Source organism: Agelaius phoeniceus, chromosome 5 (genome assembly GCF_051311805.1).
Source record: "Agelaius phoeniceus isolate bAgePho1 chromosome 5, bAgePho1.hap1, whole genome shotgun sequence".
NCBI classification, from domain to species: domain Eukaryota; kingdom Metazoa; phylum Chordata; class Aves; order Passeriformes; family Icteridae; genus Agelaius; species Agelaius phoeniceus.
The window spans coordinates 52,351,688-52,495,866 of NC_135269.1; the positions used below are offsets into that span (position 1 = coordinate 52,351,688).

The 144,179-nt window shown below is 36.8% G+C and overlaps 1 protein-coding gene and 1 long non-coding RNA gene across 5 annotated transcripts; both read right to left on the bottom strand.

Annotated features, from left to right (window-relative positions):
• Window positions 1–10,302: 10,302 nt before the first annotated feature.
• POT1 (protection of telomeres 1) lies at window positions 10,303–72,600 on the bottom strand. 4 transcript variants are annotated; one of them, XM_054631525.2, is made up of 21 exons: window positions 72,243–72,600; window positions 71,518–71,601; window positions 67,988–68,121; window positions 63,762–63,834; window positions 62,327–62,418; window positions 58,129–58,239; window positions 56,245–56,292; window positions 54,962–55,076; window positions 47,957–48,087; window positions 38,287–38,577; window positions 34,165–34,320; window positions 26,655–26,815; window positions 24,273–24,358; window positions 23,070–23,114; window positions 22,478–22,634; window positions 21,000–21,205; window positions 19,588–19,723; window positions 16,945–17,039; window positions 15,384–15,475; window positions 13,142–13,247; window positions 10,303–12,141 (listed from the first exon to the last, which is right to left on the bottom strand). In XM_054631525.2, exons 3-21 carry the CDS (start codon window positions 68,108–68,110, stop codon window positions 12,029–12,031), a joined length of 2,337 nt encoding a protein of 778 aa, XP_054487500.2. In that variant the 5' UTR covers window positions 68,111–68,121; window positions 71,518–71,601; window positions 72,243–72,600; the 3' UTR covers window positions 10,303–12,028. The 4 variants fall into 4 exon arrangements, with proteins under 4 accessions (XP_054487500.2, XP_054487501.2, XP_054487503.2 ...); XM_054631526.2 differs by having other exon boundaries at window positions 72,458–72,476; XM_054631528.2 differs by lacking the exons at window positions 47,957–48,087; window positions 54,962–55,076; window positions 56,245–56,292; ... (4 more) ...; window positions 71,518–71,601; window positions 72,243–72,600 and adding an exon at window positions 45,892–46,121.
• A 7,905-nt stretch (window positions 72,601–80,505) lies between these two features.
• LOC143694057 (uncharacterized) lies at window positions 80,506–83,803 on the bottom strand. Its single transcript, XR_013182231.1, has 3 exons — window positions 83,751–83,803; window positions 82,952–83,030; window positions 80,506–81,000 (listed from the first exon to the last, which is right to left on the bottom strand). It is a non-coding gene; the product is annotated as an uncharacterized LOC143694057 (long non-coding RNA).
• Window positions 83,804–144,179: the final 60,376 nt, after the last annotated feature.

The window sequence follows — 144,179 nt, forward strand, 5'->3', positions numbered from 1 at the left end:
CCTTTTTCTCTGTAAACAATGTCTTAAAATATGCCAAGAGTTACACCACATTAATGAAATCCATATATAAGTTCATCCTGGTCTATTAAGAAACAGACATGCTATATTCACTGATTATTAAAATATTATTCAGCACTTCATATTTTATAATGTGTTTCTCTCTCTTTCTTGTTTCCCTCATCCTTGTGACTTTTTAAATCAGCTAATTATTGCTTGGTACTTATTACTTAAAAAATTAAGTGTGGACGATCTTTGTTACAAACTTAAATCCCTGTTACAGACTTCCTGCCACACAGCTTTCATGGCCTTATGAGGTGGCTGTATCAGAAAGATGAAGTCGTGTGGATGAGGTGTGGCTCATCCTGGCTCTGCAGGGGTGGCACAGACTTAAAGAAGTTCTAGAGGTGCTTCCCCCAGCCATGTGTACATGCCAGCTGCTGCTGTGCTGCAGAACTTCTCCCCACAGAAGTCACTGCCCAAGTCCTTTCTTGGCTTTGCCGTGGGCAGCAGGGTCAGCTGCACCTGCCCAAAGCAAACAGAAAATGTTCAGTGCTGCATGGGACTGGGAGAAGGGCTAGAATGGCCTTTGAAACATCTGGGTTTTAGACTAGATCTGGTGCAGATATCTATTTATTATAAGGAAATTGAGTTTTTCAGATGTGTTGGTACTTCTGAAACATCGACTTAAACCCAAGAAGAAATCCTGAAGTGAATCTTAATGCAGATGCTCTGGATGGACTGGAGCTTCCTGCAAAGAAGTGGGAAGAGAAGCTTGTCCTTCATACATTGATCTCAGGTCCAGGATCTGATTTCCAGACTCCATGATGGGAAGCAGATGACCTGGGAGCCCTGGAGGCCCAGAGCCATCCACATGGTCACAGCCCTGGAGCAATAGAGCCTGGAAAACAAGGCTCTTCAGCATCTGCTGCTGCTAGGCAGCTGGCAAGCCTCCAGCTCAACATAGCCATGTTCCAGCAGAAGGCTTTGAACAGAATGCATTTCTGCAAAATGCTTGCATTTTGACTTTTTTTCATTTTATAAAACAATTTTTAAACTGCTTTTGCCACATCCCAGCCTAGATTTTGTTGTTTCAACAACCTGCAGTAGAACTTATGTCCATTTCCTCTCTTCTTGTAGGAATATGGGGCTGCCTGCAAAGCACTTCTCCACCCTCTAATTCTTAAATGTGTCCCTGTGTTTCAGAAAACAGCCAAAGGTACTCTTTGAGTAAGAGTTTTGCCATGCGTGTTTTGAGGTCACTGCAACTGTTGTGTGTTTTTAATTAGCTGCTAACATTTTGAACTGGATCTCACCCCATTTGTGCTTCTCCACATACAGAAGTCCTTGATCTGTGTTAGGAAGTAGATGTTTTTGTTTACCTATCAATGTACTAATAGCAATATTGGAAAGTAAGGACTTTATGGTTCAGACATGGCTAAAACTTGTGACGTGGAAAAAGTTTTACGTTGCTCTGGAAGAGAGATTTTGAAAATTTTAATTTGGAGCTATGAAAACATATCCAAGCTAAACTTACTTGACAACCAAGTGCCAGAGATTTGCTAGAAAGTCTTCTGAATAGTTAAAAAATGCAACAAAATAAAGAACAACAAAAACAGTGATTTCAAAAATGTGTGTCATTCTCCTCATTTCAGTTGCTATGGTCATCCATTGCAATTACAATTCTGTTGGAAGGTGAATTGCAAGCTTGTAAAATGTGCTATTCTCTTTTCCTCTAGCTCCTGTGCTTTCTCTGTTCTGCATAGTTTAAACTTCTAGGATGTTTAGCCAGTAAAATTTACTGAATTAAGCTAGGACACACGTCTTCCTTAAGAAACTTCCTTTCCTTGGTTTAACTTCCCCTCATAGGTGCTTCTCTGGGGGAAATCTCACTTATGGGGACTCATGTGGGCAAAATCTTACTCTGTCTCCTTCAGAGTCAAATGTAACATGGGCCTTTTCCTAAGGCAGGCCTAGCCACAGCTCATAAAAATGATGATCTCTGCACCAAGTGCTGTGATTATTCAGCAGAGGACTGAGTCTTTCACTCGGGATATTTCATAGGAAAATGTAAACTTGTCCTGCCAGTGCTCAGAGCTGACTGAAATCCATGTTGGAATGAGCAGCACAGTCCTAGGCTAGGTTTCCTGTGGCTCAGAGTAAGGGTGGTGTAGAGCCTGTGCACCTCTGAACAATACTCTCTTTTGTCAGTCTGAAAAGAAGGGCTGATATTATCTAAGGATGTTATATTAAAAAGGTAGTCTGAAATTACCAGAGACAATTCTGAAACTTGAACAGATCTTCAGATGTCCTCCAATACAACAGCTTTTAAAAAATTAAGTACAAATACTTTGTGATACACCACCCAAAGATTGCCCTGTTCACTTGGTCTTTTTAGCTGTGGCTACATGTCACTAAATGCTCATCAGCAAATCCAGTTTAAAAAGTTCCATCCACAATTCCTGTCACTTATTGCCACTTCTTCTTAGCTCTGATAACCCAAATTTTCATGTGACTCTTTTCACAGCTGCACTTGTGGAATAATACAGACTGAGTGATCACTTCCTAACATTTTTTTAAGAATTTCATTTATTTTAGGCCAGGATATTTAAAATTCCTTTGGAGAGCTGCCTTGCTCAAATCCAGAGGAGATGATAAACTTTTGGAGAGGGGGTGCAGGAGAACACAGCTGGGTACAAATGTAAATCTGGAGGTGGAATTGCTGCCAGCACAACAGCAGCTTGTGTGGAGAGAGAGCTGCTTCCCTCTAACTCACTATAATTTAAAAATTGAAAATTCTCAGTTAAGCTCTTTAAGCATTTTTTGATGGTGAAATTCTCAAAATTCAGAAAGGATTTCCAGAACAGAACAGTCAGGAAAAGCTGCCAGGCCTTCAATGACTTCTGGAAGCATGAAATAAGCCAACAGGTTTTGGTGAGGAATGAATCCAAGCTTTAATAAAGATGAAACCTCTTTCTCTGAATGTTCTCAGGCCAACCCTGCCTAAATAAGAGTAGGTAAGGGGAAAAAAAGTCAGATTTTTCCATTCAGATGCCCTCCATTCATCTGTTTCATTTATGAGCTGCATCTCATCATAAGCACACTCAGCTTACAACAGAGGCTGTCTCCATGTGCCTGTCTGGGTGGGACACAGCACATTTGATTCCCAAGTCTGGCAGTGCTTCCTGCCTAGACTGGCTTAAAAATTATGCATTAGTCAGATATTTTCTGTCCATTGAGATAAAAAAGGAAATACTTCAGATATACTTCTAATAAGATAATATGTTTGCTCAGGCTGAGCTTTGGATTTTGCATAAGTGGACACATGGCTAGCCAAATGAATGAGCCTGTGGCAAGCCTTATGCAAAAACATAAATGTCATCATTTTCTTGGACAGCAGGCCAGGACTCAGGAAAGACTTACTGTTGCTTGCATCTGTGCTTGTCTCTTCTCTAGAGCAAATTTTGGGTCATCATCCTCAATTTGTGTATATTTAAGTGGATTCCCCTTTAAAAGCATCCTGATGCTGCCAGAACAATAAGGGTAAACATGAAAAGCTTAAACATCCTCCAGATATATGCCAAAGAGATTAGAATTACAAAACAGAGGATGAGTAAAAGGCTTGGGCTAGAGGGCCTGTCATGAAGGTCTTATTTACAAGGAGAGCACTTATCTTCCAGTATCTGCAGATAACAATAATATCCAGAATAAGAGAAATCTGTGAAGTATATCTCAGTTCCTTCTTTTACACACTGATAAAGAAACCAACATTTTCTTTCAAGGAGCACATATATCTTTGGGCTGCAGTATTTCTAGCACAATTAGAAGAGGAGATGTGATACTCATTTGCTCCATTTTTTGAAGCCCTTTCCATCTACTGGCATGTGTCTTAGTACTAGATGGATTAATAGATAATAGTGCCACTGCCTGAAGCACAGCTGGGTAGAAGTTGCAACAGATTGTCTAATTTCTAAGGGGCTGATTTAACCTTAAAAATATGGCTGTGGTTCTGCACTATACAAAACAGATGGGTTGTTTGTACAATTAGGCCTTAAGAGTTAAGTTCTCCTCTTGATTAAAATGCCCAAGACCTCTATTACCAACTATCAGTTAAGATGTGTGTGTCCAGTACAGGGAAGGATTTAACCCTGAGTGTTAAACAGTGTGTTTGTCACACAGCTGGGGACAGAAGGGTAGCTAGCACACTGCACATTTCTGCCCCATGGTATTCCTGCTCTTAACTTGGGAAATCAAACCATTTATGGATCATAACAAATTTATTTGTGTTTATCAAAATCCCACATCTCATCAAGGGCCTGACTCTGCTCCATCAGTGAACATGCCAGAATTCATGCCAGAATTTTTGGATTAAAAACTTTCCAAGGGATTTGCTATGTTTTCAATTCTCACACTCTTGTCTTTAAGACCAGGACATCTCAGGCAGCAATGGCCAGACATAAGTGTCCTAGTGCAAGCATCTGCTCCTGAGCCTGCAAAGTTAGAGGCTGTACTGGGCACAGATGCACAGCTGTCCATATGTGTTTTGAAACTGTTCAGACACAATTACTGTAAACTTTGATTTAATCTGCTGCTTCTATTTTGAACTTGTCAGTGCTCTCTTTTAGATCTAGACCAACTGTTTCATTTTTTAATATCTAACCTTTAAAAATTAATTTGAGGATCAGCAGGAGAGTACTGATATATTCTTTGAAAGTTGATGGTGTTTTACACCAAGGAGGTGCCAGTTCTTTTGGGATCCCAGTAAGAAAGGCACTGACTCTCAGAGCTGACTAGATGATTTATTAGGTATGGAAATTGTAGAGGGCTGACAGCAATCTGAGTCCCATTTGAAGGTGAGAAGTGCAGCTGTTGCAGAGCCAGAGGAGCCCCTCCTTGTGGGTCCCAGCCCCCCACACAGTGTTTGCTGGGACTGGGCTTTGCCAGCCCGGTGCTCACTGGCACTCCCAGGTACAGACTCATCTGTCACTGACAGCTGGCAGCTTTGGAACCTGGACTCAGCTTTGCAGAGTCCCAGGGACAGTGCACTCCTGTTTGGGATACAGAATAGATGGAGTCAACTGATGAGGTGATTAAAAGATGGTTTATTGCAAAATCAGTCTCATGGAAGGGGGAGACCATAAGGTTGTTACATCCAAAACCATCACATCAGAAGCCATTTTACTTCTATTTACAATGCATTTTATAAATTTCTTATCCAATCAGCTACTTCCACAAAGCTCACTATCATCTTCATAAACCAATTGTTAATTGCTACATTTTACACGATTTTGCTGCAATGTCTCTTTTTATCCAATCATGTAACTCTACAGAAACTTATCGCTGTATCTTCTTCTACTTTTTACCAATTCTATAACAAGTTCCATTGTTACACTTTAATTATTTCTATCTTGCTTAGCATATTTGTTTGCTTATATGAGGCATGTTTCTACTAGCTTTAGAACATATTTCTGCTTAAACTACAAATCTTTATTCTTTGTGTCTGTTTCACTTTTCTGTTCTAAAGCATCAAGCCTCCTCCAAGGCCTTAGGTCAAACACTGTATCCATCTCTATCTCTGAGCTTGTACATTCAAGGCCTTGGGAGCTCTCTGTGCTTTCATTTCCCACACACTCCAATACTCCTAACTCAATAAAGGTATGGTTCCCAAAGAGGTGCATTCATATTACTATGGTTGAATACCTATTGAATACATGAAAATTGGTTACCTGGGAATTTGTTATGTATACCTTGATCAGTTATGCTACAGTATAAAGTAGCTGTATGGTATCTATAAAAAAAAAAAAAATCTCTTTTCAATACAGTGCCTCCTCTGGGGCCTCTGGTCTATTTAAGCAATTTGTTATGCTTTTCATGAAATTAAGTTTTTATTTAGCATTTGGTTTAAGTTTCAGATGAAAATTCTTTACCAAAGCTGAATTACCAAAAGCAGAATATATCACTGTCCCATTTTTCCATGTGTCAGTTTCAATTATAATTGATTTCCAATTCTGATTTGCTTTGTTGCACGTGCTCTTGACAGGAGAATTTGGTACAGCTCTGTGCTTTCCTGACACATATTAGCCAATGACCTCGATATTTGAGATGAGCCTTGAGTACCTTTGCCATAGCCCCTAAGAAAAGAGTTCAGGATTCCCTGCTCCATCACATCACATCAGCTACCTCTTCACCCAGATTGAAAAGTAGGCCAGACATTCACATCTTTCTAGACCTTACAGCAGAGCTAAATGAGTTTTGAAAATTATTGCTATTTTTAAACTGCCTTGAAAAGCTTGCTGTGAAAAGGTACACTTAGAAAGTATCATTGTGGAATACCATCTTTGCCAGAAAGAGTGATCTGAGTAGGTCTGGCACTTGGTGAATGACAAATACTGTCATTCTGCCAATTCTTTTTCTATTCAGTTTTTAAAGGATAAAACCAATTTCCAGTAACTGGACCCAGAGGAATTAAACTCATTCTGAAATATAATTGTGAATAAGTCGAGTTAATCACTTCCAACAAACTGGAATAATATTCAAAATGTTATTTATTATCAAATCATACAGAGCACAGCAGTGAACAGATCTGCATTAGGATTTGCAAGGTATAATATCTGATCTGTAGAACTGCCACTTTAGATGTTTAAGGTTCACTCCTCATTCCTCATTGTTCCTTCATGTGTAACTTCTGACCTATCCCAACCCTCCAAACAAAGCTTTTGAAGTTTTCTTTTCTGCTTTTATTTCCTGCAAGAAGGACCCAAGACACAGCATGTGGCTAAACAAATGCATTGTCTGACCTGTAGGGAAAAAGCAATTCTTCACCTTTCTCCTTACTCTTAAAGCTCTTTGGTTTACTCTCAACAAAACACGAAGTAATGGAAGCAGCTGTTTTCCTTTAAGTCAAATGCAGTTTTCTGGGCAGTGAGACCTTACACACATGTCATGGTTTAGGAATGGCAGTTCCCAGTTCAGTGCTCCCACTGAGACTCTCCAAACCACCTTCCACTCTCTCTCACTCCCCCAGTTTCCCCCCTCCATCCCCTGCAGCAGAATGGGGAAGAGAACTGGAGACACAAAAGGCAAAGGTCACAACTTGAGATAAGAACAATTTACTGGAAACAGCAATGGAACAAGAAAATGAACAGTAACAGCAACAACACTAATGGCAGAGGGTACAAGAAGAGAAATTATGCACATGGAAAAAAATCCCTGATAGTAGACCAGAGGGCCTGCTCTGCCATGCTTACTCCACTGCAAGGAATCTCTTCTCCTCAGAATGGAGTCCCTTTCCCCCACCCCTGGCAGTGATGTGAAGTGGTACAGAATAAACTCTGCATCCCAGCCATGCCCACTCCTGGCTACAGCAAAAAATTACCCCTGTCCTGACCAGAGCCAGGGCACTATGACACTACAGGTAGCAGGGCACCTCTGTGTGACAGGAGAGCACAGGGCAGCATGCCTGGATGGCCTGTGACAGCTCTGCATCCCTGGCTTATGTCAAACACAATCACTCCCATGTTTCCATTCTTATTAATGGGATTTTATTCCTTTAGCATAGCAAGTATGTTGGGAAAAGTGCACCTCCAAGATGGAGCAGCAAATGAATGTATGTCAGTGACAGCATTTAAGAAAGCTGGGTGGTGACAGCCCCCTACCCACCCCCTGTTAAAAACAATAGAGCCCCTTTGTTTAATACACACCCTGTCAGCGACTGATCATATTTGTCACTTCAAACACTGCTCAGAGGGGCTTTGAGTTGCTGAAGGCATCATTTGTAGACAGAAGAGGAAAGAAATAAAATCTGTAATTAAATCTGTTCCAGCAGCAGATTTTGGTTTCAGTTTTGCTGCTCTTTTAACCAAAAAATTCCAGCAGCATTTATAAACTGCCATTATGCAGAGAATTACTTTCAGTGAAGTAACACCTCCATAATTCAAAGCTATCTGATAGCTGGCCTTTGAAATTACACCTGAATATGGACTCAATTCTAAAGATGGAGCTTGTACAAAACTGTATTTTTTGTCAGTGTCAGTTTAGCAGTGTCAGTCCACAGGCTGTGCACACACAGAGTAGAAGGTACAGAACAAAGTTCTGCTTAAAGCTTTGTGCAACAGAACAGCTGAAATAAAAACCCAAACCCTTTTTCTTTGCTGGCATGTATTTCCCCATTCAGCATATATCCTTGTAAAAAATTCAAATTAAAACAAGTATCTACTAAATGTAAATTTATTCCCAAACAGCAGTTTTATGGAGATACCTCTGTGGGCATGTATCAGAGTTCCAGCAGAAAACAAGGAAAAACACATTGTAGCACATTGTTCTGGGGTGAAGTCCACCCATAGCTTTACCACAAATATGAATTCATTAATTGTAGTACAATGCTGCTCTACATTTTAAAGCACTTTGGAGCTGGTATTCCATCATCAGATGCATGTTTTCCCAAACCATAGTTCTTAACTGGGAATTTCATGTACAGGAAATTCTGTGAACAGGAGCTGCAGCAAACTGTCTCATAAAGATTCTCTATCACTTCTTGGTTTGACTACTATCCTCTGGAATTTTGTCCGTTTCCTCTGCAAATAATCAGAATCCTCTGATTTTTTGTTTCTAATTCTTAACATTCACTGTATACTTTAAATAATGTTTGAAGTAAATTCTTATTTGGATTTTTTTTCTCTCCCCCACTGAGTAACATTTTTTGCAGTGGTCCCATTGCACCTGAAGAACTTGAACATATATTTACTTAATTTTTTTCACGACTCCATTTAAATATTTGGCCTTGCCCTATATGGTACTATCCCAGTTCCTGCCAGTTTTCCATCTTAATGCAATGGCTTGGCCAAAAAGTGACCTAATCTGCATAAACTCTTGTGATCTAAAATACTGGTATTGAAAAGCTAAAGCACTTATCCCTGTTAAGATAATAAACTCTCTTCCTTCTGTTGCAAACCTGAGCTTGTATCCTCTGGGCTGCACTGCCCTTCTTACAGTCCCTTTTCCTGCTGCTCAGTAGGCAAAGGATTAGCATTAAGCTAAGCATTTCAAAGCCTGGTCTGTAAATCTCTGGGTAACTGCAAAAGCTGATGAGAAAGCTCAATCACTGCTGAACAGCAGGTCACCTACCAGGAATGCCTCCTTGTTTCTGCAAGATGTTATTTATTTACATTCTGTCTTTCCAGCTGGAGTTTCCAGAGTATGACACGTCCAAGAGCTTAAACTCAACTCAATTTGGAAAGATTTCCCAAGTCCTTAAGTTTTTAAATTCCATTAAAACACAGAATTCAAGGAGCCAAATTACACAGGCACCCCTAAAAACCCTATTCCAAAGCTATTTTGTTTTCTTTTCTTTTTACCCTGAAAATACCTTTGTTTTTAATTACAATTTTATCACTTTTTTTTGCACTTATCCATGTAGTTGGAGCAATTAATAGATTCATGTTCCTTTATTGGTCTTTCATAGTTCTATTATTTTCCCTCACAGCTCCTCCTTTTATATTCAGATATTCTTCTCCCTTGATGTTGGCTGTGTGTGATGTACTTCACATCCCATGCATATTTTCCCTTTCTAGTAGGAAGGTGATGTTTTGATTCAGTTTTTCTATATGCTGGAATGTATGTGGAGGAAGAAACATGTGACACCAGCAAGACATGCCTGGAGTTTTCACTGGATCTTAGTATACCAGTATTAACCCAATCTCCTATTGGTTCAGATTTTGAGTGTATTAAAAACATATTTCAATAAATTAAAAACTATTAGAGTAGACATTTGAAATTTTATTAATGTTTTAAAAACTGAAATCACACACCTGGTCAAGAAACTCGCCAAAAGAAAGAAGACTTTTACTTGTAAGTAAGAAAATTGTAAATAATGGCTAAAAGTCATTGCTGCCCGAGATGCTCATCTTCCAGAAACCAGAGCCTGCAGGTGCTGCACGTTCAGGACACAACAATCTCAGCACTTCCCCCACCAGTCACACACTCACAGCTCTCAGCACTGACCAGGACAAGTAACTAAGGTCCAAATCTCCAAATCTTTTCAGTGACTTCCACTGCTCCATACAAAGGCCACCAATGAAAGCCATTTTTAAATGTCTGTCCAGTAATTCCTTCCTATACAATGATCCTTACTATGAACAAATATGTAGTTATTACTTTATTTCTACACATTATATTTAGAAACAGAAACATGTACATTTTAATCCAACAAACCATTCATTGGGAGGATTATGTTGGATGAAGGCTACTGATGACAAAGTTTTCATAGTTATGAAATTGAAATAAAAGTCAAATACAAGAAAAACCTCATTATTTGTATGAATCTTTATTAAACATTTTAATACAACATTCAATAGTAAAAAAATAATGTTATGCATATGTAGAGTTTTTAGGCAGGGATCTCAGACAAGGCATGTGGTGAAATTATTTATTTCACACTGAAGTTCAAAACATCTTTATATTTATTCCTTTATGAAGACATGTTTAGAAAAAATGTACAGTATCGATATCTTTCACAGTTAACAAAAATCTAAAAACAGAAATTCATGTTTTCACACAATATATAAATAAAAGCAAAGAAGATTCCCTTCAATTTAACTCCTAACTTGTGAAAACATTTGGGTATGGCCAGTGTCCAAAGTTTTATAATATTAATTTGTTGTAATTATTTTCTGTTGATGCAATTATGCAAAAATACAAGAAAACATTCTTAAGTCAGTGGACTGATAAACTGCTGGATCAATTCCAAAATATTTTTATTTTTTAGAAATTTTTAAAGGAAATATGCACTCACCACTTTTAATATTGGTTTTCCCTATACACAGATCAATAAAGAACAATATCCTGGCTCATGACATATAAACCCAGTGTAATTTTTACAGTACAAGAAAATTACCAGAGGATATATGATGAAATTTTAAGACAAATTGCATAATCTATTAAACGGCCCTCAAAAATGAAAAAAATAAAATGTCATCTACTATCAAAATAATGATCTACTTACAAATATTGCATCTTGCTTCTGTAATTCTTTAAAAACAGCTGCTGTAAATACTAAGTAATTTTGCTCTGATGGAAAGCATTTGATTTGACAGGGATTTCTACATTAATTATCCTTAGAGAATCATGTCCTGAACTTGTCCTAGAGACTTCTGAATGCAAAGTAAAACCACCACATAGCTTTCTAGTCCAGCAGAATTTTCAATCCATGACAGCACCAGATCAGTTCTGTATCTCCAAATTTAGGCACACACTGATTATGTAAGATGGAAAGGCAGATCAAGCCATTCAAAATACAGATCCAGCTAACAAACACGCTAACAACTTTGGTACCCAACAAGGCCACCCCAGAATCATTACCATCTACCAAATATCAATATTCATTTTGCAATTTTACACTTCCACGATTGACTTTAATTTTAGTGATAATCACTACATGGTCATGTTCACAACCCCATCAGAATCTACAGTAACTGGTACATGTAGCAGTAACCTGAGTGTTACTAACAGGAGGAATTTGTCCAAATGTACGTATCAGTACAAAATCAAAGAAGTTTCTAAAAACCAACCTCCCTGTCAAACTGAGAACAGTAATATTGGCTTGCACAAAGTAGTCTGAGTTTACTGGAGAGCTCTGTATCTCTGCCTCTGGTGATGTGATTTAATACAAAAATGAACACACAGCATCATCCTGACTACGTTTTTCAGAGTAAAATTCACAAATTGAGAGTAACCTCCTCACTGCCTTTTTGAAGGACAGATGGAAAGCAGATTGCTTCCATCAACCTCAGCCAAGCAGCTTCCAGTGAAAAGCTTAACACCTCCACTTGCCTTTAGATCACAAAGTCATGTGCCAGGAAAATAGCAAACATATCAAAGTATAATTCCCATTCCCATTCATATATAAACTAAAAATTCATAAAAACAAGTTGAATTCCTAAGAACGGAACAAAAATTTTTTTTTAATACAGTCTCTGATCCCAGCCCCCCACAGAAACTGAGTTTTACTGGATTACTTGCAATTAGCAACACATGACTATACAACATCTTCAGCAACTGTGGTGTCAAAAATTTGGTAACAAACTTGATTTTTCATTGCGTCTCTGACATTATAGGATTTGATGAAGCATTCCAGCCATGGCAAGTCACCTACCAACAAAATCCAAATTACTGTTCAGTATTCATTTCTCATTTTTATAGAAGGCAAGTAAACTAGAGCAAGATATTAACTTGGATATCTAAATGTACACAATAGTTAGTATTAAGAAAAATTGTTAACTTTGGTATTCCAATTGGTATCTTTTAAGTGTCCCACAAGATCTGAAATGGTCTTCAGTAGCAGTCTTCCAAGACTTGTCCTCCCTGCACCAGCACTCCACAAAACACTTGGACCCAGTAGTCATGCCACAGTATAAAATACATATTTGTAAAGACTTTGCAATAATAAAATTTCATCTCCATGTGTCTCAATGAGAAAATCCTTTACAATCTTTTTTACAGGACAACTTTTTAAAGTATGGCAAAGACTCCAGGGTGATTGCAGTGGCCACTGACAGCCATGTATTTGGAGCATGCTCTGGAGGTTGGGGCTGCATGACACATCCATCTACCTTGGACATGTTTAATTTAGGCAGAGATACTTTCTGCCACAACACATACACTGCACAAAAATCTCTGTAAATGGATTTGGATTAAGCATTGCTCCATTTCCATGGATATTTCCCATTGCAAGGGATGCTTTAAGTCAGCATCAAAAGCAGGGTATCACCCAAAGCATGTGCTTTGGGAAAACAGAATTTCCTTTTCATTTTCCCTAACATGCTGTGACATTCAGTATGAGGGTGTTCTGGTTAACCTCCATATGAATACAGATGGCATGTTAGTGGCTGCACAGGCATGGCTGTATTCACACACCACTGCATGCTACATGAGAATTTAATGAACCATTTATTTTCTTTCTCAGAGTAGAGTTAATATGAAAGATGTACTTCAGAACAAATTAACATGAACCCTGCTTTCAGGCTCCAGCATTTTTCTGTACTGAGTTTTGCCTGTGCCTAAGTTGAATTCTAAGACCTTTCATATGCAATAGCAGATTGAAAGACTGCTTTCCTTCCCACCCCCCTTTACAAAGTAACAGCAAACTGACCTAATTTTCTTCCTGGAGGACAGAGCGCATTCATGGTCATCTGCATCTTTTGCTGAAGAAAATTACTAGTTAAGATTTCAGAGGCAGGAATCTGGAAAAACTTCTCCTGAAAGACAACAGAAGAATATGAGGTATTGAAAGAGCTGTAAAAAATCATTAGCCAGAACCTCGACCGCATGTTCTTAAAGAAATTTAAAATCGGGTAACAGAAGAATAGTATTATTTCAAAAACCTGTTTGGATACAGAAAAAACCCAAGCTGTCTGAAAATATTAATGCTCTTTTTTTCAGTACCTCTGAGTTTTTAGGGACTACAGCCACCCAGAAAGCACATATGTCAGTCTCTATACATAACTGGCAGATATTCCTCATGAACCTCCACAACCAGACAATATCAGACAATGTTAGGGCCAGAGAGGATGGTCAGTCCCCCTCAACAGTCCCTCACATCTTGAGAGGAACAAAATCCCTTGAAAACAAGGGGCACTGCAACCTGGCTTTATATTTGTGGAATTCTCTTTAGTGTGAGTTTCATTTGCTGGCAGTTTTAGAACCTATGGAAAAAAGGTTTATACTGTGGGGTGCGCTTCTGAATGGAGACAGAAAATAATAAATGAAACATTAAAATGTTAAATGAACATTTTCTGTGTATTTTTAAACTGCATACATTAAGCATGACTGAAAAAACTCTAAGTTTATTCTTTCCAAGTTTGCTACCTGATTTTGGATCTCTAAAGGCTCATAATCTTATAACTTCTCATAGTGAGATAAGGTTTTTGGTAGTAATTTCTTATTATTGTTAAAAGATACAAATACAGAATAATCTGCCTCTGTGTAATTTTTGCATGACATGTTTAATGGCAATGATCAGAAGTTAGTGGATAATCTAGCAGCAAAAATGACACTGATAACTATCTCTTCTCTCTCTTCAGTCTTCTTCTGACTATAGAACTTTTTCATTTTTTTCCTTCACTGACTTTTCCTGTAAGGAGGGGAGGAAGGAAAAGCACTGTGTTCTTATGGAAGCACAACTGGAAGCTAATGTAAAGCTGCACTTCAAAGCAGCCCAGTTCCTTCTCAAGTGGTGCTGAAGGACTGGAGTTTAGGCCTGGAAACTCTGGGCTTGTCTTTGAAGTGCCACCAGCAGGAATGGGAGCAGCTGGCACTTCAGAAGAAACTGTAGGTATTTTCCTGCAGCTAAACTGTAGTACTGAGCAGTATCTGCTAAGAAAGTGAGCCACCCTGAAGTAAAAATTTTTGGAATTCTGCATCAAGAGATGGTCTAAATCTTTTCCCCCAACTTCAATTTGCAGTTTTATTTTTCTTGATATAAAAAGGAAAAAGGACACTAGAAGGAAAAGATGACTGTCTGAAATGGGGATTGTAGTCTTTTGATCTCCTTTGCTATTAAAACACCATGTATTTTAAGAAAGAACACATTTTTTCCTGATATTATTTTTACTTACAGTATGAAAATTAAACAAGGAAGATTATTCTCTTTAAAGTCCCAGTCTAAGTAATTTAATATAATGGTGGAATATGTGCAAATATATACACATTAAACAACACTACTGTGCAGAAAAAAGTCCCACTAAATTCTTTTTCTGTCCCACTTTGTCACACCCACATTGCCATGACAGGAAAACCATCCACTCTTCAGTGTCTCAGGTAGCAGGAATGGGCATGAGCTGCTTCAGAGAAAACCGAAGCTAGGTTAATTCTAAGGTGAGTAAAGTAATTGAATAAACTACTTCTGAAATCCAAGATAAATATCTGTACAGATATAGCTGCCTAGGGAAAGAGTGCCTCCTTACCTCATGATCATGTGAAATAAAAAAATCAAGGATTACTTAATGGAGAGATTCTATTGAGAGTTAAAAAAGAGGCAATGAGATTTTAAACTGATGCAGAAGTTAGCTACATAAATCCTGAAACATTCCTATCATTCACACAGCATTCAGGCTGCATAACTTAACATTGCTAGTAAAACAGAAATTCAGCAACAGGAATATATAAAAGTTTATGGAAATACAAAATAATCTATCTTCAAGCTTCAGTTTTGTCTTTATGCTTTAACATTCTACACTCTGTACAGTATTAGCTTATAATATTGTAATTATTCCCACAAAACACTGCAGGTAACATAGAATGAGTATTTGTGCACATACATTTGCCATTTTAAAAACAAATAAAATCCAAACTCTCATAATCTGTAGAGTCTACTTTTACCTAGATTTACTTACATAATCAAAAAGGTATGCATTTAGTGATCCTGTTTCATCAACCAGTGTAAACTTCATAATAAAAACATACTGGAGCAGTTCAATACCTAAAACTGAAAAAAAAAAAATAAATTGATATTTCTCTGAGAGGATATGCAAGGCAAACTATAATAACTCGAGCTGACAATATCCCTTTTTTAATAGTAACTGACTTTAAATACTGCCATTAGAAGTATAAATTAACAGACCAAAACACAGAGGCTCTGCTGTCTGAGAGCAAAATATCATTTATCTCTTGGGGCCACACTGTGATTTTCCTAGAAACACTTTAATAGATGAGCCTATAAAAACACAAAGATTTTTAAGCACTTATACCCATGCTAGTGAACAAAAAAGCTTATATTTGTTTAGCTCTTAGATCCAACCTTAGTAGGGTCCTCCTTTCCTGTGTTCTTTTATCCATGGAATATTAAAGGAGAGATGCTCTTAATTCAGTGGTAATAAGAATTCCACCTGACAACTATCTTCTGAGGAAAGCAGTTTATTTGATATGATGTAAAAAAAAGCTACCAGGCTTATTCAGAAAACAACTTTACTGGCAGTTCTGAAAGTATTCTTGTTTTTTCATCAGCTTTTTCTGGGTACACCTACTTAAACTGGCAGTCATTTTATGTCCAACTGATCTGACAGACTTGCAGGTTTATAATTTATCCTCAAAATACAACTGATAGAAGAAAAATATACATAAAATAGTGTAACTGTCAGAAATCATTAATTAATATTGCTTTCACTTTGAGAATTAAATCTCAATCAGTGTCAGTTAAATATTGCTTTACAATTATTTAACAGGATACAATTATAAAAGTTTATATAAGAAATTACTGTATTGCCCAAGTAGTTTTATTCTTCTAGAAAATGTTTACCATACTGCTAGATATTCCAACTTAATATGTTAGAGCATGAATTGATAAACATGCAAATATTCTTTTTCCTTAATGCATTGTAAAGTTTTAAACTCCATTTCCATCATTTTAACATGTTGACTGCATACAGTAACACAAGGAACACATGAAGCACACATCATTGTTGTGGAATAATTCCTTTCATTTGAGTATTATTTCTTGCATTCTCTCTGGAATATGGATTTCACAGAAAATAAAAGTCTAACTTGTATGAGTCATTAAATAAGACTGTCTTTAGTTCAGGTCAGAAAAACAGTATCTACAAAAGGAAAAGCAAGATTAACTTCAAGGACTACAAGCACGTACAGTTTAAAGGTAACATCTACAATCAAAAATTCCTGACTTCTGCACTAACCTAAGTGTTACTACTGATACCAGTGGTAGAAGAAACTATTCAACACATAAAATCTTCTAATTCATACTGCAATAGTTCCAAAAGTAACTATGTTATTTCAACTGCTATAAGGGGAATGAATTTTACAGCACCATATTCAACATGACCATAATTACATACTTTCTGTACAAAACTGCAACCCAGAAATGCAAATCAAACCATTTCACATTAATACAGCAGAATCAAGGCACAAAAGTATTTCAGGACAGTTATCATGTCAGCTAACCTTGTGCTATTTCAGTTGGTTCCCATGATGGCCGCTGTTCTGCTGCAATGGAACTTAGATTCTTCATAGGCTTTGGAGTTGAACACTGCTTGCACCTAGCATTTAAAACAAGATATTGAGACTAACCAAACACTGATGTATTTGTAGTAGAAGTGTTCTGCACAGAAAAAACCAAAACTCTGATTTTCTTACACTGTGGAAGTACAGAAGTATTTCTAATGCTGCTTGAAGTAACTATTTTACCAGACACACCAGCTTTAGAGCACAACAAAACCCTTACTGCTGTTTTTGAACTATCCATGAGGAGAAATGAATCTGGGAAAGACTACTTCAGGGATTAGACAGGAATTAAACTGAACATTAAGGCTGAGAGAGCTGGGGTTGTTCAGCCTGGAAAACAGAGGGCTCTGGGCAGATCCTACTGTGCCTTCTCCATATATAAAAGGGGCTTATAAGAAAGACAGAGAGAAACTTTTAACCTGGGCTGTAGTGAAGAACAAGGAGAAACATTTTTAAACTGAAAGAGGATAGATGTAGACTGTGAAGAAAACCTGTGAATTCCCTATACCTGGAAGTGTCCAAGACGAGACTGGATGGAGCTGAGCAAGCTGGTGCAGTGCAAGGTGTTTGTGCTCAAGGCAGGGGGTTGGATTAGATGATCATGAGAGATCTCCTTCAACCCAAACCATTCTATGATTCTAAGATCACTACATTGCTAGACATATGTTCATATGCCACTACTTCTCACTTTGTAAAAGTAGTAATGAATCTGAACTTGTAACACACTCTAAACCCATTACAGGGTTACAGGAGAAATTTGGCTTTGCCTATGTTGAGAGTATTAACTAAGAGTTGCTAAAACAATCGATTTTATTCCTGGTGTACTTACATCAATAATTATAAAATTACATGTGACATAGTAAGCTAATGCTGCAAGTGGGTGGAAATATTGAAGAACTGTTTTCAAAGTTGTTCCCATTCACCTCAAGGAATGAAATTACAGAACAAAACTATTTGTCCCAAATTAAGCTTCCATATTAGTATATTACAGTTACAGCTTGAAATAAACATTTATTACCTTTTAGAATTATATGCAAAGCATGTTATAAAAATCAATAAAACTACTTCTGCTTAAGTGATATAAAGTTAAGTCACGTTTTCCTTTAAAAAACCCACTCAAACTCCAATAAACTAACTTAACTGTGAATTTTGCTTTTTATATTCAGTGTGTCTGTGTTTATTTTTATGTATAAATGAATATACATGCAAATGCACACATATATAATTCATTCCACTATACAGAATCTTTTCTAGACTTTGCTAAGTATATGCCACTGACAAAAACGTGCATGAAACATAGCTCTGAAACGTCAGCATATTTGTGAGGTTCCTTCTTAAATATCTTATAAACCATTTACTTTTATAGTCCAACCATTTGCAAAGAGAACAAGGTCTGAAGGTGAGTTGTGTATAGCTGGAGAAATATATGGATGTGGATTATGAAAGCACAAGCAGAAATACTTTGTATTGGTGAAGATCCTGTCCCAGTAGGAGTACCCATATACTGCCTTTATTAAAAAAGCTGTAGACAGCAATATCTGTAAAGGTCAAAACTATATATGACAGAGAGAAACAATTATCTGTATTTATTTTATGGATAGTCCCTTATGGGAAACGGTAGGGTTCACAGGAAACATGGAATATTTCTGCACAGAAATGTTTTTACTGCCTGCAGACCTAGCATAGTGCCCCACTGCAGGGTGCTCTGCCTGAACTGCTGAGAGAGAGAGGACTCAGGAGCTTTCATGGACGAGAATGGTATTTCTGAGCTCAGTAGCTGCAAGCTGCTGGGCACTGGGGGAACACACTGCTGACAGCTCTCACTGACAGGAACATGGCATTGCATGGCACATCACACAGACCAGACCTAGGTGTGAGTACCACATTCCACAGCTTTGGAACTGTGGAATTTAGAAACCTGTTGAAGTCATCTCTACAGTGAATGACAGCCACCAACAGGTAAGGCACTTTGCAGTGCTGTGGATCACAGTAAGTTACAAATGGTAAGGAAAGGCTGTCCAAAATCCCTTATTGCTTCCAAACCTCAAGCTTTCCCAACACTAAGAGAGAGAATGAGTCGTAGATTGACAGGCTATTTAAATATTATCTGTTATGTTGTGTATATATATATATATATATATACACATATATATATACACACACACACACACATATATATAACCTCTCAGCATACAGTTTTAAAAACAACATATGTTTTGGCTTCAGTCTAAATGAGACCAGAAAATGGAAGATCTGGACAAGAAGAGGTATTTAGGTACTTTGCATTGCATGTGCATTTCCATTTTTACAGCATACTGCCCTGCCCACACACCACAGACAAGACTGAAACTGGAGTGCTGTGTAAGATTTATAGACCAAGAGCCAAACTGCAGTCAGTCCTTTGATACCAGGTGTCAGATGATATGGCATTTCATCCCTGATGTCAGTACTGTGGATCATGCTATCTATTCTACAGAGAATCTTTGGGTGAATTATCCCTTCAAGCACTGCAGTCTGAATTACTAAAGAAAATGCTATCTATTACTGCAACTAGTGAAATAGCAACAAATACTTTTAACCTACCCATAATATTTTACATTCCCTCTTAGAAGAAAAGGAGCTGAAAGATCTAGTAATTCAAGATCATCTTCTGTGGATCTCACAGGAATAACACACTTGAATCTTTTTGTAAGCTTCCAGATTTCTTTTAGTGTTCCACCTATGAAAAACCAAAAAAAACATGGTTTCTTAAACAGTAGTCAGAAATAAATCAAACAACTTACTCAGCTGATTTCAGGGCCTTCATTAATAATTGATATCCACTACCAAAAACTCAAAAAAGAGTCCAATACCTTCTCACTTTTATCCAACAGTAGACTCAATTAAGAAACAAAGATGGACATTTATCAAAGCAAATGCTTTGATATCTTCCTCATAGCTAACACTGTAACCAAGAAGTTGGACTTATTTAACATCACTTTCATATGTATATATTTCATATATAAATACTCCTATGATTTTACTAGCCATTTCCTCAGAAAAAAAATCAAAGCAACAAAACTGACCTTTTATATGCACATGTCCATACAAAGACCTACTTAGTTGCTGACACTTTAATATCTGAAAATAGATTTACTGAGATGTACTGTATTGCTCAGCTGTTCTAGGAAAATAGAGAAGAAATAGATTTTTTTTCCCAGAAAGAAAAGGTTAGATTGAAGTTAGTTGGGAACATGTCAGAAATAAAGCATCTATCAGACCTAATTTATTATAGAAGAAAGCAGAAAACAGAAGGGGTTTTGTCATTGACCCTCACACAAAGGACCACCTGACTTACATTTGCTTATTCACACCACTACTTGAGCACAATTGAAGGCTTTGTTTTGAACTCTGAATGGTGCTATATGCAATTTATTATTTTTATTATATAAAAATTCCTCAATAGCATTCTTGCTAAATTGCTTTGTTTAAAAGTCAGTGGCTATTTCTCTTTCCTGAGGAAATCTGATAAAAACCACACCAAACCAAAAAAAAAAACCACTCAGAGAAGCTCTATTACTCTGAAACAACACTGACATCCAGAGGCTGACAAATTTAATTGGAGGCTTGTATTACCAGAAGCCTTTCAAAACTTTCTCCATCAATACTAATAATAGGCTTGTTTATAAGACTTGGCAAGTTTTTAAATCAGAGCTGAAAAATAAGTAAGCACAGATAGCAAAAAACCCCCCCATATTCAGATGTTAATTTTAGCATAATCAACAATAAACAATATTGCACAGTTTGAAAATAGACAGAAGCAGCTTATAAGACCTTTACCAACTACAATCTCTGGTTTGCACAACAGTAACTTGTAGTTCCAGCTCAGTTTTTCTTTTCTTTGAAGATACCTTTATGATCATCTCTACTTACACTGAATACAACTTCAGCACATCTTTGTACATACACAGAGGACACAGCACTGTAAGAATTGGTGTATTTGCAATTTACCTTACCTTCTACCATTATCAAGGTGTCTTCAGGATGTTGAAGCATTTCATCATGCTTCACAAAATGGATGGCTATTTCCCTCTGTCTCTGCTCTTGTGTAGTCCATGTTACAGATTCATACCAGGATGTATTGTGTAATTCTGGGTTTGGGGCAGTACCAGCAGAGCCATGTAAAATGAAGTCAAAGTCATCTCTATCTGGAACTTCTTGCCTAAAACCATTTCCAAATTGAATAAGTATGTTCTAACAGCTTCTCCTTAGGCAGTCTACTAACAAGGGTGACAGTATTCCAAAAAAATATTAGAATATAGTCATGAGAATCAAAGGACATACAGGAAAAATATCTTCATTGTTTTATCAGTTTAAACATTAAGAGTTGTATAGTATATTATGGCTTTCCATGTTAATAAATATGCTAAGTAATATGCTAACTTACCTAGGAGCAGAGGCAGCCCAGTGGTTTCATCCCACACAAATGAAAATCCATGGAAAACCAAATCAACTTTATGTGATTTCAGTTGGGCCTTAAAAGGGCCACAAACTGCATAGCACATCATTAGAGTGAAAAGACTATTAAACTTATGTAATTTCAAGTTTTATGTTTTAGTCTGCTTGGCTTTGCATAAACTGAGGGAGCAAAAAGAGAAAAAGGACAGGACCAGGATAGCTTCACCTAAGTACTGTCAAGGGAAAATCTGCAGCTCTGCACCACACAGTTTCTGTCCTGTCCTGCTGGAGTGCACCATTTGTGCATTTCCACTTGTCATACACAGAGAAGCAATAATGCAGGCCATCCAAATTACACAAATATTACAGAATCAATTAGGTTGTAAAAGGTCTCTGAGAGTATCCAAAGCAGGGCAACAAAGATGGTGAAATGCCTTGAGGAGAAGCCATATAAGGAGCAGCTGAGATCACTTGGACTGCTCAGCCTGGAGGAGACTGAGGGGAGACCTCATCACAGTCTACAACCTCCTCCTAAGGGGAGAAGAGAGGCAGGCACTGATCTCTTTCTCTGTGTGGACCAGCGATGGACCCAAAGAAATGGCCTGAAGTTGAGTGATTTTCCTGATATTTTTGATCCAGAAAAGATGCCTTATCTGGAAGACATGCTTTAGTCAAAGGTATTTCATTAATTCATTTGGAAACTATTATATCCCTTTGCGTATCCTATTTTAAAACTGTAATAACAAAACACTTAAGATACTTCTATCCAACTGTGGTATGGAAAAAACTGTACTGCTGCATTTGCAAATAAGGAAAAATTATTGTTTTGAAAGCACTCAAAGGATTCTGGAAATGGAACTCATCTAATGATTTAAAAATGTCCTACTTATTATCGGTGAGTTTCAAATCTTTGCACAAAATTATATAAATTTACATTGAGCTTTTCTTACACAAAAGTTGAAAACACACTGAAAATCTAGGCATCCCAAAACACACAGAGCAATTCCTAGTTCCTTATACTGTGCAAAACACTTACAATGAGTTGCATTTGGAACAATGAAGTTTAACAGACTGATGGAGCTTTTGGGGTTTGTAAGTTCTCAGCTTTGCTCTAATGCGATACTGTTGAGGAGCTGAGCTGTTTGTTATGGTTTTCAGTTCTGTGTTACTCAAATCCTGATGATCTGTTAATACTGCAAAACAATACACAGAGAGATGAAAAAGCACCACACATACTATTAATCACCATAATATCTGTAATATTGGAAATGGCAATTGCAGATATGCACTTCTCTTTATTTCCAACTTTTCTTTCCTTCCCAGCTGCAGCTTAGTTTTATCAATAGAACTTATTATTACAGTCAATAAGATAATCAGGCTGTGGGAGCATGGTGTACTTCAGGGTACAGAAACACAACATGTACAAAAACCAAATTTAAGTAGAATATACAAAATATGTTCTATTCCTTTAAAAACAAAAAACCCAGTACAACATACATGCATTTATGCTCTTGGAATTTATACTCTTAGAATAGCTCTTCCTATAATAACCTTTAAGATAATGTTTCAAAACTACTTTTGTTCTTCAGCAAAATTAAAATTCACCTTATGTTCAAAATGTTACCTACCTGTAACAGATAACTGCTGACATCTCTGTAAGTGCAATTCAAGATCTAAAATAGAGAAGAACTGTCTAATTATTTTCCTTCCTTCTTTCCTTTTTTGTCATACAAAAATGGACATATGGACACATACAAACAGGTAGGTACACAGATAGACAGGTAGATACACACAAAACCAAAAGCTGAACAAATGAAAATCCCTATAATGTATGAAAACAATACAACAACAAACAAACAAACAAACAATAAAAAGCAGCAAAAGTAAGCAGGAGACATACATTGCATATCAAGAGTTAATACATTAGAGGGGACGTTAGCATATACATTAAATAGCAATGCTTATCAATGTGAACACTTTTCAGAGGTATACTGTGAATGATCTGCTGACATAAATTGTATTCATCCCCTGTGATCCTTCTGGACAAGAACATAAATACATTATTCTAAGACCAATAGAGACTACCTGGTCCCCCCTCTGAACAACCTCTATTACACACAGTGAGTGCAGTAAATAGGCATACAATTTTTTCTAAATTTTCATTTATGGACTGGACATGAAGCATTGATTTATTCTTAACTTTTGCATCCTTTTAGAAATGTCTTATGTTTTTATGTTAATAATAGCTGAGAAACACAGATTTTTAAAAGCTCGAAGCAAAGATAGAGACTATATCAAACCAGCTTTAGAGTTTAATTCCCTTCTAGTTATTCTTTTCCTGGGCTAAAAATACCATTCAGAAAATAATATGGGGTCTGTAGAACTGTCTATAAGATATCACTGTTCCATGGAAGTGCACCTTACACCTCTGCCACTGACACAACTTTTCATCCAACAGTTTAAGAAGGGCTCCTCAACAGGCAGCTGTTTAGTAGCATTTTCAGTGCCTGTCTCTGCAGAATTTCCCTTTGGAGGGAAGCACTTACATAACTCTACTTCGTGATCTAATATAGTATGATTAAGAACACCATCTGTGTTTAAGAATTTATTCACTAACTCCTACAAAAGTATCTTTCCATGTAATATGAAATGCTCGTGCTGGAAGACAAGAAAGAGTAATGTAAATTTCCAGTCTAATAAACTGAGGGAATTCTCTAGGGCTTTGAATGTGAAAGTAGCATTACACACATAGAGAAGCAGTAACTGTGACTTTATCTTGACCATAGATACATATTAGAAGAAAGAGCAAATCAGCTTTCAGTTGCTCTTACCTGTAACATTGCCAAAAGTGCTGTCTACGTCCATTGAACAGCTTTCCATATTCTGACTGTCTGTCAGAGTAACAGATTCGAGGAATCTAATGATAAATGGCAAAATATTTTACAATCTAGAGAAATCTTTTATATATCATCATGCACACACATATATATATGGGATTACAGAGACACTTATATGAAACCTATTTATATACACAGGTATAATGTTCAGACATAAATGTTCCAGCAGAGACATAAAACTCAACTGAACCAGAATTTTCAGAAGATGATATTAATGATGCAGACAAAACACTTTCCAAATCACTTCTGGAACAGAGTGATTGAAACACAAAATAGTGCCAAAAGAAATATGTACTACTAGAAACAGAATTCCTGATAATGGAATATGGACTTGGTTACTTAGCCTTTCCTAAGGAAGAAAAAAAGTTTATAATGTTTAGAAGCACAGGCAGATCACTCAGCAGGCAGAAAATTAGAAGTGCCAAAATCTGACTAGAACTTAATATGGCTACTGCTGTATGAGCCAACAAAAACAGCTTCTCCAAATATATCATCAACAAAAGAAGGGCTAAGGAGAATCCCTATCCTTTATTGGATGTGGGGGAAACATGACAAAGGAGCAGGCCAATGTACTTCATGCCTTCCTTACCTTCATCTTAATAATAAGACCAATTATTCTCTAAGTATCCACACTCCTGAGCTGGGAGACAGGGATGGGGAGCAGAATGAAGTCTCCATAATCTAAGAGGAAATGGTCACTGATCTGCTACACCACTTACACAGGTTTAGGGGGCTGGCTGGGATCCACCCATGGATACTGAGGGAGCTGGCACAAGTGCTCAAAAAGCCACTTTCTATTATTTATCAGCACTCGTGGGTAAGTGAGGAGGTCCCAGTAGAATGCAGATGGTTATCTACAAGAAGGGTCAGAGGGGCTTCCAGGAACTACAGGCCTGTCAGCCTGAGCTCAGTGCTGGAGGTCATGGAGCAGATGACTCTGTGTGCCATCATGCAGCACATGGAGGACACCCAGGGGATCAGACACAGCCAGCAAGGGTTTATGAGACATGTCCTGCTTGACCAACTTCACCTCCATCTATGACAAACTGACCTGCTTAGTGGATGAGGACACAGCTCTGCATGTAGTTTACCTGGACCTTAGTAAAGCCTTTGACACTGTTTCCCACAGTATTCTCCTGCAGAAACTGGCTGTCATGGCTGGGACAGGTGCACATTTGCTGGGTAAAAAACTGGCTGGATGGCTAGGCCCAGAGAGTGGTGGAGAATGGAGTTAGCTCCAGCTGGTGGCAACTCACAAACGGTGTTCCCCAGGGCTCAGTACTAGTGCTAGCTCTGTTTAGTATCTATACCAGTGATGAGGACAAGGTGACTGAGGGCACAGCACCCTCAGTAAGTTTGCAGGTGACCCCAAGTTGAGCAGGAGTGTAGATCTGTTGGACTGTAGGTAGGCTCTGCAGAGCACTCTGGACAGGCTGGACTGATGGCCAAGGCCAAGTGTATGAGGCTGAACAAGGTGAAATGCACTTGGGTCACAGCAACCCCAATGCAGAGCTACAGACTGGGGCAGTGTGGCTGCAAAGAGGCTCAGCCAAAAAGGACCTGGTGAAGGGGTTGGAGCACAAGTCCTGTGAGGAGCAGCTGAGGGAGCTGGGATGGTTTAGCTTGGAGGAGAGGAAGCTCAGGGGAGACCTTAACACTTATCTCTACAACAAGGGGACAGGAAGTCGTGTTGAGGTGGGGTCAGCCTCTTCTCTCAGGTGACAGAAGGAGAGGAAATGGCTTCGAGTTGTGCCTGGGGAGGCTTACATTAAATATCAAGAAAAATTTCTTCACAGAAAGTGCTGTTAAGCATTGGAAAAAGTAGCTCAGGCAAGAGTCATCATCCCTGGAGGTGTTCTAAAGTCATGCAGATGTGGCACTTACAGACATGGTTTAGTGGGGCACTTGGACAAGCCTTACATTTGGACATGATGATCTTAAAGGTGTTTTTCAGCCTAAATGATTCTGATTCCTTATAAGACAGTTTAGTAAAGAATGTAAATTTTCTGCTTCATTGTGAACATCTTTACGTCTCACCCCTTTCAAGTAGCACATATGCGCAGGTTAAAATGTGCATAATTAGAATTAAGCTAATTAAAACTGACATCTTGATCCATACTGTATTTTAAATTTGAAAAAATTGCCTTTATTTTCTCTCCCTCCAAATACTTCTCATAGTGGTGCTAAAGACATATTCTGTTTTCAAGTTTCTGATTCTTAGAAACATTTACAATTCTAAACTGTACAGCTGTTACATTAGCCTAGAGTTTTCAAGAGTGATCTAGAGAAAACCTAACATCTACACATACTACTTACTCTTTTAGTTCCTTAACATCTGGGTTACTTTCTGGCAAGACTCCTATTCCTCGACCATAACAGGTGCCACCATGAAGATGAAATTCCATATGTGAGACATCTTCATTGTCAGCGCTTGCTTCTTTTGCATGAATACTGTAAATTCTCAGAAAACTTCCAATCTGAAAGGAAAAACCCACTTTGATAATACAAAGTTAGTTATTTACATGGAAAATTCTTGTGCTCATGAAGCTTCTTCCTTGTTTTAACTGAACCACAGAACAGCTGAAGCTGGCAGCGACCTCTGGTGATTACCTTGTTCAACTCTTGTGCCCAAAGCAGATCTGTTTGTTTTGCTTTATCAGGAAACATTACTGGTAGCAAAGAGTGACTCAGAACCAGAATAAGCCTTCCTAATAAATCTAATTCTCAAACACACTTCAGAAGACAGACCAAAGGAGTCAATACATTCCTTTCCCAGGGGCACAATTTGCCTTCTATATTCCCAGCTTGACAGAGACTGACATCCTGTGATTTGTCCTGGGAATGATGACATTTAGCAGTTGACCTCCTGCTCATCATTGTGCATGGCTGACTATGTTTACATGTACATACTAACATATCTGCTTATCAGATTTCTCCATCATATCTTACATTACAGATAATATAGCACCAGGAAAAAAGACAATATGTGTTAGAAACTGAAAGATCTTGGCATTTTTTCTATCTCTGTTACATCTCCTCAGGCTCATGGAGAATATGCTTCTTGTTTTGCTTAGAATGATTCTGTGTTTGCTGAAAGAGCTTTGTCAAATTACACAAATGAACTTAGGCTAACTTATACAAGCACCTATTAAAAAGAAAGTTATGCAGTGGTGAACACTGGACACATCTTTATAAATCTGGTTTTATCTCAAAATACCACTCCCATTATCTCGCAAAGAAAACCCACACACTCAACCAAACAACCAAAACCAAGCCCAGTGTTCTCAAGGCAGATAAAATGGAAACTCAATTACACAGTTACCAAATATTTTTTAATATAATCTGAGATCCAGATAATAGCTGGGAAGCTACACACGCTCAACAACCTGGTTTTATATTAATTCTAAACATCTTATAAATAGCCCGATAGAAATGACAAATTACTTTAAATTTACTTCAGTTAAAATTAATATTACAGAAGTCAATTTATTAAGTCATATTTCAGTTTGAGATCCAACTTTAACCAGTGGAAACTGAAACAGTATTCCTATTTGATTGGATTGGTCATGTCATACTACAGCACTTTTAAACACATGTATATATGCATAAAAGCAGATGGAGCAGCAACCTGTGTCTAGAATCCTCCTCTTTATCAAGGAACAAACTATGACTGCATAATGCTGGTATCAAACTGCTCTTTTGAACAATAATCACACATGAAAAAGGCAGCATATTTTCCAATTAAGGCAGCAGGGACATAAAAAGTGCACTTCAGCTTGCACCTATTTTGCTTCTGGCATGGAGCTCTTACCAGACTTTTAATCTATCTGCCCTGTTAGTAAGCTGCTCATTTTGTTCATTCAAAGCACTACCAGAACAGTTTGTGCATTTAGATGGCAGTTAAGAGGCTAATCCAAAGACATTCTTTTTTTCCTTTGCAGATGCTGATTTCACTTAATTATGAATATCCAAAAAAGCAAAGGACACTCACATCATAAGACTAATCTAATGACTATGACAAATACTTTTGGAGAAAGTTTCTTAAAAAGTTCTTACCAAAGTTCTGCTTATGGAATAACCTTATGTAACAGTGACAAACTACTTCCCTACTGCCAAGAAATTTGCTTATAATTTGCATATAAGCAGGAAAAAGTTGATTTTAATTGACAAATTTCTTTTTTTTTAAAGATAGTATATAAAAAATTAGTATTTTCTTTATGTATAAACACAAACAATTAAATGTGTGTGAGGAGAGCTCAGAAGCCAAGAATATAAAATGCTGTATCTGCTTTCTAAACTTGTGTGCTGAAATTCACACAAAAGTCAACTGAACTACAAGTTTTAGTACAATATTCACTTTGCAAGACTTATCATCACTAAAAAATAATCTTCCAAACATTTATTGGATCATTTTCTGAAAATTTTATATTTTATATAACATGTTATATTTTATATATTTGAATATCACTTTGAACTACAAAAAAGAGATGCATAATAATCAGCATTGCCAAATACTGAATGTCAGTGCAGAGATGCCTGGGTGGACAGCATGCTGTTTCCCTGGATTCCTTTGGGAGGCAGCCTTGCTTACTGTTAAAAACACAGAGCAAATGTGCATGCTATGGATAAAAATGTTACTGTATTTCTGTTTACAGAATGCCTGCAGACAGAGCTCTTTATATACATACACAGCTCTCTGTATTCTGACTCAGAAGAAATGGTGATCTACATTAAAGTAAACACCATGATTCACAGAGCCATCACTAAAATCTACAAACCCAGCTCCTCACTTGACTTTGCAGCAGTTCTGTTTATGACCTACCTCGTTTAGAGGAAGTTCATTTGAAAGTGAAATTAAAGTGAATAAAAATATTTCTTGTATTAATGTAAAATATACTAGTACCCTATTTTCAGTCTAATTAAAATATTACTATTTAAAGAATACATATTAATGTTAGAAAGAATTGAAATGCAGAAGTCATATATGCAGTTCCCTGTAACCAGTTAACTAGAACAACATTTTAGCACAGGAAATTCTCATGATTATTTCAAAACACATAGTGTGTTCACAATCACTCTGGAGTTCACTGAATTCATAACAGCATGTGTCATTGCAGGTAAATATTCATGTTTGTACAAAAAGGCACACAAGAGGCTGTCTTTATCTACAGGAATCACCTAACAAATTCACCTGTACTTATTTTTCTGCCTATACTTATGGTGATTATATTCAGTGGTACTTCTTTGTCATCCTTTTTTATTGCATCAATTTTACTGAGTAAATAATGCACAACTTTCTGCAAATGAGACAAGCATATACATGGCATTTGGGCACCATCTTGGGCAGTAAGAAATACCAACTTACATTTAAGGGTTTGAAGGACTCAAGAGTAGGTCTTGGGTTTTTTCTTTTGGGTTTTTTCCCTTTTCAATGAATAAAAAGACAGAAGTGGGGAGCATACAACTCACGTGTCAAAGGAATGTTACCTAGGAATGTAATCTATGAAGCTAGATATTGCAGCCATGCAGTGAACTCATTTGAGCTGTATGTTGAAAATGTGACTCTGGCACTGGGAAAGCAAACTTCTTAGTCCAAACTACTATAATGAAAGACATGGCATGATATGGTGGGAGAAACACCTGAAAATATACAGATTCTGCATCTGAAGATATGTAACATGGAGCAAATACTGTGGAACTATGGACTAGGACTCGTATGTATGCTCAAGGTTAATTGTTTCAATTGCACTATCCATAAAATGGATGGCAACACAGAATTGATAGCATCAAGCCAGAAGAGGAATGCACTGGATCATATATTCAGTGAAAGAGAGAAATAAGGAGATCTCTGACCAGCTGTGGGCAGCTGGATCCCTGCTGACCACTCACTCACCTTGATGCTTACCAACTAAGCAAAATGCCCCGGATGGAAAAACTCATGCCACAGACTTACTCCCACACTGCATGGCAAAGTCAGTGAGCCCTGAGAAGTTCTGGAAAATTGGCATAAGGCTAAAGAATGTGGAGCAACTGTATTCCACTCAGTTGTAGGCTGGGGTTCCTACAGTTATGAGAAAGCCTCATCTACTCCAAGTACATTGCCAGAGGAAGAGGAAAATTCAAGAAAAAGCAGTGAACACCATTTTCTTTGCTTAGCTGTAGGTCTTGCCATGTCCTTATGACCCAGGCAATAATAATCTGCTTCAGAGATGGGATTTCTGAAAATTCTTTTTGTGTTGCTGAAAAGCCACAGTCTTGCCCAGCAGGAAAGGGAGGCCAGTAAATCTAGAGGGAAAGAGTCTACTTGCAGTATCAACTGCAACATACCTTCAACATTCCTTTAACTAAAGTTCTCTCCAGTGAACATTTTAAGTATTGTTTATCTTAGAAAATGAGATAAAGTGCTCATATCTTCAGTATTCTCTGGACACTTGATCTAAAGTTTTTAAAAATCTCTTGCAGCAATTTCCTTGACAATGTGCTCCAGGATTTGCAAAAAGTTCCCTGTAATACATTACTCACTTTCTCTGGTGTGCAGTACTTACTCAGTTACTTGTCTGAACCTGTGCCTACAGATAACATTTTAAAATAAGAACATGCATTTTAAGATTTTATAAATCTGCCCTTCTTGTTATCAAGGTTGCATAAATCAGATTGCTCCTACATAAAACATTATTTGCAAGCTGTGACTGTCATTGCAAATGGCACACAACAATAGGCAAGAGTGTAACCTAACAATTCTGTAATAATTTACATTAAAAAAGGCCACTCTAAGCTAGTGCTAAGTATAGAAAAGAAGATTGAAAAATAGTGCACTTTTTATTGTGTCTGAAACCACAAACTGGCAAAATATCTAATCACACTTGGGAAGGTACATGTGGATACACTAGACATCTGCAAGTTCTACACTGCTACAAAAATGAATTTAAAAAAAACTTTGCATAACAAGATCCTGAACTCAATAAAATATCATACGTATTTAGATTATACTTTTTTATGGTATGACATAACTTCCACTAGTATTTAAAAGCCTTTAAAGAAACCCCTCTAATTTTAGGGAAAGTTCTTGCCAAGTTTTATAATATATATGTGTGTATATCTATAGAGGTAAAAATTATTCTCTGAAATACAATTGTGGTGGTTTTACAGGAAATGTGTTTTCTGGGATGCTGTGGTCAGGCCAATGGACGTTCAGATTTTAATATTGGCATCTAATGTGGCCATTGGGACATTGGATCCGCCTCTGAGCACACGGGGTTAAAAGCAGAGCTCTCCCCTGGGAGGGTCTCTTGGGTTTCCGGTGGGAAAGAGTTCGGGTCTCTCCCCTGGCCCAGCTGCTGGCTGGGCAGGGGGAGGGGAAAGCCATGTGGCCGAGAGAGGTAGGCCTGAGCCCCGGGGTGGAAGGGTGGAAGAGAGAAAGAGAGAGAGAGAGAGAGAGAGAGACACCGGGAGCCATCGGGCAGCCCCCCCTGGGAGACACAGAGAGAGAGAGAGAAAGAGCCGCTGCCTGAGACTGTAACCTTGAAGCTTGATAAACATGGGCCTGTGCCGGCAGCACGGCTGGGACGGAGAAGAGGGGGGGGTTCAGCCGGCCGCTTGTAGGAGCTTTTAACCCTTTTTTGGAGAATGAGAACTTTACAGATCATTGACCTTTCCTAGAAGAGAGATAGAGTGGAAGACGAAGAAGGAAATGTGCAAGTGTGAGAGAGGTCTGGGCAAGTGAGAGATGTTGGAAGAGTAGAGAAGAATCCTAGTGGGAAGAGATGATGGAGTGGCTTTTGCTGGACTCTTTTTGTACAGCCATGGACAGACCCATGTTCCTTGTGACACAGAGACTGCATTCTAGGGGGAGGCAATGGCCTCAGAACCAAGAGGGTTCAGTGTTGGTACCCCTCGGCCCCAGGGGGTGAAAAAATATGGGGGGGGACCGGTGTCCCAAAGGAGAGACTGTGGGGACAGGTGTCCCAAAGGAGAGACTGTGCCTTTTTTGGATCGGGACAGAGCATCCTTAAAAGACAACCCTAGAAGCAGCTCTGGTCCATGTTCAGTGGTGAGAGCACTGGACATGAAAGGAAGAGGTCACGATGGCAGATGTACTCCGGGCGGTGCCACGAGTGACACGGAAACACACGAGGCTTCGACTGTGTTTCCAGGGGAAGCCCATGGTACAAGAAGGACTCCTCTCCTCTCGATGAACTGAGGACTGATTGTCTGAAGGGTGGTGCTGGACCGAGAGTTGGTGATTTGGGGAATAGATGTATTGTGTTGGAAATTTGGTGGGGGGAGGAGGAAATGTATTTGTAAGGTTTTCATTTTTTCCTGTGTGTGTTCCTTTTTATATATAGTTGTAGTGTAGTTAATAAAGTTTTGTTTTCTTTATTTCTAAGTGGGAGCCTGCTTTGCTTATTCCTGGTCACATCTCACAGCAGAAACCAGGGAGAGGGTAAGAGGGTATCCTCATGGGGGTACTGGCATTGTGCCAGTGTCAAACCATGACAACAATTAATTCTACATGTTGCAATCTGAAATTAGTAAATATTTCTGAAATTTAGTTGTCAGCATATCAGCCCTTTTTCATTGGTAACTCCACTAAGACAAGCAACTAGAAAGTCATGTACAAAAATTACCTAATTTGAAACTTCTACAACTTCTGTGACTGAAACCACTGCAACTTTGGATATAGCCAGAGGGAGAAAAACACCCACAAGAGGTCAAGGGGGGTTTCTTAACAATTTCCTTTGAAATTATTAAACCTTCTACTACACAGTGCAGTATCCAGCAAAGATAAAAATGCTCCAGAAATGTGAAAGAGCAAGTGGATAGGAACTAAAAAACTGAGAGCAAGTATGAAGACATCCCATGTATCACATACTCAATATATATTGTGATTAAATTCCTGAATATAAATGGGGGAGAATAATAAAGGGAGTATTATCAGCTAATCAAGAAAATATGTTTTATTAATATTAAAATATTTTTTTCCTTCAGATTTAAAACATACCATTTCACTAGAACATAGCTTTTTTACACCAGTTAGCAAGAGAAAAATTCTGGAAGAAAACTTGAAAGTAATGAAATACTTCTATCAATTTTGTTAAGAATTCTTAGACAAATTCTTACACTTATTTTGCTATCTGTAATTTACTTGTGAATGGGTGTTAATTTATCAAAATTATTTCATGTCTGCTGATGACCCACCATAAAAAAGGGTTATCACTTATCTTTATTTTCTGGTAAAATGTTTTCTTAAAAATGATCTTGAGTATAGAGGGCAAGGCATGAAATGAAAGATGCATTCTTTGCCAAGTTCAAGTATTCAGAAGCAAGATGGCAGTATTGCTGAAGATCTGATGTTTAATTATGTTGTTGTTTTCTCTATCTAAGCATAATCAACATTACTGACCTACTAAATGAAGATTGCACTGCAAACTGCAGCTTATAGAACAGAAAATCTTCTATTGATTTAAGAATTAAAGGTCTTTAACAGGACTACAGGTTTAACACTGCATTGTATCATTTAAAAATAGTTCTAAAGCACAGAATACATTTTCTGAGTGTATTATTTTCACTGCATTATCTATTATACTGCAGTGTCCGGAAAGTGCTTAATTTGAAGAATTTTTTCATGGCAATTTTTGGGTAATGAGCCTGTTTAACACATGTTGAAGAAGTTTTGCATTCAAATAAAAGGTATGCGAAATACAGTAAAAGATAAAAAGGCATGTGAAACTAATTACAGCAGAACTGAATTGATGCATTCTCTGAAGTTATTTCTAATCAGAAAACAGGCCACAAAAAGAGAGTGAAATACCAAACTGTGCATTACCTTAAGTGATTCTGCCAGTTGTACATGATTATCATACACCAGAATGTCCACTGCTAGATTTCTCAGCTGATGAAGAAGAACTTTTTCTCCTTCCAGGTCTTTTGCTTCCACAGGCACCTTCCATGTGGGGTAGGGACATTCAGTGCCATCCCAAACCTGCAATGCAAATGAACTATTTCAATGTGCTCAGAATACTTTAGATTCAGACTTTAAAAAGCTTTTTACTTTTTTTTTTAATTAAAAATTATTAACAGTAAGAGATATTAGTTGTAGTCTCAATCTAAAAGTCCTTAAAATACCTGGATTAGACCTTACAGGATTTTGTAATTTATTACTCCTTACAGAGCATAAAACAACCTCTACAGAGAGCATAATCAAGGGCTAAGACCTGGAATTCGTTAATATTTAAATAAAAAAGAAAAAGAACAGCTCTAGCGAAAGCTCAGCTGCTTATCCAGCACAGAATGACACAATATTCTGAGCTGGAAGGGACCCACAAAGATCATCAAGTCTAACTCTTAAGTGAATGGTCCACATGGGGATTGAACCCTCAGCCTTGGTGACTAGCTGAGACAATCTCAGGGTCAGCTGTCACAACTATCAGAATTCATCATATGCAGAACTGTCTGTACTTAATATTTTAATCCTGCTATAAGGGTCTTTTAACCACTACAGCTGCAGTATGTGAACACTGAGTGCATATACATATATTGCATATGCATATACAGCATATATTGACTTAATTACTGATGATCTCCTATAGCAATATACACTGCTAGTTACCCAGAACATATTAGAAAAACATCAATACTTAACCTAAATTCTTTAACAAGGATTTTAAAACTTGTTTGCCTAAAGCTAAATCCTTGATACACTCCAAGTACTGAAATATCAATAGTTATTTTTCAGCTATCAAAGTGTTGTGAAAAGGTAAGTTTACTGACAGGCTTAACACCTTGAACTCAAAATCTTACTTCTTAACCCAAACATTATTCTGTAAACTATGGTCTCCTGAGTTTCTGAAGATATACTCTTCTCAAATACTCAAAAATAATGGTTTGATTTACTGGCATAGTAAAACAAAAATCTAGAAGCATTTGGAATTCTGAAATGCTGCTTTTCATAGAATTTCATACATACAAGTTCAGCAGAAGAACCTATTTTCCAATTTCAGACAGTTTGTGATTCCAAGGTGCTTTGTCCCACTGCAGAGGGCAGGAAAAAAAGACACTAAAGCTTAATTTTTAAAGGATTTCTACCTCTTATACTTAACTGCTTTGGATCAACAGACCCACAGGAGAAGATCTAAGAATCAGCAGAGCCATGTATAAATGCACTAGGAATAACTCATGGAATATGCATCCAGAATCAAGAGATAAAAGGGAAAACTGTTCACGGAGAAAATGACCCATGACATCAAATTATGTTGCCAAATAACAGTGTATTCTGAAGGACCCAGATAATGAGGTGGTATATTCTGCCACAGATTAAAAAAAAGCCTGTTATCTTCTGATCCTGCACCATGAAATACTTAAAACCACCTTTGAAAGAGAGGTTGTCTATTGCTTTATCACATCTTTTCCAGAACTCAGCTTGAAAACAGATTTAGTGCATATATACTACAAATTTAGTCACTGAAAGAGTAAAGAATCTTGCATTTGTCAATTTTTTCACTATTTTTCAACTGGCTTTACTTGGTACACTTTGGTAATTCTACACTGGAGAGATGATCTGACAAATGGATTAAAATAACCTGCATGCTCCCTGTTCAGATAAAAAGGATGGTGACTCACTTTTAAAATGTCCTTTGCCAGAGGAACTAGTAGGGCTGGCACCAGGGCACCTTTTGAAAGGAATTTATAAGCTAGTGAAATTTCTTAAAAAAAAAAAATCTTTCAAAAATAATTGGGATTGGGTTTTTTCTTGCACAAATACAGAAACAGATAAACCTCTCTACCTCAGGAGCTGGGAAGCTCTACTTTACACTAAACATGAAAACATCCTGGTTTCAAACTGTCTTGGTTTTAAAAATGAATACTGGAATAAAAATTGGTTTTTTTAACCCAAAGCTGGTTAAATTAATTCTGAGTAAGAAACAACAAATTGTTCTATTACTAGTCATGAACAGATTGGAGCTAAACAAAAGTTAGTGATAACACTCGATCACCATGATTGGAAAACACTGAAATGGGAGAGACAAAACACCTGTTTTTATCTTCAGCAGAACATGCTCATTGTAGGACTTACCTTAATGTACACAATTTAACTGACACACAGAAAGGAAGAAAGGATTAATAATAAAACTCTTATGAAAGGCATACATGACAGAGTAATTTCTAGTGTGTATTCTTTAGTCTCCTCCAATATGACTAACAAAATTCTCAGAAAATGGAAAACACTAACAGCTGAGTGATACCATCTTTATGCCATGTCCAACTTTGCTGCTGTGCAAATAGGAATTCATTTATCAAGTGTTATTTAAAAGCTATGCTACAGGTGATGCACAGAATTGCTGAAATTCATTTTAGTTGTCTATGAAGCAGTCTCCACTAGGAACATGAGATCAATGCTTATAATAATAATAATAATAATTTCTCATAGTATAATCAACCATTAATTTAACAGATATACTTGGAAAAAATAAATGTAAGACATTATTATAAAATGGATAATCAAAATAATACAATAAAATAATATTTAATGGTCACTCAATTTGAGCTGGTATTGAATTGGTTGTTTTGTTTGATTTATTCAGCAAATCATGAAAAAAATCAGAAATCTGTCGACAAGTTTTTAGAAAGGTTTCTTTTCTATCATAACCAGTATTTAACATCAGAAATGGACTTTGCCATTGTTGAAAAATGGAGGAATTTAGCAACAGAATATTAATGTAACATTTTTAAGCTTGTCCAACGTATTGTAAAACATATTTAGGTATTTTATATTTTATACTTAATAACTGATCAACTGTTATTTGACCTCAGACTTCTACCTTCCTAAGTCTACCCTAAAATTTCCCCAAGCAATCACCTTTACTATACAAAAGTGACAAAATTAACTTCAGGTCTTACAACACAAAAAGCGTGTAAAGAAATAATAATTTAAGAAAGCACTTGTCTCTGTCCTTGCAGAAGGTCTTTCAATGAAGATACACTTTTCATGAACAACTTAATTACAGTCCACAAAGTCATGAAAATTTACTGGGTCTCATTTGACACATATTTCACAAGACATAATTAAATGGAAATGTTTGTAGCAGTTGCAGAATATGTGACAGCATGGACTTAAGGTTTGTTTCTCTGTAGTAATGCATTGCTCTGTATGAGAAAAATCTTTGCTAATTCAATGAAGGAATAATGCCAAGTGCTAATTCTAAAATTATTGTAACAATACAGTTTAACACAGTAGAACCAATAAATATTTTTAAGAAGTCACAAAGTGGAAAATAAAAGCTTGATCACTACGTATGTTTTAACAATCAAGTACAAAAAAAAAATATAGAAGTCTTGGAAAAACACCAGACCAATACATCTCAACTGGGAATATTGTGGAGACCTCCTTTTCATTTAGGTAATGTTAAGGATCACCTTTAGAATCTGCTCTCCTGTTCTGTGGCACTTTGCACTTTGTATTTTCAGTAAGCACCCATGCCCAGAGTGCTTATGCATAACTAAAAGAAGCTACCTGAAATCCATCATGATAACATAATCCATTCATTCCTTTTAGGCAGTGCTACTTACTGCACCAATCATATCCATCAAATCTAGAAAAACAAACAGTAAATGCTGCTAACTAGAAAACAAGGATACAGTTTAAAACTAACAATATTTTTCAAGGTTAAGAAATCTTGTGATATTTATCTACAAATCTTTGTGAAATTATGATCTATATAATGCCATCTTAATAAACCCCAGTAAAAAAACAATTCAGGTGATCAACTTCAAAGACAACCAGGCTTTCTACTCTGTTTTCATAAAAACAAACAGCCAAGGATCACAGATTTGCTTACACTAAAAACATTTATCTACATAATATTATTTAAATTAATATGTCTATTGTATTGAAAAATGTATCAGAATGTCTTAATAAACCTAAAAAAATATTTTTAAAAAGGAAGTCTACCTTTAGAAGAAAAGAAGATCCATCCACTTTTGCTTTTCCTACCAGCTGGCAAGTGAGATCAAAGAACAGCATTGGCTGAACACCAGACAGTTTTGTTGCTGGGCCAGAGATGGAAATGTTACTGGCTGCCCAAACACGTAATTCTTCTATTGTTTTCTGTTCTTCGTCCATGAATGTGTACACTCTGCTAGAAGTTCGTGGAACTACTGGAGCTCCTACAGTTCCATCAAATGTTAAGGATGCAAATCCCCCACTGGTAATTCCCTGCATCTGTCCATTGTATTCCCTGATCTGTAATAAAATATGAATGAGAAAAAAGAAGTTTGTATGCATGGATAAACAAATCTATTTCTGCTTTATCATGTGCATGGAAAATGGACCACTGATCATTTCTGTCCCTGTTTCTATTGGGAGAACAGAGTCAAAATAAAAACAAAACAAAAAGGAAAAATTAATATTAATAAGAAAACAAAATGTAGAAGCAGGAATATAATCTTACACAAAAATTTTTGAAGTGGCAGACTAATACTTACCTGTAACATTTACACCTACAGCATCCTTACAGAGTATTTTATTTGCACACATCAAAATATTTGTGTGGGGAACATATCAGGATGGGGAATAAATGGGGAACCAAATGCACAAGAGAAATTAATTTTTAGAGTTTACGCAGCAGAGTAATGGCAAAGTTATTATGGATTCCTGTTTTTGGCCCCTCCCAATAGCCATTTCCCAATATTATTGAACTGAAAAAAATATATCAGTTCAAGGAGATACTTGTTTTCCATAAAGCAAGCAGTGATGAGCTTTCATTCCTTGAATTATGAATACAGCTATCACAACTATTCAATGTCTACTGCCCTGCTCATGCAGGTCTCCTGAATCCTGCTGATTTCGCTGTGTATCTGCTGCCATATGAAACACAGCATTTCAAATCTGAAGCATTCCTTCAAGGGTCTAGTCTAGTCTTACTGCTCCCTGCAATTATAGATTTATCTGTATCAAAGCACTGCATGACTCATTATCCAGAAATCTGAAACAGTCTGTTTTGATTCATCCCTTTCTAATTAATGCAGGGTCACCAAGTAAGCGGTAACATGCATGAACATGGCATTTGTGAGACAGTTTAGTATGGGATTCCCAGTGCTCAATTTCCAAATGGTTGAAAATCCCACTGATCTGAAAGTGCAGAACATGCAATGTGTGTCAGAAGTTCTAAACAGCAAAACACTGTCTACGATTTAGGCCTATATTTTATAAACATGGTGAAATTTCAAAAGCAAACAAATCAGGCATTCATTGACCTTGGATATTCATATGCAAACCAGTTCAATTTGGTGACAGGTACTCCTTTAATCCCTGCTACTCTGACATTATGCATAAATGCATTAAGGGTCATCTTTAAGATGAACCTTGATTTACTTAAGAATTCTTCAAACCTGACCAATGGAACACATCAATTCAGTATGAGGTTTTTTTTCAGTGAAACACTGAAAAGCTTTGATCTTTTAACCTCACATTTAAATACTGAAAATACAAGAAAAGCCAAAGGACAAATAAGGAAAATACATGGTTTCATAACCAATTTACCCCCATTATCTACAATCTGGAAAAACATGTTCCCCTGTAAGATGTAATATAAACACACAGATTTACTTTAGTTGCTATCACTGGCATTATATTCCATAGCTTGTCTAAACAGGTAACATGCAGAGGGGATGAAAACTCTCATCACTTTTACCTATTCATCCTGTATCAAAATATACTTCAAGAGTATTTTTCATATCTTGTCTGACATGTCAAATGTTTCTTGAAGTGTTTTAATTTCTAGTTTACATATTCATTTATTTCATCATTAGTTCTTTAAAATCATCATAAAAATATCTTGATTTTTTTCTTAGTAAAAATTCTATCCTACTCCTTGCAAAGGCTCTAAGCCTTTCACAAAACCAGAAAGGAAGTACTTTGTCTCCCTGGGCTTCCACCATCAGTTATTCTCCTCTTTTCCCAAATCCTTTATGTCATGCTTTGAGCTTTCAGGAGGCTGACATACTGTACTTCTGACATCTCCCAGTACCCTCATTTAGTGAATTTGAAATCAGCCTTAATGTTGGAAGAGGCAATTATAAAATAATAACTAAAAAAAAGAAATAAAATATGTAAGAAGGTAAATCTCAACTGTCATGAAGAGAAAATTACCAATGATCTTTAGGAAAACCAGATGTCCTCAGGCACAGACAGGTGGAGAAGCCACTGAGTCCCCTCAAATGTAAACAGAATTCAACAATATTATTTAGTGAACAACAGAAGAAACAGGAGAAGAAAATGTAGAGGGGGTTACAGAACAAAGTATTTCACAGCTGGAAAATTACTTGTGCTGGACCCACAAAGCAGATGATGGCCAACAGAAATTCTCTGGGCTTGTCCTTGGAAAAAAAAATCATTGCTAAAGTCATGAGGGATCACTGGAGTGTACAATGAACAAAATCTATGGAAAAATGTTGTTTCATTATGGCACTCATGCAGATCTCAGATCAAGTTGGGCACTGATACTGTAAAAATGCTGTATTTTCCAAATTATTTTGAAATTGAATTAAATTTATAAAAGAGTCAATCTAGGACTTTTGCATATGACAATGATTTCCCCTTCAGGAGATTTTGTGTCATTTCTAGAGGATGTGGACCTATTTTTAAAAAAATTGGTGGGGGAGGGTGAAGCAGGGGGTTAACAATGAAACAGGGCAGACTGCTATCTCTTTAAAAAGTCCCTGAGAATTTTAAATAATTTCAATAAATAATGGTTGCTAAATAAAAATATCCTCTGGGACAAAAAATGGAGCAGATAAAATGCATTTAGCTTGTTCTAAGCAAGTAAATTCCAATACATATTGCAGGAGTCTTTGGCATGGTTTCTGTAAACTAAAGAACAATAGGTGAAATGTCACCTCAATAAACTACATGGACAATAAACTCTAGTGATTTCTATGGGGTACAACCCTATACTGAATATGGTTATTGAAAAGAAGCTAATCTTGAAGTATTTATAAATACATTTACAGCAAAGTAAAATACATCATTTTTTTTTTCTGAAGACAGTGTTATTCGTTTCACTAAATGGAAAAGTGTGATAGTAAGTAGTGTATAAAGCTGGAATAATAGCATCTCCACGGTAGCTCTCCATCAAAACTGATTGTTAAATTATAGAAGCAAAGGATTATTATGAAACCACTGCAGGCACAGATCATCTTAGAACATCAAAAAATGCCTAGGGAAACAACATATACCAAACTAATGTATGTTTTTATACTTAGAAGGAAGATCTCAATTTTTTTTGATTGTCACTGATGATATTTGTATGAAGGAAAGTATCCTGTCAGAAAAAAACCCACCAGAATGCATCTGGTATATTTCATTATATTTTGTAAATGTTTTCTTATCTTAAGTAAATAGTCTAAACAAATTTGGATAACAGAGGATGCTGATTATATTTTCTTATATTTTAATAATGTAATTCTGGTTTACTTGTACCACCAGCTGTATGAACAGAGAGATACTAATGAAACAGAGAAGTCATTTGAAGTATAAATTAAACCATTTTGAATATGTTCAAATATCACAGGAAGAAAACTGAACTATACAAACTATGTGGAGGCACCTCCTAAAAGAAAACTAACGAAGATAGTCACATGGAAGTAAAATGATTTTTTTTTGAAGACATGATAAACACATTTAGATATTAGGACCATAAGTGATAACCTATTCTCTAGCATTCCTGAATTGCTGCCTGCAAAATAAGATTGTTTGATATTGGAATAAGATCCCAACATTACTGGGTGGAACGTGCCTGGGCTCTTCTGGCCCTTGCTGCTTGACCAGAGGTGGCAGCTGTGGTGTTTTCAGCTCAGAGACACCCCTGGCTGGCTGTATGCTGCAGCTGGCACTTGGAACAAGTCCAGGCAGGCAGGAATTTAGGTTTACCTCTAATGGAAAGGCTTTAGGCGAGGTGAAGAGGAAAAGGAGACGGATTCTGCTGGAGGGTTAATCCAGAGTTTTATCCCATGGTCACACATCTCTGAATGTTGGTAACAGCTCCAACAGCACCAGACCCCATGGTCCCGTGTCTTTTTAAGCCCGGGGAAAGGGGGAGGGGAAGGGGTGGGTGTGCCACCAACCAGGTGGAAGGGGGGGCAGTCTCAGGGGACAATGACACCTGGACTGGCCAATGACCCCAGGGCTGAGAAGCATCTTTGGAACTTGACCAACCAGACGATGCCCTTGATGGAATGTTAGGATTGACTGACAGCACTTAGCAAGGGGGCAAGGGGGAGGGGAGAGAGAGGTTGGCACACCTGGGAAACTGGGATAGGGATAAAATAAATAAATATAAAATAAATAAAATAAAACAGGATATTGCTTCACACTGCAACAGTTTGAAACATCTGTAGCAATAGAAACACAAATTAAAGAAGAAAATGAGCAATATAATGTATTTTATTTACGAATTCAATTCACCTGAAGATGTAAGTATTTTGTGGAAAAATTTGTATGCAAGAAGTTTATATACTTAAGTCAGTTGAAATAATTTCTGGTTTAGTAATTTAAAAAGCCAGCAGGCACTGTGATACTGCTTTAGAAATTCAAATAGAGTAAAAAATTACTATTTTGGAATATTTTCTACATATTAAAAACCTGATCCAGTAACTTGACCAAAAATACTGATAGGAAAATCATTTTTGCAAATTGCTAAGACTTGAAATTACAGAAACACTCTATCACTGCCTACAGTCATTATTTCCTGACATTATTTACTATAGGAAAAATACTTGTTTTTAATTTAAATTCCATTCAAAGTGTGTTGTATGCCTTACAGAAATTTTGAAGGAGAACCACAAGCCATATTAATACTGACATTTCTAAAAAAAAAAAAGTTGGTGTTTTCTGTATTAAAAAAAATCTCCTAACTGCTTATAAAAAAAAATTTAATTCCTTCCATTCTTCAGAAAAAGAATTTGAAAACTGGGTAGCAGTGCAAAAGACACATGCTCTTCAACATCTTTTTTAGTAGAAAGTCTCAAACCTAATTTTGGCCAAGTTTATATATTTGGACCACATTTTCTCAGAAGACACTAGGAGTCTGGGAGCTCTATTCTGTTGAAGCTTAATGTTCATGCAGCCTGCTATACATCCAAGCTCCAGACTTTCCCCCTCATCCTTATCAACCTGACAGCTATGGATAGAGCTGCCCAGGAATAAGAAGTAAGCAGATATTTCTGCTAGGTCTTTCTCCCAGTACCTTCCATATTGCATCAAGTAAAAAGAAGAAAAGAAATCATTGGACAAACTGGATTAAACTAAAGGAGAGAGCATAAAGTGACAAGGAAACTGCTAGCTAAGTGCAAAAGTAAGATTGGTCCTGGAAATAACAGCAGATTGTTTAAAGATCAAAGTAAGCAACACAGTGGAACAAATGCTATGTTAAATATTACTAGATTTAGGAGAGTGATGCACAAGAAGAGAGACAGAACAGAACTAGTAAGGATAACAAAAACGGGAGTGTGATACTTCTATGCTGTTATGAAGCCATGCTCCACATATTTGACATTCAGATTCCCTCTCCTCTGTGGACAAATACGTTAGAAATTCACTAGCAAAACCTACATCTTACACTTGTCAATCTACTGATCTATGAAAGGAACAACTGTCTATATTGTGGCTATTAAATCCTTTTGCTCAAAGAGACTATGTGTTTACACTGTAAATCTAAGAGTTTGAATCAGATGAATATGCAATTAATAGCATATAAGGAATCTGATTTTCCTGGTGTTTTTCTCCATTTTTTTATTCTAGAGATCGAGGATGCTGCATTGGGCATGGTAGTATTTGGTCAAAGGTTAGATTTGATGACCTTGAAGGTAAGTTCCAATCTTAATGATTCTTAATCTTAATGATTCTCTGATTCTGTGATCTAACCACAACACTAAAACAATAGGATTATAATCCATGGTTATCCCAAGGTTAGTAGATGACAGTTACTGATGTCTGTGCAAACTCAGTTCAGCTCATGATGCATTTATGTGATGATACCATGTTCCACAACCCTCAAGACCCTATTTTTCTAAAGAATATTTTCTGACATGGTGCATGACTTGAGAAGTGCAGTGGTGATGCAATAATAATGTCTAAGAAAGAGGGTGACAGCTTTAGAATTCCGACTTCATCTGTTACAGCAACTGGCCCCTATGTACAGAAGAAGATAAGGTTAATGACAGGAAGAGAAGAGAACAGCATCAGGATTACTATGAAAAAAGCTAGAGAATTAAGGCTTTGCAATTGCTACAGAGTTTGCACCATGCCAGGGAAGCCATACAAGTGAAGTTTATAATCAGAGGTCAGTGTCTTGGTCTTCATTCCCCAAGTGCTGCACACGGATCACACAGCTCTCCAATGCTGTGCATTCAGGAAAAAGGGCCACCAGAACACATCCTGGACATCCTGACTGCATTAAACAATTAGAATACACTGAACAAGATGAACACCAAAATAAGAATGTGCTTCACTTTTTCCAATCCTCAAACATTAAAATGGAAATCAAATACCAATTCTCTTCACTGGAAGTGAGGAAATAAGTTCTTGTTTGTGAATCACTCAGAGGTAATAAGGAATACTAGAGAAACGCTGACAAGGAAATTACCCATTCTATCACCATGGCAGGGTTTGAGGCATTTTAAGAAAGGCAGAATACCAGCCAAAACTCCTAAGTCAAGGGAGTATAAAATATTGCAGGCTTAGCCAGTACCAGCAGATTGCCCCTTCCCACTCTTTAACAGTGTACCATTAGGCATTAGTTCTAAGATACTAAGAGCATTCACAGTGAACAATAAACAAGAAGGTCCAAGAAAAATCCACCCAAGAAAACTCTTTCTTTGCCATAAAGATAGTAGGAGAAGACTAGACAAATAGATCACAGGCCTGGCTTTTATACTGGGAGATGGGGGGCTCACCTTCCACAATCTCAGAGCAGAGCACTGATTATGGCTGAAAGCCCAGGTACTAAATTCTGTAATTCATGAGAAATCATCATAAGATAACAAGCATAAAGATACACTTCAAGAAATATTAACAGAAATGTAATAAAACTCGATAATTTTCCAGTTCTATTATTAAGACACTTAAAATTATCCTTCTCTGAAACAAATACTAAGCAAATTAAATTACCCTCTATCCAAAGTAATTCCAAAAAATTCCTCTTCATTAAATTCTTATTAGCTCTGGCCATCAGATCTTGCCAACACCTCTGTTACTAGAGAAGGAGTTATCCATTAGAAGCCAAAAGTGTAAGTGGAAGCAGTGATTTTTAAAATGTGTTTGCTATTAATGTCAACTTCCTGGAAAGCATATCTGGGGCAGACAGAACATGAGGACACCACTGTAATGGCTGTGTGTATCTATCTGTCCTCACTGCTAAGCACAGCTTTCACAGACTGTGGCCTCTGCTACCCTGGCTTGCTTTCCATTCAGCAAGCTAAGAAAAGGTCATTAAAGCCTGAAGACAAAAGCAGGAAAGAGTGAAGGAGAAACTGCAGAAAGTATAATTAGAAGTCATACCTACTATGCTGCTTGTGGCTGAAAGAGAAAGAGGTCCTTCCCAGTTCATTCCCAGAAGCTGGCACCAGGCTTTTGTGTCAGACTTCTCTACCTGCTCAGAGCAGATATGAAAACTTCCAAAGTACCTGGTACTTAGTTTGGGGTAATCAGCACATTCCCATCCAGAAAAAGATATCTTAGTCACTCTAGATCATTTTCACTTAGAAAGTAATTAAAAAAGCTGTCAGCTCATGCATCTGAAGAGACATAGATTGTGAGCAGCTGGAGGTCTGTTAGGACTGGAAACCACTTAGAACAGCCCAACTGTGATGGAAAAAAGGGTATATGAGAAGCAAATTGATAGATCCTCTCTTTAAATACTGGAACATCATCTCAGAGAATGATAAAGTACCAACTGACAAGGATTCTAGAATTCTAGATCTCCTCAAAAAAGTGATGTCAAATCAGAACAGTGAGGTCCCTTACCTGTGCTGTATCAGTAGGCTTCCTTAGTAAGTTTGTGATAATAATAAATAGAAGTTAGACAATACAATGTTGGCATAAAAGAGGGTGCATACATAAATTTCCTGACAGTGGTCTTGTTTATTTTCTTAATGTGTACTTAGAAATCCAATACTGACCTACCACAACCATACAACTTTTCACTTTTCAATGCTACTATTTTGACCAGTCCCTTTCTATTTCTTCACATTTATAAAACATGTACTCTGTTTTCAGAAGCAATAAACACGTTATCTCCACTGAATTTCTGAAATGAATGTATCTGTACAACATTTACCCTGATGGATTCAGAGAAAATATTAAATTTAGCGTAAGACTTTCCCATCTGAAGTCAAATTAATGAACTTCCAAGACTGATAACACATCTCAAGTACTGATCAGCACACAAGCTTCAAAATGTAAGTACAATTTAATTCCACTCTTATTACATATATAGATGACCTCAGAGAAACCTGATACTAACCCAGAATAGGTTAGCTAATTTCTCTCTCAATTGTAAATACTTACAATATAAAGGAGTAACTTAATACTGTTTCTGAAACTTAACAAGTTCTTTCTTAACAATCTCAGTAGTATGAAACTCAAATACTGGATAAATCTTACCACTTTTTACATTCGTTGTCATGGGGTTTTCTTCTTTGTTCTCCTGCTACAGCATTTCAAAATGTACATACTTAGTACTACAGATACTTATCCCTTTTATCATCCTTTGGTACAATCCCAAATTTCCTACATTTCTTAAGTTTCCCAGGATACTCTCAAGAGTGTTCAGATATGCAAACTGGGAGAAACTGGGAGGTTTTTCGTTGTTGTTTTATTCTTGGTGTTTTGGTTTTTTTTTTTTTTTTTGTTTTTTTTACTGGCCTCTTTCATTACATTCAATTTCTGCTATAATTATTTTCCATAAAAAATAAATATGTATGGTTATGTTGCAAATTAATGGTAAAATCACATCTTTGGTCCTATTATGCACCTCTTTAACCACAGTCCAGCATTACAAGATTTCTATTCATTCCCTGTAGGGTGGTTCCCCTTCCCTATACAGTTGCAGCAGGCATAAGACAAACACCCAGAAGAAGCAGAATCAAAGCTACAAAGAGTTTCCTGCATGCCCTTTGATACAGGTAAATAGGGAGTAATGCAGGATAACACTGGAGCAGCAGCAGGAGTGCACTGCACACTAACAAGCCCAGACAGATTCCCTCTGCTGGAGTGATTCTCCAGCTGACCTTAACTGCTCCACAACAGAAGACCTAGAGAAACTCCTCAATCATATCAGTTTGAAGAGGAATAAATTGTGCTGGTTTATGTCAGTTAAATTCTATCCATCTAGAAGTGCCACATGATTTTTTGTCAAGTAGTTTAATAAATATTGTTGTTGTTGAAAAATGTAATAGTTTACTTTCAGTTTTGGTCCATACCATAACCATAGCTGTTTTAACAATCAGCTGCTTTATCCAATATCTCCAAGAGTTAATTTCTGTACATACAGAACTAAATTATTTCTATGGTCCTCTCAGTGCAGAAAAGCAAGCACATAAACCCCCCACATCCTAGTACATACCTTTATTCTATGAAATCGAACAATATCTCCAACTTTGTAAATTTTTGGTAGAAAATCTAGGTTTCCACTAAAAAGACTGCACGTTAACTTCACATTTGATTGGTCCACAAGTGTTACAATTGAGCAATAATCTGTAAAATATAAAAGTGTCTGGATGAGTAACAGGCATTGTAGAATTATTAATACACAGATACTAAATTTGGGAGGAACATCCCTATGGCAAATTTTTTTTTGCTATGATCTGTGTAACTTTTTCTAATTTAATTTTTTTACAGTACCATAATAACTGAAGTGTGGCCCATCTTTTCAATAATTAGCCGAAATAACTGAAAATGAAATGTGTGATTAAGCACAGCTCTGTGTGCAAGAACACACACACCTTTTTCTTCTGTCTGCAACAGGCATGCTATTCTTTCACGTTTCAATTACTTCTACAAAATGAGGCACATATCTACAATTTAATAAAATCATTTTCTAAGATTTATTTTGCACAGCTTTCTGAAAAGGTAATAAGTTCTACAAGTTCTACAAGCAAATTAAAGCATAAATTACATATCCTTGATTTCAACAAAACATGCAAGATAGATATATATATATACCACAAGAACAGAGTCACACGGTGGTAGCCAGAAAGTAAAAATATGAAATATGCCATTTTGAAGTTAAACTTCATAGAATTTCACTTCTAATAATGAACTAAAAAGTAAAATCAAGACAAGATACAAAGATGACAATGCAGATCAGCTGAGAACATAGTATTTGTGGATGACATAAACAAAACCTGTATTTTCCAGTTCAGCTTACAGAACATGTGTGCTCCGATACCTAATAAACAGAGTAAAAACACATTTGCTCTTTCGCAACATGGCAGCTGGTAACCTACCTGAGAAACCAAGTAGCAGCAGCAAGAAAGGCTACATCCTGGCCCTGATCTCCTGTACCTCCTACTGTCCCTCCAAGAGACACCTGTAACCATAGCCAGAGGAACAGAGACTAGAGAGGAGGAAGGAGGGGTACCTGGGGTGAAGCTGAACCTGGGAAAGGTGGAGGAACAGTGTTCTCCCTAAGTGTTCAAGTATTTCTTTGTTTCTCAATATTAGATGTTTATGTTAACTGGCAATGAATTAAATTCCCCAAATCAAATCTGTTTTTCCCTAACAGATACTTTCTCATCTCTTAAAAAGAGAAATCCAAAGAGAAGAGAAAAAAAATCTAAATGATCAAAAACCCCAACTTTAGCTGTAATTCTATGAGACACCTGGTGATAATGACACTATACCAGTTTATACAGCTAGGAACTGAACAAATGTGTTGTAGGTCTAAAACAAAGTCAATGAAGTCCCCATCATGCACATTATGAAGATGCAGACACAAAAGCTGTTGCTAGACAGCTTTGAAAGAGAATGCTATCAGTCTAGTAAAATTGAGATTTGCCTTATATACAAAAGTTACATGAAGGCAGTCATAAAAAGATGATTGTTATATGTAAACTCTCTGAATAGATTCCCTAAACATGAGGGTCGGTATGTAAGACTGAATAAAATACATGCTTCAAAAGAAATATTCTTCCATTTCCAGCACATATACCCTTAAATTTTGCTATCATTTAAACTTAAAAGTTTTAATTCCTTAATGATTTGAGTGAATGAAGGGTGAAAGAAATCCAATGAAGGCTTACCAAGAAATAAAATTTTTCCTACAGATACAAAAACCTTCTGTATTTCTATAAAACTAGTACTCTTCTTCCTTCCCAAGATTCAGAAGTTGCTGAGATGACTCTTTTCCACTCCCACCAAAGGCACAAGGTCCACATACAGTCTATTTTAACATTTTATGATAGGAATGTCAAGAATAAACTTCAGTCACTGACTGACAAAACTGCAAGTATTTCCTACTGTAATCCAAAGACTGATGTATTTCTTTGGGTATGATTTCTAGAGGTTAACTTAAAAGATCTGTTGCAAATATGAGCAAAATGAGCAATTAAGAAGAAAAGCCCATATGGTTCATAGATTTACAATCCTTTGGGGATGCAGAATAACATGCTACAGTGCACGGATAAAATCCAACATCACAATCAAGGGGAAATAGCAAAAACATTCCACATTAAAATTGTGGTTACTCTTTGATGCTGTGATTATGCAAACTAGTCAGCTTCATACATGTGCAGCTGCCTATTTAATGGTAGAAGTTAAACACACTACCTCAATTGTCTGTGTAATTAGCATAATCACATAAGACAGATAATCATCCTAGTAAAAGCAGTATAAAATAGTACACTTGCTTTACATAGCCAGGGAACACTTTCTACATAATAGAGGTTCAGTCTTCCATGAAGTCTTCTGTGACTTCAGTCTTCCATGCCTTACTATCACCTCAAAACATCCCTTCTACAAACCTAATTACAACAGAGGTCTCTTAGAACAAAGCATAAATACTCATTTTTTAAATGAAATCCTCATTCAGCGAAGTCCTTTCTGAAGGTTAAAAATAAAAAGCCACTTGTCTCTTCCAGCTGAAATGTGGAAATTGTTTCCTGTTTTCCACAGTAGCATTATAGATCATTGAATGAATTCACTTTCCTGAAAAAACAGTGAGTCAAACTCTACACAGAATTGCTGAATTTATATTGTTTTGTTTAACTCTAGGACATTATGTAACGTCATTGTTCACACTTCTGATTTTTCTCAATATACTACCCAAAAAAGCATAATTCCATCATTACCAAGCTAATAAATAAATAAATAAATAAACAATGGAAGTTTACATATTGGAGTCAATTTTCCCTTACTAGAGAAATTAACTCAATTGGTTAAAAAAATCCACTGATTTTTTTTAAAAGAGAATTTTTACCACTGGTAGATTTTACTTGCAATAACCTGTCTTAAAAATATGACACAAAGGATGCACAGTTCAGCAAATTCATATGCTACAGAAGAAAGCTTTCTACTTTCATAATAGATTGTCTCAGTAAAAGCACCACATTTCAGTGCTTCATAGTGCTACACAGAACTTCAAACTGCACCTACCTTTTTTTTTTAATATATTTGATTATTAGGAAGAGATATTCTCATTTAGGCTTAACATCATGTGAGGAACCACCTGCCATGGACAGCTACCTATGCTGGTAACACCCCAGAATTGGTGTTACAGAAACAAGGAGACATAACTCATGTTTAATTTAAATTAAAGTACAGAGTGATGGTCTGCATACATTTTACACACTTTTTATACTCTTTCAGCTAAGTCCTTATTGCTCTTTAAAAATACAACTGCTATAACTTGTTAACAAGTTCTTTATTTTATTTCATAAAAAAATTGGTAATCAGTAGAATGTTGCACTGTCTGCATGGAGAATGCTGACCGTCAAGCTATACATGTCCTTTAAATAGTTTGAAATAGGAATCCCTTGCAGCTCTGTAAAAGTTACTGAAAATCTAAAGTTGCCTCCACTATGATAGTCTAGGTTCCTTCTTCAGGTTACAACTTTTCCTTCATAATGTCACAGCATTTCCACTCTTTTTACAGAAATCTCTGTTATGCTGGCTATTAGCATGAGCAGAAAGCCAGCATTTCTCCACAGCGTGTTCAGATAAAAAAACCACAAAAACCCCACACTCCACAGCTTCACGTACAAACTCATTTTTCAGTCATCCTAAGAAAATCAAAATTGCTAAAAAAGCTTTCCAGATTAGTAGTTATTGATATTGTAGGACCAACAAGTTGTTTAGTATTCACTGATTAAAAATTTATTGTAGTTCTAGTGAGGACTTCAGCAGTTCCTGACAAATATGCTTGTATAAATTGTTAAGGTGGAAAGCATCGATCTAATTACACATCCCCCTTTGGGCAATCACATATTTATTCTTCAATAACATTTAGTGGAAAACCCACTACCCTGAACCAATAACTTCTCCCTTCCAAGAGATAAAAAAGGTTTGGGGCAATGTTGTTAGCAGTCAGGGACTCTAATTAAAGACTGCCTTCTGTTTCTTTTATTTCAATGCACACGAAAAAGACAGATTATTGTAGCAAATTATTCTCTCTTCAAAACGAAATGAAACATTTAATACTGTTTTCAAGAATTACTGAGGCCATTCAATACACAAGTGTCTGCACTAACACCAAACAGCTGAGCCAGCTAATTTACCATTTATATTTCAACAAGACAGGAAAAAATAACATACATGTGCACACAACTCCTATGTGTGTATATATACATACATAAAAACATATGCTGCAGAAGCCCAAAACAAAATCTCTGAAGAATCAAACTGTTTTACTAGAGCTTATTATTTCTAAAATAATAGTGATACACTTTGGAGATACAATTTGGCAACTACCAGAAGCATCTGGCTAAACAGATGTTTCAATGCCATCATCATGTAATCTCTAGATCAAAGTAACTGTCTTTAGATTTCTATTAACTATTATTATTATCATTATTATTATTAATTCCTTTAGATATGTTTTTATCTTTTATTTATCTTCTATATTTTAAGATAAGAAAGAGTGATTATTTTAAAAAGAAATGCATATAAATCACTGTGAACAGAAAGGAAAACATTATTCTAATCTCGAGGGATCCAGAAATTAAATTGCTGTCTTTACCTCTGCAACAGTTTTTATTCTCTTCTGCAAAACTTATATAAATCCTTAACGTTTTGATTCAGAAAAGAATCCAAAAATGGTCTGAATAGGTTTGAACAATACTTTGAAGGAAAAACTACTGCAAATGTAACTGAGTCTGCTGCCTCACAAAAGGATGCCACAACATTCTGTGATGGGCTTGCTTTGCACTGTAAAGTTGGTTTGCTATTCCTTGCTAAAAATTGACTATTGCAATTCAAGTTGACCAAATGGTATCATTGAAATTAGAGCTCATTTTTCAGCTACATAATTTAAACAGACTCTGGGCTGTTTGATGAACTTGGCTCAAGATCAAATAAAACTTGAGAACAAAAATAAAACTCTGGGCTTCAAAAATTCTTTAAGAATCTGATTTGATTCTTAATCTGCATTTTGGGCATGTAGAACTGTTGACCTGGAAGTGGTCAAGCTTTTTAGAAGTGTCCTTTCCAAAACTGCTATCCTTTATTAATTTTGATTCTAAGAAATATTTTGTAAAAATTAAATATTTACAATCTAAATGAATGTCTAGGTAGGGTAAAATGAGATTTTAACTGAACATGTGACATAAAAATACACTGCATGTATCTATGAAAAAATGCTAGATGGAGGTTTCCCCAGAAAAACAGAACATTAATTCTATGACATTGTTAACCAGCAGCAAGGATTACTCTTCATTCTCCCCTGTTTTATGAAAAATACTGACCAGTATCTACATGAAAAAAGAAGGGTTGGGGATGCAGTAGGTGTCACGTTGTAATATCCTAAAACTTTCATGGTCAAGCACATAATCTCTGTAATTGGGCACTACAAAGACAGAGGCTCTTTTTTTCTTCTATTTACTTACCTTTTCTTTTAAATATCAAGGTTAAATACTTGAGATATCCTTAAGACTAAGGGAGGGAGAGAAGAGAATATAATCTTTGTTAAAAATTTAAAATATCCTAAACTATTGGGGAAGGAAAGTTAGAATATAGTTCTGAACACTTCCAGCAGATCTTCTATCAGACAAAATCCCATCTGTCTCTTGTATGAGACAGTTTCTCAAGCAGTTTCTTGGGCAGTTTTCAGAACTCATGAAGTTCTCATATACTGAGGTGTCAAAATATATGCCCCAAGGAAAAGCATGCTTAGCTAAAACAACTTTCTCTGTAAGAAATGATTTATGAACATACTGAAAACTCATTTAATTCATCAGTGTTTTAACACTCACCTAATGCAATAATGGCAATGAAAATGATGAACTTTTAATTATAGATTATGTAAACCAACAAGACTAAATTAGGTACCAGTCCAGTGGTACCCACCTTCAGTGGGAACACAGTGCAAAACCTCAGACTTAAGCCTTAATATGTGTAAGAAGGAGCAGCATCATTTACCTCAGGGCATATCTATATAATGAATAAAGATCCTAAAGAATCTATATGTGGATAAAGTACAGTGGCCATGCTTCCAGGGGGCATCAGCTTGAAGCTCATGACTCTTATTATTACAGTGTCAGACAGAGAATGTATTTGTGCAAGACTGGCTCAGATCTAAAGCAACTACAGAATTTTCTGACAAGAGCCACTTCATGCCCTGACAATGCAGAACAATCATCGACCATTTTGTACCCTCTGAAGCAAACATCACTCTGGATTGTGCAAAAAATCAAAGACCAACATTGAAATATTGGACTGATTAGTGAGCATTTTTACTCAAAACCCCAGACTAATTAGAACTGTATTAGAGATTTTCATTATAAAGTAGCACGCGAATTTACAACTATCTTCATAAATAAGAAATATCAGATTGTGTTCCTGTTCTCCAGTGATACTGTTGGGCTATTTTAATAATGTCAACTGAAAATATACAGGGAAGACATATCAGGAAGTTATTTATGACATTTTGGAAAGGACTAGTTGCTAAACAAATAATCATTTTCCCTATTAAATTTCTACTACAGAAATTGAAGTGATTAACTTGACAAATAACTCAGCTGAAAAAAATCTCTTGCAGACAGATTCAGAGACATGCTACTTTGAAAGTCAGGGCATTTAACTACACATTTTTACATATCTGGAAAGAATGGCTGCCCTAATGATTTTCAGCAATCAGTGCTTGTCTAATTAAGATGTTCCAAGTCCTCAATTCCCTGAAGTCTTGTTAAAGGAGCTGGACAAATTATAAATCTCTTTCTTCATTTGCTCTCTCCACCAGTCTGCCTAAACTGGCTGATATCTCTTATCTATTTGTTTTCTTGTTTCCTTGGTATTAGCTGGGCAAAGCTATGGTCAAAAGATCATGTGAATTTGCTGTTCTGGTTGATTTTGAAGAAACATAGTAAGAACAGTTCTGGCTGAAGGACATTTCAAATCTCTTGAATATAGTACATACCAGTTCCTTTGCTAATATATGGAGGCTTGAAGAATTTCACAACGCCATACAAGTTCACTACAGTTCCATCTTTAAGATGATTCAGGGGAGTATACACATATTTTGGAGCAACAGACTGAAAAGGCATGATCCAATAAAGGAACAGAAGAAAAAATTATTCAAACATTCACACAGAATTTTGTCTTCTAACATCATTAATCCTCAGACATATTTATTTAATCTTAAAAGAAGAAATAAAGATTATCTATTTTTTTTTGTATCTTATTCACTTGAGACTAAGAAAGGACTTTGAATTTCTTTCTGTGATTGCACCTTTCTTACAATAAGCCAACCAGTTAACTGAAGTAAGTTTCAACACATGAACCAGGTGAGTAAAAGTCATTACAATAAAGAACAATGAAAGACAATTTTTTACTGCTTCATTTATACATGTCCATCCAGAGGACTTTTTAAAGCACATATATAAATAGCTTTTATTTATTTCTGCTTGGCAGTGTCACTGCACAGAATCCTTGTCTTGGGCTGGTGGTGGGGGGGGTTACATCTCACAGCCACTGCGCACATCTCCTGATTAAAATTCCACAGCTGCTGGAGGATTAAAGAAATTAAGGGCTAATTTCTACAGTATAAGGACTATTCCCCTCTCATCTTAAGGTTGCTGATTAGACTCTTTTAAAGAATAAGAGTTCTCTCAAACTGACTGAAAACTTAGGTTTTCAAGTACTATACTGAAAAAATGGAACTGTAAATAAAAATTGAAAACAAACTCTATCACCATTGGTACTGAATCTTTAACAGCATGATAAAGAATACTAAAATTTCATAAACCAGTTCCTCTGCTTTTAAACCACTATTTCTTGTAGAATTTTAAGTCAGACACATAAGGGCTTGTTCCAAACAGAAATCAAAACAAATGTTAAAGCCAGTATTGGAAGTCTGATTTTAAATCAAAGGAAGTTTCATATTTCATTTTTTTCTTTTACAACACAAGCATACAATCTTGTTTAGACCAATAGCTACCTTTCTAATTCAAATTTCCTAAACCAACATGAAATCCCTTTGGAGATTGAGATGGGAACTGTACTACAAGTTTAGAAAATGTACTACTTCTTTCATATTTTATTTTGTGTTCCAGGTATATTATTTGCAAAAGTAAAAGCTAAATGATGGCTGGGATAAGCATATAGAAATAAATTAAACTGGAAGAGAAATGAATTCCACACCTTCTTATTAACATGCAGTTAATCTCATGTGATTTAAAAATATCCCAAATACAAACTCACCACAGATGCAGTTTCTGAAACAGCAGTTGTTCCTGGTTTAGTGTAAATCTGTGGAGAAAAAATAACAAACTTTCTGATTAAAAATTGAAGGTACTGAAAATGTAACAACATTTGATAACTTTAAAGCAAATACAACACCATATAGAAATACAAACCAGCCCTACAGACATTTTTGCTGTATCTGAACCATATCTGAATCTAGTAAAATTTTAGCTACAGAAGAAAGCAGTGTTTAGTGCACTCACACTCATACAAAAGGTATGTATTCATACCATGTATTCATTCATTCAAAAAACCACACACATTTGCTAAAGTCACCCATTTGAACACGTTAGGTCACATTAACAGAGTAGCATTTGAAAGCTGGAGGCCACAAATTCAGAACTACAGTTGCTTAACATAGACCTTAAATGGGTTTAAGGTTTTGTACATGAGGATGTATATACATGTCAATGCTTAGAGCAGATCTATTCTCAGTGACTTGTTATGCTCCTTTGGGGGAAAAAGCTCACCAGAATGGGATAAGCTTTATTTAAAGATAGTTCCTAAGCTTTTTGAGCCTTATTTATAAGCCAGACTTACCTTCAATGTGAAGTCTTTTAAAGAACTAATCATGGAGATTTGATGAAAAGCCAACACTCTCCACTCTCTGTGAGGAACACAGGGCTCAGCCACCACCCCAATGCCACAGCCCAGCCTGGCTGCTGGACACAGAGCCCCCCTGTCACAGCTGTGCCCTGCCTCAGCACTGCCCACTCCTGCAGGGATCTGTTTTTGCTCTCCACCTCAGCTGCACTCCTGAAGCTGATTTCACTTTGAAACAGCTGAGTAAAAAGTTATGACTGGGGAAGTGAAGCCCACAACAAAGTCTGCTCATTTGTATTAAGGTTAAGCATCCAATCTGTGTGTCACCAAAGTGCCACAAGCTCCATTCTGTGGTCAGTGATGAGATAAACACTTGAGCACAACCCAGGCATTCAGGGAGCTGCACAGTGTCTTTGGGATTAGACTGTATGTCATGAGGTCTTGCCAATACTCAGTTGAAGGCCTGGAGTAGTTTCTAAAATATAGACACTTTTAGTCTACAAACACCTATTCAGACTCGGGGCAGTTTTGCTATCCATGATCTTCAATGAAAAATATTCTTTCTACTTATATATCATCATCATCAACAGATAATGAATGCCATGAAACAGTCTGCACTATCATTTTAAATAATCTTGTTTCTCACTGAGCTGTGTGGCAAGTTTTAGTTACCTATAGAGGTCAATTCCAGAACAAAAGTGCCTTTCTGAAATTAAAAAAAAAAGTTTTTATTTTCTTAAATTTAGGATTTAATTAGAAAATAACTGTTCAGATAAAACTAAACAGAACTGATGTGAGAATAGTACAAAAGAACAAATCTTTTATTCAGGACAAAAATGTACAATTCTCTGTATAAAATTTAGATTATAGCAATCCATGTATTTGAAAGGCAACAACTAATGATTTGAGTTAAAACAGTACAATCTCATAGACCAGAGAAAACTAAACATTTTAGACCTGAGATCACTCTTGCACCCTCTACCTTGTCTGCATTATTGAAATGTGTTATCACAACAGTACTTTAAACAGCTCTGGGAATGTATATAAAGCCAACCATAGTCAAATTCTTGCACTCAACAAGTAGAACTTTACCTGAAAAATAATTTGGTTAGGGCTATTATAAAATTACATGTGCACACACACACAGGAAACATGTCTTATTTCCTGATGAACATGGTAAATAATCTATACCATTTAAGTTTCACATAGATTTTATTGGTTTTTTTTTCCTATTATAAAGCAAAATAAATGCATTTTGGAAATTAAAAAAAAAAAAAAAAAAATTGGGCAACCACGTACATAAATGGTTGATCCAGCTTCTTCAGACACTTCCAGGTGACAATCATGTCTAGCATCCTCTCTCTCTGTAGGCAATTTTATCACCTTGAATCCTGCAGCTATGAAGGTTTCCTATGGGGACAGAGCAATAACAGAAAGTTATAGAGATTCTAACACATGCTCTATTTTAAGACTATATCGTGAAATTTCACTCTAAAGTCTCAAGACACTGAAGAAACAAAAATCCTGAACTAATTTTAAAATCTGTCTTTGAGTTTCCCAATTTAGTTCTTCTCCCCATGGAATTTATATTTACAACAAATGTCAGAAAGTTTTTCTTTTTAATTCTGCTGAAATTTTCACACTCGTGATGCTACTGTAACGGAGTGCTATTTTTGAAAAAGCCTAGGGAGGAAGATTCACACTGAATAAAGCAAAAGAATCATTATTCTTTGAATACAATGAAGACTGACTGCTTTCTGTTTAGTTTAACCAAAGTAAAAAGAAATCACATGTCAGACCAGCAGCGATAAACCATTTTTTCTTAGCGCTTCCTTCCCATTGAATTACAAATGTACTTTTAAGAAACTCTCCTATAAACTCTGTTTTGGCTGGACCAACAGTTTCCTTAAGGGTTAAATAGGTAGGTCAATCAACAGGTAAGCTTCTGGTAGCAAAAGAGACCTTAAAAACATCTCTGACATCCCTCCTGAGATTCTGGCACAGAAAGAAATTATAACTCTATTTTCACTTTGGTACAAAGTTCCTCAGACACCACAAAATGAAGAAGAAAAAGCGGATTTAAAGGGTACATGATTCAAGTCCCAGCAGCAGCTCATGTTTTTAGCAGCAACCTCACCAAATCAAAAAGAAAAAAAAAAGGAAAAAGTAAAAAGGAGGAGAAGATAGAGAATACATCAAATATCTTTAGGTAATCAGAGGTGATTAAAAAAGCTATCTGATACAATGTAAAGCTCCTTTATAGTCAGCTCCCTTGCTATCAGAACTGCTTAGCAGGGCTGTGCCAGTGTGCTCCATTCCAATAAACATGTTAGACTTGGAACTCTATTTCTATTCAAGCTTCTACCAAAAGCACTTCCATAAACTTTTACTGAATAACTTTTCTTCATGTATTTATTTGATTACAACAAATAAAAGAGTTTTCTGATTGAAGCTGACAGTTTTAGCAAATATTGCACTATGACAGCGCTTTTTTTGCTATTTCAGCAATCTGACAATGCTACGCTAAATGATTTAAGATCCAAAACCTTAATGTTTTGTGCAAGAAAAAGAAAGGCTTCTAGATTAAGTGACAGTGATATATGTAGTTATTAAAACATTGGGGAAAAAAATTCTGCAGAAAACATAAATTTAATCAGACAGCTTAATTCACAATGAAACTACTTAGGACATGGTGATTTTCAGGTAGTGTCACAATGTACACTTGGACTAAAAAGTAATATATAAACCTAGAAGTAAGCCATACTCAAAGCTAAATTAAAACATGTCAAAACAATTACAACACTCAGTATTCTCTGCACTTCTAACACGCTGTCCTACTAACATACATGAAAGTTGTTTCATTCTTTCCAGATACAGAAACACACAAATATAAACTTCAGCAAACTCCATTACTTTTGCCAAAATCAGGTGTTACTATGTGTCTTTGTTTCACTGTTAGGTGATGCTACTCAGAATGTTCCTTCAACAGTAAAATCACCCTTTATCTAAAAACCTATGTCTTATACATTATTTCCATTTCAGCATTTTATTAGAATATAGAGTGCACAAGATTCTGGGATATGGCTGTTGGGACAAGACTGGAGATCTGTACAGGTAACATCTCTTGTCTTCCTTCCTCTTGCTGTGTCAGAATGAACTTCAGAATTACAGAGACTCAGCCTTTTAACAAGCTGATGTGGAGGAATGGCTACATGACAGGGGCCATGTTCTGGACCAAGGATTGGGAGGATGCAGCTAATCTGGGTCCCTGCACCTGCAAACACTGTGTCCTTGAGCATGGCCATGGTACAGTAACAAGCAGTGAGAGAGACATGAGAAAAGAAAGATGTAACCCCTAAGGTATGAGGAAGAGCTGATATTGTAGTATAGCCAATAGATTGCTTAGCTTGCAGAATATGTATGAGCTTATTACTTGTTGTGCAAAAAGTCTGCTGCTCTCTTCAATAAATGAAGCTTGCTAAACACTCATATTGAGCGTCCAAGTTTCCCTCACCGCGACAAGCTGATAAGAAGTAAAATTTTCTGGAGTAGTATTAGGTCATAAGTGATTACTCTCACGTAATATATATGCCATATGTAGCACCACATTAAAAAAAAAACAAAAACAAACCTCCTCTCAAACTGTTAAAGGACTGTGCAATTTTCATGAGAAAAAGACAGCACTAACCTCAAAATCTAGTTCTACAAGCAGAAAGAACAGATATATTCTCAGATTTTTTACAAATTCACAGTCAACTTTGACAGGTTGTGACTTGCAGTTTCTAAACATGCAAAAAATTCTACTAATATTTGTTTGCTGCTTTGAAATTTAATGTTATATTAGTTTTCAAAGTAGATTAGTTTCCATTTAATCTTTAGCTGAAAAGATCTTGTAATTGCCTTGGGAATCAAAGCTATTTACTTAAATTGGTGGATTTTGATGTCAACGGAAGTATATTGCATAAATAAATTACGAGATTCAAACAACATTTTAAATGGCAAAAAGAAATTCTATTTCCCTCATTCAGAAAGTGTGAAATACAGGAAATACAATATTTTTCCTGATGGTTATTCTGTTACAGATCAAGAAGACTCTCAGGTCAAAACATGGTCACTCACATGTTTTAGAAATCACCAGCTCCTCCCCCTGGCTACTTTAGCAAAAGTTCTTATAGTATTGAACTTTAGGAAGATATGGTATGGAATTTAAAAAATACTTAAATCTGAAATGGTATGCAGCAAATAAACACTACCTTCTGGACCTTACTGAAGCAATTCTTTAATGGCTAAAAAATGGAGCTTTTTTCCAAACTCTGCTAGCTTCAGAAATCACCGTTTCCTTAGATTCATATTCTTCCAAAATTAAAATCGCATTTGAGACATGAGAGAAGCACCATGATGGTTCAGTTCACTGGGGAAGAACAAACTGAAGTTCTAACACACCTTGGCTGTCTAAGGGTTGTTGCCTGTGGGTTGTAGCTTCTAATTCAGCTCTTTAGTAATGATCTTTTTATCTTCTAATTGCTGCTCAGTGCCCTGTTCAACATTTGTATTTTTATCAGGACAAAACTGATTTGTTCACTGAATTTAAAAAGATTCTGCACCTTACATATTTAGCAAATTAGTTCAGGAACTTTCCACCCTGGCTTCCCCATCAAAATTGAGAATTATATGGAATTGAGAAATCTGTATAAAGATTGTGATTTGCCCAGAGACGTTGCGGATGCCCCATCATTGGAGGTGTTCAAAGTAAGCTGGGATAGGGCTTTGAAGCAATCTAATGAGGTGAAATATGTCCCTGCCCATATCTCCCTCCCTATGACAGGAGGGTTGTAACTGGCTGATCTTTAAAGGTGCCTTCCAGCCCAAACTATTCTATGATTTAATGTGAATTCATATCACAAATGAAAAAGCCCTAACATGAGCTTGTAATGCTTTATATTCTAATTTTAATTTCATATTTGGCTAATATTGAAATATCAGTAAACTGATAGGCAGTCTTATAAAAAGACTGAGGTAATTTGTTTTTATCTTGTTTTCCTTCTTTAGTGGTAAACAAACTCACAGGCTGACTTGTCTAAGTCTTTTCCTGGAGCTAATCAAAACAAACTTCTACTTCTGACAAAGCAAGACACCAGCACCAAGTCAGTAAAAAAACCCTGTATGCACAGTTTTGATTTTTTTTAAAATCTTTTAGTGTAACTGTCTTTTAAGTTAATTTAATTATAAAATATATCTTATCTAAATGTGAATATAAATGGGGGACTTCTCTATTATCCATATTCATGATCCTTTCCTTGCAAGGTAAACAGCACTGATAAAAATAATTCCTTTTTTTCAATATTAGTGTGAGAAAGAATTTATATAAGCAAATACTATTTCCAATTTTAGGGATAGGTAGACCAAGACAAGACAAGACAAGAAGTCGACATACATCTGTGAAAAACAATTCCTAATCCAAGAATTTATATCTATATATGTTTTAGTGGTTTTTTACCCCATGGCGTATAATTTTTGCACAATCCTCTGCCATTTTTCCATATATGAAAACATTGATGCTGTTGATCTGGGAACACAAGTTATCCGAATCTGGAGGAAAAAAAGCAAAAGTGATTCCAATCACTATACCTTCTCCAAAACATAACAGCAGTGGAAAGAGGTTTACAAAACAAGTTGATCTACAGTCTAAAATTTTTCAATTAATGTACAAACAGGAAATGTGCTAACTGCAGGTATATTGCTCAGTATATTCTTCATAAGAGGATTAAAATGAGTCTATTGTACACCAGTGTACAATTAAACAGAAATGAAAAAGATTTCCACTTGGATAATTCAATGTGTAGTGTTAGATTAACGATAGAGCCTATTGTAGAATCTAATACAAACTGAAGATATTCTAGGTCATAGAAATATTAATTAATAGCCTTCCAGGAGGACTGAAGCAGAAATAATGTTATTATTTTTAGAGTTTTCTACTTTTTACTGTTTCAACGATTTAGATGTGCAAACTTATGTTTCTATGGAGAATGTGCATGAACTCTCCTCTCCTGAACAGTCACTGAAATCAGCAAGACTCAGGGAGGTTAAGCATCCCTTTGAGAAACCTGGAGCCAGCAGGGAGGCTGACTGAGGCCCCAACAATTCCATTCACCTCTGCTAACACCAGGCACAGGCAGCAGCACCAGGCAGCAGCTGCAGACCCCAGGCTGGCTGCTCAGGAGTCAGGAGGCTCACAGGGAGCACATGATGATTCCTAGCCACTGTAAGGAATAAGCTGAGAATGAAATGAAAGAAAAAGGGAAAGTTCCTTGAATCTAAAAGACCCCTGACAAATGACCTCCTCCACCTTCCTGACGGAGGGGATGATAAACTTAAGACTTAAAAGGAACATATTACTTTTTCATATCATTTCATATCATGATGAACAATTCAGGTGTTTCAAAGTGCTAATCTAGTTACTGGTGTTTAAATACTTGAGTAGTCAGGTGAAATTTCCTTTTCTTAAATGCTTAAATTAAAACAGAATGAAACACAAATATTTTGCCGTTATTCAAAATACTGACCTATATTAAAGGTGCCCTTGCAGAGTATATGCTATTTATATTATAACTATTATGTGTGCAATTTTCTTGGTCCTTCTTATGATAAGCAGTTTGAAAATACACTATTAAAGCTATACATATAGCTAATACATTCCCAGGACAGTCTTTAAAAAGTTATGCAACAAGAAGTCTACTGAAATATAACAACTGCATTGGTTCTATGAACTTACCTGGCATAAGTTTAAGATAAGTTTAAGAAAGTTTTAAACTTTCTTTTTAAGAAAATGAACAGTTTTAGAGATTATTTTAAATCTAACATTCTACTGAACACAAAAGCAGGAACTACTGATGTAGTACCATAAATTAAAAATGTATACTTAAATGTAGTACCTTGAACAACAATCTTGAAAAAGTCTGTTCCATCTCTGAGTTTTGTTAACGGGTAGGAAAGAGTAACTATTCCCTACAAAGCAAAAAATAAAATAAAATGTTGTGAACTAAGACTTTATGCCACTAAGTTACTGCAATACTGATAACAGCTGAAACATCTGTAAGATAAAAAAGGCAGAATTCATGGAACAAGCATAAATTGCCATTTACACCCTTAACAAAAAAAGGTAAAACAACTGCTATGGATAGCAACAAAAAGCCACATTCCTGAGATATAACAAAGCAAGTGTTACATGACAATATTATTTAGATTCCACTGACCAGATGATAAACTTAAACAATAAAACAGTAGCTATGGAACTATTCATATAACTTTTAGTAGTTACAAAAATAGCAAAAAGACTAGAGTTTTAGCACAAAAGACATCTAAAGAGTTAGTGATCAAAATCTTAAGAGATACATGTAGCAATTCCTGCAAAAACATTGGCAAAGGATTACAACATAAATATCAGAACAAAATCTCAGTCAAGATATAATAGATGCATATGAAGATAAAAAAAATACAGCTGTGAGAAGAGTATTACAAGGTTTTGAAACTGTCATGTCCTAATTGCTTGGTAATAATACAAATGCTCTAAAAGATCCTATGATTTAACAATTAATTCAAAATACTCTTTTTTATTGTAATGCTGGAGTTACAATGAAGCAAAAATCAGCAACTTCAGTGATATTAATATCTCTTTGGAATCTACATATCTAGTTAGAAAGAGGGTATCATCAACAAAAAATGTCAGTCACATGTATTCTTTCACAGAATTGCAGATAAAGCACTGTAACCTTCTCAGCGATAAAACAAAAAAAAAAGTTCAACAAAGAATAATAAAATTTTTGAAAACAGACTCTGCAAAATGCTTAAAAAATGACACAAACAGCACAAAAATAGACTAAAAGGTTTTTGTAAAAAGAAAGTATGATAATATGTCTATAAATGCACCATTAAGAGGACAGTCAGGTAAATCACAGTGATTTTACAGTACATATATTCAGTGGGAAACTTGACTTAAATGGTAGCAAATGCTTCTTAAACCAAATCAAGATAAAATATGCAGCAGGGAATTGTTACTCCAGAGGCCTTCCAGAGTAAAATTTGTCCTACAACATGCTACCTGAGGAGTAATCCAAATCAAATTCAACAAGATTTTACTATCTGTTTTATAAAGAAATAATATCACTCCACAAAACCTCAGCATTATTTGCCAATTCTGATTTCCAAAATAATTTGATAATTTAATCTCCTTAACAAAACTCATTAGTCTTCTCTGTGAAAAGCAGGAACTTACCTGTTAAAACCAGAAAGGTTTCTCACTTGTTTTCAAAATTACAGCTTTGTTTAAAATGTTGCTATATATATACACACACACACATATATATATATATATATATGTTATTGTTCTTGCTGAGATTGTCTTGAATTGTATTCACAGGTAAACAAAAGGCTACAGAATTTTGCTTGTAATAAAGTCTTTGCAATGAAACAGTCATCTCAGGAACACTCAACATTTACATACATATTTTTTTCTTAGTAAGAAATTTTGATCTGCACCAGCACACTATTTAAAAGTGAAACTTACTAATGTGATAGTGGTTGCTTTTTAACCATCTTTATTTTTTATTTTTCCTTTTACATCCCAGTATCTTCCAAAGAGTTTTCAAATTCTGGGACCACATTCTTTGCTATAATGTTTTGGCCCCTCCACTTTCCTTTGTATCTCAAACACCTACACTATAGCAGGTGTTAGTACAGTTCTGTTCCCTAGCTACTACCCATTTCCTCATACTGCCCCACTGCCTTCTCCCCATGCCTCAAGCTCTTGAGCTCCAAACTTCAAAAGAACCCACCTTAGTAAAACTTGCTCAAATTGGCTCTTCTCTCACAAATTCTGCACTGCTTATTGAGCTCAGAGGCAGACTTTTTCCAAAAGGATTTTTCCAAAACCCTTGACATTCCATATGCCACTAGACAGACTCTCAAACCCACCCCGTACAATTCTTCTGCTGCATGTGTCTCCTTCCTTATAAAGCCTCGCTCCCTCAGTTTGGTTCTATAGCTGATTTGGCAGCTGATTTTAAGGTTTGGTTCAGATTTGCTACAGCAAAACACAGAGAATTATGAACTAAGAGGAGAAGGTATCATGTTTAGTTAACAGACTGAGGAGGTACAAACATTGCTTGTGCCGTTTTTCCACAAATTTGAAACTTGCAGTTTTCAAAGAGGTATCAGGAAGATAAAAACGCAGAAGAATGAAAGGACTGAGGCACACAAGTCAGACAGAAGCATCCCAAATGTTTTTTGTGGCTTTTACCAGAACACAGCTCATAAAAATCCTCTTCTGCCCTTCCCTCCTTGTCAAAGCAGGACTTGATCCCTATTTTGGCAGGTCTAGAGTGACAGTGTGCCACCACTAAGATAACCTAACATCAGTGCATTCTAAGGTTCACTTCAAGCTCAGCCTGCAGAACTGGATTTTCCTTCACATTTAATGGTGCATTAGCACCAGCTTTATCAGCTCTCCAGTTGTGCTGTTTATGCCAAGCTGTTTTAGCCACCTACTAATCCATGTCAGCAGCAGCATGAAGTTCTCTTAACATAAGGCAGAAGTCTGAGAAAGACATTCTACACACTTTCCCTTTCAGAATCAGCTACAGCACTGCATATATACTTTAAATCATAGTCTGGTAGTAATTACCCTGCTTTCCAAATGGAAACATATATTTTGGCAGAAACATTTTCTAATTTATAATGCATTTTTGTTTCCTTCACCTTCCTTTCTTCTGAACAAGAATCCCTGTTCTTCCATGTCAGGGCTGCTTGCAGACACAGTTCTTCAAAGCAGGAAGGTCTATGTATAGTGCAGGTGAACAGGGCCAGGAAACTACCCCCTGAGGAATAAACCCTGTTTGCTAGCAGCAGTGGCTATTGACATTTCCATTTGTTCCTTTACAGGACCTGAGGGAGGCTGAATCATTCTCAATCAAATCACCTCCTACACCACTCAACTGCTGCCTGCTTCCAAACAGAGCAGTTCTGCTCCTTCACTATACCGAAGTGCACCACTCCCGGCATCAATCTGACACCACAATGATCCAGTGTAGAGTGACAGCAGAAGAAAATTATCCTCTCTCCAGCAATATGGATGGTCTTCTGCCAGTTTCCTTCTCATAAATGGACTCAATCACAGGGTCACATAAGCACTAGATTTGGAACTGAGAATATACAGCTGTGGTAGCAAAACTGTTTCTTTCGGATACAGAAAAACAGATCAGTTCAGCTCATATTTTTTAAATGTTTGTGCCATTTTTTGAAGGATTCAAGACAACTTATGTTTTCTACAGAACCAAATTTCCTTAATTCCCCCCCCCTTTTTTTGATTAATAGATTGAAAGAAAACCGGGTTAATGCTGATTTCCTGATACATAAGCATCAGAGATGCCTAAAATGATTCTAAGAGCCACAGACAAAAAAAAAGTTAAACAGGATAGCAAAAGACCACATTCAACAATTGATGCTGCATTTTACAGAGAATACTTGTTTTAGGCATGAAAAAGGTTATTTCTACATTTCATTACTATAGCAGGATTGTACTTCCAATCTGAAATACATTTGGGATTACTGTCAAATATAAGTGCACACTTGGTAATGATAAAAAAGACTAATTGTGTTTTGATGCCAGTAGTTGCTACAAACAACACTTTTCATAAAACTGGATATTGCATAATTTTGTACAAAAGGAGAACTACTTTAGAAAGCTTTTTAGTTACTCTGAAATCTGATCTTTAACAGGATTGGAGTGCTTATTACTATTTCTTTTAAACAAAATACCACTTAACCTCCCCCCAGTCCCTCCATTTGCAGCAAAACATTCTGCATATTAATGTGCCTTTAAATTGGTCCACTGCTTAAAAACTCTGAAAAGAGAAACTCCTACAAAATTTTAGTCTGATAACATAAGAGAAAGGGACAGGACTGTGAATCAATGAAGGTAATAGCAACATGCAGTGAAGTTCAAGAAGGTCATAATTTTTCACTGCTTAAAGATATGCAACAGATGAACACAAGGACACACAGTTGCAGAATGTCACCAAGTGAGATGGAATACGAAAGCACCTTGCTAATGTAACAGGAGCTATTTCAAAGCAAGGCAAAATTTTTTTACTGGTCAGCTTACCTGAATGTATTTGTTGGTATAATCACACCCTTCTTGCAAATGTTTTAAATCCTCCTTCTGCAAATGGCTTGGTAGTGGAGTCTCAGATTGTCCTTCAATGCTCTTCAGCAATTGAACAGGCATAGCTGCTTTATCTAAACAAAAATAATGAAAAGAGTCCTGAAGCTCCTAATTTTGTTCAAATTAAGAGTTACTAGAAGTTGCATCTTACTCAGAAGGGGAATATTTACCAATTTCATAACAAGAGAGTTTAATTATGTAAAACTAAATTTTCAGAGAGATTAGCCTCATCTCTTAGTACCATACACAGCAAGAAGAAAGTAACATTTCCTTGGCAATAGACAACCATCCAAATTACTCAATTTTTCAAACATTCCAAAACACCATAAATGGCAATAAAATATTATTTTACATATAAATAAACAGAAATACATATAAATGCAAAGGGCAATGTAAACAGTTTTAATATTTTATGTACAGATATAATATTTTATGTACAGAAATACAGACAAAAAGCGTGCAAGACTTTGAAAGACTCCTTCCCCAGCACAAGGTCATGGACAAGCAGCCCATATTCAGTTTTTTTCCTATATGAAAATTTGACTGAAAGAAATTAAAACATTTTTCATTTTAACTTAAAATGAACAACAGATGCTTATGTACAGATTAAAAAAATTTCATCAATGAATCAAGTAAAGAAAAAATAACAAAGAAAATAAGAATGGTATCTACAGATGCTGAGCATGGAAGGCACTTGGAACAAGGTAAGAAATGTATGACTGTGTCATCTCTGGTCTGCCCTCACTGTAACAAAGTCAATGAAATAAATTACTAGTGACAGTGCTATAATGCTGAGAATAGGGGAGAGGAAGAGTGGTCTATTGCAGTGAAGTTACACATAAGAGAAATAGAAAAAAGTGATGTAGCAATAAGTAGCTATTGCTGTATTTTTTCATTACATTGTCATCTCATTTCTTCTGGGGGTATCTTTGTCTTTGCAGTATAATTTTTATTTCAAGTGGGTATCTAAAAAAAGCTGCAACATTATCAATCTTCTGTTTGCAGTAAGTTTCAATAAACTAAGCAAAAAACAATTTCTGTTTTCTGAAAGTCCAGATGGCAGTATTATAGCCACAGCCCTAATTTCCAACAGTTTTAGCAATTTTTATGCGATAGTAAAGAACAGAAAAGAAAGTATTTCCTATAGTTTTGAATGGACACAAAAACTTGGTAATCTACTCAATAAAAGCTTAAACTACATTTAAATTACAGTTCAAAAGAGCTTTTGCAGTGCTATGCAGACTGAATTCCTACAAAATATTCAGTTATAATTAAATGGAATTGGGAAACCATTGCAAAATAAAAGACCAGTGAATCATAAGTCAACACACACAGGTGCAGAAAGCAAAATTATACACACTCTTTTAAAAAGTACCTTATTCTTCAGAAAAATCAAAAATCCTTACTGTTACTCCAGAATCCAAAGATATCAGACTTCACTAATAACTCGTGACTATTTCTCTTGTTGTGAGCAACCCTTCTTTCTCCTTCCCCATTTACAGCAAAGTCCCCACGGCTCTTATTCTTGTCTAACAGATATAAGCAAGAAGTCACAGTCACTCATGACATGTCAGTAAAATATTTTGGTTTGAGGGTGTCTCAGCTGTAATGGAACATACAGGGTGACTAGCTTTTGTTTTTTCCTAGTTTCCCATTCACATGAGGAGCAAGGAGGCAGAAATGAAGCATTATGAACTGACCACAATTGTCATTCTGTCCCCTGCACTGCTCAGGGGGAGAAACTGGTAGAGAAATTGGAGTGGAGCTAAGCCCAGAAAATGGGAGAGGTGGGGGAAAGGTCTTTAGATTTGTTCTTATTTGTCATTATCCTACCTTGGTTTGATGACCAGTAAGTTGAATTATTTTGAGTCTCTTTTGTCCATGTAAATGGTGAGTGACCTCCCTGTCTCAACCTGCAAGTTTTTAGTTGTATTTTCTCTTCCCTGTCCTCCTGAGGGGAATGACAAGAGCAGCTTTGGCAGGCACCTGTCTTCCAGCCAGGGTCATCCTATGACAGACAGAGCTGGGAGGTACAGCACCAGACAGGTTTCAATTTCTGCTTGAGCTGAAGCAGAAATAAAAGCTTGCTACAAAGGTGCAGATGCTGTTCCTGCTTTGACTAGTGAGGTATTAGAAGTTAGAACTTCTGTAAGATGTTACTAAATGAAGCTAAAAAATGCCTTTATCTGTATGTTTTCAAACACACACCACAACAGCAGTGTCATTAGCTTACCGGCATTTCAAGTCTCTAGTGAAAAGAGCAACTGGAAGATTTACACAGCTTTTCATTTCAAAGTATCTACTTCCCACTTTATTCTAGCAGACTGAGAAGCTGATCTATTCCACCTACAAAGAGTCAACTTCAAAGTTAATCAGCAATATTGATCTTCACCCAGCAACTGTATAATGAGCCAGGGAGATATACAACATAACAGATTAACTATTTTTTTATCCTGTTTCTATCTGTTACACTACTTCAGCAATTAAAAATAGATTTTTCTGTTTGTTTTTTTAATTTTCCCATGAAGATGTCTTAACAACACACAGCATTGTAAATAACATTCCAGTTGAAAACAAGTGGAATGTTTTTACAGCTCTTAAACTCCTACATATATAAAACTAAGGTTATGTGTTCTAACTGCTAATCTCTGAAGCTTTCAGATTCTTGTTCCTAGCAATTAAAAACCTAAGATATGAGTATCCAGTTCTAAGAGTTATGAAAGTAAATTTTCCAAAACAAACTGATAGAGCGTTGGCTTTCAAAATCCACATGAAGATATTGTTAGTGCTGTCCTTGGTGTTCCCAACTCTTCTGGAGAGCAACTCAGTGCAAGTTAGTCTGTCAAATACCTTTGTTGCTCTCAAAAGCCTGACAGGAATAATTCCAAGTTGAGCCTAAGAAGCCCCTAAATGGTGTAAACAGAGCTATACATAAGGATGGATATTGAAAAAAATCCTCAAACAAAACCAACAGAGACTGCAAGAAAGGCAGACAGCAGCATGGGACATTCCTTGAAGAGGAGTGAGACATAACACATACACAGAGCAGAAAGAAGAAGATTGTGAACTACAAATACCTTTTGCCTTCCAGTAATTAAAGTGACAGAAATTTGTAGAGTGAGCAAAGAACTTCACAACTTTAGCAAAGAAATATATGAAAGGATGTAGACTGTTTAAAGTAGACTATATACTGTATATAGGATGCATCCCACAATTTAACACCCCAGAGAGAATGCAATATGCACCACTCAAGTGAAATATAACACTGAGCATGGTTATGGTCTTAACTCTTATGTGCTGCTCTGCCCTATCCTTGACATTCTGCCTACTAAGTAGAAAATTTAGTCCTTTCTCTACTAGCAAGAAATAATTCAGTCATACACAAAAATTACATGAAGAGAATAATGTCATTTTGGGAAACAGAAGTGAATAAAACACGTGACTATGTGGACTTCTGAAGGAAACCTCACCAAAGTCTCATGAAGAATGAAGGAATAGCCAAGAGCATCAGCATCTTATTGATGTGGTCAGTCAGTGGTAGATATCTGAAGCCCCTGTAAACACAAATACTACTCAGTGCAATATTCAGGTGTAAGAAGTAATTGTCCAAAGTTAAAATTATTATGAAGTAAGTTATGCTTCATTATAAAAGCACAGACCTGTGTAGACCAGCCATTCACCACACATTCCCACTATATTATATGCAACACTTTGTCATAAAAATGAACATTTGCTGCTTGAACAGAATAGGCAGTACAGAACTACCACAAACCCAGTGTGCCATCACAAGACAAAGCTTCTGTTATACAGTAGTCTTAATGAAATCAAGAAGACCATCAGTGAACAAAGTGTGTAGTCTGTCTAGAATTTTTTCAAAAGTCTGATTTTATAATATATTAGTTCCTTGAGAATTCTCAAGAGGTGAAAACATCTTGTCAGATTAACTAAAACAGAAGGAGAAATCAAGTCAGTAGCATGACACATTCCCTCAGCTGCAAGGCTTCAGCTTGCCCTTGCTGAAGAGCATTTATCTTTATGGGAAGTATGTCCTTGGCTGTTCTTACTCTTAAGAACAAGGTGATACTTAGTTTCCTTAGAATACAACAAGATTTCTTACACAAACAAAATTTCCTTTATTTACGATTAAAATTTACTTATCTGACGTTGTGCAAAAGAGACTACAATCAAACATTACCTGAGGAAAAGGGATTCTTACACAGCCATTATTATCTCAACAGCACTTCAGCTCTAGAAAGCAGCATTGAATCCACTGCCAAGCAGCGGCCTCGGGAGGGGAGCGCTACTCGCAGATCCCACACTTCACACGCTATGAACTAATGGCTTCAGAAAGTCAATCCACCAGCTACAAGCAGCCGAGAACTTCAGAACCAAGCCCATCAACACAATTACCAACAGTGTCTACTCAGTGCCTGGAAAGAAACTTCCAAAGCCGTGGAGCACCGTGCGGGGACTGCGTTCCCGGAGCAGAGCCGGTGTGCAGGGCAGCTGCGGGCCGGAGGGAAGCAAAGCCGGGCCCGCAAACCCGCCGGTCCACGTGTGCCGCCAACCCCGTTTGTCCCAGCCCTTATCCCAGTCCCTGTCCCGGTCCTCGCTCCTGTCCCGGTCCCTGTCCCAGTCCCGCCTCGCCGCCTCCTGCGCCACTTCCGCCCTCCCCGCGCTCCGGCCGCGCATCGCGCATGCCCAGGCGGCGCGCGCACGCGCAGCGGCGGCGCCGGGCACACCCGTCCTGAAGGGACAGGGATAGGGACAGGGACAGGGCACAGAATGGGAACGGGGACGGGCTTGAACCCACTGATGCTCTTCTGTTTTCTCTTCTGGTTCTGTTTTTTCATGTCCGTAAAAGATCTGTTTAGCAATTAAAACTGCGGTGAAATGAAATCGTGGAAAGCTTATACATTATAGGTGACTTAAAATCATTTGGGAACATCAATTTGCACTGCATATTAATTTAAATGGTCACTTGATTTTCTCTTGACTCATCTCCTTTTTTGCTGTTTCTTTTTCCTGTTACTTTTTTATAATATTTACTAGATTCTTTCTACAATTAATCTTAAACGTTGAAGAATTGGAGGTTCTTATACCCTGTTCTGTATATAATCAAAAGAGAAAAAAATAAGTAGAGTTTTGATAAAAGAATACCCCAGCTTTATATGTCAGCAAAACAATTGGGTCTGACAGAAATCTAGCCTGAAGTCTGGGTGTTTTTCTTTAATTTTTAATACTGTTTTTGAGCGGTAGTCCTTTTCCTCTTCAGGAGGATGGCACGGGTGAGGGGAAGAGCGCTGACGGCAAAGTGCGGCTGCCCGGGGCCGGGCTGTCCCCGTGTCCCCGGTGTCCCCGGGCCGCTGCAGCCCCTCTACCGCCGGGCGGGGGCTATGTACGGATCACAGACGGGACGGGACTGCTGTGGAACGTGCCTTGAGCTGTTTTATTTTCCAGCACCAGTCTCATTACGTGGTTATGACAATGGGAAGATGCCATCAGCTCATGTCCCAGGCAGCAGACCAAGAACTTAATGTTACAACTTACTTTAACAGTTTTTTGCCCAATCACACAAGGCAAAAGCACATTGACAGTAGTTCTATCCAACCACTATAAGCACACATACCTTCAGTTGAAACAATGCTTGCTTATCTGGAATACAATACCTGCTTGTAAGCCTCAAAACACAATCACAGAGCTCCATTATTAAGCTGAAAACTTCCTAATATCTCGCTAGATATACTTTTCTGTAGCTTAGGGAGTTATTCTTGACAAGCATTAATACACAGACCATTGTTCTATTTGTCCACACTTTTCTACTTCTTACATTATTTTTCTCCTGACCTATCTCATGGCTGACCTATCTCATGGCTACTGTGTATCTCTAATCACAGTTCTGCTGTCTCTGAGGCCTGCCTTTTGCAGCTTTCCCAAAACCCTCTGATTTTGAGGATTCCCACAACCCTCTTGCAGGATTGTGGGAATCCCTTCCTGCCGGCCCCTCCGGCCGCTGCCCATTCTCTGCCTTGGGGAAGCGCCTGCTCCCAGCCCTCGGGAATGGGAGGTTCGGGCTAGCCCGTAAAATCTGGATGCCACGGCCGTGCTCAGGCGAACTTAAAGCTGCCACTTGCAGATAGTTAAAAAAGAAAAAAAAAACGGGGGTAAAGAACACCCTGCTGCTTGCTGGCATCTGTTGTTTAAACGGCTTTGGAAACCAGCATTCGTCACTGACAGCGACACGGCTCCCTGAGGCTTGCGGGTGTTTGGATGCAGCAAGTTGACACATGCCAAGATCCCAGTGACACATGCCAAGATCCCATTTGTGGTGCTTGCCAATTCAAAATTACAGCAGTCGTGGCTCAGCATTGCAACAGTGACGCCTCTTCCTTTAGAGACTTCAGCTTTCTGTCTCCAGTACCTCAGAGACACCTCTGCTGCCAGGCTATGCTCTCACTCTTTCCTTTCCCATCTCTGCAGTCCTGAATATCTGGGACAGCGTTCTTTTTCTTGTTTCTCATCGCTTGGTGATTTTAAAAAAGTCCCACTGGAAACAATTTTCTCCTTTCTCTACCTTCAAATAATTTCCTTCACAACCCTCCTCCTATTTTGGAACTCTTTTAGTTGTGTCTCTGGAGTGTTTTATAGTTACACTTAGAATTCAAATCCAATTCAAAAAATGGAACTTGGATCAATCCATGTTCAGGAAGCCTCTGGAGGGACTTCTATGCTTTATACTCATTTTCACCGTTGACAACCTTTTCTGGAACAGGCTTCTTTTCTTTGATCATCACAGTTCTCAATAAATTTTAATCCTGTACCTTCCATTGGGTATTGATGTACCATGCTTGATTATGAACAAAAATATTATTAAGACCTTGTTATACAGGCGTGATAAAAGCAGCCCACAGTGAGAGCTAAGTCAGAGCTGGGAATTCAAGCCCAGCTGGCTACGTGGAGAACTAATGATCTCCTATTTGAAGAGCCAGCTATGGCAGATAGGCTCAGAAGATTAGTGTGACTTGCCCACATCCTTTGTTTCCATCAAAAGATTTTGAGAGATCAATTTTATCTTTAGGCTATTAAGTCCTATCAAGTGAGCATTTCTGGTAGAATATGATCTGTCTTCTTTTATGACCTCTATTTTTAAATCTACATTTTGAAAACAATAGTTTTCAATATAGAAAACAATAAGAAAAATTCAACAGCCAAAACCAAGTTGATCAAGTGGTAAAGGATGCATTCAGGAATTAAACATTTTACAGCCTTGTGTCATTCAGTAAAAAAATGGATAATTTGAAGGAATATGGTGAGGAAATTGAGCTCTAATACACTGAGGCATTTTGCTTTTCTTTTAGATTTCTTTTTCTCATGTCTGTAAAAGATTTCTTTAGCAATTAAAATTATGTGAAGTGAAATCATGGAAAGCTTATACATTATAGGTGAATTAAATTAAAATAATTTGTAAACATCATGTTGCACTCCAGAGTAATTTAAATGGTTACTCGATCTTCTGGTCTTGCTTCTCTCCTCTTTTGCTACTTCTATTTCCAGTTACTTTTTCTAAATTTACTATTGAATTCATTCTATAAGTAATCTTAAACCTATTTTACGTCCTGTATACAATCAAAAGAGAAAAACTGAGAAAAAGCTCTATATAAGCAAAAATTTTAGTTTGATAAAAGAATACCTTAGTTTTATGAGTCAACAAAAAAATAGGGTCTGCCAAAAATTTAGCCAGAAGTCTGTTCTTCTTTAATTTTAACCTTGCTTTTTGTGGTAGTTACCTTCCTCTTCTTCAGTTAGTAGTTTTAATTCAAGAAATTTTATGAGAAGTTAGATGAATTACACCAGAAGGTGATTTTTAATGTTCCAGTAAGTGTGTGTATTCTCATACTACTTGCAGTAATCTTGAAATGTGCTGCAATTTATATGTATCATAATAGAAAATAGTACCTCAGCAGAGGAAAAAAAACAAAGCCATGATTCTGATCCTAATGTTGGTTGCTTTGTGGCTTTTAATAAACCCCTTACTCTACAAAACAAAAGTCCATAAATAAATAAGAGGGTAGTGTTATTTGGAGTGGGATCCTCATGGAAGTTACACATGCTCTTAAGCAGTTTAGGTATCCTTGGAAATCCCCAAATGCAACTGAAGTTCTAGTCTCACTGAAAATAATAAAAGTTTCCATTCATTTGAGGGAAACCAAAAGGTCCCCTGTGCATCAAAATTGTATGTAACATAAGACATTGAATCAAAGCTTTCAGGAATAGGAGCCTTATACATTAAATCAATACCTAGTCATAGGTGCTGCTGAAGACTGTTCTCTTAATAAGGCAAGAGCTAGATAAGGGTTTTGGAAACTAGACTTGAGTTCATGGGTTTGAAAAAAAAAAAGAACAAAAAAAAGCAACCCCAAAACCCCTAAAAACCAATAAAAACCCCAAAAAACTGGGCAAGTTTTTCAATTATGTCTTTCCAAACACACATTGCAGTGTCAGTCAGGTCCTTAAGCAATATTGAAAATTCTATCTCTTCGATCTTATTTTCCTCAGATATCTTGTTAAACAGTAGCAAAAGAATTGTTCTATAGGAATACAGGCTATTTTCATTAGCAGCTGCCTGGGTAAAATATTTTCCAAGTTCAACACGAGACATTTCACAGCCTAAATGCAGCCCTTTCTAGTCCTTTAACTTTGCTTTCCTTTGATGATAGCACTTGATTTTTACTTTAACTTTTATGGATACCACCCAAATTCAGCCAGAGGTCATTTGCAATACATCTGAAATTATGTGTTGCTTGCTAGAACTGATAGGCTAAGAGAGTCAAAAATCCAGATTTATTAAAATCACAGAAATTATTATTACAGTATAAATGTTTAAGAATTTCTAGATGATTTCCAGGAATTCATTTTGATTAATTGCATCTGTATTGAAATAATGTGTAGTCACTCAATAAGAAATCATATTACTATAGCATGCTTCTCATTACAAAGTACTGCACTTAAAGGATTTTCCTTCTGTAAAGAACAGTCAGATTCTTGACTTTTTGTAACTGCTGGGAAATCTGAAACGCAGAGACCAGAATTAGAGTAGTTTGAAATAAGTATATATGAAGTACTAAAATAAGGAATTCTTTGCTGTTTGTCTTATATTAGCATTTTGTGTGATTGAAGCTCACTTACATGGGTTTATCTTATGTGGGTGTAAAAATAAGTAGAGCATATGTTTATAAGTATTTAATGGGTAAATTATGATAATTAAAGAAGCAGGAATTGCAGAGGAGAATAAATCTTTTATTAGACCAAATTGTATAGGTTATGATTTGTATAAGTTATATGATAGCACAGAAGACTTTCAGAGAATTTTAGTGATATTTCAGTAGCTCAATCACTGAGCAGATTCATGGCTGGCTCCCTGATCAGAAGAAGCCAGCTTTAAATAACTCACTAATGGACTATTGGGTGAAGGAAGACTCATTTTGAGCAGGAGACAATTTTCTTCTGTATCTAGGCGATAAGGAAAAATAAATGGGAAAGGATAAATGTAGGCAAGGAAAAATGAAGAAAATCTCCACTAATGTGATCCTGGAGACATATCTGCTTGCAGCAATTCTGTAGTTCAGCAGCTCTAAAGTGTATCTGAGAATCTCCAAGTTTGCTAGTAAAAGAAGGTGATACATGGAGTCTCTTGCAAAAGATTCTTGTGCCAGCTGGAGTCTTCAAAACTTATTAGGGTTTTGAGCATTATTAAGATAAATGCTAAGAGAATATTAATATATTAATTATATATTAATATTCAGTTATTACAGTTAATGTAAATTTTGGAAGCTGACACAAAGTTGTTTGAATTCAATGTTAATCTTTTCATTGGCTCCAAAGGTTTCCTATTTATTGAATCATCACAGATACTGCAGATTAGATTTCTGTTTGCAGGTATTAAGTATGCTTCTTTGTTTAAAATGAGATATTTTTCTTTTCTAAATCTAACACACTCATTAAATATGTTTGCTCGGTGGTTGTGTTCTTAGCTAATTTTCTTAGCAATAGGATTTTATTTTCTAATAAGGCATCTACCCAAAAGCCCTCTGTAGAAATCAACGATGGAAATTCATTATCTCTTTGCATAGAAGTTTTTCTGTATTTCAGTTGAAATACTCACTAGCTCTAAGAATGATGAAATACTATTCTTTATTCTGACTAGCTATAGAGGTTTGTGCTTCTTTCCTTGACGGTTATAAGCTTGCACTGACTAAGAAGGCTTCTGCAAAAAAAAAAAATATCTAATTCATATAATTGCCAAAGAGTTGATGTGTCAGTGTAATGCATATCCCAGGAGTAAGATAACAAAAAGAAACCCCTATGCTTCAGAAGCACTGGATCTTTTCATTTGTTGGAAACAGAGAAATAAAACCAGGGAGGTGTTCAGATATTTTGTGAGAAAAGCAGAAAATTTATATAAGAAAAATATTTATAATTACAAGGTAATTAAAAACAAAGTGGCATCACTCACTGGCGTGTTTAATCTTTTAATGTTGGAGCATTTGTTTGCATATCCATTTATTGCATATGAATTTTTGTTACATGTGCATCAGTTGCAGACAACAGTGGACAGGAATTCAGGAATACATTTTCAAAAAACTCATTGAAAGAGCTTTTCAAAGGGTACAATTGTGCGAGGGCAGATAAACTCAACTATTTCTATAAAAGCTATTTATGTATTATTTGTAAAATATTAAAATGTTTCTTCTGATATTTTCAATAACTGAAGCAATTTATTTTCTATGACATGTGCTAAAACCTGAGGTTTTTTTCTTTAGAAAATATTCTTTAAATAGAATTCTTTATGAACCAATTTACCTGGAAAATTCAAGTTCTTCCATTTCAAGAATGAAAGTCTAACTATGGTTATTATCACAGGCATCACTTTCTTCACTGTGAAAATCTATAGATGCCATCATGAACTGAAATAATTTTGTTTAACAATGTAGTGATGAACAAAAGAGCCTGTCTTCACCTTACCAGGTTTGTAGTCAAAATACAGTGAGAAAATGAGAATTGGAGTTAATTTAATATGTAGTGAACTACTCACTTTGAAACATAGAATTGGAGTTAATTTAATATGTAGTGAGCTACTTTGAAACAAAAAAATATGTCAAGAAGCTAAAAGAGACTTGGAAAGAAATGTAACTGGGAAGCTTATTCCTATTAAGTTATGTAGCTTTCATGTGTGTGATGGTGCCAGTTCCAGACATCATTGAGTTCTCCAGCCTGGAGAAAACTTCTATACATAAAATGAATTATAATTTATTAAAATACGGACCTTTTGGGATATGTAAAATACCCCAAAAGCACAAATCCCATTTATTCACTTATTGAAAATCCTTTAGCTATTTAGGGCTCAATTCTGATAATTCTGTCTTCATTGACTGTGGTGGATTTTTCCAAATACTTTTTCCCTTGTTTTTTGTCCTGTTCATATTTAATTCTGAATTCATTTTTGCATCAAAGTAGTTTTTTAATGATGCACTTCTTTTGGTTTTCAGTAAAATAAAGGTAAAATGAAAATGAAATTGAAATTAAAATTAAAACAAAGGTGGAAAAAGTTTGTGGCTTAAACAGAATGACTTTATCTAGTCACACTAGTTCACCGAGTCACATGTTCACCTCCTATCCTGAGATATTCTGAATATTTTCTAAGAGATCCTTAATTCAGGTTTTAACTCAAAAGGTCTTAAGTGCTTTTCAGTACCCTGAAACTAAAGCATTGGGTGTCCAATCCTCTTAACCTTTTCAGCTTAAACTTCTATGAACAGAAGTTGCTCTACCAGGAATAACAGACCACCTTATTTAAAAACATTTATAACTTGGAAGATGTTTGGTCTTCAGTCTTCCAAACATTTTTGTCTGTGTATTTTCTGGGCTAGATGATTACTTTTTAAAGCTTCTTTGTCAGGGAAAAACAGAAACAGCATTTTCCAAAACATGGTAAACATAAACCTGTTTTTACAGCTGGAAACAGCCAAACTGTTCAAAGTCAGGCAAAACATACCATTTGTGTTTTCATGTAATGACAGAAAGTCTCCCTCAGCAGCTGAATAAGAGGGAAGCACAAGAAGGACTGACCTCTGTATTAGTACCTAACAGTTTAGCTATGAGTTTGCACTCGTCTTTACTTCTAGAATTTGTTTGTGTTATGGCTTAGGAATGGTGCTCCCCAGTTCAGTGCCCCCAGCAAGACTCTCAAACCATGCTCTACTCTCTCTCACTCCCCATTTTCCCCTTTCGTTGCTCTGCAGGGGGATGGAGAGGAGAATTGGAGACACAAAAGGCAAAGGTCACAAGTTGTGATAAGAACAATTTACTGGAAACAGCAATGGAACAATGAACAGTAACAGCAACAGTACTAATGACAGAAAGTACAACAAAAGAAACTATTCACATGGAAAAAAGCCCCAATAACAGACACTACCACGTTTTTTTGACTAGCAGTAACCTCTTCTCCCCAGAAGAGTGTCCCTTTCCCTTGCCCCAGCACTGACATGAGGTGGTGTAGCATATACACCACCATATGTCCCAGCCATGCCCCCTCCCAGCTACTGCAAAAAATTAACCCTGCCCTGGCCAGAACAGCATAACTCAAGAGTGCTTGTGATTTCATCCACTACTGAACACAATTTTTAAAGTGCAGCTGTGTTGTACTTGATGTTTCATATTCTTCTGGACTTCAATGGCACTTGGAGCCACATGGAATCTTGTAGAAATGATTTCTTGTAGAAATCAGGATTTTTCAGCTATGTCAAGACCTTATATAACAGACTGCTGAGCTCTTGAGAGGTACTACATGAGCTCAATTTCCACAGAAATCTCAGGGCAGATGTTCAGGCCCTGCAGAGTTATGAGAATATGCTGGTATGTTCTTACAACCTTGGCAATGGTCTTGTTTCCATGCTCTGTAAAATATATCACACCAAGGAAGAATGGTAAATTGAAGATTCTTAATATTAGCAGATACTGATAATGCTGACTTGTCATTGTCCTACAGAAGTATTTTGTTGAATTGAAGAAAATGATTAGAAAAGAAGATGCAGTCAAAAGAGACTAAAACAAAAATATCACAGTGTAAATACACAAGGATAAGCAACAGGATAGGTGGCAGTTCTTTAGAGAAGAAAGGAATGAATCACATGTGAGTCAGATGTGTCATTCTGTTCTAAAAAAAAAAATTAACAAATTGCACAAATAACCTGTAAGGTGCATAAAATAACCTTCCTGTTCAGGAGTTCTGATAAGCTGAAGTAATGCATCATGTTTCTGTCATAAAGCTTGAAGAAAATAAAACCATCAATCCATTGGAGGCATTCTGAAGGACATCAGTGTGAATGAGGAAAGGCTTAGGAAACATGACCACCAGAGATGGATGAAAAGAGTTGGGGTTATTTAGCCTAAAATTTTTCTAACATGGAGTCATGTATATGTAAAAAGGGACATATTTTTTTTGAAAAAAAGAGTATTTTTGTGTGTGTCTCCATGGTACAGAGGAGAAGTAATAACCTTAAATTTTGTAGTGAATTATTTGTATTTGACAATAGGAGAGACTTTCTGACCAAAAAAAAATTAATGCTGAGGCATGGAATAATTTTTCTGATATCTGCATTACTGAATGGATTTTTTTGGGCCAGGTTAATAAAATATTTAGTTTAGCTAGATGATTTGTCTCAGAGTAGATGGCTAGACAGGTAAGATACTTTCTGAAGGTCATTTTAACTCTATTCTTCTATGATTTTTTCAGATTTGGCCTGAAACCTTTGCTTATTTTAAATTTACTCATTTCTTAAAGCTGTATTATTCTCAGTTAGCATTATTCTCAGCTCTTTATGTGAACTCAAAGTAATCACTAGACAAGGATGGAAATTTGTTCGTATGCAGACTGTGAAATATTTACAATTTGTTGCTTTTTTGTGACTTAGCATATATTCATTGTATTTGGTTGGATGTGATTAATATGAGCTTAAGAGCTGCCATTTCGTTTTATTTTAAACAATTGTGCTTGATTGTTCATTGCCCCATTTTCATGCTACATTTGTTCTTTGTTGTATATTGACAATGTCATTCAGTTTTGTGGCTTGTGTGTTTTAATGTTGTTTGTTTAATTGTTTTTAGATAACATAAAAATCTACAAAGTGGCAAGAAATTTCAAAAATAGATTTAAAAATTTCTTTGATAATTTGATTAGTAGCAAAAAATTATAAGCATCGTAAACAGCGTTTTCTGATATGTCATAGTCATTGCATTCAACTGAACTGACTATGACTAGGTGCTCAACCAAGCATCTAATTATTTTGAAAAATTGCAGTTGGATGTTGCATTATGACATGGAATATAGACAAAGCTTCCTGATACTGACTTCTGCATCTTTAAGAAAGAGTCAAGCAAGAAGGAACACAATAGTACACCAAATTTGGAGCTTGCAGCTTCTGCTAATAGAAGTAATGTTTTCTTAAGTTAGGTGGCCAAATGATTTGCATATATTAATTAATGTTATCATTTATAACTGATGTCCAAGATAGTGTTTTCTAGAAAAACAGGACGCTCTTCCAGGAAAAAATTAGGAAGAGTCAGGTAGATCACATTTGTCTCAACCTTGGTGAATATGAGTATTTCTTTGCTATTTTCATGCAAATCTTTTGTGTTATTCAGTTTGCAGAACATTGCAATTGATCAAACACTGCACATCTGAATATCTTATCTCAAATGTGAAGCTGTCTCTGAAGCATCTACAGCAGTGAGGGTGGCAGTTTTAGCTTCTCTGTGATTTAGGTGGATTACTGTAAACAAGGCTCATTTCTGTGTAAGAAGGGGGACTACTGAGGAGGTCAGCAACATTATGAAAAAGATCATTACCAAAAAGGTCTGTGGTGGACTGCTCCTGGCTGGTAGGCAAGCACACAGCTCCTTCTCACTCTTCTCATTTTCAGCATGGCTGAAGAGCAAACAGAACAGAAGATAGCTTGTGTTTCAGGATAGAGACAAGAAGGTCACAATTGCTGTGACAGGCAGAGTAGACTCAAACTGGGCAAATTATTTATTGCAAATTAATATAAATACTTAATTACTCTTTCAGGTATTGAGAAACAAAAGCAAAACAAGAAATAACCATTAAAACATTTAAGAAAATACACCACTTCTTTTTCCAAGCTTCACATCGGGCCCCTCTCACCTCCCAGCTTGTTATGGCCCCAGGTTGTACTTTCAATGATGCAAGGGATCCAGTGGTGGAGGGGTGGCATTGCTCACAAGTCAGGGCTCCTTTTGGTGCTCCTTCTTTGCTTTTTTCTGTTGTTCTTCTAATAATTCTCTAGAGTCTTATATTGTTGTTATTAGATTTCTAAAGTCCATACCTCTTTGGTGTATTCTCATGGCTGCCAATCTTCACTGACTCCTTCTGCTGCATGCTGTTTGTTCTCTCTCAGGTCAGGGCTTCTCCAAGGCTCTCCCTGACTGGCTATCCACCCAAAGGCTATGTTCTGTCACAGCTCTTGGCCACCACAGCTCTTGGCTGTCTTATCTTGTCACAGCTCTTGGCCACCACAGCTCTCGGCTGTCTTATCTTGTGTTAACTATCACATCGGGGTCAAAAATTGTTACTCGTCTAATAATTCTCTAGAGTCTCATATTGTTATTAGATTTCTAAAGTCCATACCTCTTTGGCATATTCTCATGGCTGCCAATCTTCACTGACTCCTTCTGCTGCATGCTGTTCTCTCTCAGGTCAGGGCTTCTCCAAGGCTCTCCCTGACTGGCTAACCCGCCCCCTTTTTATCCCAGTCATCTTCATTGGTTACAGCTGCAGCCCAATTAAGGACATCGCAGCTGCAGCCCATTGAGGGCAACCGGGACCTCTGGGGCAAAGCCTCGATACAGATATTCAAATACATTTCCTCTACTATATTTTTCCTCTGCTTTGGCATGGGCCTTCCACAGGTTCTGTGCCTTTGGGAATTGTGCTCTGCTGTGGAACAGCTCCTGCCTCTCTGACCTCAGTATTCTCTTGCTGTTTCCCTCAGGTTCCCTCCACCAATCTCTGTTCTCTCATTGTCTCCATGTTCTCTCCTCCTCTTTCAAGAGTTTCTATTCTTTCATAAAAAGATTTTTGCAGAGGCAATATCAAATTCAGTGATGGGATCATCTTTGGCTTGTGATGGGTGGGGAGCTATCTGGAAGTGACTGTGTCCAGTACAGCTGGACAATCTCTGACCTTCTTCCACAGAGGCCACCCCTGCAACTACTCATCCCCAAAACTTTGCCACACCAACACAAAAGGTTTTATCCACATTGCATTTTCAAATAGAAAATCCATATCACCTTGTCACTCTTTAAGAACTGAATAGATTCGTCAGAATTCTGAAGTTCTACTTGCTCTCATCAACTTTAATAACCCCTTTCTTTTTAGCCTGCCTCACAGATTTTAATTTAAACAAATACTAAATAAAGGGTGTATTTTTTAGCTATTAGTCTGACTTTTGGAGTATTCAACAGATATTGCTATGCATTGACAATGACAACTTCATTTGTATTGACGTCCAATTCTAAATTTCTTTCAGGATGGGCAAAATTTATTCTTATTTATTAGTTTTATTACTCTAGAAAGTAGGAGATTTATCAGGAACTTACACTGCATTGTCCTGAGGAGAGCATCAGCCACTGACAGTAAGTGCTTTCAACTGGCACAAGAGAAGTCCAGCAATGTAATAAGGTCAGTTTGATGAGAAGTAGTTTTAAGACAGCAGCAAATTAAGCTTTGCCACAGTTCTTAGTGAGTCATCTGTCTATTTTCTTGATGGTCTGACAGAAGCCAGGGTCCACTTGTGAGAAGAAGTCAAGAGGGAGAAAAAGTCCAAAGGCATGAGTTGTCATGAACAAGCTATAAAAAAAGGGTTATAATACTGTACAATATTACCTTCATTGGAAAAATAGCCAACTGCAATTTCAGAGGATTCAAATATCTCACAACTAGTATATTTTATTAAATGATGTTAGAAATCACAAACAGAAATAAAAAAGGCAAAATTATTGCAGTAGTGATTTAGGCTGATTACTTTGTACATCTCTTAAATTCTTGAAAATGCCATCACTGCCAGATTCTGCCTTTTTTCTCATCCATCATTCTTCATAGCAATTTCATTAAATTCTTGGGGTCAGAAGAAGAAAAGAAGATTAAGCAGGGTCTCTGGCCTCTATGAAAAGGACTTGTTACAGAGTTTTCTTAGGGCAGTGCAGTTTGGCACATCTCACAGGTAAAAAGATTCAGAGATGGCAATCATGAAGTTCCTAGGCAAGATAATAGCAAGACATTGATTGATAGGTAGTCTATTTGTTACCATAATCTTACTCTAAACTTAATAACCACTGAAATATAGAGTGATTTCCCATATGATGTGCTTGCAAAAGAAAGTAATACACTACTCAGAATATTAAAAATATTCCTTTCTTATATTCACTTCAAGAATCAGATTGTTCTGGAAATGTTTGTCAGGTGGTACTGATAAAATGGAAATTGTACCAGTACCACCTCAAATGATATTGTATAACAGAGCACAGCTCCCTCTGGTATCAACAGGTGTTGCATCTGAGAATTGATGTGGAGTCTATATAGAGTGACATTTCAGAGATTAATGGATATTTATGGAAACTCATGAACAATCCTTATATGAATTATTTAACTGTCATAGGCATTTCTACATAGAAAATCAGAGAAAGTTGTTATGACGAACTGAAATGGAAAACAAGGTAACAAAGAAACAGGACAAGAAAAACAGCTATAAAACCAATAAAAGATGAAAGTAACATTTTAGTATCTGACTAGACATCTATAACATGTTGTAAAGCTATACAATGTCACCTAGGGAATAAACTAAGATGATTAAAAGCTCTGAAACAAAATAGAGGCTAACAATTAGCCATTTAAGTTTATTGATAACTAAAGAGGAATATTCCTACAGTAGATTTTAAAATTTTATAAGGCTCTGATGAAAGCCAAAGGATGTCAGTAGGTGTTGTGAAACATCAGAGCTTATCAAGTGGGGCCATGAGTCTCACATAATGCTTTTCCTTTAAATCAGTGCAGTATTAATTGCACTTCTGAAAAATACTATGGAAAATTGTTCACAGCTTTCCACAGAGAAGAGAAACATCCTCAGAACATAAGAATAAGTAACTGCCATTGTCTTTTTTAACTAGAAGAACAGGAAAACAGTCCCGAAAACCAAAAATTGGTCTGAGAGAACAGAAAACACATTCATCTGTTGGCTGCTCCAACTGTGGTCATCAGGGCAAAGTCCTGCAGGAGGACACTTGTTAGTGGAATAAACCATCAGCTGATATATTTTTGCCCAAAACATTTTTATTAATGGCCTGGACAAGGGAATAGACTGCACCCTCAGAAGTCTGAATATGATGCAAAACTGGGAGGAACAGCTGATGGCTGTGCTACCTGCTCTTCAGGAAGACCTCAACTGGCTGGAGGAGTGGGCTGAGAAGAAGCCCAGAGATGAGCCATTTTAGAGGGAACTCCTGGAAGGAACCTCACTGTGATCTCTGAAGGAGTCTCTGGAAAAGTCTGTCTCTCACCACTGCTGAGAAAAGGGGAACCTGCCTAGTTTAGGCTTTTGTGCCTGAAGTTACACTTAGGGAATGTGCACCTTTTAAAGCAGCCAGTTTGTAGAGCCCTAGCATATAAAATCAATCTGACAGAAAGGATATTTTCTATCATATGACAGCCAGTTCTCAAGAAGTGGAATATAGAGCTGAAATGACATGTTTCCTCACTGTAGTTGCTGTTCCAGTCCTGAGTAACGCTACCTGGTGCTTGTCCAACCAATGTCCTGACAGCTTGTCAAGAGGCTCCTTGGAAATAGTTTTCACATGATTTACTGCATCAAACAAGCTGTCTTTACATTCCAATTCAGGCTTGACAAATTTGTCAGTTTCTCCAATCCATTCACAGTTCATAAAGTCAAAATTTCTGTGATGCAACCTGAGAGACTGGCAAGGAAGCCCCTGGAGATTGCTTCAAGTGTGACTAATTTAGAAATAAAGCAATATACTTTTAAATCTGAACAAAAGAATGAGGCTTGGAAGGTAGCAGGAGGTCTTCATTAAAAGCTATTTAACAACATCTGAGAGTTTCCTGTGCAGCAAAGATTTATGTTTGAAATTTTCACTGGTCTGGAGAAACTCAAGGCTCCCCTTGAGAAGGTATTTGGTTCAGATTCATAAGCTATTAGAGTGTGAGTTATAAAAATGATGAGAGTAGAACCTTTAGGCACTTGGTTGAGCAAAAAAACCCACTTCTTTTGCTGTCTGGGTAAACAACTTGAGTACCGCATTCCTGAAATATTGTCATGCTTTTAAAATTGTGTTAGTAAAGAAGTTTTCCACTTAAGTATTTTGCTATTTTTTCCGTACTGCAGAGAAGAGCAGGGGTGTTACAATATGTATGTCAGTTAAAGGAAAAGATGGATATTAACAATTGACTCTCATTCCCTTTCACACATGATTCTTGTTATTTTAGTGAAATTGATTTTTACCATATTTTAACAGATGACAGAAGTTCAAAGAAGCAAAATTGTGTAAATTACTAGAATTTCCTGGTTTCAGCTAGGGTAGAGTTAATTTCTCCTCAGTAGTTGATACAGTGCTGTAGTTTAAACTTGGAATGAGAAAGGTGTGGATAACACTGGCTGAAGGGATATTCCACACCATAGAATGTCATGCTCAATATATAAACTGGGGAACTTACCTGGAAGTGGGGTTGATCTAGGTCCAGGAATGGGGTCTTGCATCAGTCAGTGGGTGGAACAATTGTATTGTGCATAAATAATTTATTATTTTCTTTCCCTTTTTATTGTCATCATTATCATTATTATTATATTTTACTCCTAAAATGAAAAGAGAGAATTGGGTTTTGGGACATGTTCCCATCCCGATCCTTCAGTCCTCATGACGTGTCTGAATTGTGCACTCGGATGCTCTAAGGGTATGAGCAGATCTTCAGGGTGCTCTAGGCTGCACAACCTGAGCAAAACTGGAACAGCCACTGAACTGACAAAGGCCCCCAAAGCTAAGCCTCCTCCCTTGACAAAGCTGTTGCTGAGCAGCAAGTCAGGCTGTTGCACAGGGAGGGCAAAGCTCAGCTGAGGCATCGCTGCATCCCCAGCTGGGATTGAAACCATGACATAAGGGAAAAGAGGGTGAATAAGAATACAAATATATAAAATAATTGGGACTGTGTATATAAATATATAAAATAATTGGGAAAATTCTAAACTGGAATTAAGTTTTGTTCACATCACCATACTTTATGAAATGGTATAGCCTGTTTACTGTAGCACGTCATGACATGACGTAGAAATATTGTGGGATGGGATTAATTTACTGTTTTCTGTACTGATTGAATCTCTGCCTGCAGTGGAGTGATCAGTTCAGCTTTTTGAAAACTGCATTAGGTTTTTCTGAAAAACGATAGCAGGCTCTGAATGAAGACAAAGCAGATTTGTTGCTTAGCAGAACAACATATATATATGGCAATGCTTCAGAGGACAAGAAATGATCTTTTAGTGCTGGCCAAAGCAGTGGCAGGAGTATGAGTTTGAGATTACTGGAATGTGTGGGCAGAGATGTGTAATTGATATTCACAAAATCATAAAAGCCTTTGGACAATTTATGGCACAAACAGGACAAGAAATTGCTTGCAATCTTTTATACAATTGCTTCTGACTCACATTCTCAGCAGTAACCTGCACGCTTGGCCACGCTTGGCCCTGCTGTGCAGTTATATGTCAGAGAGCCCAGGGTAACAACAAAATTCTTTTGTTCTTGAGACACGAATGCAAACATTACTTGAGGAACTTTGATTTGTGCTAGTACACCTGACATTTTCTCTGTCAGCAGAGAGAAATACCAAATTTGACAAATCAAACTGCTCTTGCTCAAAACATTCTGGAAATCAATTTGTCTGTTTCAGCCGGCAGTTTATAAATTCCTCAGACATGATGTTCTGTCCTCGAGATGAAAAATGCTTCAAAATATGAGGATGGTTTTTCACTCTTTGGGGTCCATGACATTTATCCCAGCCTATAACTTGTGCAGCAGTTGGTTCACAAAGTCTTCAACAATCCCTTGTTCCTTGAGAAAGTGTTCAGTCCGTTAATCAACTGGAAGCAGCTACAGATGATCATGGTGGGTTTGGCCAACAAGAGCCATAGTGTTCTTTCTATTTTCTATTACCAAGAAGTGTTTGGTAGTTTCCTGCAATAAGTTTCCTCTGCTTTAAGTCATGATCTGTGCACTCAAAATATCTTCCAAAGGTAGACATAATAGAACAGGTGAGCTGCAAGTAGCCAGACAGTTTGGATTTGTCTGGAGCTGCATGGAAACAGTTTTATTTGACTAGTTCAGCTGGGCTCCATGCATGCATGCAAGTATTTGCTGACATTACACCAACAGAGTTTACCTAGACAGGAGAAGTTCCCCTTTGTTTTGTGTTATCACAGATTCAACTTCGAACCTGATAATAGCTACTGGTCTTCAGCTCCACATTCTCCAGTTTTGTCCAGGTAAGGTGCTGTTCTGCTGAATGATGAACTAGCTTGAGAGTACTCTGGGATCCAATATGGTTAGTTAGAGGATGTTCTTGAAGAATGGCCATAAACAACATCAGAGTATATGTGACAAAAGGAACGTGTGGACATTGTTGTGCTTTGCCTCTGTTTTGTTTGTGCTCTGTAGGTTTACTCCAGCGAAAATGCTGCAGGTTCCCTTGCCAGGGGGCTCCTCAGCTGTAACTTGGAGCAGAAGAGTGGTGTGAGATCAATAGCAAATAAGTAAACAGCATTAGATCAATATAATGTGATGATGTAAAATTGAATCAGGATTAATAAACATAGTGTTTGAGACTGCAATGTGCATAGGAAGCCATAGGAGCTGTTGCCACATTATATGACTGTTACAGCATTTATTTTACATGTTTATTATATGTACATCTAAAATTTTATATGTGCATATTTCATACAATCTTAATACTTAGCAAAAATTTCTAGCTCTTTATGCAGTAGGTAATGATGCTTCTGAATGTTGGAACACAACTGCTAATGCTAGTAAGCTTTTATCTTTTCAGCTAATGTGTTTAGCGGGATTTTGTCAAAGTGCCATGAGTAACTCACTCAAAGAATTCCTGGTCATGATGTTGGAATTCAAAGGTTCCAATGAGGACTGCCAATAGATTGCATGCAACCATCTAATTTCCCAGGATAACAGCGGTTACTAGTTTAGAAAGAAGATTCCCTGTACAACCTTTTAACTTGATCTCAATAAAATTCTGTCTAATCTCTTGCAATCCAGAATTTCTGAGCCTGCATTCTGAAAAATGAGTTGGGTCTTTCCTACTTAGGAAACTGGTTGAAGGGCTGATTCAGGAAATAAATTAAAGTTGCTTTTATTGCTTCAAGTTACCATAAGTATTATATCTCAGAGGCCCCAACTTTTCTCTGTAACCACCTAGGTCTAGTAATTTAGTGGTTTTGCCCCTCATGAATCAGCCAAATCCATACACTGATGCTTTGAAAAAATATGTCAATAGACTTTGCTGTAAATGAAATATACAACAAAATATCATAAAATGCAAGAAGCACATAAAGTTAACTGCAGAAGTGCTTAAAAGCATACAGTAATCAATGTATCACGTCCTTTCAAATTCTCTATAGTCACAGATGCAGTCATTTAATATTACTGACATAACTAATCCTTGTGAAATCAGTAGGAAATCTCACAATAAATGATATAAAGGATAAGCATTGGTAATTACAGCAGCATCACATATAGAGAAAGAAAGATTATTTTTTCAAAATTCTATAGTCAGATGGAGCAGACTTAGTAAAAAATCAGAAATTTTCACGACCACAAAATAAAAGCAAAACCCAACAAGTCAGATCTCTTGAAAGAAGGGACTGACTGGCATCTCTCTTTTAGTGAAAGTTCATCTAAGAAAAGAAAAACTGTCTCCTCAGAATTTCACCTCAGATTTTTAAAATGTAATTTACAGCTTCTCATGATGAAAAATTGTGATTTCACTCAGAGGAAACAACAGGAATTTATTGAGGACCAGAGGTAAGTTATTACAAGCTCTTCTGAGTAGCCTAGTGATTTCTTCTTGGGTTTTTTTACTATATGAGATTTCCTGACAGAAAAGTAATTGCAGGTGTTCAAAAAGATATGGATCCAGCTCACAACATCCAAAGTTAAAGCTGTCAGTTGAAGTACAGGAATCTATCCTTTCTCTGTGGGATTTTTACTTTTCAAAAATGCAGTATAGTTGTATTAACTAGTACTTGGACAATAAAAGACCAATGAGCAACTAACTAAACAGCTTCCCTTGAGTTCTGGTGAACAATTGTCCAAGGTAGATTTCTGTTTCTGTAATACTGGCAAGCCAAGAGCCAGTTTTTTATCTTTCTTATGAATAAAAGTAGCTTGAAGTTATCCAAATTTACACAGCAATTCCATCACTAGAGCATTCACATACTGAGAGTACTCCTGGGTCTTACAACCAGCTGTCACAGAAGAGCCCTAGTGCCAGTACTAAGCTGTCCTACTGACCTTCTTTCACTGTTGGGAGTACTGTTGTGGCCACTAGAACATAAAGATAAATGAAATATAAAATAAATAGAGAGTGGAAATGGCCCAGATACTTGAAAAATGCAGAGCTGGAGGAAACAGGATTCTTTTAAATATTTTTCCATTATTAAATGGAAAAGTATTAGCATATCTCTGCCACAGACTGGATAAAAGTTGGGCATAGGAATGGAGAATGATGCAAAACTTATTGGCAGAAAACTCTCACTATTCTTGAATTTCTGTCAGGTGGAGATTCCCTCTACCATAATTACTTACAGCACTTCAATGCTATGTGGATGTCAAGGGAAGGTGTTAATTTTGATCAGACAATTATTTCACCTTGCTTAATAAACACTTTTGAAAGAGGCTTAGTGCTGCTTCTGAGGACATGGTGATGATTTGATCATCCATCTCTTCCTGACAGGATGGGACCTTGTTATCACTTGTTTAATGGTCCTTCCTTGTCACAGATTCAGATATTGATCACATTTTGTTTATAAAATAAATAACATTATATTACCAGTCATAAAATTAGCCATTTACTTTAAAAATATATCAGGAACATTTGATTGTAGGAGTTAATAGTATTGACAGTTTCACATCCTGCCTACAGGCTTTGCAAAAAAATACCTTGGAATAGCCTTTGAAAAAACAGTGATGGCAAAAACACCAATTACTTCAAACACTAAACTAAGCAATTTATTAATTACATTATGGTACAGAAACCAAGGGGTCTAGAATCAGAGAGCAGAATGGTTTCTTTTAATCTTTGTTTCCGGGGTTTTAATAGTTTTAAATTTAGCTAACACTAATAATGAGTAAAATAGGCAAGATGGGCAATGCTGTTGCATCGGGAAGGAAATGTGAAATTTATGGTTTGTGTACTGTCTGCTTTCCCAGGAACCAGTTGGCATCATAATCCAAGCACTATTTTTTACAGCACTAGGATCAATACTGAAAATGGGAGAGGTAATAAGCAGCTTTAATTCTTCCCGTAAAGTCAGAGCACCATCTACCAAATGATAAATAGCCTCAACCATTGCTCTGCTTTCTGAAAAGCTCCTCATCCACAAGGACCTATTTAATTATTTCTTTGTTTTTATGGGTCTGTCTACAGTCATTTACTTTTCCTTCACAGTCGGTTACCCAAGGTAATTCTAACTCTAATGACACTGGGATGTTTTGCTACAGACATTGGAGGACAGCTTAGAGACCCTGCTGAAAGCATTTTCCTCTTGCTAATAGTAAAACCCCCTTCCTCTGGGCCTCCTGAGTCCCATTATGAAATATTTCTAGTGCCCTGTCAAGCCTAGCATGGGACCCCTACCCTTCTACTCTCATGCCATGGCCAGAAGTCCCATTCCAGCTCAAGCCTGGGCCCCATGTCTCATCTCATCTGCCTGTCTCCAGCCCTGTCCACATCATTCCCCAGCTGTTGATTAGATTTCCTGGACTGATATTAGGCTGAGTCATTACCTCAGCTTTCTCTGGATGGTGGGTGGAACCCACTGGTGTGGGCATCCCTGCTGTGCTCACCCTGCTCAGATACTGTGGGTCTGGGATCTGCTGGTGGGGATGCAGCGATGCCTGTGCTGGGCATGGCCTCAGCTGAGCTTTGCCCTCCCTGTGCAACAGCCTGACTTGCTGCTCAGCAACAGCTTTGTCAAGGGATGGGGCTTGGCTTTGGGGGCCTTTGTCAGTTCAGTGGCTGTTCCAGTTTTGCTAAGCTAAATTCAACAGGCTGTGTGGCCTAGAGCACCCTGAAGGTCTGCTCACACCCTTGGAGTATCTGGACTCCCAGAGAACGTTTCAGCTGAGTGATCAGGATGAGAACATGTCCCAAATCCCAATTCTCTCATTTCATTTTAAGATGAAAACTCTTCTGAATTCTGTTTCAATGGTCTATTATTCCTGTGATTTATTAAAAAAATTATTTATCTGTGTTTGTTTTGACTGGGGTAGAGTTAATTTTCTTCACAGCAGCTGGTATGGGGCTGTGGTTTGTATTTGTGCTGAAAACAGTGTTGACAATACAGAGATGTTTTTGTTCTTGCTGAGCAGTGCTTGCACAGTGTCAAGGGCCTTTCTGCTACATGTACCACCCCACCAGCAAGGAGCCTGGGGGTGCACAAGATGGTGGGAGGAGATGCAGCCAGGACCTCCGACCCAAACCAACCCAAGCAGCATTCCAGATCATGTGGCAACGTGCTCAGCATGTAAAGAGAGGGGAAGGAAGGGTGGAAATTTTGGAGTGGTGATATCTGAGTTCCCCAGTCGTGTGATGGAGCCCTGCTTTCCTGGATATGGCTGAACATTCTTTGTTTTGCTTTGCTTGTGCCTGTGACATTTGTGTTCCCTGTTAAAATGTCATTATTTCAACCCATGAGTTCTCATTTTTCCAATTCCCTTTCCTATCCTGCCTGAAGAACTCAGTTTGTATGAGATGAGTACAAGGGGGAATGTGAATGTGTATCCTTTAACCAGACTGTGCAATCAGTTCTGTAGCATGACAAACGAGAACATTTCCTCAGAATAAAATCTAAGCATAGGATCAATAGACCTGTTTTTAAAAGATAAAACCAAACAGGCAAATTTAATGGAAAGAACAAGCAGCCTTAAGACTGGTGTTATATTACATTTTTTTATTGGAAGGTGAGAACAAATTTCTAAGTTTTGCACACTCTCCTTTTCCCTTTGATTATATTTTTTTTGTTGTTTTGTTTTGTTCTGGTTTAAATTCTTCTACATCATTTCCATCTCAGCACCATTCCTATTTGCTTTTGGCTTAAATGTCTTTCTTTGAGACATTAACTGATAAGTTCTAAAGTGAATCAATGATCCTAGCTGTGCTCTATGGAAAAAAGATTATAAATAAATAATAATAAATAATAATTATATTTTGGAAGGAGTAGCTCTCCTCAGACCAGGGCCTGGAAATATTGCATAGTACTAATGTTGTTCGATTTATTGCTCTGTTTCTTAATTACCTCTGAAAAAAGTAGTCAAATCTTTCTTGCTGTCAAGAAGCTCTCATAATAAGCATATCATACATAGGTCCCCACTTCACACAAAGCATGAGAATATGAAATTAGAATTTTAAACTCTGTTTTTTAACCTTTTTATTATAATCTCTGCCTATTATACTGTAAAATATTGCAGCTCCTGTTAAGAAGTGCAGTAGTAACATGTAGAAGAAAATATGTTAATGCTTGCATAATCTGGCTTACAAGGTCTAGCTAAAGCTTTAAATGATATTTAAACATATATCTATATGAATTAATTTCATTTTTTTGCTATATTTAGAGCATTCCTAATAAAGCTATTAGTCCTTTTATGTAAGCAAATCACATGGGTTTGGGTTTTTTTTCCTTTATTTTGTTCCTGATTCTTTCCTGTGAGTTTTAGCAATCAGCCTGAAATTCTAAGTCCAAACTTTCCAAGGAATCATGTTAAAAGAAAGCTTTGTTAAATTATTGGATTTTTTTTCTTCTGAAATAAAAACTCTGACTCCAAAACCTACGGTTTTGGCTGGCAGTATCTAAAATGATCAAATCACTGCAGTCAATTCCTTTTTTCTTGGCTGTTGGAAAGAATAAGCAAAACAGATGTACAGGAATTTCACAGCCTGAGGCAGCAGAAAAGGTGTTGAACAAGAAGGTTTCACCTTTACCCTAATTCAATTAACAAGATTCAGTTTCCTGAAACTGTTGCTTCAGTTGCCAGATTTTGTTTCTCAAATATCACAAACCATCACTCAAATATCACAAACCATGTCATCTCAGATGAAGATGGCTAGCCAGAAAGATTGAATAATTTTTTAACTCTTTTATGTCAGCAGAGTTTTTCCTTTAGTAATGTCAGACGTTATTTTCTTTAATTAAAGGAATTACTCAGAAGAGATGAACATTTTGAAGGTGACCATAATTTTAAATGCCTTGACAAATCTTTTCTTATTAACCTGTTACAATTGTCCCCTTTGGGTACTTCAGTAGAAGAGAAGTATCAGGAAACTGGAAACAAGATAGAGGAGGGCCATTAAGGTGTTGAGGGCCTGAGGAATATAGAGTGGGAAGAGGGGCTCTGAAACTGAATTTGCTTAGGCTAAAGGAGGTCTTTCCCCCCTGAGATAGAGACAATGGAGCTGGACTCTCTTTGGAGGTGATGAAATGTCTTCACAGAGAGCAGCTCAGTTCAGGAGCTGGTAGCACAGACAGGCTGCAGGATCCAAGTCCCACAAATCCTTGAGCAGCCTGCTCCAGCCTTGGAAGTCAGCACTGTGCCAGGGAGTAGCATGGAGGGGCTGCTCTGCACAGGTTGTCTGATCATGCAGGGATGGAGTTAGGAAAGCCAAGGCTGACCTGGAATTGAGTCTGGCAAAGGGATAAGAAGGATACAAAGAAAGGATAAAGTGAGTACATAAATAGCAAAGGGAACACTAAGGAAAACCTGGCCCCAGTGCTGCATAGGAAAAAGGAGCTGCAGACAAAGGGCATGGAAAAAAACAAGGTACTTGGTGCCTTCTTTTCTTCACTCTTAACTGGCAAGACCAGCCTTTGGGAATCACAAGCCCCTGACACCAGAGAAAAGTCTGGAGCAAGGAAGAATAACCCTTGATAGAGGAGGACTATGTTAAGGAGAACTCAGGCTAACATACAGAAATCCATGCAGCCCGAGTGGTTGCAGCTACAAGTGCTGAGTCACCAGAAGCACGAGGCAGTAAAGCAAAGAAGATGATCAGGAGTAGTCAGCATGTTTATGAAAGGAAAATCCTACTTAACCAACCTGATAGCCTTGTACAGTGAGGTGACCAGGTTGGTAGGTGGAGGGAGAAAAGTGGGGGTTTACCTTGACTTTAGGAGGGTTTTTGATGGAGTCTTCCATGACATTGTCACAGGTTAGATGACAAAATCTGGTTTACATAAACAGAGAGTGAGGAAGGATTAAAAGCTTGCTGAACAGACAGGACCAGAGGGTTGTCATCAGTGGCATAAAGTCCATTCAGATAAAAGTCACTACTGGTGTACCCTCCGTGGCTTCTCATTCCACCACCCCCTTGACAAGGGGACAATACTGAGAGACTATAAATTAAAAGCAACAGTTTACTAAAGTCACAAAGAACAACAACAACACACATAGCAAAAGGACACAAAAAAAACCCGTGCCCTACCCACAGTAAGGCATTTACCAGTGGGACAAAGCTAAGACGGCTGCTGTTCCCATACCACACAGCCCCAAGGAGACTGACAATATGGTGGGAGGCAGGAGTGCTCCTGCATTAGCCTACACGGGCCAAGAGAACAAAGAAGACAGTGTGGTAAATGAAGTTTTGTGGTCCAATGCACTCCACTTTCCAGACAGATGATGGGGAGACAGAGAAAAAGCAAAAAGAAACCTGGGAAAATGGCACGGTCTGAAGCAGGAGCCTGTGCTGCTGTTGTGCTGGCCCGGTGAGGTCTGCAGGGAGCAGGGTCTCTCCGGGTGGCTCCTGGGCTGGGACTGTGACTGCACTGGCTCCTGGGGCTGCCCCCATGGCAATGTCCCACACAACAGCTGCCTTTTCAAGGCCTGGGCTCCAGCCAGCTGGAAAAATGATGACCAGCAAACCTGCAGTGATGACAGGGCAGTCCTGCACGAAGGCTACCTGTCCCTGAGCTCCAGGCAAGTGAAGAGCAGCCACGCTTCTGCTTCCTCCTGTGCTTGGAGAGACAGCCCATCAAAGGTGACATGGATGATGTGGAATAGTGCTAAACTCCTACCTCTATAACTGGGACAATTACTTATTTCATTTTTTTTTTATTAGACAGAAAGAGATATTTCAAAATTACGGAGAGTTTTCTGTTCAGATTTCTGTCCCTGTTGTTGCAACTCCAACATGAAGAGGTTTTGATTGATAGGGTGCATCCTCTCACCCTTGGCAGAGCTGTTGCTGGTTTGCCAGCTTGTTGCCTCTCTCAGCAGGTTTTCTACCAAGTCTCTTAACTGACTGTAAACAGCACGTCAGATGGGGTCATTTTCTATCCCACATCCTGCAATAGCTAGTAAAACTGAAAGGCATAGAAATGGAACTAAAACATATGGACTGTCAATAAAATACTGTCACCTTAGAGTCATTATATACTCCTTGAAAGAGCCCAAGTCTCTAAAAAAATCACTGTATGGAGGTTTCCTTTCCCAACATAATTTCTATCTTTTTAATTTAGTCCTCTTCAGAAAATACTATATTTCATCATTTAACTCAGAAATTGAATGCCTTAGGGCTTGACTTTATTATGCACTAATAAAATGAAGAGAAACAGACCTTTAAAAATAATTGTGAAAATACAGTCTGTCAGCAAGGATTAGATTCAGCTGTGGCACTGTCTTGAAAAAGTTATTTTGCTCTAAAATACATTAAATATTTATTAGCTTCACCTGAGGTAAACATGTAGTTGTTTACATATCTTCAAATTTGTATATACACACTTGCAAATGAATTTAGAAAGGAGCACCACATTCATGAATATATACCATTCTTAGCTCTATTTTAAAAAATAAATCGTCAAGGTGTTCCATTAGCAATAGGCCAGGAGTAGAAAGGTGGGATATTTGAGGAGCAGGACCCATTTCCTTAACCTGTCTAATAAAATGTTCTGTTAATAATTTGATTTGTTTTGTCTCCTTTCTATCTCAAACTCTTCCTCTCCACAAGCCATGTCAATTGACTTAGGGCAGAAGTCATACACAGAAGTGTAATGTATTCTGGCTTTCCTCATACTTACCAGTAAGAGAAGATGGTCTGAACCCATAAGAAACCTAAAAGCCCATAAGAAATGTCTCTGTTGTGATCAAGAGGTTTGTGAAACTGAAGATCTCAACAAACTGTTTTCAAAATCTTTCTGAATCCAGATAACATTCAGAGAGTTTTCTCTCGCACCTAGGATAAATTTTTGGTAAAATGGGGACAAGTTGCTGGACCATGCAACACAGCAATTAAAAAAGTTTATGCCCCAAAACTTGTCACTTTTGGCATCAAATCTTTGAACTTCAGAGTTCCTCAGGACTTCTGTGACTTCTTATGCACAGAAGTGGTTCAGTGTCTGAGAAAACTGTGCCTATTCCACAACCAGAGTACCTGGACTAACCAATGGTCAGAGATCCTCAGAGCACACCAAACACACAAACAAGTGAACAAGAAAGTATTGAATGTTCTAGTGCAGTACAGGAAATCTGTGTTCCACCCTGTTTTCTCAGCTCTATTTTAATCTTCTGTATAATGTAAATGAATTGTCATAGGAATTGAGACAGCAGCAGTATTTAAAGTTAATTTTAGACCTTGGATCAAATTTTTTTATGTGATTTTCCAATGCTTGTCATAGTTTCATCTGCTCAATCCCTTTTCTCTGGAACATTATTTACTTAATGTTTTTTCAGCACTTTTATTTCTATCTCTTTAATAATAGATATCTTTCAGAAGCTATGATTTATTATTCCTATCTGTCTGCTGCTTGTAAAATATTTTTATATGTTCTATGGCAGTAATTCAGATTCTTCTGTTTTGTTCCTTGCAAGAGTCCACAAGTTTTCTTAGCTTTTTACTGCCCTCACCAAATTTTTCAAGTATATTAGATTTCAGTCTATCAAAGATTGTATTCCTAGCACCTTTTAGCCTATAAATCTTATAATTTTTCTCCTCTTGCAGTCCATTTATTGCCTGTGTCTTTGATTGCCTGATTTTCTTTTCCTTTTGTAGTGAAATAATGCATGGACACCACATGACTTTTTTACAATTTTCTTCAGCAATTTGTAATTGAAGTTTGAATTTGTCTTTTCTATGTATTTTCTCAGCTACTTACATAGATTTCAACAGTTGAGAGAATGAATCCTTAAATAAATTCTCCCAGTGGTAAGATGTCTCCAGCTTTTCCCATGATTGAAACACCCTTTCATTTGCATTATCCTGTCCTTACTCCTCTAGAAAAAGCTTTGGCCCTCACTTCTGCAAGCATCTCGTGCAGGTCTGCGTGAACTTCCTTGCACCCTGTCTGGGGGATGCTGGCAGTCCTTCCCTGTGGTGTAAAGGACAGTCAGGACACCTCTTGCAGTTACCTTTCTCTTCAGCCCTTCCAGCCAAAATGCATATTCCCAGTCATGGTGAGCAATCAGTAACTTTAGAAACATTACAATGATGTCATGAAAGAATTTTGCTAGGTATGAAGTTTCACTCACATAGATAGGCTTCTGCCAAGTGTCAGCATTCTTGCTGATCTCTTCAGATTTCTTTCCATCTACAGATCTCAGACACTAAATGCTTTTAGTTCTTGTACCTATTGAGTGATATTTTTAAACCATTTTATTTCTTTTCTCTAAATTAGTATAACTCTCATTTAGGATTTTTGAAATTACCATCAGCTGTGGTGAAATGCAAGAAGTTTCTTACATGTTCTCAGCTTTCAAGTCATGGTCTCCACCTGCAACCCATAATTTTAAAACTGAAACAAGTCATTGATACTGTCAGCTGTGACCAAAAAATCACCTGGAAATGGAGAAGATTTATTTTTGGCCCCAGGAAACAAAGACCAAGTTATTTTTCTTGCTGTCAGTAATTTTATTTAAGATTTAATATCTTTAAGGAATGTCCCAATTACATGAATAATGAAATAATTGGAAATATTAATAATATTTTACATCCACATTTGCCTTTTTATCTTTTAAAATATTAAAATATATTCTTCAAATTAAAAAAGAAATCTGAAAGGTAGATGAAGCCTACTGGAATTTATTAAATTCAAATTGAAAAGCTATTTTTTCATATATTTCTATGCTTTAATGTTAAGGCACTCAATGAAAATGTTTCTGTTTCCCAAAGATCATAGTTTTACCTTTCCCTTAGGCTCTGATAGAATGATCAGTTTCTCTATTTGGTGCAAAAGACTGGAGTGCACATTATAAATGTTCTTGATCTGACACAGTGACAAAACTCATTCACATTCAGATGCTTCTCGTGTCTATGAACTAAAACTCATATAGCATGTAAACACCAAAGTAGTAATTAATTCTAATCTGTATTAAACTCAGTGATGCCTGCATCACATGGCTACAAATAAACAATGAACTTTGTGGGAAACACTAGTGACACAACAGTAAACTTGGTATAGTCTCCTCTGCTTAAGCAGTTAAAAATGGTGGCATTGTCCTAACTAATCTAACTGCAGGGTCCTTTAGCCAAAAGACTTTGCAAGTGTGCTCAGCCTCCTCTGACCACTGAGGGATTTCTACTGAGGTGTCTTTCTGTTCATATTTGATAAGACAAAGGTATGCCTTATCCCTTGAGATCATAATATTGCTCAGCAGGTATAAGTTGATATTGCTTTGGTCATGTCAGTTGTATGCCTTTTAAAACTTGTGAATATGACCTATGATAGGATTTTGAGTCAAACTCTCTAGGATTTTATTTTGTTAAAGTGATTTACCCTATTCACTATATAATTTGAGAAAATTAATATTTTTGGAAACATACTTTGAGGAAAACCTATTAATACAAGCATTCACAATGTGCTCGTCTGTGTGGTATGTCTGCTTCTTACATAATGAGCAGGAAATAAAGAAAAAAAGGAAAGAATTGATTGAATCAGTTTCTTCAAGCTTCAGCAGTGTGCATCCACACTGTTTTCTCTTTTTGTGCCATCTAGTTTGCTCTCACTGTCCTGAGTCAAGAGAAAACATTTACTGTGTGCCACTTTTCTATGAAAAGGCAAGAATATATGAAATACAGTGCATGCCCATTCTGCACTGTAGAGTATTATACCCCTTTGACTCACCTCAGACAAAGTAAATGGAAATTGCACTTTTGTAGCTCAGGGCACATAATTTTAGAAGATAGGATGCACCTCTTGACAGAAGAAGGCTTGAAATATGCATGAGCATTCTTCTGAGAGTTTTCAGTCTTCTGGAATTAACATAGTAAGTATTTTAGCAGATGCATCCGGTTAAAAGAGTAAGAGAAGATATTCAGCCCTTGGTGTAGTCTCTCACTGCAGTAAGTCTTTTGCACATAGTGTGCAAGTAGGCACAGAGGGGAACAATAACAATCTAATCATGTTTGGGGTTTTAAAGAGCACCCTTTCTCTGCCATACTTAATTTCAGGAATCTCAAAGCCTCAGTTATTGGTCCTCTCCTTCTCTTTGTTGCCATATCCATGGCTCTCTCATGCACTAAAAATCAAACTGGGTATTTCCAGCCATGTGAACACAAATCATTACAATTTGATCTTAAATGCCTGCTGCAACAACTCTAAATGCCATTTAGATCAGACACAGGAAGCATTGCCTCTCATACATTACCTGGGGGTAACACAAAAACATAACAGAAAAAGGAACTGTTCATATCTTGGGTTACTATTTTTGCAGAGCTGTGATGACTGGTGCATTCATGCTAATAACATGACAAACATTTCACATTTTTTAGCAAAAAGAGTAGGTTTTTGGTGTGGCTGTCACACACAAAAAAGGACTGCTGCCTTCCTTTTCAGCACAAAATCTTATGGTGACTGTGTAAATGATCTGACAGAGGACCTGGCATAAAAATAGAATCATGATCTCTCTGAGATGGCTTTGGAAAGCACTGTCTGAGATAATTTCAAAAAAATCTTTTGACTTACAAATCACATTTTTAATCTTCTGGTAAAAATGTAAATATATCTCAGATACTGTTAGTCCCATTTAAGAGGATATTCTATATAAGACTAGATTAGAGAAAATGAAAGAAGCTTGTTTTGTGTTTGGCAATAAGAAAAAAGTACCTTGAACTACCATCGTACACTGCTTGCATACAAAAGTGCAAAACACTTGAAAAATGTATCTCTGGAGTTTCTTAACAGCTGGAAATTACTCTATGTTATTTAGAGGATTTAGTGGCAGAATACTTTTTTTAAAAATAAACAATCAATAGATTTGTATTCTATTTTGTACTTCTACAGATGCTGAAATGAACTAAAGGGGAAATTAAGAGTTTAATTTTGCCTGGCTTATATTTCTGGAAGCAAGAGTTACAGACTTTGTCCATAACAACTATGCAAAAGGAGGTACAGGAAGGTAATTAAGGTCCACCTTTAACAAAAATTATGTTACCTGCCATCCTTCAAGAGTCCAGATCTTGTTTATTATGATTCCTCAGTGTATAGGTTACATTTTAAGAATCCAGAGCAGTAATCTTTGTAAATTTACTCTAGTCACAGAACAATGGCTATTGTTGATGGAGGGCTACACACATCCAAAGTGGAGGAGAGCATGAAAATAGGTGGCTTGATACTTCCTTGACAGCTAGTGAAACCTTTAATTAAAAACAAGTTATTTGTTGATAACACAAGAATCTACATATGAATTTTGTGGATAACCATTTTGTTTTAGCCCAGAAAATGGTATGAACATAACTTCATTGAGACTTTAATAGGATATGTCTCACCTAACTTTAGTTGTGTGAAAATTACATGTTCAGCCTAAGGTGATTATATAGAGAGCTCTTTAGGCAGTGAAGATATTTTCGGTGTGGGCCATTATAGCCAGAAATAGGTTTCTAATACAGAATGGGATTAATTCCCTCTGGGTGTGCTCGTTTCTCTCCACAGGTTAGGGCACAATGACAAGTCCAAACTAGGCACACAGTTAAGTGACATAAATCCTACTTCTAGGTGAACAAAACACACATAAAGGAGAGGATGACATTTTAAATTTATTAACTCTGCTTCCAGAATTACTTTAAATATATTGTCCTGAGATATTTGTTTCACCAGATGTTTATTCACCACAACCCCTAATTTAATTTAATTTAATTTATTTCATGAATATGTGTGCATTGACCACTGAAAATGAAATTTTGTCCTGTGTTAAACAGAACGTAGGGTCTGCAGCTGCTGTAAACTGAAACTGCTGGATGATGAAGAGATGCAGAGCTTGTGCACTATAACATGCTGAGTAGCATGTTCCCATTTCTCTGGTCAGGTGAAGAAATCCATACCCATGAACTTCAAAGCAGGCAATGTTTTAGCCACAAAACCCATTTGTTTATCCAGATTTGCCACCACAGGAAATAAACCCTTTTAAAATATACCCTAAATGATGCCAAATTATACTCAGTCCTTCCTCAGTGAGCAGCAGAAGCTGGAAGAGTGGCAGTACTTTGCAACAGATGAAAACTGAGAAGAAATCTTGGCTAATGACACACTATTTTGTATGTGGTCTCTTGGTCCTTTCTCCCCATTGTACCCAGATGGAGATAAAAAAGGAAGACTAAAAGATCCCATGTTCTCTCCCTGCTTTGCATGGCATACTTTAACCTTGGACCTGAAATGGTCTGGGCTAGCTGACAATAGAGCTTAAAATTTGGTTAACCAGTAAGAATTTGCATCAGCACTGTAGCCTTCCAACAGCTGTCCACACAAAGAAGGTAACATGCAGAAAGGTTAAGTAAGAAATGGATGTATAGCCATATTTCTGCCTGATGCTGAAAAAATGGATGGAATGGAACAGACAATATGGTCTTTTATATTCACATCTCTTTCAATTTCCCTTAAGCTGAAACACTTTAAAGTGCATTAGTACAGACTTGCTTTTATACAGGCTCTTTTATTCAGAATAACAACACAGAGTAGCAATGGCTGATGACACTCATGATATACCGTAGAACATTAGGAATTGTTACCTCATTCAGATAATAATAAGGGATATTTTATAATATAATATATAATATAATATAATATAATTCAGATAATAAGGGATATTTTTCTTAGCCTATTACAAATTTTATATTTAGTAATGCACTTTCTTTTTCCCTTAAAAAAATTGACCTTGTCAGGTGAAATGAAGAGTAAACCAAAGAGAGAGCAAAACTACACTTACTCCCTGTTACCAGCTCAAGTGCAAAGGAACAGTTCTCAGTGGCCCCTGGCTCTAATTCTGTTCTCCCACAAGAAACACTGCAAGCAATTTTCAGCTTGTCATCCAAGCATGTATTTTGATTTGATGATGAAAATTACCTCAGTATTTAAACAACTCTTTCTGAAAAAATTTACTAGGCCTAGGTTTGCAGCCAGAGTTTACTGATTACAATACAGGTCATGAAGCTGAGCCCCTTAGAGGAACCAATCCTCTGCATATGTACAATAAGCTCTACAGGATTGCTCTGATTCTGTTTGGGTTTTCTTTTGTTTTGAGTGAGGTTTTGTGTGTGGATTTTTTGGTTTTACTTTTTTTTTCCCCCCATCTCAGTAGATCATACTTAAGAGACTCCTCTGTCTCTGCCTGAACTGTCAAAATCCAGACACTATGTGCTAATTGCTGTGATTATGACATTAAGAATAGAATTTCTGACTCTTCTGTGGCAGTGGGGCCAGCTCAGCAATCTCTAGTGTAGGAAGGATACATTAAAGGTTTGAATATAGTGACATATTTATTTCATAAGTGTCACAGCCTTCTCTCATAATTAAATCTGTTGGGTATTCCTTTGTAAAAAGAGAGCTTTACTAACAGTTAATTTTTATGCATTTTTGGCAACAGAAAGTAACATTGGTTGATTTCCTTTGACTGGCAGAGGAGTATCTTTAAAAGTAAAATGTGGTGGTAATACCTCCCATTTCCTCCCCTTTCAGTTTTTTTAAGTGGAATTTCCTGATCCTCATTACAACAGTGCCCCACAGGGATGTTGATGTTTGCACATAACAATGATTGCAAACAGCAAGTAGATAAATCTTGGCATGGAAAGAAAACAGGTTATAAATGAAAAAGAAAAAACTCTACTAGAAATGCAAGATAATGTAGCGGGCCGGTTTCGCTGCTGTTTGAAACCAATGTATTTAAACAGAGAATGTTAGGCTGAATAATTAAGAATTATAGAAGAGAAAATGTAGAGAAACAAACATGTACATGGTTACGCCATAAATGAGATTTTTACTAGAGGGAGAACTTTCACATTTATTTCTTTATGTTTGAAATGGTGCCAAAAATGAGTGAACAGAAGAACTTCAACACAGATCAGACCTTAGAGCAGTGTTGCTTTTTCTTTCAATTTCTTTTATTCAACAACTATACAATAATTTTGTTCCTATTTCAGCTTTCATAGTAAAACTGGGAATGGAAAATCAGACCGACATCTGTGAAACAAGGAAAGAAACATTTGAAAGCCTTCAACATAAGGACATAACTGATACCAGGGAGAGTTCAGGCTGGCTTCTTTTAGCACTCTGGTGGGTTTAGCAGTCACTGTAGCTGGCCTAACATGGTTGAAAATGAGAGTGCTTTCTAAAATATTATCAGAAAACATTAATTTGATATCTACTGAAGGGGGATGCTCTGCTCAGTGATTACATTGTGTCCTGATGCACACTGGGATTTTGTGGCAAGACACATACCATGTTCTTTCAAAGTCACTAGAGTTACTTGGAAGGTTCCTCCTGAGTAGCAGAGCAGAATTTGACCCCAAGCCATCATTCCTCCTCTGGCTGTCAGCTCTCCCAGCAGCACGCCACACAGGCTGCAAATGGAATCTGGCTAATAACAGCCCTAGTGAGTTTATCAGTGGATGGATGGCAGTGTGGAATTGTGTTCCTCTGTCTTGTTTCATATTCTGGGAAAAAAAAAAAAAGAGAAAAAAGAAAGGAAAAAAAAGGAAAAAATATAAAAAAAGACTCATACTGTTTGTATTTCTGAAATGACAGACATGGAATGGAATTGTGTAAGTGGCTATGATTTTGTTCTCCCAGTTACTAGAACTGAAATATTTATCTGTCTGTGTATATATATACACACACACACATATATTACACAGGGAGGAGAGTCAGAAAGGACTTAGAGAAAGGTCACTGTAATTCAATTCCAATAAGTTAAATTTAGGAAAAAAATACAGCAGTGAGCAAATATATACATACCCACACACTGCTGAATGTCACCCTCTTCTGCATAGCACTATGAGGTTGTTCTATATGACCTCCATATTTCTTCTTCCCCCAGAAAATCCATCTTTGATAGGGCACACACAGAGAAATATATGGAAAGGTGATCAGCCTAATCTTTTATTCTGTTTGCACAAATCCACATGATTTCATTGTTAGCTGTGTTAACTCCTTACCAACTGAATATACAAAAAGAAAAAGAAAGCAATAAGGAAAGGTGATGAGAAGATGGGAAAAATTCTGTGAATATGCCACTGGAACTATATGGATAGATATAGACATAGATATAGATGTAGCCACTGATATATAGGCACTAGGCTCTTCATCATGGGATTGAGGCCACTTACCTAAACCTTTTTTTGGGAAGAGACCATATTTGGTGTCTAATGAGCTAGATGGATTTACTAAAGTGATTTTGTCAAATGATAGCATTCCCCTGCGCTCAAAATGAGCTGACTTATCTTGTAAAATTAATTCAGCAAGGGACTTCAGTCCATCAGTTGTAAAATAGCATATTATATGATGTATACCAGCCAGACCAAAATGCTTGGCCATCGATTTGATGTCTATAGAAAATCAAAGGACTTAACAGGGTTAGGAAGGGAAATAGGATTACTGAAGTAAAAGGGATTGAACTGTTGCAGAATAAAGTGTAACTTGAATCAGAATTATGTTTGCAGATAGCATCTATCGTAGTACAAAGATAGCACAATGCTCAGAAACATGCCCAGTTCTTGCTTACTGCCACTATTCATTTCTCATTTCTGGCTTGCTTCTTTTTTTTTTTTTTTCAAATTAGTTTAGATTTTTTTTTCTTCAAATTAGTTTAGATCACTATACAATGCTGTAGTCCTAACAATATGACATCAGAAATACCTAGTCAACCATAAATGTTAAGGGTTTATTTTATAGTTTTCCAAACTCTTGCTGCATCTTTTTTTCTACCAGTTTGGTACTCCTCAGGAGAAAAAAAAAATTTCTCAGTGAAGTTCTTTTCCCTTGGTAGAAGATAATTTAATAGAGCTGGAGCTTTTGTAAAAAGTGATGTTTTTGGTATACCTATATAATGATATGTATGATTTTGATCTATCACTCCTCTTTAAAAATTTATATTAACATTTTAAAAAACACTTATTTTGATTTTAGACATTGAAGTTTCCAGCTCAGCACAATTCAGTACAATTAATTTCTGATTTCTTGTGTCCTTCAATCTCCTGCTGCAAAATGGACCTTGGCTGCCAGGTCCTGTTCTTCCCACCCTGGGGACAGCAAGGGAGAATACAGCCAAACATTATAAACGTCTGTAGATTCAATATTGAATCTATTGAATTCAATATTCAGCAAGTTGGTTTTTTTTTACCAAAATGAAAAGCTGATGTACCTTTCTGATGCACCAGGACAGTGTGGAGGAACTTGGTGCATCACTGGGCATGCTTCTTGACAAACTACAGGCATGAGCAGGGGCAGTCAGAAAATACAATGAGATCCAGCAAGAATTATCCAGTCCAAGGATAAATATAGGGGAAATAACAACATTTTATAGTTTAGGAAGGAGAAGACTCAGGAGAAACGTGATCACAAGTTAATAAACACCATCAACGTTACAATAAAAGTGAATTAAAGGAATTACATTGTCTGATAAGATGGCATGACAAGGAATGATGGTCTAAAGGTAGGAAAGATAGCTCTTAAGTTAGAAATTAAGGAAAATTCTTTAACAGCTAGAACAAATGGCCAGAGTGGGAAATCTCCAGGGATGGCAGTCAAGTCACTGACATCATGAGGTTTATTCAAGAAACAAAGTTTCTTTTAATGTGTCTGATAAAGAAGTTCAACAGAAAGTAGAGTGACAGCCCAGAAAATGAACTGACTTTTTAGTAACTGAATTTATGAGGTTGTGATTTTTTATAGATATGACTGTATATTTACAAGAAATAGACATGGAAATTGATTTTGAAAAATAAATACTTTCTTTTATTTTATGTTTATTCAAATAAACATTTAATTAAGACAAAAAAATCTAATTTTATTTTTACAAAATGCTTTTTGGGGAAAATATCTTTATATTATCATTTCTGGCTCTAAATTTTTGGTGACAAAGAGCCAGTTTTTTTAATGAGACATGAACTATATTCCTAAATAGGAACAAATTATAGATGTGCTAATAAATACCTTCTTTCTGTTTCTACTGATGTAAGACATTAAAATCCAGATCATAATAATCTAGAGTAAACCACAGGACTGCAAGTTATGGGAAAAAACGGATTTTTTTTAATAAAGAAAAGCAACTGTTCGTGATTCTGGAGATAAAAAAATAAGCCTCCTGTTGGTGAATTTTGGAAAGACATAAAGTAAAACTGCATATGTTTCTAAGAAGTAGCAGCTGAGGACTTGATGAATTAGTGAAAAAAAAAAAGAAGGACTGGAAATATCTCTTACAGAGCAGCTCAAGGTTCCTCCAGTGTGGCAGTGTCTGGTTTCTTTTCATAAATAGAATTCTTGGGATACACACAAGTATTTTCTATTGCTAATAAGGCTCCTTGTTCTGGTAGAGCCCAGAAAATTACGGGGTTTTTTCTTTTTCCTTCCACTCTTTCCCCAGCAGCCCAGTAGAAATCTCGGAAATTAATTCTTAGCACTTCCAGCAGCCTGTGAGGTCTGGCATTAGAGTACTGGTAAAACTTCAGAGCCAAAATCTAGTTTTGGATTTCTTTGTATTCCACTTGAAGTACTTTAGGATTTTCTTTTTGGAGCCCAGCAGCAGAGATGTTTCAGCATGCAAAATAGAAAATAAGTAATACAAATGCCTATCTCCAGTTTGTTAAGAGCCAGATTACAGTGACTTCAAGTGCTTCTGAGGTCCATATAGAGAATATATAGACCTCCTACAGAATACATTTTTTTCTGTCAGAGGCCTATTTTGGCCTATTTTGGTATCAGACTGGTACCAGGAGGAACTGAGTTCATGTCTGATATATTTTACAGTGATGGCTAAGTTGGCTGATCTACATGCTTAAAAAGCCCCCAACAAACAAACAAAAAAAGCAGGCATAATGATAATGTCTTTCTTGTTCAGCTCTACTCAGAGGAAATGTAGGACTTTCAAATTGAAAATGTTATTAGGAGCACTGCATTGTGATTCTTAGGGGGGCTGCTGATGTGTTTTTTTTTTTTTTTTTTGTTTGCTTTTTTTTTGTTGTTGTTTTTTTTTTCTTTTTAAATCAGTGATGTAGGAAAGCTTTTAAAGCAGTAATTAGGTATCACAAATCCATGGAGATATAGGTAAACAGGACTTACCTGCCACAGAAATACAACCAAATTCAGACTGGCATGCAACAGCAAAGAACAGACAGTAGAGTGACATGCAATTTTGCTCTGAATTAATATCAAGTAGCAGTCAGCAGAGAGACTAGACATTGTGTAAACTGAAATCAAACTACTTTGAAATGAGTAGTGACATCTGTGTTTGAAACATTTAGGTAGACAGACTAGCAGACCAGCAGATTTAGCTACCTGCAAACCAGCAAAACCTTTCTTATTCTGATTGAAATACATTGTCTTTTCCTTATCCAGTTCCCTTTTTTATCTCATGGTTTTGGTTTTTAATTTAGGGAATAAATAACCTGCATTGAATACAAACAATATTTCTCCAATATTCAGTCCTCTTGAATTCTGTCATTCAGTGTTGACCCTGATTAACTTGTGACATTTTAAAGAATCACTGTATAATCTGGTGGACTTGCAATATCAAACAATAAAACTAGCAGAAGGGTTCAGGGCAGAGGATGCTTAAAAACTACTTCTGAAACCAATAAACATAATTTGTGGCCTGAAAGGGAATTTTAAATGAATGAAAGAAGATCAGTGAAAGGTTTGGTGCATTGATGACTGGAAGCATCTTACATGAAGAGAAGTTTGGCAGTGACAGGATGAAAATGTTAAATGTGAGTAGGCTGGGATACTGATAAATCTCTGAAAGAAGAGAGAACACCAGAGGTATTCATAAAGGAAAGCTGTATGCTATCCATAAATGAACCTGAAGCTGAGAAGTGTATTTATTGAAAATATTTTAGGGGCAGAATTTCCTTCTACTTTTTTATGTATTGCAATCACAGAATATGGCAAGATTCAGACATGGGGCAGACTGGTGACAGTAGAAGCCTGCCTGTGGGTCCCAGAATGGAAGAGCACTGCTTATACTAACAGGAAAAACCTGGCCTGAGGCTTGTGAGGATCTTTCATACTGCTTGGGATGCCAGCCTAGGCAAGGATCAAGATGACCTTGTTTAATACATCTATCTCTCCAGCAGAATTTGTTTCTTAGGGCTAGATTTTGCCAGGATTGTTGCACAAAGGGCACTGGAGCTTCCTTCTCCCAAAATGTGGACCCTGTATTTGTAGTTTGCATGGTGGGTAGGTTTTTGCAATGTCTTCAATGGGGCAAACTGCCTCATCTTGTTCTTATAGAGACACAATTTGATCTCCCCCTTTGTGTCTCAAGACTTGCTTGATGCTTGTAGACTCTGGAGAGCAGGCTCTGCATTTAGAAGGATTTGAAATAAAGATATTAATACTTGTAAAAACTCCAGTGTAAATACAGTTTGCATGATTATTTCCAAGAGCATAATTTTACTCAATATAAAAATTAATCCCCAGATAATAAAGGGGTCTTGGAGGAAGAGAAGGTCATCAAACTTACTAGATATTACTTTCAATTAAGTAAATGGCAATTGCTTTTGTTACCTCTGCTCCTTTTGCTTTATTATCTTTGTACTGAAAGGGTTTTATCTGAGAAACAGTTGCTTGGTTTGGGTTCATTTATTAGGGGGATGTTAGTGTAAAATAGCCTTCTCAAAAGTGCAGTCATATTCTAAGGAAGATAAAAGAAAGAAGTGAACCAAGGTTAAATCTAGTAAGCTGGCAGATCTAAGCCTCAAAAATTTAATATGAATTTTAAATAAAGTTAGAATAAGCTAAGATAGAGAAGACAATAGTGGTCTTTTCTTCAATTAGTAATAGTCACAATGCATTTTTGTTGTTTTTGTCTCATCAGACACTGCAGAAGACTGTGCCACTTTTAATGGATTATTATAGTTGAAAGTTTGGTGGTGAAGAAAAAAAGAAATCTTGTACAGTTAAGGACGATGCAACATGAAAGTATAACAGAATTTTGTCCTCAATTCTACAATGAAATATGTAAGCTTCAATATTTTCACTGCAGGAGTCGCAACAACAGTTATGAGATTTTTTTTCTTTAATGAAATCTTTTCCCAATAAATTCAGTCACTAACCTGTCTTAGCTCAAATATTTGCCATGTAGCATGTTATACTGACTGTAAATTTGCTTTTCCTTCTATCTGAGGGAGATGCAAAATGTGTTAGAAATTTAGATAAGTTCATTTTAATTTCACCTGCAGAGAAATCATCTGGGTATTCTCCACTGACAGAGACTAGTGATAATTGGGCTTCTGATGTCTCCTCTAGGCCTGCTGTCCTGCTCAGCTGTGTTCAGCATATATTAAAGTGCACAGAAGCATGTGCAGTCTGATAGCAGCCAGTAGACTCCTGCAGTTTGATATGGTTTTCTCTGTTTTCTGCTGTGGACATCACAGTCATGAAGCAGAAATAATGGATGTCCAGAGAAAAATAGACTAATACACCATCATGTAATTTTTCCTTTTCTGACCTGCATTTTGATGGAATTTCTGGTGAAAATATAAGCTATGAATGAAATCCTTGCCAGAGGTTTTGCAAACACAGCAATAATATATAAGATAAAATAAGTACCATGGAGATCAGTCTAGTCTCCTTATCTGACTCAAACACTGTTGTTCCTTACTAATGAAAATATAGAGTGGATCTCTGCATGGAGACAGAGTGAGCAGGTGGAACTCAGTCCTCTACACTGCATGGCTTTGTTAGTACAACAGTAGCAAAAGTCAACCCTACATTGCAAGTTAGCCCAGCATGTTTGTCTAAATTAACTCATATTCTAGTAAGGTATATTTCTCATCACACTTAATAAGGAGAGTTGTCGCAGACATCTTTTTGTGAAAATCTTTTCTTAAGATTTTTTCTCTTCTGAGAAGCTGAAGCCTCAGAAAAAAAATGTAAACAATGGTTGTCTGCTGCTGTGGAATGCAACAGGTGGATCCATGATTGGTCTCCTGTGGATGTTTGGATTTGGTGACCAGTCACGGCAGAGCTGGCTCTCGCGCTCTGTCCGAGCCAGCTGCTTTGGTTATCATTCTTTTCTATTCTATTCTTAGCTAGCCTTCTGAGGTAACCTCTTCTTCTATTTTTTTAGTATAGTTATAATGTAATATATATATATATATATATATATATATATATATATAAAATAAAAAATAATAAATCAAGCCTTCTGAACATGGAGTCAACATTCTCGTCTCTTGCCTCACCCAAGAACCCCTGTGAACACTGCCACAGAGAGTACTCTTTACTGGTCTTTCAGTAGAATGGTCTGTAAAAAATGTATCTGAAGGCTTCCTTTTGGTGGTTACAGTGCATGGCAGCAAGGTCAACCCTAACTTCCTCAACTGTTAGAGAAAACAAAATTCAGCATCTTACAGTGTTCCTGAATCTACATGGGAGCATAGAAAGTAGTACAGGGCTCCACATCACATTTTATTTCCCTTGGAAAGCCACATAATGCTCCCATTTGGCTGGGACTCAGTAGTTCATTGTGGGTGATTGTAAATATTTTCCTCTTTTGATCTTTTTTATCTTTTAATCTTTTCATTGTCTTCACTTTTGAGTGTCAAGTAGGGATATGCACAACACAAAACTGCTCTTAGCTCCTTAAAGGAAGAGATGAGTAGCTATGTATGAGTAAAAACAGGTTAGATTACCAAAAAGGAGAAAATGCCTGTGTGGTTTCAGAGGTAACCCTGTTGCTAATAGTTAGAAGGAAGGTAAATTGAAGACATCCTTACTTAAGAGAAGCTTGGGATCCCTATAGCTATATTTTACTTTTCCTGCAAAATTCTGGTGTCAACACCAAGAGCTGCTGGTGTACTTGCTTCTTGGGCCATGACTCCTTGGCTCTGAGATGAGGGTAACAGTGAGGGTCCTGCTGGGTGATGTCTGAGTTTTGAAAGCAGCCCCTCCCATTCCAAAGGCCTTGGAACCTTCCAGCTGAGCAGAAACCAGCAGGCACCACCCTTTCCTGTGCCTCCTGTGTACAGACATCAATAGGAAGCTGTGCTGTTATAAATAAGTAATATCTTTTCTCCTTGAAATTGGTGTTCAAAGCACTGTAAAGATCTGTCAAGGCTGTGTAAGACAGCAGCACATCTGTCTTCTACTGAGCACTAAAATGTCCTTTTAACAAAATGCTAGGGCTTAGTCTTCTGACAGCAACTCTAACTTGTATTTGTTTGTTTTTTTATTTGTTTATTGCATTCTGATTTCTTTGAGGGTTGTGCCATTGCCAGAAGTAGAACAAGTCTGTGGGCTGGCCCTGAGTTCCTGCTGGCCAGAAAGCTATACCTGGCTAGCTTGCTGATGGGGTGCAATCTATCTTTTTCAGTTTAGCTTCTTTATTTTCTGGCTTGAAATTCCTCTGTGTGGATGTTTTCTTTGTCTGCTTGCCAAATCTATGGCTAGTTACAATCACACATTTACTGACAAATTAATATTTTCTCTTGGTGTCAACCTTACACGTATTTTCTCCATATATGCAAGACTTTATTTGCAGTACCTGTGTATTTCTAATCTTTTTATCTTTGGTATACAGCCCCTCTCCTACAGAGACATGTAGAGAATAGAAAGTGAAAATAAACTAAATTATATTACACAAGTACATTTTAATATGCATAAAAAACAGTAGAGTTAATCCTTCATAAGTCTTTTCTATTTAATAAAAATGACAACCCTTTCTCTCTTGTCCTCCCCTTTCTGCCTGATCTTGATTATTCATTTTTCAAAGAGTTCAAATCTTTTATAAATGCAAAGAAAAGAACATTAGAGCAAGGTAGTCATGGATAGTTCTTTATAATGATTTTTCTTCCTAATTTTCTTATTTTTATTATTTTCTGCCTTCCATCAGTTTCTTTTGCAGGCCCTGGGTGGGAAGTTATATTAAGGATACTATTTTTTCATCTTCTTCAATATATAATTGCTTGATACACTGTGAAATAAGTCCCTGAAGCTTCTATGTTAAACTCATTTTTATTATGCTGCTTCAGTAATAAAAATTAAATAAATAATATGGAAAAGAGATGCTGGATTTCAGTAGGTGGATCTGTCATATTGTTTCTGAAGTTTGCTGCTGGAGAGTCCAGAGATGCACAGAGGTGTTGCTCTTTAATGACTATTCAGGAAAACTGTTTACTTGTTTTTTTGGCTGGGGTGATATTTTTATCCTCTTCCACCTTTGCTTCTAATGTTGAGAGCTCTTAACATCCACTTCACAGCACCTTGAAAAGGAAGGTGGGATGTGGTGATACAAAACTTCACAGTAATGGAACACATGACCCCATCAGTCTCCCTCTAGGATTTCCTGCTGACTTAATCAAGGATGTAGGAATTAGAAGTTGTCTATTACTGAAGAAAGCCTTAGTATGGGAGTTCTATAAAAATGGTACCAAACTTCCATTTTTTATTCTTGCATGCAATATGTTTTTCTGTCACATATCTGCTTTTAAGTCTCTAAGTAGCCAGAGTGACACCTAAGTGCCACAGAAGAAGCTGGGAAAGCCTGTTATGTGTGAAACTTTAAAAGCCAATCCTGTTTGATGATTTAGCCTGTTTATTCTGTAGGGGAACTCATTCTGCATTGCCTGCAGCAGGCTTGTGTAAGTACCTGTAAAGTTAAAGAGGGATTGTGTGTCACTCCCTGTATATTGTTTGAATTTATAGTTGGCTTGTTGATTTTACCTTAGAGATACATAAATCTGTGATGGGCTGATGTTTCCTGGGTTCTAGGTGGAGCACAGCATGGAGACAGAGCTTCTCCTGGAGAAGTTACCCTTGGAAGAGGTCTCCTCTGTCTAGGCCCAGCACTGGCTCTCCCCTGCCACCTTAACACTCCATAAAGAGGAATCACTATCAGTAGTGGATTAAACAACTGTGTTATGGAAAAGTGAGGAGAATTGACATTCTGAATGAACCACAGTCATTTCCAAATTTAGAAGCAATGATTTAGAACTGATATTAGATATTAAGACAAAGCACAATATTTTATGAAGATAATTGGCATGAAAAAGATGGTGTATTTAGTAAGCTTGCTGTTCCCTCTACCTCTGAAAATAGTTTTATAAATAGCTGAAGACACATCTAAAGAAATGGGATTTATGAAAAAAGTCAGTATCATTATTATTATTATTTTTTATATTGTAGTAACATGATTTTCCCTGAAACTAGTTTTTCTTGAATTGGGCATTTTTTAGGTATGCCATAAAATGTCCTCTTTCCTGATTTTTGGCCATGTGACCACATAAACTCCACCACTCTTCTGACTATATTTACCAATAAATGATTGGAATTTCACTGTGATTTATTTATTTTGGTCAGTCATTTGGATTACAATTGATATAAAGCCTATCCCCCCAGACCCAAGCAATAGACACCATTCAAGCCCTATTGCAGGAGACAATGCCCCAGTCCAGGGCAGTGTGAACAGGCTGGGGAGCAGCCGATAGAAGCCCTACAGCAGGACAGCTTCAAGTGAGGAATGATGGCCAGATGTCACAGCTCTGCCAGATATTCTAGTTACTATGTCTGACTGACCTCTCTGATGTGTTTTTTTAAGCAGAATTCTCTTTAGAGGGGAAAATGAAGTTATCACATTTTTCAAGGGAAAGAAGCTGAAACAGAGAAAATGAAATACATGCCTATGATTACCCAACAGAGAAAAGATTGGAATCTAGTTTTCCTGACCATGATCTTTCTTACATGCTGCACATACCCTGGGCCTTAGTTTTTATTAGAACAATATGTCTTTTCTTCATTACACCAGTATTTTCCAGATGATTACATACTTCACTGATATTCAGTTTTCAGACCTTCATAGCCTCCTGAAACTAAAACAAATTTCTTCTGGAAGAGAAAATGACCAATATCTGACAGAAGTGCCCTTACACAATACCCCTTTTCTTTAAACACACTTGTTTCAACTGAAAGATTTTAAGTACATAAAAGAAGGTGTGCATTTTTTCTCTCCATCTTGGTCTACACAGGAACAACCAAGTCAGTTTTACTCAGATTCATTTTCATGAAGTTTACCGGCGGGTGACAGCTGAACAAAAGATTTTACTGCTTGGATTTTTAAAAACCTCCATCTGAATTTGTTTTTCCTTATTGCCAGTTCATCTGCAATAAATTAATATGTCTAAGTATGATTTTAGAGGTGCCACTGGGAAGGAGCTGATTTTCTAAAGTAAATGTATAATAAATACAGCTTCCAAGATTAATTAATAGAAAGGTAAGAAAAATACAGGGAAGAAAATCTGATTAATTATATATCTCATATTTTTCCCCTGTTTTTCTAATATTGTTTCAGAGTGAATATTCAACAATTACTTCACTGAAAAACACTTTTTATGCTATTTAATTAATGTGCTGTTAATTACTAATTAACTAATTAACAATGAAATGGCTATGAAATAAAAGAGTATTTCTATTTCATTGCTTGTTTTTGCATGAAATGAAATGGCTATAAAATAAAAGAATATTTCTATTTCATTGCTTGTTTTTGCATTTCCTGCAAGAGGAAATATCATAGATATTCCATTGCAAACTTTAAAATGTTTAAAATTTCTTCTGGAAGTTGTTACACAGAATCAGTGTTGCAGAGATATCTAAACAACTGATTCCACAGTCAGATCTCTCTCCATTTTCATGTTATTTCTTTTCACACAGAGATGAGTAAAAATATGGAAGTTAGTTCTTAAGTCACCATTTCTTAAAGTTATTCTTTATGTAAAGACTTTTTACTGCAAAAAACCTACAACCTGTTAATGCAACTATTCTATTCATAAACACTTTAAAGAGGGGTAATTAATCTCCTAAATTGAGTTGTCTTCAGATCTCTGGTGCTGTAACATCAAGCAGATGTGCCATTGATGGTAGAATGTGGAAAAGAGCCTTGGGATTCAGCTTACATTTCCTCCAACACAGCCTCTTTGAAAAAAAGCAAAAGGAGTAAGGCCAAGCCCCTTAGTAATAAAATCAATGATGAGATGAGTGTTAAAAATGATGAAGTGAAGGATGGCATCTTCTTCCTTGGGCAGTGACTAACTTTTCTAAATATTGAGCTACTGCTAAGATAGGCAAAAAAAAAAAGTGAAAGAATATGCTTATCATGTTTATTCATCTCTTTCTGAAAAGCTGAAATAAATTTTCAGTACTTTTTTTGCTTATACATTTACTTCCCTACTTCAGGATTGTTCTAATATGTCACCCCTTTATTTTAATTTGATAATGAGTAAGTTTCCTGACAAAAGGCTAGAAATCAAGGTTAACAAGTAACAAATTAGTATAAAATCAAAATGTCACAACGTCTCTGTGGAATGTAGCTGCAGACATTGGTTATTCAGGATCAATTTTTCATTATATTCTGCAAATGATTTTAAGCCTTTCTTCATCTATGATGAATTGTTCTTTATCAGCTGCCAGAAGATGGAGCTCTTTTAATAAACCATGATGCTATTTGGAAAAAATGTGGAAAAAATTGCATAGAAAAGCTTTAGAAAAACATTAAGAATTATTTCCACTTTTTACTAACTATGGCTTATTTAAATACATTTTAAAGCAGGTAAAATTGTATTCTATTGTGAATCTGAAAAGCAGCTTGATATATTAATTATATTTTCAGATTTTCTTAATTTTTAACCTTTCACTTTAAACTCTCTTTTTCTTCCGTCTTCTGAATTTTCCAAACATTTCCAAATAGATCAGAAGTTGCTCTTTCGTTAAGACATATGGACTTGCAAGGGTGTAAAGTAAGTGAAAAATTGCCTCCAAATTCTTTTCCTGTGTTCCTGGTTTCAGTGGTGTAAGGCTGGAGGGGAAGGCTGTGTAGCTGGGCTCTGCAGAGCTTCATGGCTGTCAGACCAAACATCTTTCACTGACACCTCTGACAACTGCTAAGCAGGTGGGCTTCACTTCTGCTGACAATGAGCCACCTCACACAAGTGACAGTGGAAAGCCATATAAAGGTGCCTGTGAAGGTATCTGTGCATCTCTCCTGCTGCATTGACCATGGAGGGAAGGCAGATAATGAGGTTAGACTAGACTGCTAACTCTGGGACGGGTAATGTCAGCCAGAATGAATCTAGAAATCTTATTAACAGAATTTGTGAAGAAAAGATCGAATCTCTATTCACAGCATTGATTCAGACTTGTTTAATATAAGCTGTGATTCACACTTCTTTAGTATAAGATGCAACCACAACAGAGTACAAACATAAAGTTCAAATTGAAGGGAGGCAGAAGTGCAGTTTGGAAAGAATTGTTATTTTATTTCCAATGCTGTATCTTAGCTTTCCACCTAAAACTGAAATAACTTTTTCATAAGTGTCAAGCCTGGATGGAAGAATCATAAAATACAGATTTTGTTACTTTAGATAATTCTTCCTACTGTTCTGGAGAGTTAAAGTATAATATAATGAAGAATTTTCACATTGACACAGCACTTGAAATGTAGACCTCCAAATGTTGCTTGGTATGACAGGATGGCCTTTTTCATCCATTTTAAGAAAACTTCTCTTGCTTATACAAAAAATTAATCCGTTTGTGTGATCTGTCTGTCAGTAGCTCTCGCTGACTTTGTCAATCAGCCTGGATTACACTGAAAGTCACTTTAGGTCTGAATTGCAAAGATGATAACTGTGTGTTTGTATGAGTGTATGTATTTTCACCACTCTTCTGATGCAGTGAAATATTTCCTTCCAATGGAGATTAATGCCATAATAAATGCTTTTGCATTCTAGCCTGGTGTCAGTTAAAATGCAGCAGGTCTGCTCTGTGGGTTATTCACTTTGCAAAGCCTTTGCAGTAGTACACAATAGCAGTTTTGTCCTACAACGTCTTTGCTTTGTATTACACTTCTCTGGATGCTCCTAAAACCTTGCACAGCTGTACTGTACATGGGAGGTAAAGGCTGGAGATTCACTTGACACCTTTGCTTTCTCTCAAGCCATTGAACAGAGAAAAGTATCTGCTAACATTAAGAACTGGGAACATTCAGAGAAGAAGATACAACATTGAATGCAGAGCTTAACTGCTGTCACTCTGTATTGATTTTTTAGGAGTTTATGCTCTACAATTCAAGCCAAAAGTCCTGATAACCCTCCTGAAATTCACTTTGCAGGTGCATTCCCTCTCATACACCCTGAGCCTGTAGGGTGGGTATGGGTTTCAGCTTTGCTCTGATTAATACTGTTTTCTGGGATTGTGAAAGTCCACACTTGCATTCCAATTTCTGAAATTAATTTAGAAAAATGTCCAAAAAGACATAATTTTTATTTCCTTTTTTTAGGATTTTTTTTATAGTTAGCTTCCAAGATATCCATTATTTTTGAATCTTTCTGTAGATTTCTCTGATGAGCAAAGGAGGGATCACCAGTGCCACAAAGGAGAATGCTTACTTGACAGTAAATGGCCCTAATGGACACATGCCAGAGGAGTCAGCAAGAATGCGTGGTGACATCCATAAATGATGGTGCATAATGATGACAGAGAGAGTGCATATATAATTATTTGAGTCTTTTATTACTTATGGCTTTCATATTTGTGCTGACACATCCTCTTGAGGTGTCTGAAACAATGTTATATCAAACTCACACAGTGCTGCACCTTACTTCCTTTTGCCCAAACTAGAAATATCTTGCTGAATGATTAACAGGTGGAGGGGTTTTTGGCAGGGTTTGCAGTATTGAGCTTTGCTGTAGCACTCTTCTCACACATCTCTCCCATTTCATGAACATTGTAATTACCTCTCATAAAAATAAAATCCACCCTTGCATTCAATGTAAGTACTAGATTTCACTATTCTTTTCCTTAATTTCCTTTACTCATTTGAAGAAGTGATAATGCAATTGAAGGCTACTCAAATCCCGAGGGAAATTAAAAGCAGCTTTTGGTACTGAACTTATAAATGGTACTTTTGGATTGAAACTGATGCTTTTCCATCAATTAAATCTGATTTTAGAACTAGCTCATCTTTCTTAGTTATTATGTAAAAGACCATATGTAAGATAGATAAGCAAATTAAGAAGCAAGGCCAGGAGGAGAACAGAGAAACAATACATTGTATTTCTAAGGTTGTCTTTATATATGCCATTTGTGACCATAGTGGTAAAACTGTGTCATCAGTCAAATGTGCACTGAACTCTGAAAAAGAGTAATTCTTTTACAGGAATACTTTTCTTCTAATATAGATGTTTACAAAGCAGAAATCATGTCCCTTTCAATCATGTAATTGTTTCCATTCTCAAGCAAAACTCTATGCTCAACTAAAGTAGTTAAAACAGTAGCAAAACTGTAGGTTAATCAGGCCTACTGGTTTTCTTACAGTGTTGTCCAATGTGACTTAAAATTTTCAGTGAAATTTTTCAGGAGGAAAGTGTTTCAGTTGATGGTAATCTGTAGGGCTTTGTTGAAACAACAACCAAAATCAAAGTGGATGTATTTTTTCAGAGTATGGGGGAATCCCTGACAGAGGTAGTTACAGAAAAAATATTTATTCTTGAATTAAGTAAGGACGTTGGCTAGAATGTGGAATATTAATTTCTCTCAAATATTTAAATCTGACACTCTGGAAGACAATTCTGTTTTGGCAGACCTCCTTTTACTCTTTTGGAGGAAGGCTTCTAACTAAGGAAACTAGTAGAATAGTCATCTCCATGAAACCTAGGGGCAAAGGAAGTCCCTAACTATCGACCTATATACTAATCCCTAGCCGATAGGTATATAAGTGATACACTAATATTTCTGTTTATTACATTTGGACAATAATAGAATGAATGTGGGAGGATAGCAACCCTTTGGAGAAGACATTGTACATCAAGTCATTACTTGTAGATCCTTTTATTATAGTTCAAGACATTTATAATGTATTTTCTTTTGACTTGTAGAAGAGATATCCTCTGAGTTGCTTTATAATTTGTAGTAGCCTATGAAAGGCAAGAACTAGGCTGCCATAAGCCTAGAAGAGTAACCTAAAAAAGGCTCTAAAGGTCTGGGAATTAGCTTGCACTTTTATTACAAGATGGTAACACCATTACATGTTCACTCCAGGCAGTTTCACATTTCATTTAATTACATTCACAATTTGATATCCTCTAATTTTGTACCTTAAACATGCAATAAATTTATTTGATAATAATAAAAAAATAAAAATCCCCAGAGATATGAGGAGTAAGAAGCAGATTGATTTTTGAAGTTTATTTGTCACTATGAGCAGAGATTAGAGCTCAAAGAGGAGTGACTCATGATGTCTGTGCTCTTTGCAGCATGACTGACAGTTTGCAAGAAAGATGCCTATTTGTCTGGGAAGTTAGCAGGAAAAAGCCATTTTATTCAGCCAGAAAAATGTTGTGTCCATTTTTTCAGTCTTGGTGGGTGCTAATACAGTCTGTATACCCAAACCAACACTTTCCCAATATGAGCAGTTTGCATCTATATCTGTCCTGACTGCACCCTTTTCCTTAGCTTTGGCCTTGGTATAGGGCCCACGTGGAACAATGTAAAAACTTTGGACTTTGGTGGAATTTGGATCTGATAAAAAGGTACAGTGCTAGTTTTTATTGCAACAAAATGGCTTTTTGACTCCTTAGTAGCAGATCTACAGATGGATATTGACACTTCTCATTCAATCTTCTATTTTCAAAGAACTTTTCTCTGAGTTGCCCAATTTCCAGTAAACGACCTCTAAAAGACTTCAGATTCCTCCTCTATTGTGAAGTGCCTTTAGATTTAGTTGCTTAGCTTTGAAGTGGAAAACTGCAGCAATCTAGAATAGAATTGTTAAAAAATATTGTGGTTGGTTTCAGTTCTAGTCCATTATCTTGTGCAGAAGACAGGAATACATTTCCTTTATCTTGTTTTTCACTCTGTTGTTACATGATTATAGACAAACAGTATTTATTTGATTGTGTTACATTGTGAACTACTACAGAAAGAACAGACAAAAATAGGAAAAAAGCCAAACCAAGACAACATTTTTCTATTTCTAAGATTACAGGTCTGCTACATTTAGTCAAAGTTACACTGCTTACCGTGGACTTTATCTGGTTACCTTGAGATCATATTTAGGCAAATGTAATATGCCTCTTCCTTTCCAGTTCAGCACACTTCCATTTTTTGCTTTTTCTTTTTTTCAGTGTTTTATATTATTGAGTCCTCTGCTAATGAAGATACTTATATTTTCCAAAGAGAAGCTGGATATTCCAGCAGATTTAAGCATTTCCAGAGATAGTCCAAATTTTACAGTGTAATGTACCTTGATTAATTGGTTTGATTTTCCTAAATTTGATTCTGAACCATGGACAATCTTTCTGTTGTGGAAGACATGCTGGGGTCTAGTACTGCAGAATACTTTGTTCCAACACACTGAGTGGAGGATAATCCTTCTTTTTGGAGGATACGTAATAAAAAGGTGAGGCATTCAAGGAGGCAGGATAACCTGAAAACTCAGGAAAACCTGAATTTCATACAGCTGTAAGCTACAGAAAAAAATGGTGCTTGACTACCGTGCCTGATGCAGAGTTTTTAGGACATGAGGGCATGTATAATTTAGCAGTGACAGCAGTAACGGCAGGAGAAAGAAATTTACTTCAAAGGAAGAAGGAACAGAGGGAGGGAGATGTTTTAACAAACCTGGGAGCTCTCTCTGGGAACAGTGCCTTACAGGATTCAAATGCAGAAGGCCAGACTCTTCTATTGATTGCTGACTGATCTGTATTTTTTCTTCTGTCAAAGTTAGTGTATACTCAGCTTTTAGATTTAAGATCTGCTTTTAACTTTAAAGGAATAAAGTCTTGGATGAATTTTCTCTAACAATTGCTTTTTAAGGAAAAAAAGAAAAGTAACACACGCAGAGAACAAAACCTTAACGCAATAATACCTTTTTTTTTGTCTCTGGTGGTGTAGAACAGAAAATTTAACTACCTACAATCTCCTTTTATCCAGATGGCAGTCATCTCCCTATAAACATTGGACTCCTCCATAGACAGAGGTCTGAACATGCTCTAGGATAACTTTTCCTTAGCTGCTTTGATCTGCAAGTCAGGTGGTGCAGAAGATTATCTAGAGCAAAGAATCAACACCATGGGAGTTTCAATGATGAGGCAGCAGTCATGATTTAACAAGTCTGTATGTTGAACAAAAGCAGAAAGCATCACTATTCTGTCCTTCTAAGGTGAGGTGTGTCTCCTTGTGTCCCAAGGGAATCACAGCATTTGCCAGGAATCCCAGTCTCATCTTTTCTTACTTGGTTAAAACTCCACTGGTCCTTTGTTGTCCCACATCAGTTGGGAGCACCTACAGGAGATATTGTGTGTAATTTTATTATATTCCATAGATTATTAATGAGGAAGGAAGGAAGGAAGGAAGGAAGGAAGGAAGGAAGGAAGGAAGGAAGGAAGGAAGGAAGGAAGGAAGGAAGGAAGGAAGGAAGGAAGGAAGGAAGGAAGGAAGGAAGGGAAAAAAGTTGTTCTCATTCTCTTGTAGGATTCAATTGCTCTCTTTGCTGAAATGGGAATAATATTATCAAAAACATTTAAATCACTGTAGGATATGCTGAATATGTTGCATATTCATCTTGAACTCATCCATGAGGTAGCAATAAAAGCTGAGATTCTAGCCTGTGTTCTCTTTCAGTCTTTCTTCATAAGAATCAGTTTGCTGGATGAGAATCAGCAGGTATCTAGATTATTCACTGCATATACTTTGTACAGTCCTATTCATTTGAGGATTGTGATTCCAGAAATAAAGAAATATCCCCCCAAATGTGATTTCCCAAACAATCTTTAACTTTAATGGAATTTCCCATCCATTTTAGCACATCCCTGTTATGTGACACTAGGAATCCTGACAATGATGCACTGCCTAACTAAAATACTAACTTTTATGAAAGGTATCAAAATGAGGGGAGGTAATCTTCGGAAACAACATTTCAGCAAAATGTCCAAATTTATATCTGTTTCCAACTGTTAATTGAATGAAAGCGTGAAAATGAAAGCACTTTCTTTGAAAGACCCCTGCCAGCCTTACTGAATGTAGTAATAATGAAGTATTTTTGTCTTGAGAAGGCTGTTCTTTTCAACAGCTGTGTATTCTTGTTAGCACTGGTGATCTCTGTTACAAAACAAAATCATATGCAGCTGTATTTCTGAAACTCTTTGTGGTTAAGATACACTATTTTGTGGTAAGCACTTATGATGTAAAACACTGTTATTATGTAGAAAGTATTAAAAGTCAGCTGGTACTGGGCTGTAAGTTATAAAGTATGAGACAATAATTATATTGTCTTTCTAAGTACGAGGAATTATTCCCATACCTCAGATGTCTACTAATAAAACGTGTACTGTAAAACTGATAATTGTGGAAATACAAGCTTTGAAAATTAATATTGGTGATGGAAAGGACAGTTCCAGAAAAAATATCTTTAGCTCTTTTGGGTTATTCTGTGCAATTTTGAAATGGTTATACTAGTTGTGTGAATTGACACAGGCAGGCACACACTACTACCACAAAACTATGGCTGAAATGCAAAGAGTAAATTTATTTCATTACCTCACTAGTTGGAGGATCCCAAAACAATACTCAGGTGGAGACACACAGGTGGAAATGATGGCACCATCATGCTGAACCCACCCTAGCAGTGGCACGGCTGCTGTATGCATGCATTTATTAAAGGCCCATGCAGCCCATGCTGTGATCTCCCTTGTGCTCTTTTATAATCTCTGAGCTTTGATATTCTCTCTCCCAGCACTGAGACTCAAGCAGGTCAGTGAGAGTGCCTCCAAGCATCTGTAAACACCTATGTTACCTCTACACAGAGATCCTACTCCTCAAAACAGTCAGAGGATCCACAGCAGAAGGCACAATATACAATATACATATACCATACAGTATACATGGTTTTCCACATGTTATCTCCAGGCCCTGGCGTTCCCAGCTGCAAGGTCACACGAGCCAATTAACCATCCTCCTCATCTTTCTTCTGCTTCTAACTCTTTCCTCCCAACATAGTTTATTGCAAACAAACTTGTCATAGAATGCTGAGGGGTTAGGATCCAAGTCTCTCCAATTTGGAGACAAGGATGTCATGTGGGCTTTGCAGAGGTCCAAGTAGACAACGTAAGTTGCTCTGCCAGATCCACCAATGCTGAGCCCCATCATAGAGTGCCACCAAATTTTTCAGGCATGATTTGCCCTTTGAAATGATATGTTGGCTGTTACCAATCTGCTTGATCATTGAAATATGATCTTCTATAAAAAAGCATCATCAAAATTTAAATTTTTCCAGATTTTAAATGACATTTTCTGTAACATTTAGAGCAGGAAGTAACCGAGGTAAACATAACTTGTATTCAGTTTGGGATTGGTCGTTTGTCTTTTTTTCCCTTTTGCCTATAAGACTATATTCAGCCTACAAGTTAAATTAAGTGACTTTTTTTTTTTAAAAAGGATGCTGTAAAAATGCATTAACAAGGCAATTTTTCTCATAGAAGTCCTCAGATTTTGTTCAGCGCTAGTACAGAAAAATAATCTAGAAACTGGTAATTACTCATTGTTCTAACCTTTAATCCTTAAGGTTACTGAATGCTTTGTCATGGGAGCAGTTGGCCAATGAAGAACTCTAAACTTGTAGCCTCATACAGCAGTATTGGCCAGGGACCTCCATCACCCTGAAACTGGGCTTGGTTATCTGTGTCTGACTTCTGATTTGCTGACCATATTTCCTTATCCTTTGGTGCTTAGACATAACTCCTTTGTTTAACCCCAAAAAACTGTGGGATTTCAAAGAAAGACCCATCAAAATTGATTCTAGTTTACAGTACTTAGTTTTGATGCAGCTAAGAAATGAGCCAAAGGGAAACTTTCAGAACATGTATGAAGGACACAGTGGGATTTCTCAGGACATTTATTCCTTAAGAAGCCAGTTCTAGAAAAGGGATGCTTAAATGTTGAGATATTCAATTTACGAAGTTTATTGCATACATTCAGTTTCTTTTTAGCTGTTAAATAGAAAGTTCATGCAAGGGATTATTTACTTTCAAAGTCATCACAGAAGTTGTAGGGTTGATGAAAATGATATCCTGTTATCAGAAGACCTTATTTTAAATTTGCAATTTTCATTACAATATATTCATAAAATAGCAAGCTAAAATTCATTTTAGGATGAAAGCAGTAACAGAGTGATAAAAAACAGGTAAGATACGCAACCCCCCTAAATCATTCATAGGGAATAATTGAATTAGCTTTGTTTGTATAAAGGTTCAGTGATCTGTATAAAAGCAGAAGCTACAACAACACAACCCTTCCTAGAACCTGAGAACTAAAAATATCTGAGGGATTGTTTATCTATGTATAATTTTTTACTTGTTTTCTAATGATACTATTGGACCAGTATATAATGAGAGCAGTGGCTGTGAAATATTGCAATGCATATATTTCCAGAGGACAGAAATTATTAACAAATTTCCTGGGTTTTCTCCTTATGTGGCATGTGTTGCTCCATTGGCTTCAGCTGCACAGTAAAAGAAATTCCAGCTCTTTATTTCTTGCTCTGTCATTATTCTTTCACTCCTTCTGCCTCTGCTCTCATAGTCTCAAAAGAATAGACTTTTCTTTTGTTCTGTTAAGCATGAAGTCACAGAAGCAACTCTTCAGTAGGGAGAGACTTATACTGATAGGAAGAAAATTTCAAAAGGTCTTAGAACTTGTCTTTTTGTCACCAAAATCCATAAGAGTTTTATCATTAACTTCAAGAGGAGTGGATTCAGAAATGAATGCTTTCAAAAATCCTTCAGCAAAAAGTAGCTTTTTCTTACTCTTTTGCCTGCTATATTTCTCTCCATCCTTTCTTCCAGCTCCTTCAATAAATATCTTTTGAGTGTTATTCAGCACATACATATCTTTAACTGGAATTTTCAAAATACAAGAAGTATGTGCTGACTTAGAGTATATATTTATATACAAAGTAGTCAGTATGGATATAGTATACCAAAAGTGTATTTTAATAGTGCCTCTCAGAACCTAAGTGAGCGTGACATGATTTAAGAGACTTTAGATGCCCATCTCTATTTTTGTATTACATCCACTAAATGCGTACAGCACTACAGAAAAATTTTTAGTATTTATATTTAGGCAGCCACTTTTAAAATGTGAGGTTTTTTTTATTTAAAATTTTCAAACTGATGTTACACTTATTCTGTTAGATTGTATTCTAAAGAAACCCCAAAACTATTTCACTTTTGTATTTATTTTCATATATTGAACATAGAGGAATAATTCTTTGGAATGAAATGTTTACGGAAATGTCTACTGAATGTATCAAGTCAGATGTGATTAATGTATTCAGTGGAAGTGATATGAAGATTTCATTTTATTTATTATTTATTTATTTATTTATTTATTATTTAAACATGTGCCTGTTTTCTCTTCATCAGCATTTATTCTCAGTGTCACATCTCCCACTCCCTGAGGTTTCATGTAAGGAAGTTTCTTTTGGACAGTTTCCCATCTGTTCAGGAAAGTGCTGTAGAAGTTTTGCATTACATCCTTCCTATGTCATGATCATAACATCTAATGCTGTCAAAGTCTACATCTGCTATATCATATTTGCCAATTCTGCTTAGGTTCTCTAGACATCAATGTTTAGACAGGAGAATCCTACCCACTTTGTCCACAATGTTCTGTAATGTTTTGAAGGGGATAGAGAGGGCAAGGGTACAGACACAAAACAGGATGTAATAACTCCAGGACTTTCTTATGGTCATATTGTAGAAAAAATTACTCAAAGCACTGTTTTCCAGAATATTTAATTCCTTATTTCTTTTTCTACAAAACTAGTTGGATGAACTTTTCAAGGTGACTTTGCAATCTAAGTTAATTCACAACCTGTCAGAAATTGTGGCTTAAAATAAATGACCCTGGAGTTTTTCCATTCTATTCTAGAAGTAAGTAAATAAGAAAATGCATAATCTAAAAAATAGCTCTAGTTGCATTTTTAAGCTCACAGTTCAGAAGAATTTTGCCAATTAAAAAGTATAGGTGTAGATTTACTATGGCCTATTTCTTTTGATATTCTGTATGCAAATAGTGTTACAATTATTATGAATTAAAATATGGTAATAAAAATAACTAATTTAGGCTCCTGATCATTTAAAGTATTTGAGCTTTGATGCTTAAAGCACCAGTGGACTTATATTCCATGCCTCCAGTGTACCCAGAAGGCTCATCAAGAAATCTCATTCTATTGTTTACATTTTAAAATTTACTTCCATGCAGTGCCAGCTCCCAAGACATTATCCAAACATCTCAGAGGTCTTTGTATCACCCTTGTTGATTGCTATTCCACGGACAGTCTTATTGCTTTTTCAAGGTGACAGTCTTTATTCCTCCTTTCCAGCCTCACAAGGTACTTGCTGGCTCTGCACTACTCCAGCCCAAACAGTTACAGCAATCTGGCATGGTAAGAGAAGACAGCTGGAGAGCAGTGCTTTTTAAAAGTAGCTGTTCTGCTGCTGCAGGATAGAGATGTTCTGGCCCTTGATATTCCTGGGCAGTGAACAGGTGTATCAGGCTTCCTGGGTGATGGATAGCTCCTTTCAGCTCAGCTGGGGAAAAGGGTTTTATTTGTTAAGGAGCTCTGTCTGTATTTGTGCACTAAACTTTCTGAGGACTGCTGTGACCTGAGCTTTTCTGTTCATCTGGAAGTACAGGAAGCTGCAGCTTTGGGTAAAATTTGATTCCAGTCCTCAAACTGAAGTCTGTAATAAAGTAAAGTATTTTAAGCAAAATTCAAATTCTGCAGTTTGGTTTTGCTATAAAAATGAGTAGCATAAATTCTTTTTATTTCAGATGAAAGCAAACCCATCACTACATTGAAGTTTCCTGCGCATTTTGAAATTAAGCCAAATAAATACATCTTTAGAAGAAAATCCTGCTTGAAGTAACACATCAGTTCCATTGCTTTGCTATATTTCCAGCCTGCAAAGCTACCAGTAAATTTGCAGGAAATTGCATATTCCATGTGGTAGGGTCAACAGAGTTGGAGAAGTCAGGTGGTGTTATTAGAAAAGAGGTTTCAGAAATCACTCTGAAAATCCTGCCACATTTTTTTTCCTGTGGACTGTAGATACTCTTGTTATTGTAGTCTCTGCTTAGAGAATCCTTTAGAAAATGATAGAAAGCTGCTTTAGGGAAAAACACTTTTCATATTCCCTCTCTTTCACATCTTCTTATGAGCCAATTGGTCAGGCAATGAACCAATAAATTGGATCTTTAAAACTTTGGGAAGCATTCAGCGTTCAGTGCTGAGTTTACAAAGAATTTCTTGGTGGGTTTTTTATCATATTTTAGGAAATATTCTCAAAATCCAGGGTGGAATCTGTGGGAATAGGGAGTAGGGAATCAGAAAAAACTCTAGTTCAGAGACACAACATATTATTAGGAGAACTTTTCTATCTTCTTGCGTAGGGATCTAGTATTTGAACACGTTTCCAATATGCAAATCTCTAATAACCTAGCTCTGATATGCTGAGCTCTGTCATCCTGGTCACTGTAACCATCCAAAAGTCCAGCCTCCCCAGCTTTTGTACAGCTATTCACTGGGCAATAGACTGGCTCTACAGCAGTAGAGGCTGGGTACCCAGCTTGGAAATGGAAGATTTTGTTTAAGTTACAAAGACCCACATGTTCACATGTGAACAGAAAATAATCATACTAATTACCTTTTTTCCAAGTCAGAGGAGGAACTGGATTATGAAACAGGCATGAGAGGCAGTATCTAAGGAAAGAACTGAAATAGGCAAGTAGGAAAATGTCCAGTAACAGGCTTCCATCAAAAAATCTTGTCTCTCTTGATTCAGAGACAACCATAACAAAGGAAAATGAAAGAGTTTGAAAAGAAGATGATGGATTTTCGGATAAATGTATATATCTCTGGGAGCTGTCACCTTCCCTGAGGTGTCAGGCCTCTCTCCCTGTGGTATGTCTATCTGGAGTGCACAGATTAAGATTTCTTATATGTCAAATAACCCCCCAAATGCCACTGGGAACTAAAAGAACTTTATGTGCTAAATACTTACACTATGAAAAATTAACTGGAATTACAGAGAAGAAACCACAGATTGTTTAATCTTTTTAATGCTATAATCTGTCTTAAATTTGCAAGGATCAAGAATGTAGCTTGCAGAAACTCTTCCAGTCTGCTGTATTGCAAAGTGTTTTACTTCACTAAGTATGTGAATGAGAACTGCATATGCATAAAAAGTCATAAAGGAGCTCAGAAATTTCCATCCCATTTAATTTAGTTTGCATAAAGACAAACTGTAACTCGATATGTATGCATTTATATACACATATGGAAATATATGCATTCATATATTTGTGTGTATATATGTATATACATGTATACATATCTCTGAGCATGTATTTGTTGCATCCTGTATGAGTACCTGGAGTATATGCTTTCCTAAACAGAAAACACAAAAGAATCCTGCTTCTGCTGTGTACTGTCTTGGAAGTTCTTGTCTCTGAGGAATCTTCACATAAACTCCCAAGAGAATATGACAAGACATCTTTCCTAGGTTACCCTATAGAAGATTATTTTCACATTGTAGCCTGCTATATTAGAAACCCTGGATGCCTGGAAAAACAAGAGAAATGGAAGTCATCAGTGGTCAATAGATCTGTTTCCTTTATTAGAGGACTAGAGAGAAAATGGACAGCTTCTGGATAGATGTAGCAATTAGAATTTCTACTTCAGTCTATTAGTAAGCCACTAAAAGTTGTCTTTAAGTGAAAATTATTCTTTAGTTTGTTATGAAAATCCTCTCAAAAGTTGGAAGACATGATTTTGTCATTTAATAAATTGCTATGCAACTAATCAAACCAGCCTCCCAACCCACAAACCAATAAAAGCAAACTGCTCTGGTAGTACTTTCTGCACAGCAGAAATCCGACAGTACCATTTCTTGTGCAAACAAAAATAGAGGGCTGTTGTGCTTAGCTATGAGAAGGAGCTTTCTGATGGAAAGTAAGTGTGAGTAATGACATTTTTCCATCCAGCCACAGCATTTATGAGATTAGACTGTGAGAAGTATCTTTGTGTGATTCCTCTTCCTCTCTCCAGAAGGTCTCTACTCATAAAATCCTTCACTGGCATTTTTGTGCAAGTTTCCTCCAGGGAGCATGAAATTTTCTTTGTTTTGCCCTTGGAGTATATTTGTTGCTGTTCTTTACAAACAATTCTTGATGTGCAATTTTAAAATACTTTCAAATATTTAATATGGTGGAATAAGAATGACAAAATTTATATCCCTAACTGTAAACCTGCATTGTATCGTTGCTCTTTGCTCTCCCTAGCTAAATTAATTTGCTCAATGCTTTGATTCTAAATATTTTCTGGTTATTCTGGATTTATTTTGAGCACAATAAATATTTGACTGTGAGTCTTAATGCTCCAGTAATATAAAGACTGTTAATATTCATTCTTTTTTTTTCCTGATAACCTCTTTTTCTTTTGGAGCAGCAGCCATGATAGCTGAGCATGTATTGAGAGCTCAGAGCATGTAGCTCTGTCAATGTATTGAGAGCAAAGTCCTTTTGAAGCAAAGCTCTTGCTGAAACAGGAACCAAAGGCTATATTACTGCTGGTATGAAGGAGGAAAATAACCTGTTAGGTAATTTTATTAGATATTTACTCTTTATTTGGAAGGATTCACATACTCAGATCCTTGAATGTGGAGCTGAAATGTGTTAGATGAATGGGAAGAATTGACTAATATTACAAAAACTACATATGATAAGGGAATCAAATCCTAGTATTAAGAATGTGGCCCAACCTATTTCTCCATAAATGAGTGAACTGGGCATCCTGTCATAACAAGCTCCAGTTCCCTGATTTTAAAAACTGTAAATTGGGTAGCACTGTATATGGCTCTTCTCCACTTATCCACTTCAGGCAGCAAATATCTTAATCATCAGATCAGAATCTGAAGTAGAGCTCACAGGCAATGCTCCATTAGCTGCAGTCATATGCCATTCAACTCTCTACCATCTGTTTCAATGATCTGTTAAATGGGCAAAATTAAGCCCATTCTCCACTGATTCTCCACTGATCCACCCAGACTCTAAAGGCTTATCCAGCACAGGCTTTTTTTATGATCAGAAGAGCCTCATCCACAAAGTTCTTTAGAAGACATTAATGTCTTCTAACCTTTAGCATGAAGAATCCAAGGCAAAGCCACAGGCAGCTATTTTCTCTTTCAGAAGAATCTTTTGGCTCTGTGTTCTTCTTTTGCCAAATTTACCACCATTCTAATATCACAACTGACTATCTAGGTAACCAGAATAATCATGCTCATCTTTCTTCATTTTTTGAATACTTTATAAAGACAGACAAATTCCAAGTGAAGGAACACACATGTTGCACAATATTAATAAACATTAAAGTTCATGCAAAGAATGCCTCTATGGTAGGAACAGGAGGCTCCAGAAATAAGGTTCCTGAATTCTGATTATTTTGTTTTTATTATTGCCAGATGGTTTCCTTCCCTCACCGATTACTTATTTTTAGTTGTCTTTTAAACTCACTTGTAGTGAGTGATTAATTTGAATACTTTTGGAAAGGAAACACAAAAGTGTGTTTTGACACAAGTTGAATTTTTATGAGGGTGTATTTTTAAAATTCCACAAGTTGCTTAGCAAGTTCCAGTGAAGGGATATTTTGAAATATAACGTTTCCGTCGATACACCAAATGTAGAATGACAGTTCTGACCACTAAAGTCATTCAGCAGATTCTGGAAACCTTTTTGGCAGAGATCTGCCACTCACATGTTGTATAGCAGGCAGAAGTCTGATTTAGCTGGGCACCTGATGATGCTCTACCAGAGTAAGGAAGCCCATGGGGATGGCACAGCTGCAATCCCTATTCCGAATGTAGCGTTCAGAATATGTTCAAGGAAAAGATAAAATGCCTGGGTTGCTCAGCCAGTTCCTGTTACCATAACAACTCTGGAGAGCAGTAATTTAGATCAGCCTTAGGGTTACTCTTTCAGCTCTTGCAGAGGAAGGGATATAAGTCCACTTACAGGTGGTGGAGAAAGCAGTGCTAATGATATGACTACCTATGTATGTGTGAATCCATTGTGTCAGCTAAATCAAATATTGAGGTTGCTGTTATATTCCTTTAGACAGGTGGCAGCAATTGTCAAAAGTGGAAAGGAAGAGTCTGAATCTATAAGAAAGGAGCAGGCTCAAGGTATTTCATTGAACCAGATGTGTAGCAAACACTGTGCCTGCACTCTGTCCAGTGCCTCCCTGCTCCTCCTTCCAGGCCTTGCCAGGTGTTCCTGTGCACCTTGTTAACTTTGCTCACAAGTGCTGGCAGCAGCAACATCAGGCTGCCAGAACTGAACCGACTCCTTCTCATGCCATTCCCTTGGCTGCTTCTGTGAGGAATCCATCAGGTTGTTCCCTTGCCCCAGCTTTGCTGTCTATAGCAACTCTTAGAGAATGCTCCAGGCTTTGCAAACAAACTTCTACAGCTCAAAACTTGTACAAACTCATAAGCTTGTAGAAACCACAATTTCCCTTTTCAGTGCTGCTCAAGTGCTCCCCTATTGATGTGGAGAAGCTTGTCCTGCAGAATCATGTATTTTTTTGTCTCATTCACCATCTGCCTCCATGTCACTTCTGTTTCCTGGCCTCTTCATACACGCCACGTGAAACCTGCGACAAGGTATAGCTGCTGTCCATTAAATGAACCAAGACACTTTTGCTCCAGTTGTGGTATAAATCACAGACAATGATGACTCATACTCTTTGAACTAACATATTCTTTTCCATGATATGTAATATACAAGAAATAAGACTTTAATAATTTCACTGGCTTGCCTCACTTGTATTCATAAATGAACCTTTAACACCTCAGTGAAGAAAATGCAATTGACTGTGAACACGAATCACACCTAGAGTGTTAATGTAGGCCAATATTTTCTTCTCCTTTAGAAAGAAAAGACTTTGGGGACCTGAATGCACAGCATTTGTCTCATTATGTCTTGCATGCTGTTGCTTTGCTTTTTCACAATGGCAAGGTAACCTGCTGACACAGCTTGCCAGACTCCTGCCTCTCAGTGGATGTTTAAGCTGGGCTGATGCAAATGGGCTGTTGAATTGCATTCATTTGGCAGTCCTCCCACTCAAAAGATGAAGAGCAGCAACTTTGATTTACAGGGCCTCTTCTCACTTACTTCTTTTGTAAGGCAATATTTTTTGTTTAAGAAACAGATACATTGAGCTGAGAATTTAAGCTGTGGTTAATGATTCTGCAGTGAAAAACCTTTTGCCTGTGTTAAAGCTAACATTCCTCTGGCAAAACAAGGTACACAAAGACACTCCTGAATTCAGCAATTCTGCCTAAATATATAAAAAAAATTGGTGGTTGAGTATTTCCAAGTGTGTGGCGGAAACCTACAGAACAAAATTTTAGTTTGGAAAAAACCAATGGATGTTCTTAAAATGTACATATTGCCATTGAGTATTAATTTCAATATATTCAAATTGTTAATATAAATATTCACAAAAGTATTGAATTACATTAGGAATCTTTGATGTATTTTATTTTCCTTTTCAATTTATTCTTTAGATCTGTTAAGGTTGATCAATTAGAGAAAAATGCCAACAATATATTTTTAAAAAGTCCTACCATTTGTTTTTAAATGAAGCTCAACTTTTAATTTGAATAATTTTAAGCTTTTTTTAATTTAAATAATCCAACTCCTGGTTAAACATTGCATTCATAATTTATTGCATTTTCCCAGTATTAGTGGCAAGGAAAGAGATATGTAAAATTCAAAACTTTGGACTGTTTTGGATTTTCAGATACCAGTTTTGCTCAGAAAGGGGAGTGTGAATAGTCTAGAGAATGTGACTATTTGATGGGAAATGTTTGCATGTGAATGGTTTTCTTTTATTCATCTCATGTTTAATCCTTCTCATCTAAAGCTATAAAATTAGTGTAATGTATTTCCATATAATATAAAATGGAAGATAATAATAGTTTTGGAATATAATCATAAGTTTTTCATCCCTGTGGCACCTGTTTCATGTCCAAATCATGCCCAGCAACAGTAGTACCTGAGATCACGTTGAGATGACTGCAAGAGCAAAGGCACACAGGCATATTTCAAGAAATCTAAGCACAGACCTAGCTATAAAATTTAGGCACTTTCAATGAGCTTTATAATGTATTTGAAGTATTTTTAGATTATGTTTGCTGTGTTTAATTCCCCCATCCAAATAGGTGCTGCTCCTCACTAGGGTAATTGCTTCTCCTAATCTGTGCTGATCAGTTTTTCTGCCTGCAGTGCTGTGCTGGAATTAGAGTAACATCACCTTAGTCCTGATTCTAAATGCAGCCTTACTAGAGATGATAGCCTTAACATTTTCCTCACCAGTCTCAAACAGGAGGCAAGGAAGTGTCTATATCAAAGAACCAAGAGCTTTAGCTGTGCTATCTTCTGTGTATTTCTGCAGACTATCAAATACTGCAGAGAAACTTTTCCTTACCCCAAATGCTCCCAGTTCTCTTAAAGCATAAACACTAGTAAGTACTAGCCAACTTTCCTAGGAAACTTATTCTTCTGCCTTTCTGTCCCAGTCTCCCTTCCTCTCCTGCCTTTCCAGTCTAATTAGACAGTTTAGACACTAAGCTCAGGACAGCAGCTGGAATCCCAGCCTCTCACAGGCACCACATCTGCAGCTTGATTTTTAATGATAGGGGGAGAGAAAAACTCCCATCCCTCCCCTTCTCTGACGCTGATTTTGGTTGGTGTACTTGTCCTCACTAAGTCATCCCAGCCACCATTTTTCTCCCTCATACCCTGTCAGGGCTGTACATTTTTAGGCATTTGATTGTCTATGCAATTCACACAGTCTGGCACAACTCAATTAGGCTCAATCCCACCTCCAGTCCTTCAGCTGACTGGCATGTGTCATCCCCTGACTCACCAGTGCAGACACCTGATCTTCTGAGCCAAAAGGCTGATATTTTTAATAGCACTCAGAAGCATAAAATGTCAAATAAGTTCCATATTACCCAATAACTACTGGCCAGGTACTTATAAGATATCAGGGTCAAGGGAACTTTAAAACTTACACAATGCTCAGAGATTGTTGAATGTCCACTGCATTCCTTTGGAGACTGCTTTTTACATTGCTGCATGTAGAACCAATAACTTATAGTTCCTTGGTATTGAAAATATCTAAGAATTGATGTAGGTGCTGTTCATGACCTAAAAAAGTTATCTACTGGGAGATGCTCAAAGTAGAAGTCACTTTGCCTAATATGGATTTTAACCTAAAATCCAGAATCATACTTGGCAGATTTGGCCAGGCTGATTTTCCTGTAAGGGCATATTGGAAAGTGTCATGTAAGAATAAATGCTGATTTTATGACATGCAGAATTTGAGCTGCACAGAGATAAGATTTCCAAACCCAGTCACTTGACTATGCTGCTATTACATAATTATATTTTCAGATCTCTAAAACTCCTCTCCCAAGCTGTCAGGATGAATGGGCAGATGGCAGAGGGGGTGACAGGTCAGATGAGCAGGTAAGGCCATAGCTCTCTACCATCCAGATAGGATCCAGTGACAGCTGGAATGACTCTTTCCCCTCCTGAGCATGAGGAGCAGCTAAGTGCTGGACTGACCAGCTGGTTCCAGCACACTTGGTCACAGAGCAGGCAAGGGTCACACTGTAGCACTGCACTGCCCAGGAGCTGCTTGGGCAACTCTCCCTCGATGATCTGACCTGGATTCTGCTGCTGTTCCTTTGCAGCTCCAAGGGAAGCCACTGCTTGCTAATTTATTTATACCAGGTTGTTTGGAAGAGAAGTCGACTGGACCATTAGTGTCAGCTATGTTAGAAGACAACAGCAGTGGAAGAGTTTTGCTGGCAGATTTGGGACACATGAGAGAGCACTTTGAGGCTGAGAAACTGCAGATATTTCAGAAAACTCAATTCTCTTTTTACAGTAAATGTATACCTGAATTCTATAAAGCAAATTAAAAAAAAGAAAGAAACTTAATATTAAGAACTGATTATAAAGTTTACCACTATTAGTAGATAAAGAATACATCTTTCAATATTTCATCTGCCTTAAGACACTATGTTTATTGTTCTGTTCTTTTTTAAAGAAAGTATTAGGCTTCATCCCTTCCCTTTCTCCTCCCCAACCCCTCCCCCTACTCTGTCCAGAGTTAGTATTGGAATCAAGATGCATCTAGAGCTGTGCTATGATAGAGAATTTTTCCCTCCAGATACTGAAAACTTAGGCTGATAGGTTCTTCAAAAGAAAAGCAATACTTTCAGATTACTGGTATCCCACCACATGTTTGCTGTTTAGTTTTATTTTATTTATTGAAGTTATGATAAGCAAAAAGCCTTGTCTGAAGAGTTTTGAGCAGTAAAGTGTACAAATTCATCATCAGACAGGAAAAGCTTAAACAGATTTTTTTTTTCTGTACTGTATGTGAGGAATCAGTTACATTCATGGGTTGTGATAAATTTACATCCTGTGTTTTTTCAAACATGATAATGATGAACATTCTGGCCTGATGACTAAATATAGCTTTCCAGAAGGAGAGCACATGTGACAGTCTGCAATGCATGTGTCTGAGGAATTAGTACCCAGCATGTAAACTATGAGTAGAAGAATATGAATGGGGTAATAAAGCTGCATTTAGCTGTAAAAACAAAATCAGAAAGAACTTTAAAATTGCTTGTCAAATCAGGGTGGCTCTTGTGTTAGTGAAAACTTGATATGACAGGTGGAATGTACTTTGATTATCTGTAATTAAACATGTTAGACACCAAACTTTTGGCTACAAGTCACTGGCAGAAAAAGCTTAAACACAGAAACTTCTAACTTGCTTCCTAATTCACATACATGGAGCTATCAATTGCAGAGAGAAAGTTCCTCTTCTATGAAATGTTAAAATTAACAAAATTCATGTTTTTTTAATTATGAAAAATGTGTGGAATTAGTGAAAAAAAATTTCAACTTTTCTAATATTTAGAGAATAGAACTCTGCACACCTTGGAGGGTCTAAGTAAAGGCTTGGCACCTCTTCAAAAGCAAAGCAATACTTGAGAACTCTAAAACTCCAAAGTATTTGAAACTGATGTCTAGATTTTAGATGAAACCCTTTGAGTCTTTAATGCTCAAAGTACTGTAAGTCAATGTAAAATTTTACACAAAATTTAATTTAACCCTGACCCACATGAATCACGTTTAGGAATAACTTTTGCCATTCAGATCTTCACATCTTCTCTACACAATGAAAAGGGCAGTGGACAAGGACAATGATGCTGATTCTACATAAGGCACAGAGCAGTCATAAAATATCTGGTCTTTCCTGGACAGAAAAGGTCTGGGTTTGAGCAGTCTGATTAGATCTGAATATCTATTTTATTACTAGCCCTCTTAGATAAATAGTTACAATTTTTTTCTTTCTGTAAAAACAACCAAATCACTGATGTTGGAAGGAAATAAATTCCCATGAATAACTCTCTTCTCAATCAAATTTTTATTTAAGATCTTGGAAATTCTGCCTATATAACCTACAATAGAAGATGGCTTTCAAATTATTTGCCATTTTTCAGATGGTCTTTGAACTACGTGGTTGATAGAAAATGGCATCTCTTTTATGTAGAAAGACTGAATATGAAATCAGATGGGAAAACACAGAATTACTTAACACTTCTAGGTTTTCTTGGATGAACCCTTCTGTCAATACAGCTGCTTATGCACATGAATTATTAGCACTGCAAATCAAATCAAGATAGTACAAAAAAGAGACATAGCAAGAAGAAAAAAATTTGCAAAGTGCTGCTGGAAAAACATTTTCTGTTTCCCCGATGAAAAACCTTAATTTTGTCATGGGTGATGATTCTGATGGTTCTGAAACCATTAAGCTTTCTATTACCACTGAAAGAACTGTTCCAACCTACTAACTCTACCCTGCTACTGTAGATTTAAATGGGAAATGAAAGACTTTTTTCGAATTTTGTCTTATGTTGCTTACATGAGGATTTGACCCATCATGCTCTGCTTTGGTGGTTTCACCAAAACAAGTGCATCCACATTCCTCAGGATTTCTTAATCAATTTATGACAATCATTTGAGTTTTGGCCTCCAAATTATCCACACTATATCTCCATTATTTACACATTTCTTAATTCTCTATTACACTATTAGGAGACACTTCATTAACTTAATCCTCAATAGCCCACTCTATGGGGAGTTCATGGAGATGTAGAGAGAAATTAGAATCTGACATTTTAGCATGTCTTCATGGAACCTGAACTTCACTGGGGAAATTCATGTAGTAGAGCCATAACTATAAAATCTTTAAAAAACCAAGTGGTTTTATCTTACCTTCATTTTGATTCTATTGCTATTCCATACAGAGATCTCTGGTTAGATCATTGTTTACATATCAGGCTGTCTCCTGGGTGCTGTTTCCCACCAATGCCAACATCAGAGAGAAATTCCATGGTTTCTCACTTGCATGACAACCAACCCATTTTATTGGAAACTGATAAGACAAGGCTAGTGACAATTACTGGTTGCCAATCTAATTTCACATGTCTTTTCTTTAATAATAGATATTTTTTTTAATTTTTAAAAAATACAATAAGCTCAATTGGCTTTTACCTTTCAAGTCATCTTTTTGCATATTTCTTTTCCATGTTTATTTCCAAGCCCTTCCAGTGATAGTACTCCAAATGCCTTGTTGACAAACCTAAGGGATATAGTTTCTAATTTAGATTATGTTTTTAATGTTTTTTTAGTCTTTAAAAAACAAGTGCATAGAGTTGCTCATTTACAGTTCTTGGGCTTGTGTGCTTTGCCATTATTTGGATCCTCATTGATGTGTTTGATTATTAGGGCAAGGAGATGTCAGAGTCAATTCTTTGTTGGCTGTATTTCTCTGTGATAACAAAAGAATGTGAAAAAAACATGTATTTCAATAAGAAGTAAGAGTAAACTTAGAGCATAATAAGAACAAAGAACAGGAAACAGTGTATTCCTTTGTTCAGGAATCAAAATGTTGCAGACAGTTTGTGACCTGAGCAACTCTGTTTCCTCTAAGATCTCTGCCTTCTGGTGTGTCTCTGGTTTTCTCTGAGTTTTCCAAAAGTCACTCATCTAGTTTCATTAACTGTGGTCACAGCCCTTCAGTTTGCAACTTCTCCTTAAGTTTCTTCTTTTTCAGATATCTCCAAGAAGCACAACAGACATTGGATGGAGCGTCTTCCACGTTTTAATCATTTAACAGCTCAAGCAGGCATTGATGAATTCTGCCTTGAGACCCAGATGGAAAATGGTTAAAAGTTTGTGTGCTTTAACAAGGTCTGTCTTTCTTACAGATCAAAGGCATCTTTACTAGCACAAATGCTTCCAGCACACTTGCATATTGTTCCAATTAATATCATTATATAAACCTCTCTAAAATTCCTAGGAGTAGGAGGTTTTGAAACTGCTGGGTTATTTTTTGAGATTATTTATAAAAGACTGTTATCCACATTCTGTGAGAAAAGCTACACAAATGGGACATTCTGGAAAGTAAAAAATAGAAAATATAACCTCACTTCTTGGTACTGTATAAATTTTCATTTTGCAAAAGCTTTCTTTCTACTTTTTAGTGAAAGAAAATGATGGCAAAAGTACTTAACATTGTTAAAAATCTTGGTTATGACTTTAATGTAAAATGAGGTTATGAAATTAAACAAGAAACAAATTGAGATGTTAATTCAACTCCTTGATTAGGCAATTTCACTGAAAGAAGATATTGCTAGATTTCTCTGCATGATTTCCTTCAAATAGCAGTACACTGACTTTCATAATCACCAATACATGTGTATTCATTTATTGTACAGTTTTGTGACTCAATTGGTCAATAGTGGATTTATACACAATATACATGAAAGGATTATGAGCTACAGGAGGACTGGAGCTTTGGGTTCAGGAGAAAGGAAAAGTTAAAATCTTCTGGAACATTTAGAAAGTAAAGAACTAGATAGATGGTAGGAGGAGAAGGTTGCATTAATTATACCACAGCTAACCCATGACATGCTCTGGACCTTGCTAAATCTACTAGAAGTCCTGACAAGTCACATCTTTCCTGCGGAGAAGGGGTGTTGAGAAGGTGCCAAAGAGAAAAGAGCTGGCTTATAGTGACACTGATGATCTCTTCTGAAAGAACAGCTCCTACAGCTCAGTTTTGGATTGGGAAGATGGCCTGCCTTGTCCTTCTTATGCAGTACTGTCAGTTTGCATTGATTTATTTCAGCTTTGATTTTTGATCTAAATCAACAGTGTGAACTAGATTTCTTTGTCTGGGCAGGAAAGGGTTAACTGTAATTTGCCTCTGTACAGTGGAATAATGGGCTGTGTCTGGGACAGCCCTCCTTAAAAGAATAAGCTGAGCAGTAAATTAGTGAAGCCAGCCTTATGATGATGCTTTGTAGAGCACTTTATAGTTCTTGTTGATTCTTGCTGCAGGCTTAGTTATTGCTTAAGCATATTTTAGGATGAATAAAGGCTGAGTGAATGGCATCATAATCAATATCTGAAGTGTAAAATAGATACCCTGGTCCATTGTATTACAGAGCTGCAGCACTATTACAGAGAACTTTTAGGCTCTCTGCCAGATTCATTCAAGTACCATAATTAAGTGGTCCTGTGTTTCGAGATAAAACTCAAAACGCTGTTTCTCTCTATATCTTCACCCTGTATTTTTATTTTTTCTTCTGTAATGTTTTATTCCACTTATTCTTTCCTTCATTGCAAGTCTTGTGACTTAACCTATAAAAATCAGTCATCAAATTGGATGTTTTTACAACAGAAGTATTCTGAACTCCTCACCAAACTCATGCCATCAGATGCTTTATGTGTTAAGGAATGGTAAAATTGCCCTTGGCCTTTGGTACATTTAGGTCATACCAGAGGATGATGATTGTCTCTTGGATTCAGCTGGCTTTAATGATATTACTTTTTAAATGCATGACATTCCAACAGGCAGCAGGCTGAAACTGAAGCACAGGAAGTTCCACCTGAATATGAGGAAGAACTTCTTTACTGTGTGGTTCAGTGAGCACTGGAGCAGGTTGCCTGGAGAAGGGGTGGAGTCTCCCTCCCTGGAGATATTCCAGAACGATCGGGACACAGCCCTGTGCCGTGTGCTCTGGGATGACCACGCCTGAGCAGGGAGGTTGGACCCAGATGACCCACTGTGGTCCCTTTCAAACTTGACCATTTTGTAATTCTGAGATTCTGTGAAGTTTTCCAAGAGTTTTCACAGTTATCCTGACTGCTCCCCTTAAAACTGGCTGATATGTTGACAGTTACCTGAAGAGGTGATTTGGAGATCTCAACTTAGAGACTAGCCAAAAGGCTTAGCTATAAGTTTTTGATTTTATATAAGAGGAAAAAAAAAATCAATATTTTCTTAATTCTTAAAATGTTTATTTATCTGTTACTTGTCAAAATATCAGAGCAAGATCTATTATTTCTTTCAAATAAATGATAAGGTGCTCTCTTGCTGTGAAACATTTTTGCTTACGTTGCCTAGTAACAAAAGTGTTGAAAAGCAGAACTTTGGAGCTGGCAAAATGAGCAACAATATGTACATCAATGGAATAAGAATTCTTGCTCCCTTGGTGATGAGTGCAAGTTTATCACAGTAGCACATTTATAATGCTTACTGTTTGAAATGGCTAAATCTGTGTGAAAAACTCATCTACGTCCACTCATACTGTAGGAGCAGCAAGATGTAATCTGTGGTCTTTCCTATTGCAGGGCCCCACTCCATTTTCTTCACCATACTGTGAATATTCCAAAGGCAGCTCCCTCTGGTTTAAAGAGTGCTGCCTGTGAAAGCTGACTGCTATATCTATCTCTGCTTTGCAGTCTCTGACAGTCTTACATTTTTATCATTGCAGTTATAGAATATTTTTATGGAAGAGCATTCATTTTTTTGTGTCACCCAGTACACTAACTCGTTGCAAATATATGTAATACATTTTTCATCAGATTGTCACAGAATTTCAATAATTTAATATAGTTCAAAAATAGCAGTTCACTTTAAGATGCATACATAAGCATACTTTAGGATGCATTCATAAGCATACATAAATCTTTTTGCATAATGAATGTTGCTACCCTTATTATTGATAGCTTATGTAATCATTGTTGAGTTAAAATTTTTGCTATTTGCCTGGTCACAAACTGCATATTTTCAAAACTCATGTACATTCACTAAA

Excerpts from the sequence above, each read along its gene's own strand:
- POT1 (XM_054631525.2), bottom strand. The coding sequence starts at position 68,110 with ATGCCTGTTCAATTGCTGAAGAGCATTGAAGGACAATCTGAGACTCCA. Across the intron at positions 48,088-54,961 it reads ATATATTAGCAAAGGAACTG|ATTATTGCTCAATTGTAACA; the intron begins GTATGTACTATA and ends TATATTTTACAG. Across the intron at positions 23,115-24,272 it reads CACTTTTGGCAATGTTACAG|ATCTTGAATTGCACTTACAG; the intron begins GTAAGAGCAACT and ends TCTCTATTTTAG.